This window comes from Canis lupus, chromosome 36, assembly GCF_011100685.1.
Source record: "Canis lupus familiaris isolate Mischka breed German Shepherd chromosome 36, alternate assembly UU_Cfam_GSD_1.0, whole genome shotgun sequence".
In the NCBI taxonomy this organism is placed as follows: domain Eukaryota; kingdom Metazoa; phylum Chordata; class Mammalia; order Carnivora; family Canidae; genus Canis; species Canis lupus.
Window position 1 is genome coordinate 24,534,591 of NC_049257.1, and position 144,179 is coordinate 24,678,769.

The 144,179-nt window shown below is 40.0% G+C and overlaps 1 protein-coding gene and 1 long non-coding RNA gene across 5 annotated transcripts; one reads left to right on the forward strand and one right to left on the reverse strand.

Moving 5' to 3' along the window:
- Window positions 1-9,819: 9,819 nt before the first annotated feature.
- LOC119877902 lies at window positions 9,820-17,769 on the reverse strand. Of its 2 annotated transcripts, XR_005384820.1 has the most exons (3): window positions 17,221-17,769; window positions 15,708-16,005; window positions 9,820-9,925 (listed from the first exon to the last, which is right to left on the reverse strand). It is a non-coding gene; the product is annotated as an uncharacterized LOC119877902 (long non-coding RNA). The 2 variants fall into 2 exon arrangements; XR_005384819.1 differs by lacking the exon at window positions 9,820-9,925 and having other exon boundaries at window positions 15,482-16,005.
- A 461-nt stretch (window positions 17,770-18,230) lies between these two features.
- Window positions 18,231-105,569, forward strand: UBE2E3 (ubiquitin conjugating enzyme E2 E3). 3 transcript variants are annotated; one of them, XM_038585017.1, is made up of 6 exons: window positions 18,231-18,432; window positions 21,008-21,226; window positions 23,120-23,170; window positions 99,838-99,970; window positions 103,575-103,722; window positions 104,930-105,569. In XM_038585017.1, the coding sequence occupies exons 1-6, from the start codon at window positions 18,236-18,238 to the stop codon at window positions 105,025-105,027; spliced, it is 846 nt and encodes a 281-aa protein (XP_038440945.1). In that variant the 5' UTR covers window positions 18,231-18,235; the 3' UTR covers window positions 105,028-105,569. The 3 variants fall into 3 exon arrangements, with proteins under 3 accessions (XP_038440945.1, XP_038440946.1, XP_038440947.1); XM_038585018.1 differs by lacking the exon at window positions 18,231-18,432 and adding an exon at window positions 19,538-19,865; XM_038585019.1 differs by lacking the exon at window positions 18,231-18,432 and adding an exon at window positions 20,477-20,498.
- Window positions 105,570-144,179: the final 38,610 nt, after the last annotated feature.

The following is a 144,179-nucleotide window of genomic DNA, read 5'->3' on the forward strand; positions in this document are numbered from 1 at the left end:
TTGAATAAGGGAGTTGTTGAGATCACCCAGGACACACTTGCTTAAATTGTCTTAGATCATCATGAAAGTGGAAATACAAATGTAAAAATAGTTTTAGTCTTGAAATCCATGACAAAATGGGACCCGGCTTAAGCAAAACTACCAGTGTTATTAAAATCATCAATTTAAAAACCAGTGCTAGATGATGTAGGACCATTAAGGGATTTTAAGTAAGTTTATGCTAATAACAATATTAGTTCTCAAAATGTGAGGGGCTATGGAGAGCCAAGCCTAAATCTTTGGGGATTTGGAAGAGAAATGTGCAAGCATGCACACATGAGTCAGTGGGAGGGGCAGAGGGAGAGAGACAGAATCTTAAGCAGCCTTCATACCCAGGGTGGGCTTGATCTCACGACCCTGTGATCATGACATGAGCCCAAATCAAGAGTCAGTCGCTTAATTGCCTTAACTGAGCCACCTAGATGCCCTGGAGGATTTGCTTTTTTATTTTATTTTATTTTATTTATTTATTTATTTATTTTTAAATTTATGATAGTCACACAGAGAGAGATGAGAGAGAGGCAGAGACACAGGAGGAGGGAGAAGCAGGCTCCATGCACCGGGAGCCTGATGTGGGATTCGATCCTGGGTCTCCAGGATCGCGCCCTGGGCCAAAGGCAGGCACCAAACCGCTGCGCCACCCAGGGATCCCGGATTTGCTTTTTAAAAGCATATGAATATATCTTCTATTTTTGTAATAGGAACAGCAGAAAGTAAAGTTTGATATGATCTCTGTGGAACTGCACAGAAGGTAAAGGGAGAGAACGTTTTAGAAGTCATAGGTTGCAAAAATTGACAAATACTGCTTTGGAAAGACCATTCCGATAGGAGTGTGAAAAATCATTTGAAGATAAAACCAGTAGGAAAGAATCCCATAAAGAGGCTATTACAGTTGTTCAAGGAAAAAAGCAAAGGCCCTGAATTGTCACTGGAGGGGAAATGAAGAAGGACAAGTCTGTGTTGACTTTTTTTGGCTTGGATCATGTGAATGTAGATGGTCTTGATATTTGCCAAGTCCCTGAACACAGGAGAAGACACAGTTATTATTTGCTCTTATACCAAATGATTTTTTGTTTGTTTCAACTGTAAATCACAGGCTGTTCTACATTCTGGGAATATTGTGTGACAAAATGAGCTTGATCCCTGCCCTCTTGGAACTAGCACTCTAGTGATGGAGAAAAATGTATGAGCAAACAAATTATTGAATTACAAATTGTGGTAAAAAAATAAAGGGGAAAACTAGAATGCAAAGAGATGGAATTTACATATAACAGTGTAACAGTGTTATTGTGGAAAATAGTTTTTAGAAATTAATTTTTTAGAAGATTATGAAATATCTTCTTAGAAAAGTCCCAATGCAATGTATACAGAGAATGGGACTAAAAAGAGAAGCTGGCCTTAGGGTTAAAGACTTGGGTTTTATCAGTAGATTGACATTGTTAAAACCATGGATCTCAATTATGACCCAAGAGAAAATGTGTAGGGTTATCAAACTGTCAATTATTTAAGGAGAGTGCTTTTTGAGGTAGATTTTCAAGGTATCTGATTAATTTTAATCTGAGAATGTTACTTTTTTACATTAGTACCAGGTTTAAAAATAATTTCAAAGAATTTTCATTAAATTATAGTATCAGCAACCACAAAAATGGTTACTAATGCAATGTGCTTTCAGAAGTTCCATTTGGTAAGTTCGTAAGACCTGAGAAGCCGTTAAGTTTAATGCTTAAAAAGCACAGAATGTTGTGAGGGCTGCCTGGTTTCAAATGTTGGCTTCAGCACTTACTGTGTGACCACAGTTAGTTGCTTAAAATCTTTCATCTCAGTTTGTCTCTCTGTGAAACAGTGATAAGCCTTGGACATTTATAGGGAGAAGAAAATGAGAAAATGCAGGCCAAGTGTGGAGCACGCTGTACGTGCTCAATTTAAAAATAGTAGCAACAATGGGACACCTGCACCCCAGTGCTCATAGCAGCAGCGTCCACAATAGCCAAACTGTGGAAGGAGCCACGATATCCTTCGACAGGTGAATGGATAAAGAAGATGTGGTCTATGTATACAATGGGATATTCCTCAGCCATCAGAAAGGGTGAATACCCACCATTCATCATAGATGGAACTAGAGAGTGTTATGCTGAGTGATATAAGTCAATCGGAGAAAAACAATTATCAGTTTCACTCATTTATGGAGTACAAGAAATAGAGAAAGAGACCATAAGGGAAATGAGGGAAACTGAGTGGGGAAAAATTAGAGAAGAAGACAAACCATGAGAGACTCCTAACTCTGGGAAACAAACCAAGGGTTGCAGAAGGAGAGGGGGATGGGGGTGCGGTAACTGGGTATCAGGCTCTAAAAGGGCACATGATGAGATGAGCACTGGGTATCATACTATATGTTGGCAAATTGAATTTAAATAAAATATTAAAAAAATATAAAAATGGTAGCAACTCGAAATACTATTATTTTTTAAAGATTTATTTATTTTAGAGAGAGAGAGAGAGCACAAATAGGGGCAGGAAGAGGAGAAATAATCCCAAGCGGACTGTGCACTGAGTGTGGAGATCAATGCGGGACTAGAACTTATGACGCTGAGATCACAACCGAAGCCAAAACCAAGAGCCAGAAACTTAACTGTGCCACCCAGAAGCCCCCAAATATTATTCTTAATGCTGAGCGTTACTACGTGTGGCAGTAGTAGTAAAAATTGTTCTGTGACAGCTTTCTGAAAATCTATGGGATATTTTGGGCTATAGAATTATCAATATTCTGATATTTTCCAGTTATTGTTGTAGATTTCCTATGACCAAAAGGAGACATGTGGTTTTTTGTTTGTTAGTTACTCCATTTGAGATAGGGGTCAGGAAAAAGAAAGGATTGTGAAAACACCAAAAGACAAGGTCAAGCAACCAAACACATGCCTTCTGCCATTGGAACTAAAAATCTTAGGATTTTTCAAGATCCCTATTTGTTCCTGGGACTAGTTGCTTGGTATTGCTGGGAAATTGCATTATTTTAAATATGAAAATGTTGTTAAATTTTCTCAGTTGTTGTGAAAGGTTGTGAGAGAGCTGAAGGTGTGGCAGACAATTTTAATTTATGTTTAACTTTACCATTTTATTCTCTTTGAGACCCAGATTTCATTTCTTTTGGATATATACCCTGAAGTGGGTTTGCTGGACTGTTTGGCACATTGGTTTTAATTTTTTGAGGACCTCCCATATTGTTTTCCATAATGGCTGCACTAACTTACATTCTTACCAACGGGTACAAAGTTTCCCTGGTCTCCACAACTTCGCAACACTTTTGTCCTTTGGTAATAGCCATTCTTTTTTTTTTTTTTTTTTTTAAGATTTTATTTATTTATTTATGAAAGACAGGGAGGCAGAGACACAGGCAGAGGGAGAAGCAGGCTCCCCATTGGGAGCCCCATGCGGGACTCGATCCTGGGACCTCCGGGATCACGGCCTGGGCTGAAGGCAGATGCTCAACTGCTGAGCCACCCAGGCATCCCGGTAATAGCCATTCTAACAGGTATGAGCTGATAGCTCATTGTGGTTTTGATTTGCATTTCCTTGATGACCAGTAATGTTGAGCATCTTTTCATGTACCTGTTGGCCTTTTAAGACATCCTTTCTCCATTTTTTAATTGGGTTATTCTCATGCATATTTTATAAATCATATGTTGAAATCCTGAACCGTAGCGTGATGTTACTAGAAAGTAGGGGGCTTTTAAGAGGCGATTAGGTCATGAGGGTGGAGCTCTCAAGATTAGGATTTTGCTGTTTGTTGTTATTCCAGTCTCCATTTTTTTAGAGGACACGAAAATTCTCACCCAAAATCAAGAAAATGCAGCTAATAAGGAGTTTCCCCAGTGTTTAATCATAGATAGTGCTGATATGGGAATACTTTTATTGGTGCTTGGATGAAGTGAGGAAAATAATGTTTTTCCTAAGTTAAATTTATTTAAATATTTGCTCCTATATGTTTTATCTTATTCCTTTTTAAAGCTACGTTATAATATGCTGATGTTATAATTCTAAGCACTAAGTTTAGAATAAGGCAGCAAAATTAAACACTGGCTATTGGCCCTAACATTTTTGGAACTTGACCTATTAAATTTACAAATCTAGTAACTATTTACCTAATGCAGATAATCAATCATAGAAATTTTTCTACCTTATCAGTGCTATTAGTTACTTATTGCTGATGTAATAAATCGCCACAAACTTAGTGGCTTACAACAAACATTCATGACCTCGCTGTTCTGTAGGTTAGAAGTCTGACCTGGGTCTCACTGGGCGTCAACGTCCTCTAGAGGCTCTAGGGGAGAAAGCATCCCCTCACCTTTACTTTTGCCCCACTTCCTGGGTCTCCGGCATTCCTTGGTTTGTAGCTCTTCATCCTCAAAGTTCCTAAATAGTGGACAGTCTCATAGCACCACATCATGTTACTACAAGCTCTTCTTTCTTGGCATTTCCGTGTCAGACCCTTTTCTGCTGCCTTGCTCTTTCACTTTTAATGATCCCTGTGATTACGTTGGGCCCACCTAGATAATCCAGGATAATCTCCCTACTTTAAGATCCACTGATTAGCTCCCTTAATTCATCTGCAGCCTTAATTTTCCTTTGCCTGCCATGTGACCTTACATATTCATAGTTTCCAAAGATTAGAGTATGAACCGTTTATTTTTTTTTATTTATTTATTTTTTTGCAGGGGTTGGGTGCATTATTTTGTCTACCACATTAACAAACAGCAACTGAGAGAGAAGAATGAATGTGGTTTAATTTTGATTATTTCCTTAGGATGAATTATTATTTTTTTTTGATTATTTCCTTAGGATGAATTATAAGCATTGAAATTGCTAGATATGTACGTGTTGTAAAGGTTTTGGAAGCACATTTGGCAAATTGCTTTGTAAAAACCATTGCAAATTATTACACAAAATATTATACCCAAAGTTTAGATTCTAAGAAGCATTATTTTACGTGCCATTAAGGAAGGAAAAGCACTGCCAGTTAAACTATGACATAATTTTTTAATCACTTAGAATTTTTATTTTTATTTATTTATTTATTTTAAGAATTTTTATTTTATAATTATTTAAGGAATTCTCGGGAATCCCTGGGTGGCTCAGCAGTTTAGCACCTGCCTTTGGCCCAGGGCGCAATCCTGGAGTCCTGGGATCGAGTCCCACGTCGGGCTCCAGGCATGGAGCCTGCTTCTCCCTCCTCCTGTGTCTCTGCCTCTCTTTCTCTCTCTATGTCTATCATAAATAAATAAATAAATCTTAAGAAAAAAAAAAAAGAATTTTCTTAAACTTACTTGGCCTTGGGTATTTATTCTGCATCATTGTCATGATGCACGAAGAGCTACAGCCAAGCTCGCGCAGTCACAGGAAGTGCCAACTATGTCAGAAGTGCTGCCTGACTGGGAAGGATTTAAGACACCATTGACTGAATGGTACATTTTAATTTCAGAGATGTTAAAACATGCACGTTGGAATCAGTGAAATGCAATATAGATCTATAGATAGATATCTATCTATAGATATTTATCTTATAATGTAAGGATTTAACATTCTTGATGCCCACTTTTTAGTAGTAACTGAGATAGCTCATGATGGGAGATGATTGCAGCTTTGCAGAGACGTGTATTGCACGTTTCCTGTTTGGTCACAGACACAGTACTTCAATCTGTGAATGAGTGTGGTGAGTTACGCGCACCCCACGCTCATAGCCGTAACCCATGCAGCAGCTCTCATTCTGCTTGCCGCTCTGCACCTAAATTTAAGAATATGCAAAGATTTCCTGTAACCTTCAGAATGTCAAGTATGTGGTGGGCAGTTAAGAAAAACAGCATTTATTACTCAGGGGGAAAATAGGCCTTCAAAAAAACCTGCTTCAATAATTAAAAAATAACTACTGTTTACTCAAGGCTTATGTTCAAGGTACTGTGCTTAGGGCTCTGTCAATATTTCTCCATTTAATCTCTCGCAACTAACAGCCTTGCACAGAAGATATAAATACGCCCCTTTTATAGCTGAAAAAAGTGAGTCCGGGACTAGGTAAATGGTATGTTCCAGGAAACATGGCCAGGAGGGCAGAGCTGGGTTTTGAAGCCTGGTTTATTTGAATCCAATCACTGTACTACACTGCCTTCGATATTCATTATATTGATTGTTTCTAGGCAAATAAATCACTGCTCCCAACTTACTGAAATTACATTAAAGTTGGGGAGATTTTTCTGTCTCTACTGTGATTCATCATTCTTATAGGATAATGCTTTTAAGATAACACAGGAAAACATAGTTTATGAAAATGAGCAAACTTCAAGGAGTAACATCACAAAATACAGATTTATTGTTTTTTCCCTTCGCTGAACATGGCTAAAATCCACTTCCCAAGGACATCCCTGCTACCTCCAAGTACCATTTGGAAAACATTCCTTCTACATCATGACACAACAGTAGGTATATTGTCAAGTTTTTTAATTGATAGAATATTCTTGCTAAGTATCTTTTCAAAACCACTTCTTTGAAAAAGAACTCCACGAATTAGGAATAATTATTATATATTGAAATGTAGGGGAAACTTATGTCAGTGGTGTATTTCAATCTTAATAAATAGGTGAACACTGCTAAACTCTAGAAATTTACCCTCTCATATAATAAACAGACCTGAAATTATGATTTTGGAAGAAATATGAAAAAAATGCCTAATAGTCTCTTTCTATGTATCATTGGGGTGCAGCAATTTGAACCATCACTGACATTTACTCTCTAATTTAGCAGGTAGGCTTTCTTGTTGTCTCTCCACCTCACCAGTTCTCAGCATCCTTAACACTAAGGAGTTCTCCACCTTGACCGTACATTGAAATCACCTGAGGGAACTTTAAAAAACTGCTAATGTCTGGGTCTCACCCCTGGAGCTTGTGATTTAAGTAATCGGGAGTGTGGCCTGTGCATCAGGATTTTTAACAGCTCCCCAACCATCACAAGATGATTCTAATGTGCAGCCTAAGTTGAGAACCACTAATAAAAGGGTTAGATAATAGAAAACACATCTTTGAGCGTGCGAAAGAAGGCTGATTCTAATGGCTTAATAGTGATACTTCTGAATTGGTTACAGATTTTGACATATATATTACATCTGTTCCCAACACCATAGATAATTGAGATTTAGTTATGTTGCTAAATACTGTAGGCAGGTCATGGACCAAGAAATATAACCAGATCATTATCTCATTGTAACTCTTCTCCTAAAATTATCTTATTCGTTTCTGGAATTCTGTAACAAATCGTGTTTGGATTATAGCCCCAGGAAATTCAATGGTACTACTTGTCTTAGGGGAGGGGAGTGGGAGTGTATAGTAATAAGATTTAAAATTTATAACTTATCATCTTGGGCAGAAATCATGGCCAATTTCCTTAAAAGACAATTTGACACACTAATAAAACTTCTGCCAAAATAATCTTTTGCAGGGCCAAAGTAACTTTAGGTACGATAAACTGGCCCCAATTCCTGAATTTTTGAAACAAACGATTGTAATAAGCTATCTGTCGCTTCTGATATTGTTGTTTTCCCTAAAAACACACATAGGGGAAAGCAAGATTTTGCATAGCAAGCAAGTGGTAGAGATGCGGCTAGGCCCCAAATAATAATAATTTCCATTGATACAGAATTTTATGATTTTTTTTAAAGCTTCTTCACAATGAAGTTCTTTATTTGGTTTCTATGGTGATTTAAAGTCACCTCACTTCATAGCAATGTTCTTTCCTAAATAAATGTTTTTACAACTCAAGCAGTGTACTAATGAGGTAATTTAAAAAAAAATTCATGATTGGTTGATTAGAAGCTATCCTGATGCTGTCGAGAAGGATAAGGTAAGTCCCTATGATGTTTATATCTGGTGTTATCACTGTTTCTAATTAGCATATTTACCTTTGGTTCAGACTCTACATCATTATACATCAATACTCCACTTTACACAGCTCCTTAGTGTTATGTCTTCTAAATAGACAATTGGCAACCGCAATAGCAAACACTCCGTAAGAGGAAAATATGACCTCTTAAGAGGAAAGTGTCATCTACTGGGATTTGATGTCAGCGAATGAATATTCATTCAAATAAACATCTGTTACTTCCACAAGCCACTGCAGTAAATCAGTTTTAAGAAGCTATACAGAGATGAATATCACATCACCTTCCCTCACCCCAAATCAATCTCTTTAAAATGGGATCTCTTTTGTTTGGATTTTACATCACACACACCGCACTAAAACACCGTAGCTACTTAGCTTAGGCATACAGAACCCTTGCCTGTGCTCCTGCCCTTGGTCCCTGACACTGGTTTTTACTTATTCTGTATTTGCAGCACCTAAGTAATGTGGTTTATCGAGTTATGGAGTTGTGAAATTTGCAGTGTTGATCCTTATGTGTAGTCTTTAACAAGCAAGTGCTTGCTCTTGTGGCAAATTGACTGTGTGCACATGCTCTCTCTATATGCATGTATATTTGCACTGTTTTGCCAATTAGACTAAGTACGTTCAGATTAAATCATTAATTTGTACCAGACTAGGCACAAATTGCCTGCTGATAGTGAGAATTTTCTCTAGACAACTCCCGTTAATGACTCACTATTATTTTTATACATGCGTAGAGTTAAATGCACAAATATAATTTATTAATGTTTTAGTGTTTTTTTCAGAAACGGAGAAACTTCAGTGTTCTATAAACAGTCCCTTTGCTGTTAGGCACAAGCGAACGGACACTCTCCTAAAGTGAAGAGTCTAATTAATGTTAAAATGTTCCTACATCTAAATTTGGAAATATATTTTTTTAATTTAATAGAAAATGTTCAATTTCAACATGAAATGCTTTGTATTTAAGATTTGGCAATCCCTTCTAATATTGAATTGATGGAGTGCCAGGATTTATTTTCGCAATCTCTTACTCTTTAAGAATTAGTCCACTTTGGGAGACTTTTCTTCTATTAAGAATCATTGACCTGCATTTACCACACTAATAAGGACCAATTTTGAAATAACCTCAGTTCTTTTCTTTCCATGGAAGTGCAGAGAGGGAGTGGGATGATATATACATTTGATTTAGTAAATACAATAATTTAAAATGTAGGTCAACATTATAGCAGGCTAAAAGGGATAGGAGGGGGAAAGAGGGGGACAAAGGAGGAGAATGACATGAAGGAAGGTGAACTAGGGGAAGACTGGCAGGAGAAAAAAATGCCCGGAAGGACCGCAAATAATTTCTGATTTTTGCAGGAGCTTCGTACATGTCTCTTTCTCATTGGGCAGTCTCTGTCAACCCCACAATGCAAAGACTGTCCAAAAGCCACCCCCACGGGTTGCCTAAAATCATAGCACTTCTCCATCTTTGCTGGCTATCAACATCTCCAGCCTGGCCCAGAGGTGCCAATTCTTACCCTTCTCACTGTGGGGCCAATGATGCTATTGGTTCCTCCTCTCCTCCCTCCCATCTCAGCACTTGGAATGCCACTTGGTTATTTAGAAATAGCATAGCACAGTAGTCAAGAGCATGGGTCTCCTGGCCAGGGTCCATCATTTATAGTCAGATGACCTTGGGCAAGTTACTTTCATCTCCCCATGCCTCAGTTTCCTCACCTGTAACATTAATATATAATCATAATACCTGCCTCGTTGAGGCTATTGAGACTATTAAATGAATCAGTGTATGTAAAATACAGGGTAAAAGACAGTAAATATTACAGAAGTGTTTATTGTTCAGTGAATTTTTATTGAGCTCCCCAAGAGTGCTAGGCACTGTGGATACAGTCGTGATGACAGGGAGTGAAAGAGACTGGTGTCTTAAGTACCTTAGCTGGATGGTTGAACTCTGAACTCTGTTCTCCTAAAAAAATAAATAAGCAAATAAGAATAACTTGCTACAGTGCAAAAAATAATTCAACTGCTGTTTTTTTAGCCGTGTAATTATCCTAAGATAGAACTTATTTTCCATCTACTCAAGCAGTGCCTACTTGTTCAGCAACTGCTTCATGCATGTGTACGTGTGCACGTTGAAGGACATCCTACCCACGTTCAAAAATACAGTTTTCTTATTCATCAAATAGGTACAGAATGTTTGTTGAGTGTGCATATAAATCCCTCTTTTACGTCCTCTGGCTTCTCCTCTAATGTATTTGAAGGCAGTGAAAGCACAATTCTAAGGCATTGTTTATTACCTGAAGAGTAGGTGAATGAACTTCTGCCATTGTTTTTTGGGCAGGAGACTCCTGTTTTTGGACTTTGAAACACACTCCCCCCCTCTCACCCCCCCCACCCCCGCCCCTTAAACCATCCTGCTAGATTATAAACTTTACGGCAGAGACAGTATCATGTCTTGTTTGATACGTATCTTCTAGCATTGTGCTTTGTCCTTCAAAAGGCATTTGTTACATTTGTTAAATGAGTAAATAAAGTTTCAGCTATGCAAATAATTCTACTTCCCAACTTCAATTTTGTGAGGGCTTTTGCGTTGTGTGGCAAAAATGGCCCTAGGTAAGTTATGGACTTTTTTTTTTTTTTTTTTTCTAGGGGCAAGAAAAAAATTAAGTTTAGAATTAATGTGACCAAGAAGTGGCCATCTCACCTGGTATAAACAGCCTTATTAAAAATAACATTGATTATTTTCTTTATAAAACTTCAAACAACTAGAATTTCTGGTATATATTTTCCCCCACTTAAATTAATAGCTGGTTTGGATGCATATACATTCATACAGCCAAAATAACTGGGGGTGTGGTGGGGGTGGACGTGGAGCAGGGTTGCTGGTTACGGTAGCCTTTATTTAAGAAAGACATTCACATTTTTAAAAGCCAAATTGCACTTTAGCAGTTAATCAACTCGTGTGGATACATATGGCTTTAAATCATTGCTGGCGTAAGTCTTGACATGAAGCACTGTTAGTGTTTTTAAAAGCACTACCAGGCATGTTAGTTAATTCAGTTTGTTCAACAGCACTTACTTATACGATAGCATAAATCATACAGATTCCAGAATTGGAAAGAATCTCTGGACTCTCTCGTTTTGCTGATGAGGAAACTGGCATCCAGAAGGGTTGAAGCAATGTAGTCAGAACTAAAACCCCAAGATGCCAGGTTTCTGGATCAATGACCGTGATGTTCTGCTTAAGAGCTAGAGAAAGTTGAACCAAATACTTAACAGTTTTATTTTTCCATCAGTCCTTTTAAATATCTCTGCCAATGGGTCTGAGATTGAGGTCAATTGATTTTAATCTTCGTTGCTAACATTTAGCTTTAGAGAGCACATAACTTGATCTCTTCCATGTAGACCATGTAGACGTTGTATAAACAGGGGAAAAAATTTGCTGCCCTACTGTATTTTCAGAAAGGAATATAAGCCAGTATTCATTCTATGACTAAGGTTCTATTAGAAGTTTGGTGAGAAAAATGTGGTCATTGTTCCCCGACATGTATTTCAGAGATTGGGGTCACGTGCAAAACACCCTTGATTTATCTGCATGTATGATCCTACCGTCCTTTAATTTATCTAAATACTTTTGGACTCCTGTATCGTTGGCCTATACTACTTTTCATAAAAATTAGGTCCATAAGAATACCAGGCAGTGTAAAAAGATTGTTTCTTGTGGTGGTTGTTGTTGTTCTATAACATTTCCTTCAATTGACATTGAGTGTGAAGGGAACTTGGCCATCCATCCATTCGTTCATTCAGGAGTTATTTACTATGTATTATATGCGAGGCTCTGTATTGAACATAAAAATCAGATATGGTTCCTGCCTCACTCTAGTAGGGAGAGAAAAATATTAAAGAAATAATCACACAAGTATTTATTTGGAAACTGCGATTCAGTATTTTACTATAGGGTATTAGGAGTGATTAAAATAGTATTACCAAATTTATATCAGTGTATCAGAGAAGATCATTCTCATGCTCCCAAGGGTGAGAAAAGACTGTTACACTGAAAAGAACTTTCTGATGACATCATTTTGGTATCTCTACAAGAGCTGGTGGTTTGGGGAATGGGACTATATGCCCTGGTGGATATGACGGTATAATAGTAGAACGGGGATAAAATTCTAACGTTCTGTTTCCAATTCTGTCAAGAGCTACCTTTAAGACTTTAGGGAGGGAAGTCATTTAGTGTCTCCGAGTCCACCACACAATGAGTATATATTCTTACTGAAAATTATTTACCACTTTTTTTACCCACTCATCTCACTTTGTGATGTCTATTTTATCTGAGCTATTTTTGGGACATTATACTCCAGAGAGGTTAAACTATGCACTCTAACATTTTACTAGGCTTACCTTCGAGATCTCTTACAAACTATCACAAACTTCCAGAATTCGAACCGGAAAAAAACTGAAGTATAACTCTCAACATAGTTAGCTAATATCCCCATTTGAAATATATTGTTTTATGTCTTTAGTATAAGGACATTCAACTAAAATGTAAACTTGCTCATTCTGTCAAATTAAACCACTTTCTCTGCAGCCCCACATCGAAGCACATCGTTTCTTAATAAATCTCTTCCAAGTTGATAACCACTTCTGTGATATAGAAAAGGCAGCCAGAATCACAAGTAAACAGGCCCTTATCCTAAATGACTGTTTTCCTGTTTCTTCCAAATCTCTTTTATACATTTTCCAATCATATCGTGCATTTTGTTTTCTGAAGCATAAAGCATACACTTAACCTGGTTTTACAGTTGAGGTACTGTAAAGCATATCAGAAAAATTTAAGTGACATAATGTTAAGTAAAAACATCAGTTAAAAAGTTGATGCACGACGTCTTTTGTTAGTCTTATTAACTAAGCAGGACGTGAGCTGATCTCATAGAGAGGGATTACCGTGAGATGGCAATGAAGGCCAAAATGATAGTTATAATACTCGCTATTTTATATTCATGTATATTCCATTGAGTGAATGGACCATAATTTACTAAAGCATAGCCTTATGTTGGACAGTTTGAGTGGTTTCCATTTTTATATAGTATAAATTACACTGGGATAAACATTGTCAGGCATATGGCATTTTTTAATATTTTGGATTATTTCCTTAGGATAGATTCCCAGAAGTAGAATTACTAGGTTAAAGGGTATGAACGTTTTTATGACTCTTGAAATACATTGCCAAATTGCTTTCCAAAAAGAGGTTGTATCAATTTACAATGCCACCAGCAATATAGGAAAGTGCTCTTCTCATAATATTCTCACAGGTATTTGGCATCACAGAATCTCTAGTTTTGCAAATTTTGTGGACAAGAACGTAGTACCTCACTTTCATATACATTACTTAGTGGGTTTTTTGGGTTTGCTTTTGGTTCTCTTAAGGCAACATACCGTTGAATAACTTTGAATTTCTGACATGTTCTTTAACTGTCTATGCTGATTTGGTCATTTTTATAAGCCTGTACAGAATTATATGTGATTACATTAAACCTTCTCCATAGTACAAACTTTTGTCTATTTTGTTGCTACAAATCGCGGCATGTATGTGTATGTACGGCAGGAAGCATATTGAGGATGCAATTTTTGTACCTGCTCAAATTCTTGCTTTCTTCTGTGATTTTCTTTTTGCCTGTTGGTTTACAGCATATCGTAACTCCCCTCTCGCTACGTTAAGTATGTGAGTTATTCTAATTTTTCTAGGGAGTGACTTTTTATTTTTTTTATTCTTTATTTTTATTATTATTATTTTTTTAAATTTATTTATGATAGTCACAGAGAGAGAGAGAGAGAGAGAGGCAGAGACACAGGCAGAGGGAGAAGCAGGCTCCATGCAGGGAGCCCGACGTGGGATTCGATCCCGGGTCTCCAGGATCGCGCCCTGGGCCAAAGGCAGGCGCCAAACCGCTGCGCCACCCAGGGATCCCTAGGGAGTGACTTTTTAAAAACAACTCTTGAATTCATCTGTAATTTATGTTGATGTATGAGACAAGGCATGGATTCCAAGTGATCCTTTTTCCATATGGGTAACTAGTTATCTCAATATCATTAGTTAAATAAGTCTTCATTTTTCTGTGTTTTAGGTGAAGTCTCACTTATTATATATTCATCGAATTCTTATTTCCTTCTTCAGTCTAGTGATCTATCTATCCTTGAGCCAGTGTTTATTTAATGTAGAGTTCCCTCAAATGGCTTTCTAAGGATTTAAAAAAATGGTCTTGCCTTAAAAAAAAAAAAAAAACCTGAAAATTTTGACAAATTCCAACAGTCTGCTTGAATTTTCATTTCTTTGAATTTATAAATAAAAATTTAAACAAAACAGCTTATAAACTTTTTTTTAAATAAAAAAACGGTTCAAACAGAATTTTTTACCAAATGCATGCCTCTGCAATTATTCACATCTTTTTTTTTTATTATTATGAAAGGAGTACCTGCCTATTTAAAAATGCTTAGCAAAATACTGAATATAGATTGAAAAAGGTCATTCATAGTTGCTTTCTTTTATTTTAAAGGTTTTATCTATTTATTTGACAGAGAGAGAAACAGCACGAGCGGGGTGGGTGTGAGGGGCAGAAGGAGAAGGAGAAGGAGAAGGAGAAGCAGGCTCTCCGCGGAGCAAGGAGCCCAAAGCAGGGCTCAATCCCAGGACCCTAGGATCATGACCTGAGCCAAAGGCAGACAAGCAACAGAGCCACCCAGGTGCCCCTCATAGTTGCTTTGAAATATAAGCTTAGGGGATCCCTGGGTGGCTCAGCGGTTTGGTGCCTGCCTTTGTTTGGCCCAGGGCGTGATCCTGGAGCCCCGGGATCGAGTCCTGCGTGGGGCTCCCGGCATAGAGCCTGCTTCTCCCTCCTCCTGTGTCTCTGCCTCTCTCTCTCTATCATAAATAAATAAATAAATCTTAAAAAAAAAAGAAATATAAGCATAGTTAACCTCTAGAGTGTGCTCCTTTCAGATAGTTTTGCTAGTTGTGAGGATGTGGTGCATAGTTCCTTGACAGATATCTATTGAGCACTTACTTTGTCCCAGATCCCTTACTAGGCATCGAGTCAGGTTCCGACTTCACAAAATAGACAACTCCTGCCCTCGTTAGCATTTTATCTTAATCCGTTCTTGTATTTTGCATACTCTTCATAGATTTTAATACCTGCAGATTTCATTGTGTTGTATGAATCCATTTGAGTAATAATTTTCCTAGAATTGGACATTTCTGATTTTTCGATTTTTTTTCCCCCACATTTAGAATGTTTCCTTAAGATGCATTTCTTGAAATGGAGAAAGTTGGTTAAAGGATGTGAACTCATTTAAGGTTCTTGACCCAGACTTCCAAATTGCTTTGTAAAAGTTACTAACTTTGACTGCCACTGGACGTGGACAAAGGGAAACTTTTTTAATCAATTTGCCAGCAATGATTATCATCACTAAACATTGTTTTTGTTGTTGATGAGTTTTAATTTTCCTTTTTTGATAACTAGCAAGGTTTCAGGTTTTTGTTTTTTTTTTTAATACAGTCAAGCAAATGAAGTTCTTTGAAAATTTTTCTGATCATGCGCTTGCTCTATTCAAGATGCTTCCGTTTTATTTTCATGTGTATGAGCTCTTTATAGATAAAGACATGAGCCTTTTTGGCATTTACCCTCCTTCGGAGTTATCACAAAAGAGAAAAGCAGGAAATGATCACTGAGTTTTGGGTCCTGACGTACTTGAAGTCAAACTGAGGCTTAGGCACCTGTCCATTTCCAGGGCCTAACCTAGGGTGGGCACACAGCGGGCTCTCCATCCAGGACGTGGTGGACGAGCACACAGGTGTCAAGCCGTGCATTGGGTTCTGGGGGTCCAGGGACACGGAGACTGACAAGGGCAAAAACGTGGCTTCCTAAATTCAGCCTGGGCCAAGGAATGACTTTCTGGGAAACCCATCCATGTTTATGGGTAGGAAGAAAAAAATATCATAGCCAGAGGGCAAAAGGATACAAGCAACTGGGTAGCATCAGAGAGAACCTGAGAGAAGGAAAGGGGTAAAATGAAAAGCTAGTGAGAGGAGAGAAACCAAAGCATTCAGAGATCAATAAGCAAATTTATTCTGCATCCATCCATCCATCCATCCATAGGACATGCACAGGGTGTCCTATGTTGGGAGGTATGTTGCTATGGTGGGCGATTAGAAACGATCGGCGGCCTCACCAAAGCTTATCTAACTCCTCAATTCAGAAACGTCTTAGGCAACTGAAAAGATCTATTCCTGTAAAATTCTTGGTTATACACGCATATGCTTAAGTACATGTGTAACGCTAAGACTCATTGGAAGGTTCAGGAGAGAGCGTCTCCCCAGCTACAGATTTTGGGGGCCTGCCTTCTCTGCCCTTACAACGATAGGTCCCTCTTGGTCACAAAATCTGGGGGGAAAAAGAGGAGAGAAGGTAATAATTATGGCACCATCTGTTGCCATTGGATAGAGGATCTTCTCACCCCTGCCTCTCTTGGGGTTGTGAGTGAGAAGCTGGCAAGGCCCCAGGCCAACAAGAAAAAAACAGGGGACTGAGAGGGGACAACCTGCCGCGGTAGCCGGTGTCCGCTTTGTGGTACTCTTTTGAGGGTCATCTGGGAAAACTTTTATTATATACTTTATGGAATAATTTGCATTAGGTCAAATTTATATTCCTTCCGGAGAGCCTATGAAACATGATCCCTAATCTCAAGGGTAGACGTGGCAAAAACAAGAAAGAGAGTAATTAGCAAAAAAGGGTGTCCTGTGGGAAAGAACTCTGAGTGAGGAACCGTTCAGAATTTACAAGTTGCCCCTGGTCGAGATGGTGATGTGATCTGACCTTGGAGATCTGTGCGCTGGAAAGGATCACCCGAAGGATACCTTTAGTCAGGTGAATGAAGGCAGCTGAGTACCCAAGATTTTGGGGGCAGGTCACCTCTCTCCCTAACCTTAAGGAGCCGTTCATTCTCTTTATGGTGGCTTTGGTCATCCCCTAAGTACTGGCTATTGAGCAACTATTATGTGCCAGCTACTGTGCCAAGAACATCATCTATATTATCACCTATTCATTCCTCCAGGCCTAGCTCACTGTTCTTTTTAACCCACCCATGACTTATGTCCCCAAGCCGAATTAATAATGCCACTACCGGTGGACTGGTCATTAAAACACTCTACTCATTCTGTTCACTCCTTGAATGCAGCTCTTCTCCCACAGCCCACGCTTCTACCTGTCCCCCTCAGTTCCTCAGTCCTCCTGAGCTGGACAGGACCAGCACCCACGCTTTATTCCAACTTCCCAGCATCTGGTAGTCCCCACGTGCCACATTCCGTTGAGTGGAACCACATGACTTCAAACTCTTGGAAGAATCCCGTAATTGTTGAGCAGGAGGGCGCCTGGAACCTCCGCTGGCTACAAGCTCCTTTCACACAGGAGGAAATTTAGGTTCGCACAAGTAACTTGCCTGAGGTCACGTAAACCTGATAGGACGAAATCAGAATCCAGTTCCCTTGCTTTTCAGCCCAGTGTAGATGCGACCGAGACACAACTAAGTATCTGTATTTCCCAATCTCCTGGCCCCACCCGAATCCTATCAGCAACTGGCCTTTGGACCTTCAGGCTATTTCTGTGATAATCTATTTTCTAAAAGAGCCCACTTCCATACACAGCTTTTCTTTCAAAGCTCCGCATTCCAAACAGGAAAGTCCAAACTCCAAATGGGCTGGCTTGAGCCCTTGAGCCGCAGCATCGGTGTAAAAGTTGGGGGTGGTGGTGGTGGTGGGGTGGGGTGGGGGGGGCCCTTCTGTGTATATTTTTACCAAGTTCTGTCCACATGCAGCCTTTGATCCCCACAAATCAAAACGCTTGTCAACACACAGAGCAGGCTCCCTCTTCCCCATCTCTTGAGACCTGGCGGTTGTGCTGACTCGAGGATCCTTCCTCCTCACCAACCTGGCGAACCCCAAGGATCTGTTCCCCTCCTGGACAGCGAGCTGGCTTGGCCCTCGCACCGTCCCAAAGGTGGACTGTGTGTGCAGCACCGAGCAGCAGGGTGCACCGCGTGCCTCTGCATCTGGAAAATTACAGAAATGTGACTTACTCCTCGCAGCTGTACGCAACCCTTAGCCCAAACTTTCCTACTTGTTGGAGAAAGTAAGTAAAATATGTTGGTGCATTCGGTTCCCCCCCCCCCGCCCCCCCCGCAGATTTCTTCTCTTTCTTGCTTTGAGTCCGGTTGCTCTGTTATGGCTGCTGGTCCCGCCGCCTCCGGGAGCTGCACAGGCTCCAGCACCCCTGGCCCTGGCCCTGCCCCTGGCCCCTGGCGGGACAGGGATCCGCAGCTTCCCGCGGGGCTGCATCCCTGGAGCACGTTCCCAGGAGCTGGAGGACATCTGGGCGGCCCACAGGAAGTTCTGGTACTTCGGACCCCAGAGCAGAGAAGGTGCTGGAAGGGGACAAGACCGGCCCGGAGGACGCCCCTCCGAGGCTGCCCCTGCGCGCACGCTCCGACCCGGCGTGGCCCAGCGCTCCCCGCTCCGCTCCGCTCCAGGACGGTTGCCCGGCGTGCACGTGGGGCCAGGCCGGCGGGGGAGGCGGCCTCGGAGAGCCCCGCGAGCTCAGGCTGGGGCAGGACGTTTAACACCCCCCCTCCCCGCCCCGATTGGGGTTATTTTTTAAGTTGTGAAAGCCTCCGAAGGGCTGGCTGCCCCCTGGGCGCGCGGAGGGCCAGAGCCAGGCAGAGCGCGGGGCCCTGGGCTGCCAACCCTTCCTTCCTCCTCCTTCGATGCCCTCGACCTCGTGTTGGCCTTGGGGCTCCGGGGCGGGCCAGGAGCAGCGCGTCCCCGCCTCCGCCCTCCCGGGCCCGCTCCACGACCCCCGCAGGCTCGCGGCCTCCCAGGGCGGGGGCTCCTCGGGGCGCGCCCTCCCCCCCGGGGCGTGCACGGAGGCGCGGCGGGCGGGGGTGCGGGGTGCGGGGTGCGGGGGTGCGCGGTGCGCGCGGGGGCGGGTGGCCCAATGGGCAGCCTCGCTCGGGAGGCGGGCTCAGGCCGGAAGCCGTCCCCGCGCCCCCGCCCTCCCCGGCCGAGGGCTGCAGGGTCCCCGCCCGCGCTCTTTGTCCGGGGCCCGCGTGCGCCCCCGCATCGCCGCGTCCCCCGCGCGTCCTCCGCGGAGCTCCCGGCCCGGGGGCGCGGGGCGCGGGGCGCGGGGGGCGGGAGGGCGCGCGGGCGGGAGGCGCTCGTGCCCGGCGGCCCCGGGAGCGCGCGCCCCTCCGCCCTCCGCCCTCCGCCCTCCGCCGCCGCCGCCGCCGCCGCCGCGCCCGCCCCTCCCCCTCCCCGCCCCTCCCCTCCCCTCCCCTCCCCCTCCCCGCGGCCGCCGCGGAACTTGCTGACTGCGCGGCCGGGAGGAGCCGAGCCGGGCGGCGGCGGCGGGAGGCCACAGCGCGCGGGGTGCCCGCGTCCCCGGGAGCGCGCCCTCCCCCGCAGCCCGCGCCCGCAGCCCTCGCCCGCACGCTCTATTTATTATTTATTTATTTATTTCTCACTATTTATTATTTATTTCCTATCGCCTCGGCATCCTCGTCCTCCTCCTCCTCCTGCGCCTGTCCGCCTCCGCGGCCCTCCCCGGCCTCCGCGGCCCTCCCCGGCCTTCCCCGCGCGGGCCGGGCGGCGCCACCCTCCGGCCGGAGCGCGGTACTGCACGGCCCCCGCCGACTCTCGATGTTCCACGCTCCCCGGCCGGAGCCTCCGCGGCTTCTTTTTTCCCTCCCCCCCCTCCCGCCCCCCCCGCGGCTGCCTCCATTTCCTCAAGGAAGGGTTTTTTTCGCTCTCCCTCCCCCACAGCGTAGCGGCGCGCGAGCGGGCCGGGCGGGCGGCCGAGGTGAGGCGGCGGGGCCGGGGGCGGCGGGGGGCGCGGGCGGGGGCGGGGCGGGGGCGGCAGCTTTGTTCGCGGGCGGCGGGCGGGGCGCGGGCGGGGGCGCGGGCGGGGGCGCGGGCGGGGCGGGGCGGGGGCGCATCCTCGGCGGCCCCCGGGCGCCCTCCCCACAAAGGCCGCGGGGCTGCGGGGCGGCCGCGGCTCGCCGGCGCGGGGAGGTGCTGCACTTCTTGCGGCTTTTGTTTGTTTGTGTTTGCCTCCTCTTTCCCCCCTTTTTTTTTTTTTTTTTTTTTTTTTTTTTTTGGTTATTTCTGGACAAAATGTCGGTCCGCGATGCGAGCGCGGAGCGGGGGGCCGGGGCGGCGCGGGGAGCTCGGCGGGCGGTGCAGCCGGGCGCCCGCTGCGCCCGCGGGGCCGCTCGGGGGAGCTCGGGGAGCTCGGGGGGAGCCCGCCCGGGGCACCGGCCGCCGCCGCCCCCCCCCCCCCCGCCCCCCGTCCGCGCCGCGAGGGCCGGCGTGCACCGAGCGGGAACCGCCACCCCGAATGCGCGCGGGGGCCATCGGCGGGGTCCGCTCTCCTGCTGCAGCAGGGGGATTGCACGGTCTGCCTGGACCCTTGTCAGCGCCTAAATATTGAGACGTTAGTGACTCCTCTCTCCTCTCTCTCTTTTTTCTTTTTTTTTGCACATTTTTCAGCCCCAGCTCTGTTATGCACAAGGTGTCCTCAATGCTCGTCGCCTAAGTTCCCTGGCAAATCTGTCTCATGCCTTCTGAGAAACTACACAATTGATAGATTGTCCAAGGGATGGTGGGGGGGGGGGGCGGGGGAAGGACAAAAAAAAAAAAAAAAAGAAAAAATGTGAGTGGGGTGTTTTGTTTGTTTGTTTGTTTTTCTTTTTCTTTCTTTTCTTTTTTTTTTTTTTTTTCTCCGAACTTGAGTTCGGCCAAGGCTTGAACGTGGTGAGACACACCACCTCCCCGTGTAACCTTGCTGGGTGATGATGAGATCAGTGTGAGCACTGGCAAGTGTTTCTCATTAAAATGCGAATGTAGGGGAACCTTGGGAGGAGAACGTGCTGTTGTTGGTTGATCCCTCAGGCTTAATATTTCCTTTCTCTCTCTTTTTTTCTCCCCCCCTCTCTTTAAAAGTTTTCTAAGAAATAAGTTCACCAAGATGTCCAGTGATAGGCAAAGGTCCGATGATGAGAGCCCCAGCACCAGCAGTGGGAGTTCAGATGCAGACCAGCGGGACCCCGCCGCCCCAGAGCCCGAAGAGCAAGAGGAAAGAAAACCTTCTGCCACCCAGCAGAAGAAAAACACCAAACTCTCTAGCAAAACCACTGCTAAGTTATCCACTAGTGCTAAAAGGTAACGTGTCAAAAAAGGACGAAAGCACATGATTCCGGTTGTCTTCCAGACAACTCACTGTTGGTATTTTTTTTTTTTACATCACTAGCCAGGGTTCGGAGATATTTACTTGGTGATCACTTCTATTTGCACTTGAATAGCTTGTCATTCTTTAGGTGGGACGTAAGGCACCTCCCTAGAACTGTACTTCTAAGGGAACTTAACTCTGTACTTTGGTTAACTTCAGGGAGAGTGTCCTTGAGTAGAGAGAGCTTGGACTCCCATTCTGACAGATTGTTTGAGGAGCTGGCAAGGGAAATTTGGTGCGCCCAAATTAGCTGGTACATTGAGGATGTTCCTTTTTATGAGTCATACTCTTCTTCTTCTTCTTCTTCATTGAAATTGACACTTCTGGAGGATCAGCAGCGCCTCTCCATGAAGCCTGATGATTAGAAAGGGGAGTGTGTTTGCTAGGAAATTTGTCAGTTCAAGGCCTGGACTATACTGGAGAGCAGATTTAAAATTTGGGCTCCCCGTTTGCTTTCAGTTTTGCAGATAAGGACTTTAAGTCACGCATCCCAGGTAACTGCTCTTCTGTAGTTAACGGTTGGTTATGCCTCTCTCTCTATTCTCGTGAGCGCGCATAAAACTGCAGAGGAGCCATTTACCATTTTGGATGGCACCTGGCTGTCGAAAACTTTCGTTGTGTTTGTGGCCCTTCCCTCTGAAACTTGTGGATCTGCTTGACGTGTTAATACCCCACAGGAGAAGAAACCTGTTTTGTTGGGTATATACGAAAGGCCGTTTGTTTCCTGTTGATTTATATTATCTTTGATGGCAAAAAAGAGAGAGAGAGAGAGAAAAAAAAAAAAAGGATTCTGTCGAGGGGACTCCATTGGTGGCACTAGGGGAATATCCATGAATTCTATTAATTCTACGTCAGATATGTCTATAGCGTTAGCTCATATTGACATTTTGTTGGTTTCTAGTGATCACAACTAAAGGGAGAAGAAAATATAAAAACTGTTCAAATACTGCGTTCTGTAGTGATTTCGAAGTACTCTTATTTTTCTGTGGACTTTCACCTCTATCAGTAATCCCGTATTAATAACTTGAGAATGTTTTATTAAATAACAGCAGTCTCTTAAATAATTTAGAGTCCCCCTCAATTTGCTGTGATCTTGTTGAGGAACGTGTTAAACACATCTTAAGTTTTGAAAGCATTTTAAATTTGAATAAAATCAGAGAACTGCTTCCCCTGCTCTCCCCCCCCCCCCACCCCCCCGCCCCCATCTCAAGGCTATATATCCTGGTATTTCTTTCCTCCCCACTTTACTCAGTCTTAGTCCTGTACTGAAATTAAGGTCAAGGAAAACAGAATTGGTTAAGTAAGAATGTCAGAGTCCTTTAGAAGTTTTTCACTGGTAAAGATGTTTGTGAATTTTAAACTTTTTTTGGCCCCAGATATCGTCAAAACTGTTAACGTACTCGTGTGATAGCTTGCTGACGCTTACCTCTATAAAAGTGACTTGAAGTCATTGTCAAAAATTCTAGTGCTTTCCCTCCTCCCTTCTTGTCTCATTTGCATATAAGCTTGAAAAGAGAATTTCTTTGGTAAAAAGTGTTTTAAAATAGATCTTCTATCCTTTATTGAGTACTAGTGGAGGACTACTTCTCAAATCAGGTGTGCATGTCATACTTATTTACAGTAGCGAGTGAGAAAAAAAGCTGCAAAGTTTCTGTTAAGGGATTTGGGTTATGCCTCTGAGAACAAAGAGGAAGCAGCCATGTTAGCATTACTGAAGGCAAAGCCAGCCTTGCATTTAACTGCATGGTGGTAGAGGGCAGTGTAATTCCCCGGTTATTCTGTAGACTACCTCAAATCCTTTTTGTCTGTTCTCATTTCACTAACAGAATTCAGAAGGAGCTAGCCGAAATAACTCTTGATCCTCCTCCTAACTGCAGGTAAGACACACATTTTGTTGTTCTGATTTTTTTTTTTGAAATGTGGAAAAATATCAGGAGGTTAACGTATCGGCTCTGGGTACGTGTGCTGCAGAAAAGCAGCTACTGTTTGCTTCTCTTCAGTTCTTGCAAGTGGAGCAAATAAAAATTATCCGAGGTGAATTAAACCGGTTTGGGGGGGAAAATACTCTTCAGCGTGTATCGTACCTCTTAGATTTAGGAACAGACCGATTTCTGGGCTTCTTACTGACATGGGTGTGAGTGGTGCTGATTTTTGTTCCGTTGTAACATCTCTGTAGGGTGCTTATTCAGAAGTATATTGCAGAAACTTCTAAAATTTTGCTAAGCTTTAAAGTTACTGCTCGTGTGCAATCTGAACTGACCTTCCAAATTTAGAAATCGCTGAATGTGGTGTTACAGAATGTAAATGCAGTAAACAAGAGTATAGTTTCTGTTTGATTTATTCAGTAATGTGCCTTAAGGACAAATTTTATGTGCTAAGCTAATGCTTTTAGTTGTTTTCTAGAGAATGCATTGGTGGAATTACTTACTTGTTAATCAAATGTCTTAATTACTTGGGAAAATCCTTAGGAGTCTTGGTCCTTATAATATGTGTATGGAAAGCAGTAAATGAATTGGAATTTGTAGGAAGAATTCATTACAGTGACATCCTGTGGGATAATTTAAAACGGTTGGTTGCTATAAGGTGCTTTAAAAGTAAGTGGTTGACAGTTCTGTTTGTGAACTTTTTTTTTTTTTTTTTCAGTTTGTCTTAGTGCTCTGTTTTCAGCTGTGACTATGTGGCTTCCAAAATTCATCAGACTTAGGAAAAAAAAAAGTGTTGTAGAGAATTTGCATACAGATATGTGCTCAAGAGCAAGAGTGGCAGCTAGAAACAAGGCAGGGTTACAGTTGGATAGGAAAATGATTTTCTTGTCCTAACCTGTATTTTTGATGTAAGTTGTGTTCACATGAGATGATCAGACCTAGCCCTGAAGTCTTCTTGAGATGTAATTGGGTGTAACTCCATTGCTTCTTGCTTGTGTGTATTAATCAGATCCTTGGATAAGGTGATCTGATCCTGATTTATTCAGTGAATTAACAGTTTTGCTGATATTCGTAATCAGCTATTTCAGTTCAGAAGGCAAACGTGAATGTAAACTAATTTAAACAGGTAGTGGGTATGTTAGATCTCGAAGTTCTAAGAGCTGTGCTGTCCACTGATGCAGCCACTAGCCACTTGTGGCTCTTGACCACTTCAGTTGTTGTCCAAAATGAGATGTGCTCTAAATGTAAAATACACATCAGATTTTGAAAACTTAGTACGAAGAAAAGAATGTACAGTACCTTAGTGATTTTTAAAACTATCTGTGACGTGTTTAAATGAGAAGTCGGGTATGTTGAGTCACATAGAATGTTTTAAAATTTTACCTTTTTACCATCTTAATGCCGTTATTAGAAAATTTGAAGATACGTTATGTGGCTTGTATTACATTTCTAGTGAGCAGTGCTGCTGCTTTAGAGAATAAATACATCAAAGTATTCCTTCCAGCCTTCTGGATTGGTGCGTCAAATCTGTAGCCATTTAGTGAGGTCAAGTTAGATTTGCTCTTGGAAGAATCACTTAACTTGCAGAGTATATTCTGATATTTCCCTTTGTAAAAGATGTAAAGATCTATCAGTTCAAAACCTAAATTGCACGTGAGGTCAAACATTGGTTTCTGTTGATTTTCTGCAAGTGGCACAAACTAGCGTACGTGCATAAATCTAAAGAGTCTAGTAGGCGAAGTGTTGAATGCCCTTGGAGCAGTAGTGTAGTGTTGCAGTTACTGAAGAAGTGTGCTTTACGTGTTTAGCCCAGGAATGGTTCCCCAAGGTCACTGAGGATTATTTTAGAGGAAGTTGAATGTTTCTGGGAGGCAGAAAGTTTGTTTATTTTTCTGTTTATATGCCATGTTTCATTTTAGTCTGAAATTACGCTTCACATTTAGTGATCATTGAAGTAGCGAACCTGTGGGCTTGGGGACGGTGACATGGACTACATCATCTGTGCTTTCCCTGGTCACAATTTGTGATGATTGTAAACTATTGCAAATTATGTATTTCGGTTCTCTAGTTCTTTTAATATTTCAGGGTGGTGTGTTTTTTTTTTTTTTTTTTTTTTTGTGGCTATGTGACTAAAGGAAAAACAGAAAAAGTGAGTCTTGACAGGGAACTGGGAGAAGTTGTGTCTTACTAGTTTGGGGACAGTCTTCTTTATATGCCTGACGTAAAATAGATACTTCTGTGTCTTTTATTTAAAGCGTCTGGAGATTGTTTTGGGGTGGAAGATGATCTAGTCCTGTCCTCGAGCAGGAATTTGGAATATTGAGTGTTTGGTGGAGACACTTTGGGATTTTGACAGTGAAGTCTGAATTTGTGTTGCATTTTTTTTTACCTGTTGGAAATGTGTGACAGATCATGGTGTTGTTGTAGTTCACAGGTGCATGGGTGAGGATTTTAGCTTTATGGTGATTGTATAGTTTAAGTTTATTGATTTATGTTATACTTTAAAATGGGATTCTATGTTAATCAGTTTTAAAATGTGTGAGTTCATATTGCCTGAAATCTATGAAACCTTATACTCTCTTGACTTTGATGTTTAACTTTCATGTGCAGTTAATTAATCAGAATTCCATTATGGTTTTGAAAATAATTTTTACAAGCTTGTCAAAGTAGGTGACAGATTTAATTCTTCCTCAGGGAAGAAATGTAAAGTATATCTGTGTACATTCAGGAAAAAGTTGGTTGAAATAAAACTCAGCAAAACCAGAATTAGACAAGACTAAGAATTCTCTTAGATCCCATCCTCCCTTCTTGTGCTTTATTAATAAAATATTCTTCTCTTATGTTACATATTCCCTTACTATTATATGTCTAATATGTGTATATCGAGAGTGATCTTAGGGTAGACTTACCTGTTGAAGTAAGTGTGTGGTTTTAAACAGGTTTGAATATATTTTTGATAGTAATGATATTTCTTTTCCTGAGAGTATAAAAGTTGGATAAAGGACTATTTCCAGTGATTTGATGGCATTTTAGTTTTTAGGTAGTGGAGTTCCTTAGACCAGAGCATTCTCAACATAGGGATTTAATATTTAATGTAGTGGCCTTGATTTATATGGTTTACATAGTGTATCCTGCGTTATGGTATAGTTGATTCATCAGTGAGAATGAAGGGAAGTTGTGTTATGGGCATTTCCCTGTTTTTGGAGAAAGTGATTGACTAGAATTGTTGAGTACTGTGCTATTAGGAAATTTATGTTCCCTCTTTCCCAGAGGGTGCCCTTGTCCTTTCACAGTAACCACTTACAGACCTTTAGGAGGTTGCTAGATCTTTAACTCAACCTCTGATTCTTTCCGTATATGATAAAAGCACAAATACGCACTCTTAAAAAGTTCTTTAATATGTTGAGGTTGAATCCGTGTCAAAGTTGGATATTCAGGGACGTTTGTAAATAGTTTTTGGATGTGGGAAAGGCCTTACTGGAGGGGGACGTAATAGTATCAAGTGTGTGCTTGCAGAACTTGAAAAGGTACTTTAATACTTGTAAATCTTGCTAGCAGCATCCTTCTTTTAAAAACAAAATTAATACAAGAGGCAATTAAGTTCTAAACCAGAAGTTGGCAACTCTTGATTTGCTCATAAGCCTCTCATTGTCTAACTGTGGGTGAACCGTACCTCGTGAGGGCTATTGCCGCTTGCCACCATTTTCTAGGATAGACTAGAATTTTGCTCCTCAGAGGGTGATCTTCAGGTCAGCAAGGTCCGCATCGCAGGTAAGATTATTAAAAATGCAGAATCTTGCCTACCCTCGCTGCAGAAGTACTGAATCAGAGACTGAATTTCAGCAAGAATCCCGGTGAATCAAATGTATATTAAGGTTTCAGAAACATTGGTCTGAGTTCAAATCCTTGATCTGCCTCTTATTAGCTGTGTTATTTTAGATCAGTTAGGATATATTTCTGTCTTTCAGTTTTCTTAAATGTAAAATGGAGATTAAAATAATTCCCCTTCTACAGGTTGAGGATTAAATGAGTTGTTATGTTTTAAAGTTTTGTAATGGTGTAAATTGGGTCAGTAAAGTGACCACAGCATAATTAAGGGGAGAGAGGCAGGTTAGACACCTGTCCTCACTCTTGCTGGCATTTTTCCAATGGATCAACATCGTACTCTAGGAGTAATTTTATTTTAATCAATTTAGCATCTATTTATTTGAAAACACATCAAGCAAAAAAATTTTAAATATATATTTATTAGTTAAAGGAGTTCCTTAGAACTTGTGTAAAAAAGAAAATTAACCTAAGGACATTGGGCAAGGATGAAGGACTAGTATATCCCTTTTAAGAGGAATATACATAAAGTTAATGATACTTAATTCAATAGAGAATGATCTCTCTCTGCAGTAAATTACAATGAAAAAATTTTGAAAATAAGGGTGATAGTTACGTTTTCCCTTTTTAAAATATCCTGTTTTAAAAATGTGCAGGTTTATTGAGAATGAGATTATATCAATATTTGTAAAACTTGGATTCTGAATTGATGTAGTTTACCAGTAACCTAAATATAGCAACTTTTTTCCTTGCCTGTGATTTTGGAAGCTTTTTGTAATTGGTATATGAAGGCAGGTAATAATCAAAATAACATGTGATATCTACATTGCTTGGTTGGTTGCTTATACAGCATTTTATTTTATTTCATTTTATTTGGGGGAGGGAGGCAGGGAGGTTAGGCCTGGATCTCACAACCTTGAGATCATTACTTGAGCGAAAATCAAGAATCAGGTTGCTTAATAGATGAGCCACCCAAGTGCCCTTACAGTGCTTGATTTTTAAAGTCCTCCGCATTTATAGATAGATTGCTTTTTTTCTTTTTTACTTATACATGTGTTGTTGTGGTTGATATTAGGCAGCATGTGCTATGTGAAGGAAGATACCCTCTTTTGTGAAAGATCTCTTTCGTCATCTAGTCATTTTCAACTCTTCAAAAAAATTCTGGAACTCTCTCTCTCTTTTTTTTTTTTAATAAAAATGAAATCTTAACTGGAAGCACACTTTCTAAAACAGATAAATAAAGAACTACTCTGGTTGAAGGTATTTTCCCTACCACCCCATTGTGGTCATCTACTGATAGATAGTTCTTAGTGTTTTATTAATTAAATTTTGACTTCTGCACAGATTTTCAAAAATCATGAGGATTTTTTTTGGAAATTTGGGCATTACTGATCCTTTTAAATGATATTTATGTTTCATTAGGCTAGTACTAGCTTCAACACAGATGAAACACATAATACAGTATGTTTATGTTGTATACTCTAATTATTTACTTGTTTCTACCTTCTGCAAGGGTAAGTGTTCCTCTGAAAGGAGGGTGTGGTCTTACACATTTTTGTAACTCTTGCTTTACACAGTATTTTGCATATGAAAATTTGTTAAATTAATAGATAAATCGAAATCTGTCGAATTGACCGGAATAGAAAGTCCAGGCAAAACAGTGACTTTGGGTTGGAGAAAACTCTCTTAAAAATACCATATGTTCTGTACTTTTCTTCATAGTAGTAATTCTTAGTATGATTATTCAAAGGCACTTAGCTACTGTTTTCTATTATAGAAGGAAACTGATAATACTATAGTAAGCCTAATTATTTGTCTCATATGCAAGAGTGCTGCAGGAAGACCCAGTGCTGTTGTGGCTAAAAACTTTTCCCAAAAGAATGACATGATTGAAAACAGTATTTCTTCCCCTAAAAGGTCATGTTTTTATTAGGGACCTATTATGTTCAAAGCAGATAGTGTAGTTAGAAAGTAGGTGAAAACACTGTGTGCCTTTATTCCCAGTTGTTTTGTCACTTTCTATAGTTAACCAATTGGTACCTTATTCCCTCCTTGAAAAGAGTTGCTGTTAACAACAGATGGATATGTTTAGTTACAAGAAAATCAACAAATCCTTCTTGCTTTGAGTGCAAGGGCATTCAGATTGAGAATGGAGAGCTTGATCTGCCATTCTCATCTTCCTCATAAAATTGAGATTAAAAACATACAATAAAACCACTTGTAGACTTAGAGAAATAGAAATGATTTTTTTTTTCTTCCTATGCGGCTTTTGTCAGGGAAGTATATTTGTCATTTTATTAGAATCTAGAAAAGAAACTCTTTAAACTTTTATTCTTTCCTTTGCCTCTATATCAGTGGTTCTTTTGCCTCTAGATCAATCAACTGGTGGTGATTTTTGCCTTCCCTACTTCTCTCTATCAGCTCCTCCCCCCCCCCCCCCCCAAAAAAAAAAAAAAGCCTAAGGAACAGAGGGAACAGTAGACAATGCTTGGAGACTTTTGTGCTTTCTTAACTGGGAGAAGGGGTGGTGGTGGCTGCTGATATTTAGTGAGTAGAGGTCAGGGATGCTGCTAAATGCCCTGCAGTGTGTAGGACAACCCCCTCCAACAAAGATTCATCTGGACTAAAGTGTCAGTAGTGCTCAGGTTGAGAAATCCTGCTGTAGATCCTTAACTCTGATACCTTGCTGCCTGAATTGTTGCATAGTTTTCTTTTTACCACTTTGCTGTCTTATTAGCGATGCCTGCTTAGTATACTCTCCTACACCTTCTTAGAGCTGATGGCTCTACCTCCCACTACTCCTGTGCTATGGTTTATATTTATTGTGTATTTTTTGACATATGAGTGTGTTGTTTTTTATGTGAAACCACAGGAATGGCTACCTTGAATACCTGCTAAATTATGGTCTATTGAGGCCAGAAATGCTTTCGGCAGTATTTTTATTTCTTTTCTGTCTTCCACCAGTTAATTATACCCCTGCATGATCTAGCTTTAGGCTGTTGTATCTGTGTTCTACCAGAAATATTGAAGTACGATGCATCAAGGAGAAATACCATTGGAAATTCATCCAAATTCAGTTTTACATTGAATTACAAACAGGTAAGAAAGCCATGCTCTTGATTTGGTTTTTAGTTTCATCATTAAGACAGTACAGAGATTATTCACTTCTATTATTGTTCTAAGTCCACAGTCTTTTATTTCCAACCCTTGGGGCTAGATGTGTTCAGAGTACAGAAAATTTTTGATTTTAGAAAGGGAATATGATGTGCTTGCTGTATCTTATATAACAACCCCAGTGGGATCTTCAAACACATAATATTTTTACACCAAAAATGTATGAATATTTATACTAAATGGGATAATAAATAGACATTACAAGTAATTTCAGGTTAGTTCATGTTTGGTGTTGGCTGCCAAATTATTTTTCTCCAAACTTACTTTAAAAACCTTTTGATTTTTAGAGCTTTTGGGATTCCAGAATTGTGGATAAGCAATTGTGAGTCCTCTACTCCCTGTGTTAGAATGACAATCGATTACAGCCATTTACAGTGAAAGTGTTTTGAAGTTGGTCGACTTTCCTTTCTTCTACCTGTTTTCTAATAGCAGTTTTCAGTTTCTCACTTTTTATTCTTGGAAAATTGCTTTTGTTGTTGTGGTGGTATGACTTGTATGTTTAATTAGAAAAATAATTTAGCCTCTTGATTTTAGAATTCTTTCTGCTTAAGTTGAAACTATAAGTATCAGTTTCTTTTTAACTCGCGTATGGTGTATTACTTTTCCACTTTGTTTAGTCATTTCATTTTTTTTCTTAATGCACGAAATTACACCAAAACCAGTGCGTCCTTCAATACTTAAACAGAGGACTTGCCATTTTTATGTATGTGTTTTGTCCTGTAGCATTTGAGTACAGTTGAGTACAATTGAGTACATTAAATTTTGCTGTGTTGGAAACATATAAGGGTTTACTCTCTTGCTCATATGAAGTCCACTGTACATGCAGGAGCTCTCCTGGGTAGGTCTTCCATGTATGGACTCCGCTCTCTGCTTCTTGCATCCTGTAGTTGTGCCATTTGAAACCTGTGTCCAAGCAAGAGAGTTAGGGGGTCATGTGCCAGCTTTTAAGTGCTTCGGTCTGGAAGTAAGACATGAATTCATCACATGGCCTCCGCTAACTGCAAGGTGGCTGGAAAGTGTGGGGGAGCATATGGATATTCAGTGAGAAATCAGTTTTTCTGCCACAAAGGATGCATACTTCCATGAATAGATGACTTTCACTCTTACTTCAAAAGAGGAAATAATTGAGCATCCAGCCTGACACTGTACTGGAGTCCATAGTATAATACTTATTAATACTCTAACTTGTTTAATTCCCAAAGGAACCCTCTAAAGAATCATTCTTTTTAAGATCTCAAAACTGAATCTTAAGAGTAGTTGAGAAAATTGCCAAATGTCACATATGTAGCGCATATACATAACAGATGCGGGACAAAAATCTATGTTTACTTTTTGACATAAAAGTAAGCGCTTCTGCTTTTGTACAGTGCTGCTTGAGAGATCTGGTAAAAGCATTCAGAGTTGATTATGGGTCTGTAGGTGCATGCTTAGTTTAAGTATATCTCCCATTTGTTTGTTTATAGTTTTTCGAAGGATCCAAAAATACTGTTCCTTGTAGGGTTTTAGAACCTGGCAAGTAAGGTCCAGATGGTGAGTTGGAGAAAAAAAAGAGTTTCCTTCTTTGGCTTGGGAGTGCAAGGCTTTCTTACCTTTTTTTTTTTTTAATTTATTATCATTTAAGCTTTTTTTTTTTTTTTTTTTTTTGTTTTTTTCAGGGAGCATTTCCCCAGTTGTCAGCTCTCTTGCCTTATTCTCTTCCCCTGTAAGAAAGAAGGTCAGGGACTGAGTATGATCATAACGGAAAAAGCAAATCTTTGTTCTCTGCCTTGTAGTTCTTTGTGTATGGCTTTCCTGTGGGCAAAGGAATATCTTTAAATCTACCTCTGCTTTTTTCTCTGGGGTATTGTGAAGCAGTCCATGTTTATGAATTGCTTTGAGGTTGGAAAAAAATCCATCTGTAGATAAGAATTCCTAGCTTTATGGAGAAAAGTCCCAATCACATAGGATTTTAGGAGAATTTGAATGCTGATTTCTCAGCACCATGTGCACTTACTATTTTTTGATACTGGCACTAGATCTCACGTTTTTAACAAATTTGGCTTCATGTTCAAGTTAAGTCCTCTTAATTTTGTCTTTTTTTTCTTATAGCTTCATAGTTCATTTAATCACTGTTTTCCTAAATTTGTGAATTTATACAGAAATTATTCCCAGATAGTAGTGTGGGGATTTGCTTTTTTTCTTACGAGTGAGTCTCTTTGGAAAAGGAGCTGGTCCACTTAGCAAGACAGACCTACTAACGTTCTCAGGGTGACCTGCTAGGTTTATGTAGTTCATTTTAGATTAATGAGATTAGTTTTATGAATCAATCTGTACCTTGCATTTTGTCTAAAGGCAGTCTTGAATTTTAAACTTGTGGCATTTTCCTCTTTGTTGACATTTCATTGGTTTTATAAGGGTGTGTAGATAAACAGCATAAGCTTATTTTATAGCGCTTGTTTTGTATGTGATGGTCAGTAGGAAGCGATTAACCTCAAAAACAACAGCAATGGGGCCAAGTTTTTAGATCATTACATTTAAAAACATTTCAGTCCTTTCTTGATCCTGAATGTATGATTATTTTAATTTAATGGTTATTTGCAGCGAATAGGAACTGAAAGGAATTGCAGTATTTCCATGTTCATTCATTGTTTGTGGTTTAGTCTGCCTGTTTTGGAGAGATTTGGACCAGTTATCCCCTTCCAAAGTTTCTTTGCTGCTTCACTGTCCCAGAGCAAATACACTTTGTCATTCTGTTTAACTTCTAGCTTGTCTGGGGAAAAATAAAGACATCTCTTGTCTGAAATTGCTTTTGGGAGTATAGCTCCACATGTTTTGGTCGGAATGAAAGGCCTAGGGAAACATGAATTTTGTTACCTTTTTATTTTATTTTCCTTTACTTATAAATCATCATGATGATCCTCCCTTTACATCCTTGCCTCTCACTTTTTATAAACAACATTCATTCCCTTTCTAAGGGTGGTTATTTGTAGTTTGTTTTGCCATTTACAATCTTAGAAGTCCTTTACAAATGGATCATTTTTTCACATTAAATTTTAGTAGGTCAAGAATCCATTTATTCAGGGTCCCCAAGAGAATCGATCTCAGAAGATTGTGGCTACATATTTTTTATGGCTTCCTATTGCTTTCTGTAGTCTTCTCAATTTAAAGAGTAGCAACAACAGAATATAAAGGGCACCATAAGGCCTTGGCTTTATGGTTTTATTTTTGTTTCACACTTGTTTCTAAGAGTATTGGTAATATTTGTTGGATCTGTGAAGTATATATGCTTGTGGTAAATTCACCTGCTATCACAGTGAGGAAAAATCTGGCCTTTGATGGGTTTGAACATGAATTTAGATGCATGTGTTCCATGTGGAATTAAGTGGCAGTTTTTAACTAGTATTCCTTTAGATTTTATTTTATTTAAACGAGTGTCTGTTTAAAATTTTAAAAGACGTTTCTGTTATATCTTCCCAGATGCTTAATATCCCCATATCCATTAGAGGACTATGCCAAGCGTGCATTTTGTTCTTTTTTAAAACCCTAAAATAAACATGTTGCAAATGATTGCTTTCCCCTCCTGCTGAGGTTTCTTAGTTTTTTTAAATTAACTTTTTATTATGGACGATTTGAAACATATATGAAAGTAAACAGACTATTATGATGAATCCCCATGTAGCCTGCACCCAGTTTGAGTAGTTACCAATCCTTGACCAGTCTTGTTCCACCTCTAATCCCATCCATCTCACCCTCCCATATTACATTGAAGCAAATCTCAGACATCATTTCATCTATATTTTTAAAGAACAGATATTGTGCTGTGCATTTTCAAAAAATAGGGACTCCTTTCTAACTTAACTACAATGTCATTAACACACCTACATTTTAAAAAATCTAAATTCCTTAATTGTTCAAGTTTACAGATGTCTCGTGGATGTCCTAGACAACTGCTCCCTCCCAATTCCCACTCCCTAAACTTACCTGAATCAGTGTCCAAATGAAGTAGACGTATTGAGATTGGTTGGTATGTCTTTTATATCTTTTTTAATCTCTAAATTATATTTTTCCCCATTTTTTTGCAGTGTAGTGAAAGAACTGGGTGAAGTTTCTGAGAGTAGACTTTGCTTATTGCATTTGTATAGTATAGTTTAATATCTTTGCTTTCAATATTTCCTTTAAATTTGGGAGTTTTGTCAAGAGGCTTGATCAGAGTCAGGTTTGGCTGGTTTTCTTTCTTTTCCTTTCCGTTTTCCTTTTCCTTTTCCTTTTCCTTTTCCTTTTCCTTTTCCTTTTCCTTTTTCCTTCCCCTTCCCCCTTTCCCCTTCCCCCTTTCCCCTTCCCCTTCTCCTTTCCCTTCTCCTTTCCTTTCCTTTCCTTTCCTTTCCTTTCCTTTCCTTTCCTTTCCTTTCCTTTCCTTTCCTTTCCTTTCTTTTCCTCTTTTTCTTCTTTCTTTCACAACTGCCTTATGGGTAGTATGGTTTCTATCAGGAGACTTGTAAGATCTGATTTTCTTCTTGTGATGTTAGCAACCATTGGAATAGATCTCTAAAGAGAAACTTACTGCATCTTCCATTTGTTTACCCAGTTGGGAAAGTTACTTAGTGAAGGCAGACTGTTTTATTCCTTCTCTTATTTATCAGTTTTATTTTTTAGTGCTTTTTCAAAATAATAGTTGGTTTCCTAGTATCCTTTTCAGAATCATTGTGAACTCATAACTGTTGTGTTTCAGTCCATTGCAGCACTTCTGTATGTTGCCATTATAATCCTATACACCCGCTTAATTTTAAATAAACTTTAGCTTCAGTTGCTTTGCCTTAGGGAACTTTGGATGCATAAAAATTGCATGGACCTATTTTGTGGTAAAAAATAATGCAAATACATACATTCAGCCTAACCATTGCCCTAGATATTTTTCAAAAACTGAATACTTTTTTACGCTATTGTTTTAAACAAGTGATATTCTCCTAGCCACCTCTTCATCATTTGTCAAGGGATAATTATTAAGTCTTAGCATTAGGATGACTGAAATACCTTTATTGGAACTACAGGTCTGTTTTTAATTTCTGAATTAAAATAAATGAAGGTGGAATGCAGAGACCTTTATCAGAATGAAATTAATTTATCACAAGAAATGAATTTAAAAATCAACCCTGTTGTAATCTAATAAGATCTAACAAGATAAGCAACCTTCCTTGTCTGCTTACAGTGTTTCTCATCAGGGTTCCCCCTTGGCATTTGGGGCTGGATTGTGCTTTTCCTTGGAAGACATTGAGCATCCTTGGATTCTGCTGGTCAGGCCTGTCCCAGTATTGCCACCAGAAACCACCTTCTCCCATTTCCAAATGTCTTAAGGAGGGGAAAGGGGTTAATCACTTCACATTACAAATTACTGGTGGAGATTCCACATTGTAATGCTAGCAAATCATAACAGTGTAATTAAAAATTGTATAGTATTGCTTCAAATAATAATGTATAATAATTTTTAGTAGATTTCTAATGTAAAGTCTGTGATGACCCAGTGTGTGTGATTTTACTGCCTATGTAATTATCTTCCGTGCAAAAAATAGATGTTTTCTTCCTCTAGCATTTTACTTTTTACACCTCCCCCAAACTCTGAACTCTCATACTGAATATGAACTTTGTGCATGAGCTCAACATATATATATACACACACACATTTTTGCAAATATGTATGTATATACATATCTTTTGATCTTTTTGTTTAGCGAGTTTTATTTTACTTAGAGGAAAACCTGTGTACCTGAGGGATTTTTCTGCTGGCCCATTGCCTCCATTAACCTTTCCTGTTTTTCAGAAATTATTTAAAAGCCCGTTTAATTCTGTCATCTTTTCTCTCCTTATTATCTCCTCTCTGGCTTCTCATTTATCTTTATTGAGCCATGTATGTAGCTACTTCTCCACATTTGTCTTTTATCTCTTTCATCTTTTTGTAATCTGGCTTTTCGTCTTCTGTTTTATTTCAAAAATGTCATTTGGTAAGCTTGGTTGTCCATGTTTTCTTCATATGACTTATTTGTAATTTCTTTGTTTTAAGTGTTCACCTTGTTATGTCTCTTTACTTTTCAACTTGTATTCTGTTGTTGATGAAATATTTCTTCTTTCTCCTAATTACTCTTCTTTTGTATTTAGTATTTGTTTCTTCTTAAACGTGGTACCTATTCTTTCTTCACATGTGTATCCTTTTTTTTTTTTAAGGTTTATTTATTTATTAGAGAACATGAGCGGAGAGAGGAGGGAGAGGGAGAGGCAGGCTTCTCATTGAGCAGGAACCCAGGATCATAACCTGAGCTGAAGGCAGATGCTTAACCGACTGAGCCCCCCAGGTGCCCCACGTGTGTCTGTTTTATCTTTTATCTTCCCCTGGGCACTCATGCCACATTGTGTCAGAGGGGCCTTTGATTACAGAATTTCCTCAGAAATCTCAGTAATTGTGGGCCACCTGGGTGACTCAGTTGGTTAAGCATTAGACATTTGGTTTCTGCTCAGGTCATGGTCCTCACAGCCCTTCAATTGAGCCCCGCATGGGGCTCCATGCTCCCGGGGGAATCTGCTTCAGATTCTCTCTTCTTCCTCTGCCCTTCTGCACCCTCTGCTTGCATGCATTCATGCTCATTCTCTCTCTCTAAAATAAATAAACAAATCTATATTTTCATCTCTTAGTGTATGTAACGTTCTTGCATTACATTTTAGAATAATTTTAATGAACTTGTTAATTGAAAGCAGCTCTGAAACTAGCCAAACTCTTTTAAGTATGGAGTGCGCTATAGGAACCCTGCATTGACCATACATCCTGGCTTATGATTATTAATAGCATTAATATTAATAGCATTTGTTTTTACTTTCAGAAATTCCCCAGTGTGCTAAATTATAGGGTCATCTTACTCTTGTGCTAATGTGGGCAATGTTCTGGTTTGGCTTGGTGCATTAAGATTCTTGTAATCAATTCTCCAGAGCCGAGATTCTGATTTAGTAGTTCCAAGGGTGGCCTGAGGAGGATGTGCATTTTAAGAAGCATGTCTTAGGATACAGATAGTAGTGGCCCTCTAACCATTTTCTGAGAACTAGCACTCAGACTAAAGATCTTAGTTGGGTTGGGGATAATGGGGAAGCGGCAGAGGAGGTAATAAAATACCACTTATTCTCACTAGAGAAGAACAATTAAGCTCATATTTCTTACTTGATTTTAATGGCTGTTTTCTTAAGAATCACCTATACTTTGAATGCCGGTGTCATAATACAAGAGTATTGGTAAAAGTGTGTGTGGGAGGAGTCTGCTAAACATTAAGGCTCTGCATGTGTGTATGTAACTAGTGACTTAATGAGGACATGAAATTTTAGTGCAAACAGCTGAAAAATACAAGTAAATCAGAACTTAAGCTACAATTTTGGAGTAAGCTGGCTGAGCTAATAACTCCAGAGACAGTTCTGAATCTCACTCATGTGTTTCTATATTTTTTCTTTCATGTGTTTCTATATTTAAAAAAAACGAAGAAAATAAAAACACTTCAACAGCAGTCTCTTCAGGTATTTAACCAGAGGATGATTGATTTGAAAACCTGAAGTAGATTATTTGTAGACTAATTTTAAAAAATTTATCCTATATACTTTTGTTATATAGCTTTCTCTATGGATATGGATATTTCAAACTTCTAGGTGATTTTTTTTTACCTTTTATTCGAGAACATAGGAAAACATGAAAAACTACCTTAAAAACTACCTTAAAAATGTTTTGAAGCAAGAATAGTCTAAATTCCCAAGCATGATCCCACACTGCCAAAATGACAGTTGTATAGTCTCACTGAAGACTAGCAGTATTAAAATTGTAGAAACAAGTAGAATTCATTTATTAGACTGTTACCCCGCACACAAAGGAAGTTTGGTACAAGACTGTGAAGAGTGGCAGTTTCCAGTCCTATGCCTATGCCAATATGCCTATGACATATTACTACCATAGGCTACAGAAGAAAAAATATAGAATATTTTGAGATAAAGAATACAAGATAAAAGCATTTTTTTTTAAAATTTTTATTTATTTATGATAGTCACACAGAGAAAGAGAGAGGCAGAGACACAGGCAGAGGTAGAAGCAGGCTCCATGCACCGGGAGCCCGACGTGGGATTCGATCCTGGGTCTCCAGGATCGCGCCTTGGGCCAAAGGCAGGCGCTAAACTGCTGCGCCACCCAGGGATCCCGATAAAAGCATTTTATATATTTTATCCGTTCATCAATTATGGATATTTAGCTCATTTCCATCATTTGGCTGCTCTGAGTGGTGCTGCTGTGAACACTTGCCTACAAGCATTTGTTTGAATACCTGTTTTCAGTACTTTGGGGTATATTTCTGGGAGTGGAATTGCCATATCATGTGGTAGTTCTGTTTAACTTCTTGAGAAACTGCCAAACTGCTTTGCACAATGCTGTAGCATTTTAGTTTCCCACCAATAATGTGTGAGGGTTCCAGTTTCTTTACATCCTTGTCACACGTATTTTCTGGTTTTTTGACTATAAGCATCTTAGTGGGTGTGAAGCGGCATCTCATTGTGGTTTGGATTTACATTTCCCTAATCACTTGTGATACTGTGCATCATTTGGTGTATTTTAACTGACTCCCAGTTCTAAATATTGAAGTAGAAGAGAATTCTCCCTTAAAGTAATAAAATATGCTCCCCTTTGAAAAAGCCAATATTCTTATTGAAAATACTTGTGAACAGTTCTTTAAATTTTGAAGGGAGAAAAGCCAGGGATGCCCCAATTATAACTAATAACCGTGAGTGACTATAATATAAACGTTGAAGAAGAAAAGATAACAAAGAATATAAATATTAGAAAGGCAGAGACAACCTCCCGACTGCCCCCCAAATGCCCTTTTTAATATATTCAGGAATTCCAACTGACTTAGACAAATACAAGTTCAAGTCCCGACTCCACAAGGTAGCTGTGAGATTTTGAGCAAGTTAATTTAAATTTCTGTCTCATAAATGTGGATGATAATCCTATTTCATCTGTTTTTGGTGTATTAGATACTCCATATCTGGTGTATGTTACATGTAATGGTAAATAGCTGTTTTATGGAAAAATAAACCAGCGTGTTTATGAAATAAGACTGAAAAATGAGGTATTAGGGTCAGTTATATACAAAGATTTAAGAAATATTTCTAGTCCACAAAGAGTAGTGATGAGTGGAATAGCATGGCAAAAAAATCTGAGATACTATGGTCATTGACTTCTATGGTAAGACTAAGAATTTTGTGTTCTACAGCCATCTTTTATATTTTATATTGTCAGCATTTAGCAGTTTCTGGCACATAGAAGATACATTGTATATGTTTTAAAGTTTTGTTGAATACAAACTTCAGGTGGAGACTTATTAGTATATTAGACAAATACCTTTAAAAATACTCAAAGTGACTTACTTAATATGTGAAATTGGAATAAACAAATAGTGCTTTAAAAAGTTGTCACAACTTTTATAATATAACCTCCAGATGGATGAAAATCTTAAGTATATTGTAAATAAAGTCAAACTGTTGGAAAACTTCAGGAAATGGGCCTATGTATTGTTTATTGTTTTAGAACATCCATAGTGTACAACTGCAGGGAGTGTCATTTACACTGTGCTCTGTTCAACACGCCGTAGCACAGACTCTACCGTAAGTGGCACCCTGGGGGTTGTGCAGTATGGTGGCCATGATCAGACCGTTGACGATTAACTTTTAATTCATAAGTGAAATCATAAAGGAGATGGTTGAAATTCTAATATATATGTAAAGTAAGAGTTCTTGTGCTATGAAAGGAACAAAATTTTAAACAAAGAAATATTCACATCTGCATTGCAAAGAATGTATATCATAAGGAGCTCATATCAATAATAAAAATATCGGTTCATAATGATTAGCTGAAGGATATGAATTCACACAGGCTCCTAAAGACGCAAAAACTGGAAACAACACTGGAGGGGTTGCACTCCTTGGACTGCTTCAAAAACCTATCGAAAGCTTATGAACCAACTCTTCAGGAAAATATATGCAGGACATTTCGGGAAGTTTAGGACACCATGAAGGTCTTTCTTTCTAAGCTCTGGAATTTTATAAATGAATTGTTACATTTAATGTCAGTTAGTGCAAAGAAGCAAAATATGCCTGTCACTTTTCAAGAAAGATAGGTGGGAGAGAAATAACTCTGTAGCCTCCAGAAAATTGAGAGCTTGCATGTTGAAAGTAGAATTTAAAGAGTTTCTTAAATAGCTGGGGGAAAGAAAAATAAAATTATGTTTTGCCTTGAGTCCTGGAAGTCCACCTGCCAGCTATGAATGTGTAAGGGGAGAAGTGGAAATAGAGCAAAAGAGATGATTTGGAGAAGGGGTGGTTTGAGACAACATGTCCAGCCCAACGGAAGGATTAGGAAGAAAAGTAGAAAAAAGCAGAGATTAGGCTGGATGTGGTCTGATGAGACCTCTGACACCTGCAGGCAAGCATCCTGATGCAGGACCTGTAAGGGCATTAGGAAGTCTTTGCAGGCTGTTGAAAGGGGAGTTGGGATTTCAGGGTAACAGATTAGCCTGCAGCTTGAGTTGTGGTGGTTAGACAGCCTTGGGTAACTAATTGACAAATGGATGATTCTGGGGGGGAAATGGTCCGGAAGCAGTTCCTCTTGAAATCTGTTAATTACACGGTTTTCAGATAGGGATGAGGAGATTTTCTAATTTTATTGTTTTAACCTTCCAGTAAGACAGTGCTCCCCTCATTATGAAATATGTAGTAGCTAAAGAAAACATACGATGTTTGTCCATGTCTGTTTTTTAATAGTGGGAGTTTACGAGGAAGTTGTGCTTTTCTGGTTGTTGCACGTGGAGATTCAAGGTCAAATATCTCAAGCAAAAGGCAATACAGGGGAAGCCCAGTTGGCACTAGCTGCAAGTATATGTGGCTTCCCACACCTCGCTGGCAGCTGGAAGTCTAGGAATGAGGTTGACTTTATCGTTGGTCTATGAAGTGCCCCTTGGAATGGATTTGTTTTAATGAAAACATCTACCGGTTATTGGCTGTGTGATAAAAACTCTAGTACGTTAGTAACGGCGTAATGTTTTCTGGTCTGTTTTCAACTGTAATATATATCAATATGTTTCTTTCGTATTGCTCACTGCTGTCAGCAAGGCCTGTTAAGAAGTTATATGAAAATGTGTGGAAGGGGGACAGGAAATGTAGATCATGCAAAGTGGCAGATACATGTCTCTTTTGTTGTTAAAAGCAAATTTAGGAAGCATTACAAACAAAGAAAATGTTCTAAATTCTTAAGTTTAGGTGCCAGGATTCAAAATAGTGCTATTTAATAAAAATATAGTGCAAGCCATCTATGTAATTTTTGTTTTCTAGTAGCCACATTAAAATTAAGAAATTTGTGAAAATATATATATATATATTTTTTTAACCCGAACCATCTCTCAATTTATTTAAACCACTTGAAAGAAACCCAGGTGGTATGACAGACTGGGAGTAAACTGTGTGATCTTGGGGGCCTGACTTCACCTTTTTTGAGTCTTTAGCTATTAGAGTGAAAATTAATTATATTTTTATTAAGTCAAATATCCAGAATTATATTTCAACATGTAACCAACATGAAATAACTGATGAGCTATTTTAACTTTTTTTTGTACAATATCTTTGAAATCTGGTATGTATTTTATACTTAAAACATATTTCAGTTCATACTACGTAGTCTGTAAGTGCTTAATAGCCAAAGGTAACTAGTGGCTGCTGTATTGGACAGCATGGATTTAGAGTGTTTGGTCTGTGTCCTTCCACATATTATGGATTAACTTGGTTTTGCCCCCTTATACCTCATTTTTTTTGTGTGCATAGGTATCAAGAACTGGGGCACACCCCTACTTGTAAAAGGAAGATTAATAACCCCTTTGGGCTAGAAGTAATTAGATGTGAAGATCCAACAGTTCAACAGTACAGAAATGGCTGTTTTCCAAAGGAATTTTTTTGAAACACAGATCTCTCTGCCCATGTTTCTTCATTATTGGTATCTTATGGTAGGATATTCATAATTGAGAGGGAGTCTCTCTATTCTTCTTTTATTGTTTCATTGGTTTTAGAAGCTGAAATGCCATTTGTTGGGTTTGATTTTTTTTTTTTATATCAACACCTAAGCAACGTATTTATAAATGTTTTATCTTGTTAGAGATAATCTTACCATCAGCCATACTCCTATTCAGACAGCCTTTAATGAGAAAATTTAGTGTTCTCATTCTGGACATTTAAAGAAATACTTTGTAAATAACTTTAATTCAAATTATTTATGTCTTTCTAAGAACTCCTAGGAAGGATAACATCTCAGGATTTAAAGTTCACTTAATCTAATTATAGTTTGTTGGACTTTATTTGCTATAAACTTTAAATAAGATAGAGTTAGTTCCATTTTTTTTTTTTTTTTGGATCATGATTTTTCACTACTCTAATGCCATAAGGCAATTTGCTGTTTTTGAACACTAAATTTTAATATTAAAAAAACTTCCCAAAACAAAATTTATTTGTACATAGTACATGATAGAACCAGACTATATTTTCCAAGATGTCTAGCGTTGTACATTTTTATTGCCATTTACTCTTTTCGTCTGTGTTGAATTATGACAAGCGTCACTTAATTATGGCAGTACATGTCCATTTGAAACAATAGCTTTTACTTATTGACTATGCTACGTCCTTTGTTATATAATTTACATATATTTTAAAATTCTTCCCTGAATATCTCCCTAAAAGGGAGATACTCTAATCTTTTTAGAAATAAGAATAAATCTTTGAGAGGTTATGTAACTTGTCTAAAGACATACTAATTAATGATGGAAACAAGATTCAAACTTGATCTGATCCCAGAGGTCATGCTGTTCATCACACCACGTTAGATGTTCTCATGGCTGAATCAGGTGTGTGTGGGCAGGGTAGGGGTGAAGAGTAAGGACCATCAGTTTATACAGTACTCTATGACAAGGAATACTTGTCAGTTTATGTTTGTATTGTACACACACGCGTGGGGCTTGTTTCTTTTTAAAGAGGTGAAGGCATAGTCTACTGCGGAAAAAAGTAATACGTGTTATATAGTAAGGAAAACCAAGACCACTGTTGCTTCTTGCCAAATGCAGTTGTGAAGTCTGGCATTTGTATGTTAAATCTTTAGGTAGATTATATCTTACATAGAAAATGTTTTGAAAAAATTTCAAGTAAAACCCAAGGGCTTATATTTGCATATACTTACTTGCATATTGGCAGCCTACAAGCCGAACTCAGCACTGTTTGTGTGTGAGTTATTTTTAAAAATTGACTTTGAATGCCTGTATCAAGACTCATTTTGTTGCAGTAGTAGAAAACTTAGACTGAAGTGGCTTAAGGAAAACATGTTTGTTGGCATAACCGAATAATGGTACAGCGAAAGAAGTTGTTGCACATAACCGAAAAGTTCAGGGTGGAGTTGGCCTTTAGGCACGTCGTCAGCGTCTCACTGACTTGTCCATCTGTTAGCTCTGCTCCCATTTAGTTGACTCCACTACGAGATGGGTTTTCCTGTTGTGGTCACATGATAACTGCTGGTATCACCCAGCTACATCCTTCAGTGTCAGATGCAGTGTGAAATAGTGTGAGAGTTCTGGCTCCAGTATTTTCATCAGAATTCTAATTGCATGTCATTAACACTAATTGGATTCGTCATTGAATCAGACACAATGGGGTGAGTGGAGTGGGGTGAAATGTTCCGTACATATAGTTCATGCCTAGGTGACTGCTCTGTCTTCAGACTGGGTTAGAATTCACTCCACTGGAGGCATATATAGGTGCTGAGAAGGGCTGCAAATGTGAAATGAGTTACCACAAGTCAAGTGCATAGAGCTGAGTAGCAGATGCAGTGTGCATCTCTTTTGGGGGTGGCAGGCATGTTCTGTTTCACCATAGCCCTCACTCTTCCCAGCATGCTGGCTTACTTAACTAATTTGCGTTACTTACTTGGCAACTTTTGAGCATTTGAGTTTGATTCTCCTGGCTTATAGCTTCCTGTTATAAGGACTATTGAAGAACTTATGGTTATATAAATGTATACTTTTCTCAATTTAACAGATTTATTTTTATAGTTTTAATCTCTGGATATCTGTGTCTTAGATGTTCTTATAAGTGTATTTGTTTGAGTTGTTGAGCAGCAAAGATGTTTATAGACATACTTCTGAGATGTGGGGGTTCAGTTCCAGACTATTGCAGTAAAGTGAATATCGCAAAAAAGTGCGTTAAATGAGTTTTTTGGTTTCCCAGTGCATGTAAAAGTTATGTTTGCGCAATGCTGCAGTCTATTAAGTGTGCGATATCATTAAATTAAAAAATGTCATACCTTAATTTAAAAATGCTTTATTGCTTAAAAACCCTAATCATCATTTAATAAGCTTTCTACAAATCCTAATTGTTTTTTTTTTTTTTTTTTTGCTCTGGTGGAGTGTCTTGCCTTGATGTTGATGACTACTGACTGATTAGGGTGGTGGTTGATAACGGTAGGTGTAGCTGTGATTGCTTCTTAAAATAAGACAACAGTGAAGTTTGCCGCATTGATTGACCTTTCTTTTACAAGTGATTTCTGTGCAGCATGTGATGCTGTTTGATAGCATTGTACCGGAAGTAGGACTTCTTTCAAGGTTGGAGTTCGTTTTCTCAAACCTTCCCTCAGCTTTATCAACTAAGTTTATGTAGCACTCTAAACCTCTTGTTTTTTCAACAATCTTCACAGCATCTTCACCAGGAGTAGATTCCATCTCAAGAAACCACTTTCTTTGCTCATCCATAAGAAGCAACTCCTCATCCACTCAAGTTTTATCATGAGATTGCAGCAATTCAGGCCCATCTTCAGGCTCCATTTTCTAATTCTTGTGCTGTTTTTACCACATCTGCAATTACTTCCTCCATTGAAATCTTGAATCCTTCAGAGTCATCAGTGATGATTGGAATCAACATCCAAACTCCTGTTAATGTGGAGATTTTGACCTCTTCCCATGGCATCTAGAATGGTGAATCCTCTATAGGAGGTTTTCAATTTATTTTGCCCAGATTTAACAGAGGAATCATTGTCTATGGCAGCTATAGCCTTATGACATGTATTTCTTAAATAATAAGGCCTGAAAATTGAAATGACTCCTTGATCCATGGGCTGCAGAACAGATGTTGAGTTAGCAGGCATGAAAACAGCATTAATCTCATTGTACATCTCCATCAGAGCTCGTGGGTGACCAGGTGCATTGTCAACGAGCAGTAGTATTTTGAAAGGAATCTTCTTTTCTGAGCAGTAGGTCCCAACAGTGGGCTTAAAATATTTAGTAAACCACGATGTAGATGGATGTGCTGTTATTTGGCTTTGTTATTTCATTTATGGAGTATGGACACAGTATATTTAGCAGAATTCTTTTTTTTTTTTTTTTAAGATTTTATTTATTTATTCATGAGAGGCACAGAGAGAGGCGGAGAAACAGACACAGGGAGAAGCAGGCCTTGCAGGGAGCCTGATGCAGGACTTGATCCTGGGACTGGGATCATGCCCTGAGCCAAAGGCAGATGCTCGACCGCTGAGCCACCCAGGCGTCCCTTTAGCAGAATTCTTAAGAGCTCTAGGATTTTCAGAGTGATAAATGAGCATTAGCTTCAGCTTAAGGTCACCAACTGCATTAGCCCCTACCAGGAGAGTCAGCCTTTGAAGCTTGGAGCCAAGCACTGACTTCTCCTCTCTAGCTATGAAAGTCCTAGAAGGCATCTTCTTCCAATAGAAGCTTGTTTCATCTACATTGAAAATCTGTTCTTCAGCCACTTTCATTAATTATTTTAGCTAGATCTTCTCATTTTCACTAATTATCTTAGCTGCATCTTCTGGATAACAGGCTGCAGGTTCTACATCAGCACTTGGTGACTCACTTCCTACTTTTACATTATGGAGATAGCTTTTTAAACCTCAAGAACCGACCTCTGCCAGCTTCATGCTTTTCTGCAGCCTCCTCACCTCTCTCAGCCTTCATGGAATTGAAGAGGGTCAGGGCCTTGCTCTGGATTAGACTTTGACTTTGTGGCTGGTTTGATCTTCTGTCCAGACCACTCAGACCTTCTCCACATCAGCAATAAGCCTGTTTGACTTTCTTCTCGTTCGTGTATTTACTGGTATAGCGAGAGACCTGCACTCTTCCCTTCACTTGAGCACATAGAGGCCATTGTAGGATTATTAATTGGCCTAATTTCAATACTGTTGTGTCTCAGGGACTAAGGAGGCCCGAGGAGAGGTAGAGACAGGGAATGGCTGGTCAGTAGTGAGAACACACAGCATTTATTAAGTACCTCTTATGGACGTTGTTCATGGTGTCCCCAAACAGTTATAGTAGTAACATTAAAGATCTCTGGTTACAGATCACTGTAATAGAATAGTAATGAAAAAGTTTGAAATACTCTGAGAATTATCAAACTGTAGCACAAAGACACAGAGTAAGCAGATGCTGTTAGAAAAATAGCCCTGATAGACCTCTTGGGGTAGGGTTGCCACAAACCTTCAATTTGTAAAAACACAGCATCTGTGAAGCACAATAAAGCAAATCGCAGTAAAGCGAAGTGCAATAAAATGAGGTATGCTTGTGCAGAGGATTTGAATTAGTTTTTTAGAATTAGTTATTTTTAATTTTTAATTTTTTAAAGATTTTATTTATTTATTCATGAGAGAGACAGAGAGAGAGAGAGGCCAAGACACAGGCAGAGGGAGAAGCAGGCTCCATGGAGGGAGCCTGACGCGGGACTCGATCCCGGGACCCCAGGATCACGCCTGGGCTGAAGGGGGCGGGGCGCTAAACCGCTGAGCCCCCCGGGCTGCCCTAGAATCGGTTGTTTAGAATGACTTTTCCAAAACAAGTTTGTTTACTTGTTGGTTGAACGTCAGTTGGATGTCTTGAACTATTTCACTGCTTCGGGCAGGTTTTAGAAGAGCCTGTAGCTAGATTTTGGCTTGTTTGTATAGTTACAGCTAGACCAAAAGCTACTGATCTAACCCAGTGGACGGGCTGAGCGTCAGGTGGCTGCCATCGCTGGAGTGGAGGGGCTCCAAGCCTAGTTCTTCTGTAGGAACAAAGTGGAGACATTTCCAAAGTCCTTCCGAGTACAGGCCTGAACTCAAGCGCATAGAGAGGCGCAGGTCTGTAGCACTATTTGGGATTTGTGTCAACAAGATGAAGTTAACAGAGTGGGAGCTGGAGTTGAGCACAGCTAACGTAGGAAAAAATTTCCCCAACAGGATTCTCATGAACTGGCATTAGATTCAGCGTCTTAGGGTTTGCTCGGATGCATGTCTTTACCTGTTTTAAAAGCATACCTCTGTGTAATGTCTGTATTTATCCATATCGATTGTGATTTCAGATCTTGTCAACTTCCCCTTTTTGCCTTTCCAGATTCCATGAAGGCTAATACTTTTGGGCCTAGAGAGGCCAGATAAAATATAGGACACCTCATTTAAGCTGAATTTCAAGTAAATAACAAGTAACTTGTTAGTGTAAGTATGTCCCAAATATATACAGGGTATACTTCTACTAAATATTCTTTGTTTATCTTAAATTTGGAATTTATCTGGTTATTCTGTATTTTTCTTCCTTTTTTTTTTTATTTTGAGATAATTGCAGATTTGTGTGCAGTTGCATCAAGTAATTCAGAGAGATCATCTTGTATTTTTGTTTGCTAAATCGAGCAACCTTTTCTGGGTCTTTTTTTTTTATCATAAGGCAACCCAACCTCAAAACAGTTGTGTTTTGCAAAAAAATAAACACTAGATAGAAACCCTTTGGGGGCCCTCTGACACTTCAGCAGAGACCGATACTCGAAAGAATAATCTTTGAGGAAAGATACTACTACTAAAAGTACTTAAACATTTCTAAATTTCAGAATAAAATTACTTTAAAAGCTATACAGGGTTTGGGATATTTTATAATTCCATCTCCTTTCTAGCAAGGTGTAGTGTATTGGAAATATTATGAAACAATGAACTAACTTGGCTTGTGACATCTCTGAGCATTATTTTGAGCCAGATAGTTTCACATCTCTTTCATCTCTCAGTCTTTCAAATTTGTTCCAACTCTCTTGACCCAGATTTGGCAAGAGGGTTATAATCCTGTCTTTTCCTGAAGTTCGTGGTGATTGCAGGCTGGAATCATAATTTGAATAAATCAGAACCTAAATGCCTACCACTCCTTTGAATGAGATCAGAAAAAGAAAAGAAGTGATCCTTCACGTTTTCAAAGTTCTTGAGTCAGGGTTACAGCTTGTTTCCTTTTTCTTTTCCCTCATCTGGATGGTGGGTGGTAGGGCACAGAGAGAAACATGGCCAGCTTGTTTCCCACACAACTACTTAGTTCCAGCTGTTACTCTCCATTGGTAAACAAACTTGATCAGTACTTTTTTTGTTTTATCAAGCAAGTAGATTGAACTGGGGAAAGAAGAGGAAGCGGAACTAAGTAAAACTAAACTAAAATTGATCATCTCTTTTTTTCCTTTATGCTTGGAAATACCTGGGTGAATGGCTATAGAATGTTGTTCTCTAAGGAGGAGATGGAAGTTGGAGCTTCAGTTATTTAGGCTTTTGGACCTTCCATTGGATCAGTTTTGGTCTCCAGCTTTACTTCCTCTGGAGGAGCTTGGAATCAGCAGGATTTTTCTGCCACGGCTCAGTGGGAGGCAAGACAGTGATTGGAGGCCAGTAGATCAGATGGTTAGTGCCACAGGGCTTTGTCTGCACCAGTGTTGTCCAAAAGAACTTTCTTCAGTGGTAGCAAAGTTTCTGTCATATGTGGGAACTGAGCACTTCAAAGGTGGCTAGTACCACTGAATGACTGAATTTGTAATTTAATTTTACTTATTTATACATGCAATCGCTGCATGTGGCAAGGGGCTAGCTACCGTATTAGGGATGGAGTCTTGAACCTTCATCGAAACTTGTACAGGAATGAAGTCATTTTGTCCTTATAATCCAAGCATACACTGAAAATAAAATCATACAAATACAGTATTTTGTATTCTGAATAGTCTGTAGTCTGGCTTTTTAAAGTAGGACTTCACAGGGACGCCTGGGTGGCTCAGCGGTTGAGTACCTGCCCTCGGCCCAGGGCGTGATCCCGGAGTCCAGGGATCAAGTCCCACTTCAGGCTCCCTGCATGGAGCCTGCTTCTCCCTCTGTGTCTCTGTCCCTCATGAATGAATAAATCTTAAAAAAAAAAATAAATAAATAAACACACGACTTTATAAACAAAGTAGGACTTGAGAAATATTAAGATAATGCATTTAAAGCTTTGGCCTTAATGATAAAATTACTAGTTGTGACATCGTGGGGTCTCTGCTATAAACAAATATGATTGCTCTGCCAGTCAGGCATTTATTTTGCGTAAGGGTTTTATTTTCCTACCTGAGGTTTGGCTGGACACTTTGCAAATAATTCTGCTAATGTTTACTGAAAATTACTATATGCCAGGCATTGTTCTGAGTCTGTAGCAGTCTTATGAATGTTATTTTCACATTGAGATGAGAAAACTGAGGGACAGGGAGTTAATTACCTAATATTGTATAGATGGTAAAAGGGGGAACTAGGATTTGAACTCAGGTTCCAGAGTTCATGCTCTTACCTGCTACACTGCTCTGGTCTAGCAAGTTGTTGAAGCAGCCGTGGATATTTTGTTTGTATGCACAGAAGTTGACTCCTGGTGGAAAAGCTTTCTTTGTTCCAGCTGTGGGATCTATATTATAGCCCTGCTTGTGGCAGGAAAGGTTTCCTAGTTTTCAGCTATTGAGGGCAGTTTTACAGGCAGCTCTGGGTTCTAGCAGCGGGAGAGCTGGCTCTGACACTGTGTGTAGTAGTAAAAGGAGGGTAATGGAGAGGGAACGGAATTCCTCCGTGGCTTTGGGCTGGAAAAGGGCAAACTGCAACTGGGTTGGAGAGCACTGGGCATGCTTACCGCAGGTCAGCTTCTAGGAGCAAACATTAAACAGTACTGGGAGGTGAGGGTTTAATTTCTTGAGAGCTAAGTTTGGAATAATAATTTGATAGATTATGACCATGATTGTCCCTGATAGTCTTTAACAGAGTCAGTCATTCTCACATTATTCTTTTTCTCATCACACTAGGCTGTAATTTGTTTTAACAGAATAACATTGGGTCTTGAGGCATTAAATACAATAGGAATGCTAACGATAATTATTCTAAAACAGCGTACTTTATACTATTTGCATAAAATGATAAAAAAGCATAAGATACAGTTATTTTTGTAAGCCAACTGTTTTAGTCACCTGCCTGCGCCTTTTGAAAGAATATCCTATCTAATCCCTGATTTTCTTCAGTAATTGTTAATTTAATACTAGCGTAATGTTTTTCCTGGGCATGTAGTATTTTTGATACTGAAAGATTGGGCACATTACAAAACAAAACTGAAGGGTCTTTTTTCACTATTTATCTATGAAGTTATCTATGAATTATTAAACTGCCACATTGTATTTGTTTGTTGTGGTGTATAGACCTGCTTGGAGTCAATGAACAAATATAATTTTCTTCCTTTCAGTGTTTATTTTCTTCTGAAGGGGTGATTGTGAAAATTTCTTATTTTACTCCTGCACTCTAAAGTACATGCTAATACGAATTCCTCTAAGAAGTGGACAAAGCACTGTTTTAAGAAGTTGTTGATATCTAGAATCCAAGGTGGTATTAAAGCACATTGGTGCTTAGCTACTTTATATTTTTATCCTAAAAGGTACAGTCTATTATTTTTCTTGATAAACTATTCCAGTTTAATGCATTTGTTTACTCTTAATTGTCCTCCGATGTATTTTTATTTTGATATTGTAAATGCTATTACTATTTTCTATTATATTCTGGCCGGATACATGGTTGTAATAAGATTCCAGGCACGTCCTTTTTTTTTTTTTTCCTTAACCCTTTCTGGACCATTGTAATGTTTTTTATAAACTAGAAACAGAGTAAGATGAAAGTCATCTAAAGTATTATTTCTGCTATAGTACTGGTGTAATAATTAGAAGATACATAATTTGTGGTAGGTCGGCTGTATTCTTTTGTATTAACTGTGCTTTACTGTATAGTTCCTGTGTTCATTCAAAAAAGTCATTAAGTAGAAGATGCAATTTCAGGTGTGTTAGAACTGATTGCTGACTTGTTATTGAATCGTTTTCTTGTTTGTTCTATCCTTTATAATGACTGGTTAATTTTTGAAGTGGTCGCTTTTAGCTGATTGCTTTTTAAAGTAAGAGTAGTGGTTGCTTTTCCTAGCTGTAGAAGAAGTCAAAGGGATATTCATATTTCAGTTTTGCCTGTCTGCCTTCATCTTTTTATGTGCTCTTTGGTAATAGGGGGATCTTTAGCAGGTTTTTAATATTTCTATAAGATAGAAAATCTTCCTTGCCATGGTGTAAAAATTCGAGTAGGATTGGCACTATTTTAGTTAGATTTTGGCAATTGTTTTATAGCTGCCAAAAATGGGTTCAGAAGTTACATATGAAGTTGGTTTTACAGTTAGATATAAAAGGAAAACAGTAGCTAGTAGAATTTTTCTCCATATCATATACTTTCCCTTTTTTATGTTTGGATAAACAATGTTTTCTAGTGGGACTTCAGAATAACTAAAACAGCCTTTGATGTTAGGGGAAAAAAATCCTTTTTGATGAAGTATGATGTCTTAAGAGTATTGGAAATATATACTTCCTGCTGGCAGTTTGTGCTACATCCTCTTCTTTTTTTGTGTGTTTTATTCCTACATGGATGTGCTTATTGGCAATATTCAAATATGTCTCAGACTTAATGTTGTGTTTTGAGTACCTCTGCAGAAATGAACCTACTTGTGTCCTTATTAGTGAGTGATGGGAGTTAAAATTTCCTACTGAAGGCTTAGCTTTAGTTGCACATCATATGCCATGCAAGGCCATTGTGGACCTACCTCTCACTTTGTTAGTAAAATCAAGGAGTGACTTAGTGACTTGGCCACAAGATCTTGACTCCTTTTGATCAGAGCCAGAACAAAAATCCAGATCTCTAGGCTCGAGTCCAGTGTTATTTCTAGTGCTCCTCAAATAAAATTTTCTTTTAGAAAGATAACCCAGAGACTGCAAGGAAACCATGCTATAGAAGTGTCATTTCTAACTCTATTAGTTGCCAGGTAATATGCTTCCATTTTTCAACTTTTATCTTAATGTCAGCATTGTGTGAGCTATAACAGTTTAATCACTGAGATCCTCTGGCAAGTAGTGTTAGAAAAATTGGATCATACCATTATTTATTGTTCTTATTTTAGCTTTTCAAATGAACAAACCACATGTCCTCCTTTTAACTGCTTTTAGGAAGAACAAATGATAAAAGATTGATTAACATTTTTTCCCGATTATCTAATTTCAATTTATGGGCAGTACTTTTTTGTTTATTTGCTTTTAAATTCCCTGAGTAAGGTTTGTTAGGCAAAGTGGACTCCATAGAATACATCATGTTTTCATCACTTTAGTGATTTCAGAACTAGACTATCATTTTATGTGCAAGGGCAGTTCTGTTTTGCTTCACTGTAAGGTAGAAGACTCAGTTACTAGGTGGGAGGTGGAAAAATTAATTATTTTCTTTTGAGAGAAAGCCTTGTGATTGGTCACTAGCTATGGATTTGTTTTGCCCCCTGCCAAGTACGTTTTTGAATAGTATGCATACTCCTTTTTTATGCAGCAGTGCTACTAGCAATACCAATTAGATTAGTTTTAACAAATCTATTATATGTAATAGTGTTTGCTGTAAATTTGCAGCATAGCTCAGACACACTTTTTTTTATTCACTTGGTTAAGAGTCAAGATGGTTTGTCAGTTAGAGTTGTCATTTGAAATCAGTATTGTCTTATGATTTACATTATTTCCTAGATAGTTTGCTGTGTATTTTAGGTACCTTGCTATCCCTTAAAAACAAACACGGTCAGGGTGGGTGTGTCTGTTCGCATGTATATGTTGTATACACACATGCATATGTATGTGTATTTTCATAGATTCATGTCTGTGTGTGTAATTTTAAGTTATTTATGCGGCAGCCAAACATTGTCAGATAAGCCCAAGGAGATTTAACACTTATTGCCACGGATGTAATCTCTTTGTTATGCCTGAAGCCAGTTTGGAAGATCTAACTAGTAAAATGAGTGCAGTATACTTTATTTACTAATCCTTTGGTACACACAGAGAAACACACAGTCCTATTTCTGTTTGTCATTTATTTATTTATTTTAAAGATTTTATTTATTTATTCATGAGAGAGAGAGAGAGGCAGAGACACAGGCAGAGGGAGAGGCAGGCTCCATGCAGGGAGATCCCAGGATCACAACCTGGACCTGAGCCAAAGGCAGATGCTCAACCACTGAGCCACCCAGGGGCCCCTTCTTGTCACATATTCATCTATATTTACTTACTTGTAATTTTGTGTTTTAAATTGAGGTATTAAGGCATTTGATGGCATCAACACATTAAAGTTTTATCATTATCTCATAACACATTTATAATTATGAATTTAGAGATATTGGTAAACATTGGCATTTTTCAATGAATATTTCTGGAGGACCTACTATGTATTAGACATTCCTTGGTGTCCAGCATGTAACAGTGAGCAAGGAAGGCTTTGTCTCTGCTTATTCTGGTTTTTTTTTTTTTTTTTTTTTGGAAGCTGCATACATTTTTTCTTTTCTTTTATTGCAAATATGTGGGGCACCTGGGTAACTCAGTAGGTGAAGTGGCTGCCTTGGGCTCAGGTCATGATCCCAGGGTCCTGGAATAGAGTCCCACATTGGGCCCCCAGCTCAGCCAGGAGCCTGCTTCTCCCTGTCCTGCTGCCCCACCCCTTGCTTGTGTGCGTGCTCTCTCTCTCTCACAAAATCTTTAAAAAAAAAAAAATTTTTTTTTTCAAGCATGTTAAATATAACAAAAGTACTAAGTGTTATGATAAGGGTACCAGAGAGGTTGTGTTAGTTATCTATTGCTATTTAATAAATTGCCCCCAACTTAGTAGGCCAAAAGAGGAAACATTATCTTATACTTTCTATGAGTCAGGAATTTGGGAGAGGATTAGCTGAGTGGTTCTGGTTCAGTATCTTCCACCAAGCTGCTGTCATGGTATCAGCAGGCTATAGTTATCTGCAGACTTGATTAGATTAGAGGATCCGTTTTCTCGGTGGCTCACTCACATAGCTATTGGCAGGAGGTCTCAGTTCCTCACTGTCTGTTGGCAGGAAGACTTAGTTTTTTGCCATATAGGCCTCTTCATAGGGTGCTTAAATGTCCTCATAATATAGAACTGACTCTCTCCTGAGTAAGCATTTGGGCAAGCATTATGAGACAAAGACTGAATGAGAGGGAGACAACTACGTGGAAGAAGCCTCCTTGCTTTTTGTGATCTAGCCTGGGAAAGTCATACAGCATCACTTCTGTACTCCGTTCACCAAGTTATTTCCAGAGCCTCAACCAAATTCAAAAGAGGAGAGATAGACCATGCCTCTTAATGGGGAATGGCAAGGTTCCAGAAAAGCACTTGCACCACAAGTATTGATGTCATTTTTAGAAAATATAATCTGTGGAAGGGAGAACGAGAGGAGATCCTAGCAGATCCGTTAACATGCTTCTGGTAGTTCAGGAAAGAGGTGATGGTGGTGGAGATGGAAAGAAATGGATACCTGGAAGAAATATGCCAGAAGATGGAAAGAATCTTGTGATTGGAAAGATGTGGGTGGTGAAGGAGATGGGATATCAGGTATGACTCCCATGTTTCTGACACGAGCAATCAAATGAAGGTGGTGTGATATCTGGGATAGGGAAGTCTGGATAAAGGCCAGAGTGGCTACGGAGGTTTGTTTTGTTTTTTTGTTTTCTCAGTGCTTGTGGTTGTGGTGAGCTTAGCTGGTGGGAAGATGCTAAGTTCATTTCTGAATGAACTGAGTTTGAGTTACATGAGAGACATTCAGTGGAAATGGAATGTTGCTAGTCTACGTAAGAGATGTAGTCTGGGCTGGAAATAAATATTTGAGAATTGTAGGTATATAGGTAGCAATTTAAAGTGTGTAAGTATCAAAGTTCAAACTTGGGTGCATGTAGACTGAGAAGATAAATTTTAAAAAAGAGCTCTGAGGAATAACATCTTCTAATGGTTGATTAGAGAAAAGCTAATCAAGTAAGGCTGAGAAAGAGTGGCCTGAGGGGTAAGAGAAAAACCAGAAGGATAGACGTCAAGAAAACCTAAGGAAGATTGTGTTTCGGGCAAACCAAAGTCAAGTAGGTTGAGGATTGAATAATGTTTACTGGATTTGGCCTCTTAGAGGTGACTTTAGCAAAATTGTTTTTGAAGAATGTTGGTGGTGAAGGCAAATTGGAGTAGTGTGAAAAGTGAGTGGGAAAGGAGGCCATGGAGGTGCCCGGTGAGACCACTCTTAGGTTGAGTCAGTGTGGGGAGAAGAGGGACTGAGGCCACTAGCTGCAGAGGAAGGTGAAGTACAGAGATTTTTTTTTTAATGAAAATTTTTCCCCTTTTAAAATGAAGGGGCTTGATATCTTGAAATGTTTAAGGATCAAGAAAGAGAAAAACGAGGACAGAACTGTAGTTATGCTGTCAACTTAGTTTAAAGGGACATACAAAAGGATACTTAAATATTGAAATAAGGTATTCATGGCCCAATATAGAAAGCCACTCTTAACCTATAGCCACATTTAGCCTTTCCAAAATCAGAGTTTTGGTAAAAACAAGCTAATTGGCTTAGGAAGTCCCCAAGAAATAATAGATATTTAAAAAACAGATGCTACAAATTCCATCAACAGTGAATGGTAACCAAAATTTGGCAAGTACTTAAAAGAATGTAAAGTAGTCTGAAATGTATATATTCACTAAACAATCACTTAGTCCTTGCCCCATGTACTAGAGATATAGGAATTACAGCTAACCGTATTGTAGGAGCCCAAGTAGAAATTGGGTCCTATTCTCACCCTGTTGAGAATGTTGTATAATACCATGGAGCATGTCAGAGCTATGAAAATGGGATTGGAGTAATTGTCAGTGAAGATTAAAATTTGTCCAATTAGCCTAGTTTTATCAAGTTACAGGAATTATTAGGAAGGTAGAAAATATCTGCAGTGCTGCCTCTGGTGTTCGTTCATATGCAGGCTTTGAAATAAATGCTAGTGAATAGTGTAAGGGGTTCAGTGTTAGAAGAACTGAATTTTAATCTAAATTTGCTACCAATTTAGCTGCACAAACCTGGGTAAGAGCTATATAACCTTTTTGTTCCTCAATAAAATGGTGGAGCTGGAGTCAGGCTATGAAAAAACTCAAATTTGTTAAGCAGCAGCTATGTTGACAGGCATAGTGTCATTTTCTTAATACTTTCTCGTTTAATCCTTACAGCCATCCTATGAAGCTGCCCATGTCCATTTCAGAGATGAGGCTAGGTAACTTGGCAGTTGATAAAGGTGGAATACCCACCCAAGTCCATTGACCCCTAAACTGATGCTTTTTACACAGCATCATGTGTCACAGACTTCATTCATTTTTGTACCTTTTTTTTTTTTTGGAGAGGAAGAGAGAGTCTTAAACAGGATCCACACCCAGCGTGGAGCCTGATGGAGGGCTTGATTTCATGATCCTGAGGTCATGACTTAAGCTGAAATGAAGAGTTAGACACTTAACTGAGTGACCCAGGTGCCCCGTTTTCGTACCATTTAAAAAACTGTTGCCCTTTCGGTGTGTTACTACTACTGTTATTTACTTGATATTTTTCTTTAAAGTCTAAACACATATTTTACTCAGATTTATTTCAGAAGGAAACTACTTGGCAAATAAAAACAAAATGAAACAAACTGATGTGGAAGACTGGAAAGACCAGGAGTTCTCCCTCCTTTCCTAGGGGGAGGGAGGGAGGGACGGAGGGAGGGAGGAAGGAAAGGAAGGTAGGTAGGAAAAAAAAAGAAGGTAGGTAGGAAGGTAGGTAGGAAGGTGGTAGGAAGGTAGGTAGGAAGGTAGGTAGGAAGGTAGGTAGGAAGGTAGGAAGGTAGGTTAGAGGCCGGGGCCTGGAAATGCCAGAACATTACTGAGAAGTGGGTTTGGGACTGGCAATTTGAATCCCATTTGAGAACTCTATCACAGACAAGAAGATGGAAATAAGTCAGGAGCACCTGCATTTGATTTAAAAGAGCTGGGGGTTAGGAGAAAGAGTTGGGCCAGGAATGGAACCTGGATTATCAGAGGGTCTGGAACTGAGAGGTTGGAACACTTCCTGGGAGTGTTCCTGGGAGAGGGGAGAGGGTAGAGCCTCAAGAAGTAGCACAAAGATTGGGAATTCTGGATAAAAGAGGACAGGGAGCTCGGATTAAAGCAGGACAGTGGCTGGAGCTCTCCAGAGACTGAAGGAATGCTCAGGTGAAGGCTGAGGCCCTAGCTGGAGGCTCAGAAATGAAAGCTTAAAGGTGGGTACCTCTAAGATTGGGGCCCTAGAGGCCGAGTTGGGAGCACAGGGATGGGGAAGGAACCAAATGTGATTCTCTTCAGTATTAAGCCCATAGTTTTTCTCCTAAGACTAGATCATGAGTGCTACAGTTCTAGGAAATTCTCTCCATGAGACAGTTTATATATGGTCTGAAATAATCTTTTGTACATGCAGTAGTAGTATATACACCGCCCTTTTGGTAAACGTGGTTACTCCTAGATTTAATTCATCTGTCCCTTCTAACCCTGGGTTCTCCCTTGACCTGTTTTGTCAAGTCCTTACTCTCTCGTGTTATAGGTTCATTTAAAACAGGGTTAAATAAGAGGTCTAAACATTTCTTAAATTTAAATAATATTTAGATCTAGAATATTCCTATAGCTTGCTTTGTCTTTCAGCTCCCAACTAAGAAGGGGACTGTCATAAGCAGGGCGTAGGAGGGGAATTAGACTGCCTTTCTAAAGAGAGGGATTGACCAGAGAGGCTGAGCATCCTGCTTCGGGATTTCTAGGTCACGGGAGTCCCACCTTTCCTGTTGTCAGCCATTGTTTTCCAGTTCCCTTTGAGTTTGTTTTACTTTTTTCTCCATTTTTTTTTCAGCAGTATCTTTACTTTCTGCTTTCTCTTTCTGCATATATGTTCACGTTAGTAGATTTTGTTGCTGTTCTTCTAGTTTTTACCTAGTTCTACATAATGACACTACCCTGATGCGTGTGCTTGGGGTTCATTCGTGCCTGTTGGACTTTGATTTTCTTTGCTCTTGGTATTTTGTTGGCTGTCTTTCCTACAATGGGTAGGTAACTCTTGAACAATTAACAAAATATTATAAAAAAGATTAAATTATAAATTAAAATTATAAATTATAAACTAAAAAAAGATATTATAGTAGTACCATATGCCACTAAAATCTAAAAAATACTGTTTCTATTTAAAGATTCTGCCTTAGAGGAATGTATGTTAGTGACGTACATGCATACATAAGTACACACATATAAGCGCCCGTATTTACACACATGGTTAATATTTCATCTACAGACATAGTATTTTTGACCTATAGGAAGACATAGTGTGTCCTATGTATTTATGAGGGCGTTGTGTGTATATATGTAATATATAAGCACATACTTCAGAGGATTCCTTGATTATTAGCTTTTGGGCTAAAGGACGTAGGGGAGTGTAGGTTAGTTAAAACCGTGGGCCTTATTGCTGACACCTCTGCATTTTGTTTCAATTTCTAATGTTTGTTCTTTTACTAGACCTTTTAATAAGCAGGTTCTAAAGAGGTTGAAGAGGGAAGTTAAGTTTAATTGCAGGAGTTAGTTTGGTCTTTCTCATTCTCGTTTTTCATTCCAACAGTAGTCTTCATCTTTGATTTCATACAACAGTAATATCTCAGTAAATGGCCATAGTGTAGTAGTATAATATATATACATTTTTCTTTTTATTAGTATCCGGAGGATCTAGAAAAGCTCATGCCTTTTGAATTAGAGAATTATTATTCCTGATAAACAGTTACCTATGCAAGGAGCAGAAGAGATCCAGGCTCCCTGGTATCAGAGTTTTCATTGTAAAATGAGGAAGTTGGAAACAAATTCTGAAGTTCCCTTGCTGCTCTAAAATTGATGAGAGTATGGGTCTGTGAAATTGATGGTTGACAGACGTTTAATCATGGAACATGTTCAGCCAGTGCTCAAAATTTTCTGCCCATAAATGTCACTCAGAAGCATATTAACTTTGCATTAATCTCTTTCTATCCTACCAGTGTAAACTTTCAAACTTTGAAGATAATGGTGCATAGTGGCATTTCCAACTTATTTTTGCAGGTTGTTACTTTGGAAAACAGCATGGATTTAGTTTTAATTTGCATTTTGAAGGCATAATAGCAACTGTAGGACTCTCATTTGGTGGGAGCTTTGTTTGTACTTAATAGCAACATTTATTTTCATTGCAGGGCATAATATACCAGAATTTTTTTAAGTCTATTTAATATCAGTTGTTTTGTTTTGCTTTGAAGGTTGATGTATTAGTTTTTTGGGGCTCCTGTAACAACATACCCTGAACTGGATGCCTTTATTTATTTATTTTCTAAAGATTTTATTTATTTATTCATGAGAAACAGAGGAAGAGATATAGGCCAAGGGAGAAGCAGGCTCCCTGGGGGAGCCCAAGCGGGACTCAGTCTCAGGACTCCAGGATCACGCTCTGAGCCAAAGGTAGATGCTCAACCACGGAGTCCCACAGGCGTCCGAACTGGATGGCTTTCAACATAAATTTATTGTCTCACAGATCTGGGAGCCAGAAGTTCTCAAAGGCAAGGTATGGGTAGGGTCATGTGCCCTCTGAAACCTTTCCTTGACTCTTCTAACGTCTGGTGTTTGCTGGCATTCCTTGGCATGTGTATATATGTCATTCCATTGTCCTTTGTCACATGGCCATCTTCTTGAGTGTTATAAAGACAAAGGCCATATTGGATTAAGGGCCAACCTTACTTAGGATCTCAACTTACTTGCAGTGATTCTGTTTCTAAATATGGTCACATTTTGAGATACTCTAAGTTAGGAGCAAAACATCTTTGGCAAAAGGGAGGGGGACAGGACACGCTCACCCCAGGACAGCTGTTAAGGTTGTGATTGCAAATAATCATGTACTAAGCCCAGATTATTGTCCTTTTATTCCTCATTTCCTAATTCTTTCAACACTGCCACTACCACCTTTCCATCTGCTGAACAAATGTTCTTGAATTTTTTTTTTTTTTTTCTGGCATCTAACATCAAATAAAAAGCTCTAGTATAGATTTAGAGGAAATGTTCAAACTAGTTTTCATATTAAGCTGAGAGAAAGAAAGTGAACAGTTAAAAGTGAGTTTCACATGACATTAGGTAATCATAGGAACTAGACAATTTTAAATTTACTTTAACATACCCAGGAATTCCTTGATATGAGTGTAAAATCTAATGACATGTTTGTAGCATGCTGCGTAAAGTTTTTATTAAAATTTTAGATTTAGAGAATGATAAAAGGCAAGAAGGGGGGGGGGGATTTTATCCTTCCTGTTTCATAGTATTTTATTTGGAAATGTTCCAGTATTTTAATGCATTTGAAATTAATGAAAGGGTTAGCACATACTTTGTCAACAATTTTATAGAGTATGGTGCATAAAAAAACAGTAATTATGTTGAGAAAGGTGGCTTGGGTATAGAAATATGGAGTAGATAATTGCTACAGCAATATACCACTCTTTGTGGACTTGAATATATAGTAACATAGTTAAAACTAAAAAACATGAGGTTAGTCAGGATTCTGTGCTTTTACTGGCAAATAAGATACTAATCTCAGTAGAGTGTTATGTTTTCTCTTGATATTGTATATTCATTTAAGTTCTGCTCTTCTGTTCTTATCCAAGTTTTCAAAATTATTCAAATGTGAATGCTGCTTAGAGCTTTTCATTTAAATGTGTAATATGTTAATATCTGTGGTCATGGGACCAAGTAAAGTGATTTAGTGGTATTTGAACTGATTTCTTAATATTCTTTTAGATTAATTATTTCTTTAGAGTTCTACTTCTGTCTTTTTCAAGAACCATATGTAGGTTGGAAAATGTTTTTGGATTTTGTTTTCTTAAATGATTTCCAAGTACATCTTCAGATTCAGAGTAATAGTCCTGAGAATCCATGACTTTAGTCTCACCTAGATGTGAAACCACCAGCTTTTCTCTTTTGATCAGTTAAGAGTAAAAGCTACCTTGCCTCACATACAATTTTTATGAAAATAACAATGGGTGCATCATTTTGGAAATTGTAAAATGCAGTACAGATGGAATAACATAGCATTAAAAATAATAGAATCTAAGTGGGAATCTGTATTGTTATCTTCCAGTTAATGTTTGTTACGGTAAATGTAGCTTATAAGTCTAGGAACCATGGACAACTTTTTAAAAACGAATGTTCAATAGTTATCTGATGATTAGGAACTATAACCTTTTTTGGTAAAACTCTTGAAAATAAGATTAGTTTTACTAGCTCCATTCATTTCAGGAAGATTTATGAGATGTTTAGAGAAGGAAATTCATTTGATTTTGATTATTTGCGGTGGTTATGTTGCCACAAACATTGGATTAGTGAACACTGAACTACTGCTCCTAGGAGACGTACCGGGTTAGGTTCCTGTGAGCCTCTGGTTACATTTCATCACAAGTCAGTGCCTGACTTATGTTTCTGTTTAAAGACATTTATTTAATATGTATTGTTAATTTATTAATCCTGGACCCAAGGCCAGTGACACTGTCTAACTCAAGCCTGAGTGAAGCTTATCTGACACATGTGTTTTCTCTAAGGCACACCAGAGCTTTTGTGCACTTTTGGGGACACTACACAGCACTTCAGCACTGAACTTGAGGCCGTTTCAGACAGTGAAAAGCACAAAAATGGAAGAAATGTGGTACTAAATAGACCATGAAAAGAGCACTTGTTTACAGTGTGAGAACTGAAACAAGAAGGCTGAGTATTTCTTTATTTTATTACCTAAGCTGGGACTCATATTTTCTACCACTCTGCATATGCCTCGAATGACTGCAAAAGTACCGCTAATATTCATTCAGGTTATGGAAATACATTTGGTGAGTAGGTGAATTCAGTGTCAAAATCCAGGAATGAATGAGGATGTTGTATATGCAACAGTGAAAGATTGAGTTATTAAGTTGTTATAGTTGGATTCAGATACTTTGTATCTTAATTTCCTAAATTTACATTTAAAGTAAATAGTACATCCTCTGTCTTTGTCTTCTGATTTCTCAATCAGTGTAACTACAAATTGTCCATTATCAATGATACCTGTAACAAATAATTTAATGCCTTGCCCTTTTATTTGATGATAAGAAATTTGTGACTTAAAAGAATCATGCGTTGCTCTATAATATCAGAAGGAAGACAGAGAACTTTGATCACTGTAGTGAGTGTACAACATCCCTTACACTATTTGAGTCAATAATAGCCGTGCTCTTTAAGTAATTCCACTCTCCCAACCTCCAGGTATTTCTGGGCATAAAAATCAGGGACATTCTGGAACATATTAAAAGTGTTAAGAGTGGGGGTCCTATCTTGGTCTCATCACTTACTTGATGTGTGAATTTAGGTCTATTAAGTTCTTTGTGCCACAGGTTCTTTTATACAGTGAGAATAATAATAATAGTATCTACCTCATTATTTTGGTGGGAGAATTCAGTGAACTGCTACACGGAACATACTTAGAATAATGCCCACCACTTAAGTTAGTGCTCAGTAAATGTTAGCTGTCATCATCATTACTATTGTTATTCTCCTAAATTTAAGTAGACCCTTTTTATTCCTTCTACCTCTTACTGTCAGGGGGGTAATAAAACAACTGAAAAACCTTTGTTTTACAGTATTTCTCATTTGCAGCCTCTCCCAGTGCTCATGTTTATCATTGATCTGATGAGTTATGCCCCTCCTCCCTATTTTTACTATCATTGCATGGGGTCATGTAGAAGAGATAAACATGTATGTTCAGTCCTCCATCACGAGCCAGAAGTTGATATGGGGTCTTAAGGTGATGAGTCACCAAAGGAATTTTAAAAATACTTGTTAATTCCTTCTTCTTCTATTTTCTTCAAAGATTTTGACTGACTTGTTCTCAGAAATGGTTGGCAGTGTATATGTAAGATTGATCCTTACAGTGAATTATGGATTATGTTAAGACTTCATTAGGAAAAAGTGAGACTATCCTTCCGTCCTGCCATCCTATCATCCATGTACCTTGTATGAAAAATAATCCAGAAAAGTGTTCAAAAAGGAAGGATGTTTTAATAATGTATTTTGGAAACTGAGTTTCAGTCATCATGAAATAAACAAGCAATAACCAGGTTAGAGTAAAGCTCCAATAAAGTAGAATTATAGAACTATAAATTATACTTTGAAATTTTTTCGATTTATTTTAAACTTTACATTTTATATATAATTTTGTAAAGATAGTAATTTCAGTGTGTTGTTATGTAGGAAGGAGTCAGTGTTATAGTCATCTTTTTTTCTCTCAGGATTTTTATTATGAAAATGTTTAAACATACAGCAAAGCTAAAAATTTTACAGTGATACCTGTATGCCTACCACTTAGATTCTTTCATTGAATAATTCATTTTTATAAAGGCAATTTGATGTAGCAGTATTATAAATGAAAAACCGTGCCCTCTATAAACAAATACGTGAGGGGCACCAAGGTGGTAGTTGGTTGAGGTTCCAGCTCTTAGTTTTGACTCTAGTTGTTATCTCAGGGTCTTAGATCAAGTCCCACATTAGGCTCTAACTCAGCTCAGAGTCTGTTTGGGTTTCTCTCTCCCTTTCCCTCCGCTCCCTCCCCCCGCACTTGCATGCACACTCAGATAATTGAGAAAGAGAAAGAGAGTGGAGGAGAGGACAGAAGGACGGAGAGAACCTGAAGCAGATTCCACACTGAGCGTGTAGCCCAAAGTAGGGCTCAGCTGCATGACCCTGACATCATGACCTGAGCCAAAGTCAGGACTCAGATGCTCAACCAACTGAGCCACCCAGTAAGAAAATCTTAAAAAAAAAAAAAAAAAAAAAAAAAAAGGATCGCCAAAATCTTTAATAGAAATGAAATAAAAGTCATCTGATTTTTTCTTACGTAATTGACTTGAATGATAGTAATTCAAATGTAGTAACTTCAAAAATAGGTTTTTCTGATATATATTATTATATTGTTTCATGTTAGCTCCATTAATAGAAGTCAAATAATAGAATAATTCTCTGTTCCCATTGGCAGGATAGCCAATTAAAAAAACAATTGTTGGGGCACCTGGGTGGCTCAGTTGGTTAAGCCTCTGAGTCTTGATCTCAGGATTGCGTGTTTAAGCCCTATGTTGGGCTCCATGCTGGGCATGAAGCCTACTTTAAAAAAAAATTGTTAATAAAGAGTTTTAGAATCCTGCATAAACATTTCTTATGGCTTTAGTCAGTCACACATGGGTGGGTTCTGGGACCAAAGTTGGAAGTATTCTTGGAGAATTAAAAATAAATAATTTTTAGAGACAACAGTGTTTAGAGGTGCAGTTTTGGATTTAGGATGGGTCTGAGCATTTGTTTAGGAAGCAGACCACTTTGCCCAATGTACTTGAATTCCTAATTGTTTTCGCTAGCCTAGACACTCTCCAAAATAGAGCAGAAATCCTACTCTTAATGACATAAAGACAATGAAATGAGTTTGTTTTCTGAACGTGTTTTCATTTTCATCACCAATATTTTACTTACAAATAAATACCCTTTCACAGTGTCATTTTGTTGATTTTCGCAGTGAAAATGTTATCTATTTTTTTCCACTGATATTTGATGTTAAAATGTGTTCAGCTCGTTAGTTGAGATAACTTAAGTATTTTTCTCCAGTATTGTGAAAACAGGTCTAATTGCTTGGAATATATGCATTTAAAGGTATGCCTTTAGAATAGTTATCTAAGAGATTATTTATTTTTTAAAAGATTCTGTTTACTTATTTGACACAGAGAGAGAATGCACAAGCAGGTGGAACAGCAGGCAGAGGGAGAGGGAGAAGCAGGGTTCCTGCTGAGTGGAGAGCCAGGCATGGGGCTTGAACCCAGGACTCTGGGATCATGACCTGAGCCAAAGACAGCCGCTTAGTGAACTGAGCCACCCAGGAGCCCCTAAGAGATACTTCTAATCGTAGTTGTTAAATACTACATGTCATTTTCTGGATTTAAGCAGCTACCATGCTGTAGTACTGAACTTGTCTCAGAAATGATGGAAATACACTGTCATTAAATTAATTTCTAGATTTGAATCATATTATTGGCTATTAATAATCTTCCAGAATCACATCTACATATTTTAGCAGTAAAGAATCATTTTAGTGACAATCTGTTAGACTTAATAAAAAAGAAAAAAAAACCTGAGTTCACACCTTGTCTTCTGTGAGAGCAAGTCTGATGTCAATGTACAGCCCTTTCTTTTTTGTTTTTAAAACAGTCAAGATAGTTCAGTTTTATATGGAAACATTTTTCAAAAGAGCAGGAAGTGGATTTATGGAAATTTGCACATAAACTTGCACTCACATTTTACCTAACATGTATACAGATTGGGGCACCTGGGTGGCTCAGTTAAGTGTCTGCCTTCGTCTCAGGTCATGATCCCAGGGGCATCATTTCTCCCTCTCCCTCTGCCTACTGCTCCCCCTGCTTGTGTGCATGCGTGCTCTCTCTCTCCGTCTGTCAAATAAATAAGATATTTAAAAAAAATGTGTACAGATTATTTTTAGTGTTCAAAAAATGTTAAAATTGAATAATATCAAAGAATTTTATTTCATTTAGGGGGGCCATAGGATAGTTAATAAAATGGTGATAGAACTGAAGAGACTTTCATCATAGGATCAAGCGTGTTGGGATCATGAATTCTTAAATAGTTCCAATTATGAAACAGCAGGAAAACCTGAAAAAACAAAAAACAAACTCCAACCCATTGATTTAGTAAAAAATTTGGAATATAATAATTTGAGGCTAATATTTTAGACAATCTCATGGAAACAAAAATATGTTTTTGAATATTGCAGAGATAGAGTACATATTCTATAGATTATTCTGGCATTTTCTTGTAATCTGATTTTTTTCTTTTTAAATTTAAGAATACATTGAATAAGCTTTAGGTAACTTCTTCAGTTAAAATTCCTGAAAAGACAACTGTAATCTCTCTTGGAGTATTTGGATTTCTGCTGGTTCCTGTATCTTTTTTGTCTGAAGATAGGGAAGAGGGTGTGTGTGTGTGTGTGTGTGTGTGTGTGTATGTGTGTGTATTTTCTGTCAGTTGGGTTAGTAAATCTTTCAGCCATCTTTTGATAATTGTGGGGAAATGTCCTCTAAAAGTTGAGGATAAAAAGAGGAGGAAAAGCTGCATGTAATGAATATTAGATAGGATAAATAGTGTTCTTCAAGTTGCAGTAATGCCATTCATTTAAATTTTTGGCTCAGGCCTTTTGTTAGATGACATACGTAGATCTCGTACAAGAACTGTGGTTGTGCTTAATTAAACCTTTGGCAATGGCTATACTGGATGTATTGTACATATATTGTCAGTAAGCTTATAATAGTTTGATACTGATTAAAATTCTTGTCTAACTTGAGTCTGTTGACCATATGACATTTTGTGTAATTTCTATGGTTATTATAAAGTTGATAACCAGTTACCCAGGTAATTGATATTTTAAATGTTTTATTTTGAGTTTCACTAATCAAATATCTCTATCCATGAGGCTAGTGAATGATTCGTTAGTAAGATTTGTGAATGAGAATTGTGCAGAACATTCAGACTTCTAATTTTATCTATTCTTCCTAATTTATACTACATTTAGGAATGTTCTTAATACTTTACAGTTTTATTTGGAATTGTTTTGGTCATCAATACTATTTTAAAATGGTATCTGCCACTTTTAAAACAAATGGTTATGCATTCTGTAACGTGAATTTCAAATTTATAACATATATGCATGTGTATATGAATTAAATTTTAGATGGAAAGATGGACTGTAACAACAAGAAGTGTGGGCATAAAGTCACAATATCCTTCTTTTAGCTTTTCTGGGTAAGATGTTAGTAACTATATCATGACCAGCCAGACCTCTTGTTTGAAATCAGAGGCATGGTTAATTTTAAGTAAAGATGCCAAATAAATTTGAAAGAATTGTTTGAGCTACTGAGTGAAAAGATCTCACTAGGAATTCCTAGATTATCAAGTTATTTAATTCTGAGCTCTAACTTAAAAACATAAAAGAATTTGAAAAATAAGAATCCATTTGTGGGTAGACTTTTAAAAAGTTTTGTCACTTGCACATAGCTGAGGCTAGAGACTTTGTTTCTTTTATTTGAAGGTCTAGGGGGCAGAAAAACCTCACATATAATTAGGAGCAGGAGAACTAGAGCATATTGTATCTTTCAGAGGTCTTTTAGACTGACAGAAAAACCCAGCTTCTCTCCTAGTATTGTTTTTAAATACATGTTTGAAGTTGAATATTATTCAGCTGTAAGATATTTTTAATTATTCGTGGTTATCAATGTTAACTATACTTAACTGCAGTGATTGTTTTGCAATATATACATATATTGAATCACTACCTTATAAACTTGAAACATGTTTTCTTGTAACTGTTGGGTATTTGGCTGTCTTTGAGAAACTCTGTTTCAGATCTTTTTATCTATTTATTTTTAAGGATTTATATGCTTATTTTAGAAAGAGAATGCATACATAAGTAGGGGGAAGGAGCAAAGGCAGAGGGAGAGAAGCTGACTCCCTGCTGAGGGCAGAGCCCAATGTGGGGCTAGATCTCAGGACCCTGAAGACAATGACCTGAGCTGAAATCAGGAGTTGGATGCTTAGCTGACTGAATCATCCAGACTCCCCTACCCTTTTTTTTTTTTCCTTAAAGATTTTATTTATTTATTAATGAGAGACACAGAGAGAAAGGCAGAGCATAGGCAGAGGGAGAAGCAGGCTCCCTGCTGAGGGCAGAGCCTGATGTGGGACTTGATCCCAGGACCTTGGGTATCCTGGCCTGAGCCAAAGGCAGACAAATCACTGAGCCACCCAAGTGTCCCTCCCCTGCCCATTTTTAATTAAAACAAACAAATCTTTTTTTTTTTTTTTTGCTTATGAGTTTTTTTTATATATTTTGGATATTAACTCCTTAATTAAATGGATCTGCAAATATTTTCTCCCGTTCAGTAGTTAGGCTTTTTATTTTGCTGATGGTTTCCCTTTGCTGTCTACAAGCTTTTAAATTTGATTTAGCCCTGTTTATTTATTTTTCCTTTTGTTGACTTTGATATTGGTGACTGATGCCAAGCAGCTTGCTGGGTGTGATTTCTTTTAGGAGTTTTATGGTTTCTGGTCTTATATTCAAGTCTTTATTGCATTTTGAGTTGGTTTTTGTGTATACTACCTTCATTGGAAAGGGGAGCACCTGTACACTTTGTTTCTTAATGCTGAATCCAACCGTAAGCCGTCTTGCTGACCTTCAGCATATTACGGTCACTCAACTATTGGAAGATCATTATAAATCATAACCTGTGTCCTGGGAAATGCAGTACAGTGTCACAGAAACGTGGCCTCTATCTAACTTATGATTCTGAATAGATGAAGAGAGACATTTTATAAGAATACACTGCAGTTTTAATACTGTCAACTAATGTGATTAAAGCTAAAGTTTCTCTTTAATGACAAAAAAAGTGTAAATTAATGGTTTCGGTTTTTTTGCGTGTGTTTGTCCAGTTTTCCCAGCACCATTTATTGAAGAGACTGCCCTCTTTCCCCAGTGCATATTCTTGGCTCCTTTGTTGTAAATTAATTGACTAATTGTGTGGGTTTATTTCTGGACTCTTTATATGTTCCAGTCATTTCACGTGTCTGTTTTTATGCCAATACTGTAGTGTTTTGATTACTGTAGCTTTGTAATAAAGTTCAAAATCAGGAAGTGTGATGCTTCCAGATTGCTTCGGCTATTTGGAATCTCTTGTAGTTACTTCATACAGATCAGGATTGTTTGTTCTACTTCTGTGAAGAATGTCATTGGAATTTTGATTGAGATTTCATTGAACTGTAGATTGCTTTGTCAGTATGGACATTTTAACAGTTTTGCATTTCCTAATCCATGAGCATGTGTTATCATTCTATTTATTTGTTCTGTTTCTTCCATCATGTCTTAAAGTTTTTAGTGTACATATCTTTCACCCTCTTGGTTAAAATTTATCCCTAGGTGTTTTATTCTTTTGGATGCAAATGTAAATGGAATTATTTTCTTAATTTCTCTTTCTATTACCTCATTATTAGTGTGTAGAAACTCAACTGATTTTTGTATATTGATTTTGTTTTCTGCAACTGAATTCACTTATTAGTTCAAACAGTTTTTTGGTGTATGTAGTCTTTAGGGTTGTCTGTATATATCATGCCATCTGCACATAGAGACAATTTAACGTCATCCTTTCTGGTTTGGATTCCCTTTATTTCTTTATCTTGTCTAACTGTTCTAGCTAGGATTTTCAACATTGTGTTGAATAAAAGTGGTGAGGGTAGTTATCATTGTCTTGTTTCTGATCATAGAGGAAACGCTTTTAGCTTTTCTTCGAGTATGATATTAGCTGTGGGCTTTTTACTATTGGCTTTCTGTGTCCACCATGTTGAGAGTTTTTATCATAATTGGAGGTTGAATTTTATAAAATTCTTTATCTGTTGAGATCATGATTTTTATCCTTTTGTTAATATAGTATATCACATTGATTGATTTGCACATATTGAGCCATCCTTGCATTCTTTCAATAAATCTAACCTGATCATGTTGTAAGATCCTTTTAATGTTTTGCTGAATTTGGTTTGTTCATATCTTGTTGAAGAATTTTATATCTATGATCATCAGGGTTATTGGCTTATAATTTTCTTGTAATGCCCTTATCTGGTTTTGATATCAGAGTAATGCTGATCTCATAAAATGAGTTTGGAAGTGTTACTTTCTCTTCTGTCTTTTGGAAGAATTTGAGAAGAATTGATATGAATTTTTCTTAAATGTTTGGTACAATTCACCAGTGAAGTCATCTGGTCCCGGACTTGTGTTTGTCGGGAAGTTTTTGATTACTGATTCAATCTCCTTGCTAGTAATTGGTCTGTTCAGGTTTTTTATTTCTTCACGATTAAATCTTTGGTAGGTTGTGTGTTTCTAGGAATTTACCTACTTTTCTTTCTCCAGTGTGTTGGTGCATAATTGTTAACACAGGATCATAAGAGACTACTATCATCAGTTGTTGTATTTACCATTTCACTTCTAATTTTATTTACTTGAGTACTCTCTCTTTTTCTTGATGAGTCTGGCTAGAGGTTTGTCCTTTTTATCTTCTCAAAAAGCCAGCTCTTCTTCATTTCAGTGATCTTTTCTTTGTCTTTTTAGCCTCTATGTCATTTACTTTTGCTTTTTGTTAATTTTTCCTTCAACTTTCAGCTTAGTTTGCTCTGTTTCTAGTTTTTTTGAGGTATAAAGTTAGGTTGTTTAATTGAGCTCTTTCTTGTTTCTTAATGTAGGCATTTATTGCTGTGAACTCTATCTTACTATGGATTTTGCTGCATTATATAAGTTTTGTTATATTTTCATTTGTGTCAAGGTATTTTTAAATTTTTGAAAATTTATTCTTTGACCCATGGGTTGTTCAGTGGCATGTTGTTTAATCTTCACATATTTGTGTATTGTGCCATTTTCTTTTTGTAATTGACTTCTGGTTTTATACTTTTGTAGTTGGGAAAGATTCTTGATATGATTTCAGCCTTCTTAAGCTTATTAAGACTGGTTTTCTGCTCTAACATGACTTATCCTAGAAATGTTTTGTGTATGCTTGATAAGAATGCGTATTTTGTTGCTCTTGGGTGAAATGTTCTGTATATGTCTGTTAAGTCCATCTGGTCTAACTTGTTGTTTAAGACTATTTCCTTACTGATTTTTGGTCTGGATGAACTGTCTTTTAATGAAAGTAAAGTATGAAAGTCCTCTACTGTTATTTTATTTCTGAATATTTTCCCTCTGTGTCTGTTAATATTTGCTTTATATATTTAGATAATCCTATGTTTGGTGTATAAATATTTACAAATGTTGTATTGTCTTATTGGATTTTTCATTTATTATTATCTAATCACCTTCTTTGTCTCTTATTAAATTCTTTGTCTTAAATCTTTATTTTCTTTGTTGCTTTCCATTTGCATGTATTTTTCCATCCTTTTACTTTCAGTGTATGTCTGTCCTTATATCTAAAGTGAATCTCTTATAGTGGATATATAGGTGGCTCTGGGTTTTTTAATGCATTCAGCCAGTCTTTGGTTTTTGGTTGGAGGATTTAGTACATTTACATTTAAGGTAATTATTGATAGGCATGGATTTACTGCCATTTTGTAAATTTTTTTCTGGCTGTTTTGTAATTCCTTTGTTCCTTCTTTCCTTGATCTATTTCTTTGTGATTTATTTCCTGTAGTGATGTGCTTATATTCTTTTTCTCTTTATCTTTTGTGTATATACTGTAAGATTTTGCTTTGTGGTTACCATGAGGTTTATGTTAAAACAGCTTCTAATTAATAGTCCATTTTAAGCTAATAGCAACTTAACTTTGAATGAATATTCTAACTTTCTACATTTTTACTTTACTTCCCCATATTTATGTTTATGTTACCATCACTTACATCTTTTTATTTGGTGTATCCATTAACAAGTATTGTAGTTAGAGTTATTTTTAATGCTTTTTGTGTTTTAACCTTCATATGAGATTCATAAGTGATTAACATACCATCTTTACATTAGAGTGTTCTGAATTTTACTATGTATTTATTTTACCAGAGAGATTTGTACTTTCATATGTGTTTCTGTTACTAATTAGCACTCTTTCATTCCAGTTAAAAAAGTCCCTTTAACATTCTTTGTAAGGCCAGTTTAGTGGTGGTGAACTCCTTTAGCTTTTGCTTGTCTGGAGAAAACTCATTGAATTCTGAACAACTTTGTTGGTCAGGTATTGTCATTTGGCTTTTTTTTTTTTTTTTTTCTTTTATCACTTTATTTGAATATCTCTTTCCTGTCCCTTCTGGCCTGCAATATCTGCTGAAGAATCTGTTTATAGTCTTGGGGGTCTACCTCATATATTACAAGTTGTTTTTCTTATACTGCTTTTAAGATTTTTTTCTTGTCTTTTACTTTTGATAATTTATAATGTGTCTTGATGTGGGTCTCTTTGGAGTCATCTTGTTTAGGTCTCTTTGGGCTTCCTGGGTGTGGATATTTGTTTCCTTCTCCAAATTAGTGAAGTTTTCAGCCATTATTTCTTAAAAAAAGTTTCCTGCTCTTTTATTTCTCTCTCTCTCTTTTTTTTTTTTTTTTCTGGGACTCCTATAATGCAAATGTCAGTCCACTCGATGTTTTGCCAAGAAGTCTCTTAAGCTATCCCCACTTTTTTTTCTTTTAGTCTTTTTTTTAAATGTTTGTGGCTGCTCTGATTGGGTAAGTCCCACTGCCTTGTCTTTAAGGTCACTGATTCTTTCTTTTACTTGATTTAGTCTTATTGAACCTCTCTATTGTATTTTTCAGTTCAGTTTTGTATTCTTCAGCTCTGTGATTTCTCTTTGGCATTTTCTTGTATTTTCTATCTCTGTTCAAAATCTCACTTTATTTTTCTCTTGACTTGAGTATATGACTGCTATTTTGAACTTTTTATCAAGTAAATCACTTCTGTTTCATTAAGTTGTCTTTCTGAGGTTGTATCTTCCTTCATTTGGAATATATTTCTCTTTTATTTTCCTTGACTCTGTGTCTTGGTTTTTATACATTAGATAAAATGCCACCTCTCAGTTTTAAAAGACTGTCCTAGTTTAGATGAACCTCGTTTTAAACCCTGTGCCAGCTCTTAGTTGTCTTTCAAACCTTGTGATTGTCCATTCAGCCCCTTTTGTTCTTTGTTGCTCACAGTAATTCAGGGTGTGTTAACATTTGTCAGTGTTCCAAAGGGGAGGATCTCCATCAGCACATAGATTCTGGCTGTTTAGAAGCTGAATTTTTGAGGTGGTATCTTTTAAAGTATGCAGTTATACTTTCAGAGAACACCTGGGAAATGAATGTTCTCTCCGCTTTCTCTGAACTGAGCCCTGGGGTGTTTTCTGCCATCTGTTGAACCTGTCAACAGAAGCCCTTTGGCCATCAGAGCTGGGCTGTCAAGGGAGTGCCACACGTGTTCATAAGCTCTTTTCTAGGCGATACCAGTGACCTAAAGTGAAGTAAAAGGAGACAGTGATGATGGTGCCCACTGGCCTTTGTGGTTTTTTGGAGAGTATTTTAGTAGGCTCCTAGATATGTTGTTAAATTAGATCCCTGCCCTATAGGTAGAAGCTTTCAAGATAAACACTTAGGCCTCTATAATGGAAAGATTGGGTATTTCAATCAGCTGCTTCCACTCTAGGCCCTGGGTATAGCTTCCATGAATATGTGTGAACCCCTTAAGACCTGGTTCTCTGTTTGTGGTAGCTTTGTGGATATTGTGGTCATATGCACTGTTGCCTTTAAAGCTGATGTTTTGTAGGCCCATCTCTTAGGTACAGGTCTTAAATATTGTGCCAGATGTGGGGCACTTTAGGGAGAAACATCCGTTTGTTTCTCAAGGAGAATCTCAGAATTGTGAGTTTTCTCCTGATGTGGGTCCCCACACCAGTGTGTGGTGAGATCATGTCTCAACCTCTTCTGCCCATTTTATTGTAGAGTTTTTCTTGTTCACACAATGTGTAGGAGTAACTCTACTCCCATTTGTTTTTAGGTTTCTTTCAGAGAGAATTGTTCCATATGTAGCTGTAGATTCAGAGTGTCCAGGGGAGGAAGTGAGTTCAGGATCCTTCTACATTGCCACCTTGAGGCAAAACTCCTTTTTCTCTTACATCTTGTTTCAAGACTTGAGTCACGGCATGTAGCTGTAGTTCACTAAATTTTCTACTGTATACCACTTTCCTATGTGAATATACCTTGATATAGTTTACTGTAGTAGGAAATACTGGGCGTTCTAGGCTTATTTTGTCATGAGCAATTTTAATGTGAAGATCATTTAACATGTATTTTGGTATATGTGAGTAGATTCTTTAGTTATATATCTAGGAATGGAAGAGGTGGGGGGAGGAAGGTCACAGGGTAATGTACATGTTCATCCATGCAAGATAATGCTAAATTGGTGATGCATCATTGTGTAGTCCCACCAGTAGAGTATAATTCCTTTTGCTCTGTATGCTTTTCAACACTTGACAGTTTTCATATCTTTTTTTTTCTAATCCATGTGTGTAAAAGTGGTATCTTACCATGGTTTAATTTTGCATTTTCCTGAATGATAATGAGGTTGAACATCCTTTTATGATTAATTTCCAATCCAACTTTTTTCTGCAGTTAGTTGTATCAGTTTCTTGTATAGTTAGCCCTTTTTTAAAATGTCATGGTTAAGAATTGTTTACTTGTTATAAGGACTTCAAGGTAATATCAATATTTTATTTTATTTTATTTTTAATTTTTATTTATTTGTGATAGTCACACACACAGAGAGAGAGAGAGGCAGAGACATAGGCAGAGGGAGAAGCAGGCTCCATGCACCGGGAGCCCGACGTGGGATTCGATCCTGGGTCTCCAGGATCGCACCCTGGGCCAAAGGCAGGCGCTAAACCTCTGCGCCACCGGGGATCCCAATATTTTATTTTTTAAAAGTTTGCTCTTCATATTTATATTATACCTATCAGGAATTAATTCTTTGGACCGTGTTAGTTAATGATGCTATTGCATGTTCCCCATATGAATGACTGTTCTGGTACCTTTTATTGACTAGTCTTTCCATTGCCTAGAGTGCCACCTCTGTCATTTCATGATTCTGTATTTGTGTGTTTCTATGTTGGGTTCTTCTGTTTTATCAATCAAGTTGGCTGTCGCTGCACAAATATTAAATTATACTGTTTTAATTACCATAATTCTAATGAGTCTTGATGCGTGTGTGGTAGGGCAAGAATCCACATTTCCATCAGGAGCTGCTTGCCTCAGTCATTTACATTGGGAATCAGCTTCTCAAATTCTTGAAAATTCTTTTTTGTTTTGATTGAAATTTTGTTAAATTTATTTATCAAATTGGAGAAAAGTAAAATTGTTAAAAATGTTGAGTGATTGTACATGAACATAGTGCATCACTCTACTAATTTTGGATTTCTTTGATTACAATTATAATTTGTCTATATAAGTATCACCTGTGTTTTGTTAGATTTATTTCTAGGTGTTTAATATTTTTGTTGGTATTATAAATTACATCATCCGAAAATTTCAGTTACCATTCTGCTATGTAGAAATTGAGTTGATTTTTTTTTGTTGTCTTTGAAATAAACTCTTACCAGACCTAATAATTTGCTTATATATTTTTTGAACTTTCTATATAGACAATTCTGTTATCTGTGAATGACGGTTTTCTTAATTTTTTTTTGAAGTCCTTTTCTTTCTGTTTTTTTTCTTACTGTAATGTTCAGATCTACAAGGTCATAAGTGTGCTTCCTGTCTTGTTCCAGGTCTTAAAGAAAAATGATACAGATTTTCATCTTTGAATATGATGTTCCTTGTGGGTCTTTATCGGTTAATAAAAGTCCCCCGCTCTTTTATTTTCTAATTTTCTTTTTTTTAATAATAAATTTATTTTTTATTGGTGTTCAATTCACCAACATACAGAATAACACCCAGTGCTCATCCTGTCAAGTTTTTTTTTTTTATTTTCTAATTTTCTAATTTTTTAGATTTCTTTTTCTAATTTTTCTAATTTTCTAATTTTCTAAGGAAGTATTTTGGCTGTTTTTGTTAGTGGTGTTCTTATGTAAAATATTTATTGGTTATTTAATTTTATCAAATATTTATCTGCTATCAAGAAATAATCATGGTTTTCCTTTAATCTGGAATTGTGTTTGTATATTTTTCTGTCTAACTTGCATCACAGTTTGGTTATGGTATACTATCTTTTTTAATAAGGACACTCTTGGGTATGGTTTATTACTAAGAGTTTGCATCTGTGTTCCTTAATGAGATTAGTTTTTAAGTTTTTTTGAATTGTACTTTTAAAGTCTTTTTTAAATATCAGTTATATTGGCCTCAGAAGAAAGAATGATGTATTGCTTAAAATTTGTTAGGGCTTCTCTGTAAAATAATATTTGGAAGTTTTACATTTGAGGTGGTGTGGGATAGGGAAAACATAAAGAATAACTACCAATCCATTACTTTTTTATTATAACAGTATTCTCATAGTCTTTTCCTTTTGATAACTTGCGTTTTTCTAAGTGTAGGATCATTTGTCTAAGATTTATTTATGGTGGTGTTTGTGCCTTCTCTCATTCAGTCTTTTTGGAGGTTTATATATTTTACAAAAAAAAAGAGAAAAAAGTCTTTCTTGATTCTGTATTTTGTGTTTGTGTTCTGTTTCACTGATTTTTATACTCTTACCTCTGTAACTTCTGTATTTATTGTAACTTCATACTTTTGTTCTTTTTGTAGTTTTTTAGGTTGGGGATTTAGCTTGGTGATCTTAAGCTTTTTTACATTAATGTAAGCCTCCAAACTGTAACTTTACCTCTAATTACTGCTTTGGTGGTGATTTTAAATATTTGATGAAATTTGCTTTTTGGCTTAATATACAGTTGAATTTTGTAAGTATTTTCAGTATGTTGAAGAAAAATGTCTTTTCAGGGTGTGCCTAAGTGGCTCAGTGGTTAAGCGTCTACCATTGGCTCTGGTCGTGATTCTGGGGTCCTGGGATCAAGCCCCACATCAAGCTCACCATAGGGAGCCTGCTTCTCCCTCTGCCTGTGTCTCTGTCTCAAATAAATAAATAAATAAATAAATAAATAAATAAATAAATAAATAAATAAAAAAGAAAAATATGTCTTTTCTAATTGTTAGGTATCAGGTTCTGTATGCCTCCACTGTATAAAATCTATATGTCTCCAATATGTTAGCTGTGTGATTCAAATATTTTATATTTTCATTTTTTCCCCTGCTTGACTTATCAAAAACAAAATAGAAATGTGGTAATATATGGATTTGTCTAATTGTTTCCTGTATCTTGAGGATATTTTTTTAGGTGAAGTAAGTTAAAAATGATATGCCTCAGTAAATGAAACATTTATCTTCATTGCTTTTGCTTTTTTGTCTGTTAAAAGTACCATATTACTGTGTGTATATATGTGTGTGTGTGTGTGTGTGTGTGTGTGAGTGAGTGAATTCAGTTTGGCAGTCTCTGAAAAGTGATCTATTTATATGGTGGTTGGGCTTGTTTCTGCCATGTACTTAGTACTTTATCTTTTCTGTCTCTGTCCTCCTACCTCCTCCCCCTTTTCTTGTAGTTTCTCTTTCTCCCTTTGTAAATTTGTTGAAGACTTTCTACTTGTTAGTTGCTTTTTTTTTTAATTTCCTATTTATTTTATATCCATTTTGGAAGATAAACACTATTTCAATTTTCTTATAGTTCTTTTGAAATTTTACCATGCCCACTTAAATCCTAAGTTAGTGTCTTAATGCCTTCTCATACAACACAGGGCCTGTGGAACAGTTTAACTCTGGTCAGCTTCTTCCATGATTTAAATGGTTCCAGACTAATGATTTTTTAAATGCTGTTGTTTGAGTCTAACTCAAAGTTAGCCAGGCCCACAAATGCCAATTTGGAAGTGCCATGTACCTATTCTAACCATCCATTGCTACTTTGAGCAGATTCTATGTCCACCTTTTGTTGGGAGACATCTCTGACAAAAATGAAGCTTTATGTTGAAGTAATACGTTGTGAAAGCTAAAGTGAACATCATTATTTCAAAGGAAAAATAGAACTTGGCCTTACTTATTCATCCGGTAGCAATTGTATGAAATAATGCATACTCAATATTAATATTAAGTGATGATATTTATTTTTCTGAAGAGTCAGGTTCTGCTGATGAAAATGTGTATTATTCTTGCATATATAGAGACTACAGAAAAGCCATTTGGCTAATTTATTCTTATGGAGCCTATCAAAGGGAATCTCTGTGTTACAGATAATGTGGGTAAAATAATGAAATTTCAAAAAAATATTAGAGCAAATCATTCTGTGTTCTTGAATATGTTCTTTGTATCTTAACATTTTCTCATTTGTACACTTTGTTAACTCAAACTTTTAAGTTGGTATTTTTCTAAATATGAAAAATTTCTAAATAAAAATTCAGTCTGAAAAATAAAAGAAACTTTTGAGTATATCATAATTTGGACATACAAAGAAAATGAGATTGGAAAAATATATTTTTTAAATCTGCTTCCTATTCCCAACTATGTTTAAGAACCACTGAAATTGGGCAGCCCCGGTGGCTCAGCAGTCTAGTGCTGCCTTCAGCCTGGTGTGTGATCCTGGAGACCCGGGATCGAGTCCCACATCGGGCTCCCTGCATGGAACCTGCTTCTCCTTCTGCCTGTGTCTCTGCCTCTCTCTCTCTCTCTCTCTCTCTCTCTCTCTCTCTCTCTCTCTGTCTCTCATGAATAAATAGATAAATAAAATCTTAAAAAAAAAATACACTGAAATTTATGAGTAAACATTTGAAGTAATTTTAGGTTTATCAAACACTATCTAAAATTTGCTAGAACTAGCATGTCACAATATTATTTTATGCCTCACTCAACTTATAGTGTGTATACTCAGTTGTACTTCATTTCTATTCATATTCATATTGATATTTGAGAAGTGGTATTGAACTGAAATGTGGTTTTCAACAGGTGAAATGGTTTGAATATTAGAAAAAGAACTAAAAAAAAAAAAAAAAAAAAAGAAAGGTAAAGCTCTAGTATTTAGATTATAGGTAGATGAATTCTACTTAGCTAAAGGTGAAAACTCATTTGGAAAAGCTACATAATATCTATTATATAAAAATCACTCATAAACTAAGTTATTTAAATGAGAATTTGCTCTTAAACACAACTTTATCATTGTTAGGGAGTTTTTTTTTGTGAAGTTAACATTTTTAAAGGATACATGATGACATATTCAAGGAAGAAATTTTGACGTTTGTAATTTATGAAAGGTAGAGAAAAAAAGGACTTACTGAATTTTTAAAATGTTTTTTAAAGAATATGAATTAGTTTTTAAATAATAATTATTGCTAATACAAATCTTGCTCTGTAAGTTCCTAGGGTTCTTGCACTTGGGCAGGAGGGCAGGAGGAGGGTTATATAATAAGACAGGGTAAGCTTGTAATACATTCTTTTGCTCTCTTCAGCTGTCTTAGGGTTCAAGATTGATTTTATGTGAAATTGAACTCTTGGTGTATGCTAAAGTAAGCCTCTGGTGTGGTAGGTGATATAAATTCAGTACATTCTTTAAGCAACAGAGATACAATTCTCATTTTCTTCAGTGGCATTTTTGAAATACCAGTTTTTTTTTTTTCAGATTTATTTATTTATTTTAGAAAGAGAGAGTGCAAGCAGCTGGAGAGGCAGAAGGAAAGGGAGAGAAACCCCCATACAGACTCCCCACCAAGCCTGGAGCCTGACATAAGGTTCAATCCCAGGACCCTGAAATAATGACCTGAGATGAAATGAAGAGTCAGATGGTAAACAGACTAAGCCACCCAGGCAGGCGTCCCTGAAATATCCATTTTTTAACAGAAATGGACAGGATGGAGGGATTAGATCATGTCTGGCACCATTTCGGACATTCTCATTTTTGAAAATGAAAAAATAGAGGACTCACGTTACCTGCCATAACATATAAAGCTACAGATAGTGTGGTATTGGCAGGAGGATAGACCTATAGATCAGTGGAACAGAATAGAGAGCCCCAAAATAGATCTACACATTAATGATCAGTTTACTTTTGACAAAAGTGTGAAAGTTCAGTAGGGAAAGGATTTCAACAGATGGTACTAGAATAACTGAATATCTATTTGTAGAATAATGAACTTTGACCGTTGTCTCTCATCATACATAAAAATTAACTAAAATTGGGTCATAGAGCTACATGTTTAGAAGCTAATGTGATAAAACCTCAAGAATAAACTATAAGAGACCTTGGATTAAGAAAGATTTCTTAGGATACAAAATCATGAAATAAAAGAAAAAAATGGGTACATTGATTTCATCAAAATAGAAGACTCTGTTGAGAAAACGAAAAGTCCACTTATAGACAGGGAGAAAATATTTGCAAAACCTATGTCTGATAAAAGATTTGTATCCAGAATGTTCAGAGAATTCCTACATCTTAATTCTGAGAAAAATCCAAAATGGGCAAAAGATTGAATAGACATGTCACTTACAAAGCTTTATAAATTCTAATGATGCTTAACATCATTAGTCATGAAGGAAGTGCAAATCAAAACCACAGTGAGATAAAGTCCATACACATGGGCTTTAAAATTAAAAAAAAAAAAAAAAGAAAACAAAAACAGATCATACCAAGTGTTGGGGTGGATGTGGAGTTGTCACCACACATTACTGTAAACAAAGGCAAAATGGTATAGTCACTTTAAGTGATAGATTGGCATTTTATTGTTACGAACATACACTTACCTTATGACCCTGTGCAGTGGGTTGAGTTACATCCCCCCCAAAAGGTTATATTTAAGGCCTCCCTATCACTACTTCAGGATGTGACTTATGTGGAAATGGGGCCATTGCAGTTTAAGATAAGGTCATTTGGACTAGGGAATTCTTAAGGCAGCATGACCTGTGTTCTTAAAAAGAGAGAGAGCCACAGAAGACCTAGAAGGGAGAGAAAGCCACGTAAAGACAGAGACATAAAAGGAGTAAAAGAATATATCAATCGTATTTAACTGGGTATAAGACGAAGCTCTATGCATGTCTGAATATATGGCAATTTTCCATTTTCCCAGTAAAAACAAGAAAAAGAATATTCCATCCTTATAAAGATGGAAGCAGAGGTTGAAGTTAACCAGTTTTAAACCAACGGCTGCCAGTACCAGTACTCTACCAGTTGCTAAGAAAAAAGACATAGGACAGATCTGTTCCTAAAGGCTTCAGGAGAGCATGGCTCTACCCACACCTTGATCTCATGCTTCTAGCCTACACACTTGTAAGGGAATATATTTCTGTTGTTGTAAGCCACCTATGTTGTGATACTTTGTTACAGTAGCATTAGGAAGCTAATACACCCAGTAATATCACTTATAGGCATTTACTTAAGAAAAATGAAAGCATATTTTCAGAGATATACTTGAATATTCGTAGCAGTTGTATAGTTTTAATAGCCAGAAGCTGACAATAATATTGTCTACTAATTGGGTGAGTGGATAAACAGATGGTAATATATCTGTGTGATTGAATGAACTGATACACACCCACAACATGAATGAGTCTTAAGGGGGTTACGCTAACTGAATGAACTCAGCTACAAAATTCTACATAGTGTGTGCTGCTAGTGATAAGACATCCTAGAAAAGCCAAAACCATAGTGGCAGAAGTAGATCAGTAGTTAACCAGGAGCCAAGAGGTGGAGAGAGGGGATTAACTGCCAAGGGAACGCCAGGGAACTCTTCTGGGATAGTAGAAATGTTCTAGATCATGATTGTGGAGATGCTATAGGGTTGTGTACGTTTGTCAAAACTCATCAAAATGTTTGCTTCAGAATGGTGAATTTTATTATAAATAAATTATACCTCAACAAAGCTGATTAAAACAGTTAAAAGAGTAGAATAAATGGTTATATTGAGAATATAATGAATATACTTTTAGGTTGAGTGAAAAGAACATTGATCTTAACATTGTACAAATGATATTTCTGGCTGATAAAAATTTTTGATAACGGCATCAACTGCACAGGCAAAAAGGGCTGCATCTCAATAATTTAGAATTAAAGATAATGTACTCTGGAAAAGGATTCTAGTGATGGTAATGACACTAATGTCCAGGAATTTTAATGAAACAGTAGAGGAAAGCATTATTTGTAAGTTAATTTAGTATTATATTGGGTGATTTTAAATATCTGTAGATGAACTAGATATTTCAAGTGTTTCCTTGGCATTCCCAAAATCATACACTTAAATTGGGAGGGGAAAATTATTTTTTTCTTTGTTTTCCTGGGAAAATGGAGAATTGCCATATATTCAGGCATGCATAGAGCTTCGTCTTATACCCAGTTAAATAGAATTGATATATTCTTTTTCATCCTTCCATGGGTCATTGAACTATCTCTAGTTCTGCACCTCTTAAACTGTATTGCATTTAACCATTTTCGTATCTGTAAATTCAGTAGGTGGCATCTTATTTGTCCCTACCACAGTCTACGCTACCTGATTTCTGGTGTACATAAAGTAAAAGATTGGTGGATGGGACAAAACAGTTTTTATAAACAATCAGTTGTGTGCCATCGTGCCTTTTATGATGTTTGACATTTATTCAGCAAGCACTTATTGGTTTTTTGTTTTGTTTTTTTTTTAAGATTTATTTATTTATTCATGATAGACATAGAGAGAGAGAAAGAGAGAAAGACACGGGAGGAGGGAGAAGCAGGCTCCATGCACCGGGAGCCTGACGTGGGATTCGATCCCGGGTCTCCAGGATCGCGCCCTGGGCCAAAGGCAGGCACCAAACCGCTGCGCCACCCAGGGATCCCAACAAGCACTTATTGTTATGTGGAAAGCATTATACTAGCTGCTTTGGGACATACAAAAATGCTGTAACATCTAAACTTTTAGGATTAAAATAAAATGTAATCTATTTAGTGAAAGGTGTGACAAAAAGGATGAGGGTAGGTAATCACTAGAGCTTTCAGGTAGATCATAGGTTAAAAATACTGGAGAAACTATTTAGTCTGATGACAGAGGGAAATCACTTCAGCCGCCACAATATGCAAAATAATCATAGTTTAGATGTCATTTAACAGCATTTCCTGGGATTTTTATAAAACCATTCTCCTTACTGTCATATTGTTAAGTTGATCAAAAGAGTTGGACTGTGCAGTAAATGAAATGCTCTTCACCTTATAAGAACAGAAGACTTGAATTTTCCTAAGTAGGCTCCTAGCGATTCCTTCTGATGCTTCAGCATATTTTTCTTTTCTCTAAAGAAGTAGAAGAAAGAATAATGCCTCAAAGATTGACCATTGTTTGTTTGTTTTTTTACCCTTTTAAGTAGATTTTGGTCCTCACATGGGGTTAAATAGCTGTGAGACAACACCTTTACCTCTCGAGGGGCATTGAACAGGACATAGAAGCTTAGTATGAGCTATTTTTTTAATCAGTATAGCTTCATACTAATTGTTAAAATGGATGTCAGAGTTTTCCGTGAATAGTGTGGAACATAAGGATTCTTAATATACTGCAAATTGTGATAAGGTTTTGTCAAATAGAATTATTCATGGCTGATGCTTTCACTCGGTGAATTGAGTGAAAACCAAGCCTTGGACATGAGCTGTGCATGTGGTCCAGAAGAGCACTGGAGCAGGAGGCAGACGACCCCCCCCCCCCCCTACCATCAGAGTGGAGATGGTCTCCGTATTCCTTAGAACGCCTGGTTCAGTGCTGTAGTGATGCCTGTCCTCCAGGCACCGGCAAGCAATCATACATGAGAAGGCCTTTTTTGAAGCCTCTGCTACATTTATCAAAACTAATTAATATTAGATAATTAGAAATTAATATTGGTAGGTTACAATTAATTCCAGGCTTTATTCATATTTAACATTTTTTCATTAATGCTCTCTTTTGATTCCAGGGTCTTTTCAGGGATACCACACTGAATGCAGTTGTCCTGTTTCTTTGGCCCTAACACATTAATTTTCAAGCACTTTCTAAAATACCTTTTACAGATGTTGGAAAATTAATGTTTTCCCATCTTAGGAAACAGAGTATGTGCTGAACCTCACTCAGTCTTTTCTTTTAACTCAGGGCTGTTATTTTGAAACATGTTACTATTCTGTGCCTTTCAGGGGTTGTTTACATGTTTCATGTTTTTTTTGCCCTGACCTCAAGCCACCGCGCTCTTCTTCTAGCTGGCCTTCCGACAGTGTGCCCTAACCGAAAGCCAAGCAGCATAGTGTGCTCAGTGAGTTCAAAAAGAGGGAGGAGTCTTGTAGAGTCATGGAAGGCCTTCTGTTTATCAATGAATTCAGATAAAGAGTATTGAGAGAAGCAGGAGTGTTCAGGGAGGTAGAAGAAATGGCATAAACAAAAAGACTTAAAACAAACAAACAAAAAAGGACTTGAATTTTTCAAGGATTCTAAAGGACTTTTTGCTATTTCCATTCTTGCGATAGAAGAAAGATCGCATGAAAGGAATTCCTGAAACATTGGTCCTGGTGAGGAAGGAGGCTTAAAATTAAAGTTTCATGTCTGTACAACTGGAATGCTAAATGAAAGTGCCATTTAAAAACCCCTTTTTTTTCTGATTATAAAAGTATAATTATCATAAACATCTGGTTAAGACACAAAGGCAGAAAAATACATAATAAAATTGAGTAGCTCACTGTAGATACAACCACTGTTTATGTTTTTATCCATATACATATTTTACACAGATTACTACTGGTATACAGTGTTGTGACTTTTCTTGCTTTAATCCATCATCTTTTTCCACACCATTAAATAGCCTCCAAAACTTGATATTTAGTGGCTACATCGTAGTTCACTGAAAACCAGACATGATTTAACTATTACTTTTTTGTTGGACAATGAAATTATTTTGAGTCTCATTACTGGTGTATTTCTTTTAGCTTCCTTACAGAAAAATCTGTAATCACATTTGTATTTATTCTCTTAGGACATTTTCTTAGGGATGGGATTACTTATCAAATGGGTTTTGACACATGTGGCTAAGGAACCTTTAAAAAGTTGTATTTCTTCTGTCCCCAGCAGTGTATAAGCATGACTGTCCCACCCTTTTGCCATCAGATACTACAATTTGTGGACTTTAGAAGAGCCAGAAGGGCCATGTTTGCATTGAAGATTATTTTGACTTCGTGGAGTTTCAAGTGACAATTAGACAAGTAAAGTAGTACTAGAAGAAGCAGAGTGATAAATGTGTATATAATGGTACAACTGAAGATTTGGAAACTTGTTTATATGAAATAGGATATTTCTAAGCTATAAGTACATATAGTATGGGTAATGATATCTGTGGCATTGACAGAGCAAAAAAGTGGGGAGCTCAGGACTTAACTTCAGGGAAAGCCCAGGTAATATGAGACAGAAGTGGAGAAAAGGATCTTTCAAGGTGGTAGAGAAGGCTGGAGATGATATACAGTGTGGGTTTATATTAGGCCTTACAGAAATTGTGACCTTCTATTTTCTGTAAGGCTGTAAGGCCTATCCTAAGGAATATTTGGTTTTAGCTTATTACTATATAGCGATTCCTTTTGTAATTTCAAATTTCTGACCCAATCTCAATATTCCACTGTTATACCAATAAAACTGTTTTATGTCATGTAGATTAATACGTTGTTGATCTTCTTCGTGAATCTTGGCTTTTTAAATAATATTCCTTTAAATAGTAAGGTATTACTAAAGTCCTTGAATGGCTGTTAGAGGCCTCAGACAGTTTAGTTCTGTTTAAAAGTATTTTATAGGGGATCCCTGGGTGGCTCAGCAGTTTGGCGCCTGCCTTTGACCCCGGGTGTGATCCTGGAGTCCTGGGATCGAGTCCCACGTCGGGCTCCCGGCATGGAGCCTGCTTCTCCCTCTGCCTGTGTCTCTGCCTCTCTCTCTCTTTCTCTCTCTGTGTCTATCATAAATCAATCAATCAATCTTTAAAAAAATAAAACAAGTATTTTATAGCACAATGGTCATATAGTACTAGTAATGTTAAGTGGTGAGTGTTCTAGACTTAATAATTATATATTACATATAATTAATATTATTTTCCCATTATGTAGAATTTTCTAAATGTTGAACATAAAGTGATAGAATTTAATAAATGTTTAAGTAAAATTTTAAAATAAGATTTTACCTCTTTCTGAAAGCTCTATTTGTGTTTATGCTTTTAAGTCTGTTTCTGCTTTATAAGCAGAAAGGAAGGGAATTGACAAACTTAGAGTAGAAAGAGCAAGGATTGTAAACTGTGATAACAGCATTTTACTTTTTAATGACAACATTATGGGCAAAAGTAATTGTGCATTATGTGAGTAGAATATTTTTGAGACCTTTCCTCATTTGACCAATGTTTTGAAAAGTTGTTGTATTCTGAGGGTTATCGTTGCAACTCTTTTGAGATGGTGATACGGAGGTTGTCCAGGGAGGCTGGCATGAACAAGGCTGAGCCTAACAGAGCAGCAGTACCTTAGTAAATTCAGTGTACTCCGAAGATGATGATGAGTTTTGGCAAAAAAGTTATTATAGTCTCTTACATCTGTCTACCCAGTAGGAGTAACATTTACGGAGCCCAGGTAGTTATGTCATATATGAGAATTGGAATATTTTCTCATGTTTCCATTCTGTCATTTCCCAGTCTTCCTGTATGTGAGATCTCTTTTTTTTTCCCCCAGTTGCTTTGAATCTTGACTGCACCTGAGAGTTTTTAAGCCTCTGCAATCTTGGATCACACTTGTGCTGATTAAACGAGTCTCTTAGTTAGGGCCTAGAAATCAGTAATTTTTAAAGTAATTTTTAAATCAGTAATTTTTAAATTTTTAAACCCTGGGCAGCCAGGGTTATGATCTCTGGTTTTAGATGTAGTAATACCACCAGTGAACTTAATAGTTCTTAAGGGGGTTGCTTATTAAAATCACCTGGAAGATTTCTCCACATTATTCCTTCCCCTCCCTTTCCCCTTATTACTTGAGTGATCCAGTGCTCCCTGCTGGGAGTATAGCCCAAGCCTTCGATGTGTCAGGACAAAAACAAAACAAAACAAAACAAAACAAAAAAAAAAAACAAAGGATCAGGATGTTAAATACTGTTTTCCTGGTAGATACTCTGTTTAAGTGACTTTGCATATATCCAGTGTTATTCCATATTAATAATTTTGTGTTGTTTGTTCACTTATTTGCATATTCTCTTTGAAGGCAGACATCCTATCTGTTCTGTTCATCACTGTTTTCAGTACCTCACAGTGCCCAGCGCATAGTGGGTACTCAGGAAATGTTACAAGAATGAATCATTGACTCTGAGTTTTGGGAGTTACCTCACTGTTGTACGTCTATATGCACTACCTATATTATTAACCTTTATAATTACATTATCCACCGAGGAGAAAGAACTTCTGTAAAGCAAAACATAAGTAGGAAATAGATTTATTGAATTTTGAAAGTCTTTTTTCAGGTCAGGGATTCCGTGTGGACATTATTAAGGTTTGAACAAAAATTGCAGCTCATAAGACAAACATTTCCTGGTAGAAGTGTTTGCATACTTAGCCCTCATATCAAGTGTCAGACCAAAACGCATAGAAAAACTAGTGAACAAACAGGTACTTTTAAGAGTCTGTGCTTAATTCAAACTTTATGATAAACTAGACTAGAGCTTGGCATATATATCAGCTTGTTAGTTGTATTTTACTCAAAGTCTGTCTTAAAGTATAAGGTGGAAACTAAAAAGGAGATGATCCTGTAAAATGTGGTTGATTTGTAATACAGATTTACAGTATATTGACAGAATGGCTTAAATTTTAATGAGCCTTTAGTTTTACAGTTTGTAAAGAATGGGGAAAGGGAAGGACCTGAGAAAGTCTGAGTAGTTCTAGCTAACATATCTCAAAGCTCTTATTAAATCTCTCTTATTTCAGAGTTAGGGAATCTCTGACACCAGAATTCTCCAGTTTTAGGATTGAAGATAACAAAATATATCATATAAACTCTGCATAATTAAAATCCTCTATGGTTTAGATTTTCTTCGGTAATCATAGTGTTTCAGTGATAGAAAACTCACTGGGATTTTCCCCCTTATTTTTTTAAATTAAAAAAAGTTAGAAAAAAACATTTTTGGACAAGTAATTAATTCAAAATAGAAAAGAATAAACAGGGAGAATTAGGTTCCTTTCTATCCCAAAGCATCAGATCCTTCTTGGAGCGAACCACTATTAGCATTTTCTTGTGTATCTTCCCGGAAAGCGTTGGTTCCTTTTGCCAGTTTACACATGCACATAGCTTTTGTAGTTTACACTGCAATAGAATCATTGACATCCACTGCTCTGTGCCGCCTTCTTCTTCTTCTTCTTCTTTTTTTTTTTTTTCAAACATATATCTTGGAGATCTTTGTAGATTACATTTTTTATTTTCCTCGTTGTGAGTTGTTTATGATTCCCATCTCTTTACCAGGTGAACTCTTCCTCAATTTTTCTAACGTCCTTTTCAAACCCAGCTTCTCCTTATATCTCTTCACGTACTTCATTTCTCCTCTGCTTTGCTTCCATTTACTTTCTCGGTCCTTCTCTTGTACGCTGCTGCAGGTCCGCCTTTTCATGACTTCTGTATGATTCTCTCATCCCAGGTGTCACTTATCCCAGTTTGGCCCATCCCACCTGCAGGACCGTAATTACCACCTAAATACTAAGGTTTCACAAATACACACACACACACACACACACACACACACACACACACAGAGCCCAGGCCCAAATTTGAGGTGTCCATATATATCTCCTTGACATATCAGTTCTTGTCTATCTCTAAGACATCTTAATCCTACTACATCCAAAATCAGCTCCTTTTTCAGTGTCCCTATCTTAAGTAAAATGGCATCTATATCCATTTCAGTTGTATACTCCAGAAAACTATGAGCTATTCTTGATAGCCCTTCTCATGGTGCTAAAAACATAACTTTGGTTGAGTTTTATTTCCTAAGTCCCTCTCAAATCTATCCTGTTCTCTTTCTCTCTAATATTGCTTGAGTCCAGCCTACCGTTTTCACCTGGATTACCACAATAGTCCACTCACAGCCCCCTCTGGTAGTCTTCCAGACCATTCTCCACACATCAATCTGGGGAAGCTTTCCAAAATATAAATGTTAGTATGACACCCTCGCCTCCCACTTAATTATTTATTGACTTTCTGTTGCTTTTAGGATGAAGCCAAATATCTTTAATAGCCCCACAAGATCCTACAAGGGCATTCATTACTATTTCCCTCTTTAGTTATCTCTCACTCCACTCTCCCTTGTTCTTTTTGTTCCTGCCACATTGACCTTATTTCCAGTTCCTGCTACTCAGCTTTGCTCCTTACTGCCTCGGGGTATTTGCATATGCTATTCAGTCTTCCAGGGCTTGGCCCTTCCCTTTTACCTTTTCCTAGTTAACTCCCATTGGGTGTTTCAAATATCATCTCAAGCATTGCTTCCTTTGGGAAACTTCCCTGGTCTTCATAACTAGGTCACATTCCCCTAGAACTGAGCATGGTATAACTCTCCTATGTAGCAAATTTTCTATTTTACTTTTATTGTGTGTGCATTTATTTAATATTTATATCCTCCCCCCGGCGCCCCCCCCCACTAGATGGTGATCTGTCTGAAGGCAATGTCCATTATATCTTCAGTTTGCAGCATAGATGCCCAGCTCAAAATAGTAGACACTTAAGTCTTTAGTGAATGATTGAATTTATTTCTATTTTCTCCATTGAATCTACTATGGAAAGTATGCAAAGTACTATACCTTGCGTATTATAAAAGCTCAAATACATTTTTCAGATACAGAGTGAAATCATATGCTCAACACAGTGTAGGGTATGGATTAATAAGCAATAAATGCCATCATTTTCCAGAAGACTTAGAAAGAGGTCATTCTGGGAGAGGGGAATAGGAAGATAATTTTGTGATCTGCTAGGAGATAGCTAGGTCTGTCTTTTTAGTTAGTAGGATTATTTCCTTATATTGTTTCTTAAGCTATCTCCCCTCTCCCATTGTCTTATATCTCTCTCTAGTAAGTCGTGAACTTCTAATTATATTTAAACTAGAGAAATATAACTATTTCCAAAACACTCAGGAGTAGCACCTGTTTACTTAAAACAAATTGCCTAGGACACTTGGGTGGCTCAGTCAGTTAAGCATCTGGCTCTTCAGCTCAGGTCATGACCCAGGGTCCTAGAATCGAATCCTGCATCTGGCTCCTTGCTCAAGCGGGGAGTTTGCTGCTTCCTCTGTCCCTCCCCACTTCTCGTGATCTCTCTGTCATGGTTCCTCTCTCTCGCTAATAAGTAAATAAAATTTTTAAAAAATTGCCTAAATTTTGGAAAGAAATCTAGAGATGTGGTTAAGCTTATATATAACTCTCTTTAGATAGACTCCTTGTGTCTGCCTTCCTACTGCTATGCTAGCCAGAAGATTTTAGGGGAAGCAGCTGAGCTGCTGTGAAGCTGGGGTAGTTAAAGTATCTATCCCATAGTATCACTGTGAGGATTAAATGAGATAGATAACATTTAACATCTTGACTCTTGGCAACATACAAGTACTCAGTCAATGCTAAATATTTTATTTTGTTGCTGCAGCTGCTTTTACAAGTTAGGACACATTTTCCCAACACAAGGTTGCTTAGGTTTCCAGTTGGTTCATACATAACCATTTAGCACTTGAGGTACTTAGTATAGTTTTTTTTCTACATGCTGAGGATGTTCTAAAGCCCTCAATACCACTGATGACCCTGTTTATATGAACAACTCATTGATAACTACTATTACCTTTATCCCTCTTCCCGTGTTCCATGGAAGAAGATAGAACATGGGAGAGAAAGCAGTTTGTAGTTGAGGATGGGTATTCGTGATGCCTCCATTAGTAAGAGAAAAATCAGGAATCTGCAGATACATAGCACTTCATTTATTTATTTACTTTTAAAGATTTTATTTATTTATTCATGAGAGAGAGAAAAAGAGAGAGAAAGAGGCAGAGACAGAAGCAGGCTCCGTGCAGGGAGCCTGACGTGGGACTCGATCCAGGGTCTCCAGGATCAGGCCCTGGACTGAAAGCGACGCTTAAGTCACTGAGCCACCCAGGCTGCCCATAGCACTTCATTTAAAGCTAGGGAGGAAAGGGTTTAAATAGACTTTGTGAGCCAGCATTGAAATCACCATTTATCTTACTGTAGTTCAAATGTGTTTCAAGTCCCTAAGGACCTGATTTTAAGACAAATTTTTGGAAAGCATCCCTTTGTAAACTTTATTTGTATGTTCTAAATTAATAAACGTTAATAGCAGTTTTAGTTTCACAGCAAAATTGACCAGAAAGTACAGAGTTCGCATATACCTGCTGTCTCCACACTGCACAGCCTACGCACTGCAAACATCCTGTGCCACAGTGGCACATTAGTTACAGTTGATGAACCTACATTTGGTACATTATTGATCAAAGTTCATAGTTTACCTTAGGGTTCACTCCTAGTGTTCTGCAGTCTGGGTTTTGACAACGTATAATGACGCGTCAGCATTGTAGTCTCCTTACAGAATAGTTAATACTGTCCTGAAGGTGCTCTGTACTTTGTTCATCTTCTCTTCCCACTAAACCCTGGCAACCACGGATCTTTTTACTATCTTCATGGCTTTGCCTCTTCCAGAGGGTCATATGGTTGGAATCCTACAATATGTAGCCTTTTCACATTGGCTGCTTCCATTTAGTAATACGTATTTACATTTTTTCCGTGTTTTTTCATGGCTCGATAGCTCATTTCTTTTGAGCATCAAATAATGTTCCATCCATTGTCGGATGTACCACAGTTTACCCTTTCACCCACTGAAGGACATTTTGGTTACTTCAGGTTTGGATCGTTACGAATAAAGCTACGATAAACATCTGTGTGCAGGTTTTGTGTGGACATAAGCTTTCAGTTCATTAAATACCAAGGAACACAATTGCTGGATTGTATGTTAAGAGTATGTTTAGTTAAGATGCTGTCAAACTGTCTGCCAAAGTGGCTGCACCATCTTGCATTCCTCCCAGCAAATGAATGGAGGTTCCCGCACATCCTTGCCAGAATTTATTGTGGTCAGAGTTTTAGATGTTGGCCATTCTAATAGGTATGTAGCGGTATCTCGTTGTTGGTTTAATTTGCAGTTCTCTAATAACATGTCCCTAATACCGTAGACTTGGTGGCTTACAAGCAACAGAAATTTATTTCTCACCGTTGTGAAGGCTTGGAAGTCTAAGATTTGGCGTCTGGTCTTCTTGCTGTGTCCTTCCATAGCAGAAGGGACAGAGAGTTCCGGGGCTCTTTTTCACAAGGGCACTAATTCCATTCAAGAAGCCCACACGCTCCTAACCTCAATAGCTTCCCTCCTAATACTGGGGGTTAGGGTTTCAACATGCATTTGAGGGGGACACAAGCATTCAGTCCATAACACCATATGATGTTGAACCTCTTTTCATATATTTATTTGCCATGTATATATATATACTTTGGTGAGGTTTCTGTAGAGATCTTTTGCCTATTTTTTAATTGGGTTCATATTTTTTTATTGTTGCATTTTAAGAGTTCTTTGTATATCTGGGATAACAGTCTTTTATCAGATAGGTCTTTAGCATATATTTCTCTCCCAGGTTTGACTTCTCCTTCATTCTCTTGACATTGTCTTTTGCAGAGAAGAGTTTAATTTTAATAAGTCCAGCTTACCATTTTTTTCCCCCATGGACTGTGCCTTTGCTGTTTTATCTAAAAAGTTACTGCCATACCCAAGGTCACCTAGGTTTTTCCCTATGTTCTCTTCTAGGAGTTTTATAGTTTCACGTTTTATAGTAGTTCTGTGGTCTATTTTGAGTTAATGTTTGTGAAAGGTAAAAGGTCTTTGTCTAAATTTTATTTTATTTTTTTTTACATGTGGATGTCCAGGTGTTCTCCAGTGCCATTTCTTGAGAAGACTGTCTTTATCTTTGCTCTATTCTATTTTGTTTGCTCCTTTGTCAAAGGTCACTTGACTTTATTTATGTGGGTCTATTTCTGGGCTCTCTATTCTCTTCCATTGATCTGTTTTTCACTTCTTTTGTCCATGCCACACTAACTTGATTACTGCTGCTTTTATACTAAGCCTTGAAGTTGGGTAGTGTCTGACTTGGTTCTCCTTCAGTATTGTGTCAGCTATTCTTTTGCCTCTCCGTATAAACTGTATCATCAGTTTGTTGATACCCACAAAACAACCTGGTGGGATTTTGATTAGGATTGTATTGAACCTATAGATGAAGTTGTGAAGAACTGACATCTTGACACTTGAGTCATCTTACCCATGAACATAGAGTATCTCTCCCTGTATTTAGTTCTATTTTGATTTTATTTGTATTTTTAATAGATTTCATATTACTATATAGTGCTTTGAAATTCAGTGAGGGGTGGAGAAGTCCTATTGAAGTTAAACCAATATGGCATCTTAATTCAAGCTCTTCCATTATGTAACCCATGCTTCAATAGGAACTTTGTGTTAGTAAAGGTTTTTTTTTTCCATTTCAAAAGCATCCTACACTATGTGTACGCAGTATACATAGGAATAGTTATTTTAATATTTTAATCATTTAAAATGGGACACTTGCTTGTATACCAGTTTTCAGTTATGTTTTGTGTTAAGTCATTGTTATATCATTTTCTCTTTGAACTTAGTTCATCTCATTTTTAAGATAAGACTTTTTGCCATAGGGATAAAAAGCACATAGAATTTTAGTATAAATATTTGCATTTAGTTTGGTACAGGATTAAAAAGTTGTGTGCCTAAAATCATTGTGTAAAAATAATGCTTATTTGTAAAATGAGTCACTATTAAATTGAGCATTTGAAATTTTGTGCAAGGAATCTTTCCAGTGCTGGGAAAGTATAGTGTTTATGACCCTTGCAGTAATAGTACTTGTTGAATTAATATTCAAGCAATGAGAAAATGGGTTTTGCTAATATATCAATCCTCATGTTGCAGTGTTTAAAGTTATGTCACTTGGGGACGCCTGGGCGGCTCAGTAGTTAAGCGTCTGCCTTCTGGCTCAGGGCCTGATCCTGGAGTCCTGGGATCGAGTTCTGTATCGGGCTCCCTGCATGGGGCCTGCTTCTCTCTCTGCCTCTCTGCTTCTCTTTCTCTCTCTCTCTCTCTCTCTGAGTCTCTCATGAATAAAAAAAAAAAAAAATTTTTTTAAAAAGAAAATAAAGTTCTGTCACTTGTTAATAAGAGCAGCTAGTAACAAAATTTTTAGGGTAAGTTTGTCACTACCTAAACTTTCTACCTGCTTTTTACTTCTGTTGTTTTGTAGAACATATAGCTTATGGGAAACATGGTATTAGAAGGAGGGATGAATGTTTGTAGGGTGAAAAACAATAGAATAGAGGTACTTCTCATTCTCTTAGTAACCTTTAAGCCACAAATTGCGTACTCCATTATGGAATGTAATAATTGATTTTTTTTTTTTTTGGTATTTGTGCATATTGAGGATTCATTCAGTAACAAAGGTCCTGTTAATTTTGTCTCTGCTTTCTCATAATTTGACTCAGAACTAGAATAAATTTTACTTTTGCTGTATCGGTGAAGTAAATTAAGTAAATGAACCTTTTATGAAGGTAATACAAGATGTTTTCTTTCCCTCCCATCCCCTCCCCTCCCCTCCCTTTCCCCTGCTGTTACACTTGCTCTGTGAGATCTCCCTTTCCTCTCACCTTGGGCAGGTGCCACAGCTCCTTAGCCATTTTGAGTTACTAAAATATTTCTAATTTTCAGGGCATAAGAAGCACAATCCCCACTGTAAGTTATAGAGCCCAGTCTATATTTTATAGCCTTGTGGAGCCTACATTCTAGTGAGGCAGACAAACGGTAATATAAATAGGTAAACTATATAATATGTTAGAGAGTTTTAAATGCTATGGAGAAAAAAATAGAAAGGAATACATAAATTGTGTGGAGATGATGATGTGTGACATTTTTTGATAGAGTGGCCAGGAAAGGCCTCAGTGAAAAGGTGACTTTTCAGTCAAGACCTATAGAAGGTGATGAACCTGAACCATGTTGCCATTGTGAAGAGCAACATTCCAGGCAGAGCTCCATCTGTGCAGAAGCCCTGAGGTGGAAGTGTACATTGTGTGTTGGAGAAACCGGTTGCTACAGCCAGTTGAACAAGGAAGACAGGAACAGATAAGAAGGATGAAGGTAGTGGTGGCGGCAGTAAATTATACAGTGCCTTGTAGGTCATAAGACTTTAACACAGAATAGGAGGGTATGCCTTTGGAAAGTTTTGGCCAGACTTCGTTGATCTGATTTACTTTCTATCTTTGCCTAATTGTCACTTGCAAATAGACTCTCATGGTAGGAGTAGGCTCAAAGGTGGAAGGAGAGAGGCTGTTGTAACTAACCAGGAGAGAATTCTAGTGTTTTGAATCAAAGTCAAGATGGTAGGAGTTGGGAGAAATAATAGAATTTTCAGTTTGTTTCGAAGATAAAATCAACAGAATTTGTCAGCATACCTGGATGTGCGGTAGTGTTGTCAAAGATGAGGTCTCTGCTTTTGCAAGAATGAAGAATGGCATTAACTGAAATAGGGAAGATTGTAGGAGGAGTTCAGGAACTTAGGTTGGGACTTGTTAAAATATGAGGCACTTTTCAAAATTATTAGATTTAAGACATTAGATTTCAAAACAAAGACTGTTCAGTAAGCATTTAGTTGTATGCCTCTGAAATTCAGGATAAAAAATCTAGGCTGGAGATAGAGATTTCAGAATTAAGAGCCTACTGGTGCTGTCGGAAGCCCTAAAAATGCATGAGATCAGCAAATGAGTGGATGTGAGTAGAAAAGAGAAGAGGTCCGAGGTCTGAGTTCTGGAGGACTGGCTATATTGATAGGTTAGGGAGATAAGGAGCAGCACTAGTGGTTGAGAAGGCAGGACCAGAAAAGTTAGGAAGAAAACCAGGAAGTTTGTTACTCTGGCAACAAAACAGTGTTCTATCAAGGAGGAAGAAGTGATTCTGTGTCCAGTGTCTCTGGGTCAGTCACATAAGACGAAGATTGAGAAATAAGCTTTGGGTCTAGTGATGAGGTCACTGGTGACCTTTGATGAATGCTGTTTCAGAGTAGTGATGAGGAGTAAAAAGCCTGTTAAGAAATCATTGACATGGGGCCTGGAAGGGGTAGAGTAATAGAGACCTGTCTTTTAATAAAGATTGGGGAAATGGTATTTGTGATACTCTTATGAATATGATTCAACAGAGAGGGGAAAAACAAATGATCTAGGATGGCATGTGCAACTGCTTGTGTCAGAGAGAGAGAGAATGCAAACTAGTGAAAAGCTATGAATAGCACCTGTCTGGAGATTGTTAGCATTTATCACTCATTTTCTACTCAGCTGTGAAGCCTCAGTGGCAGGTCAGATGCTAGCCTGTAAAATGCTTTGCTTGAATTTGGGTGGAGTCAGCTCTTGCATCCAACATCTCATCCCCCACACCCGCCACCAAGAATGTCTTGATGTGCAGTTGACACCTTTGTGAGAAGGAAAGGGGCTCCTTATTCCAAACGAGGCCGCCAACACAAGGGCTGGATTGTAGCCCTCACCCGCCTTAGGCTCAGTATTCTTGGAACAGTAAAGGAATCCTACTACCATAAGCTGGGGCCTTCTTCTTCAGTGTTCCCTGAGACAACAAGGAAAGTCACATTTATTATTCTGCTGTAATAAACATATCATTTGTCCTGTAGCAAAACAGCATAAATGAGAAGAAAGCAAACTTAAGAACCAGTACAAATTTCGTGTAGGAATGAATCCCAGTCCTTCTGCCAACTGGCAAAGGGGATTTAAGACGCATCATATACTTTCTGTGCCTTGTTTTTTTCAACTGTAAAGGGTGGGGGTGGGGGGGTCGGCTTCAACCAGTTTCTTTTCAGTCTGAAATAATGCGACTCATTAGAATATAGTAATCCCCAACTTTTGTGTATCCCTTGAAGCATAGCATATTCCTGTAAGAACTGAGAAATAGCACTGAGGAAGTTTGGTTTTGGGTTTTTGTTTCTGTTGTTTTGTTTGAGTAACAGCACCCCTTGAATTTTTACACAAACAAACATTAGCAAAATTTGAAGATTAAATTAGATGTAGCAGCACTGAAATTAGTAAGAGGAAATATATAGCAAACCATTGAGGACAGTACAGACTAGTTCACAGACTGTCCAAGTTCTGTCTGAGTCATTTTTGGCTATGGGACATATGGAAAGTTATTTAACTCTCTGAACCTTTGTTTCCTCATCTAAAAATAGGAATGTACTAATAGTACCTACTTCATGGATTTGTAGAGAGGATTAAATGAGTTATGCACTATGCTTTGAACAATGCCTGGCTTGTGGTAAAGATGGAATAATCCTTAAGTAATATTGTTTTTAGTATTTTTTATTACTATTACCACTACCACAGTGTGACATGTATAGTTTAGCAACATTTTAGTGAAGTGGCCATATCATAAAAGTCTTTGACACTATAATTTAATTGTATAATGATTATCTTAAGTCACCAAGGGAAAAATTTGCTTGGAAAAAGAAATGCTCTTGAAACTGGTTAAAACCCTTTTTCGTTTGTTTACAAAATTAGGACTCAATTTTATGTTTTTAGTTACAATAAAAATTCACTTAGGGAATATAGCTGATTCTCAAGTGATGACAGAACAGTGAGCCATTATTGTGATTAGTTTCAATGCTGTGTATACTTGAATCATATAAAACAGTATTTATTTAAAAAATATTTTTCCCTACATAGGCCAAAATAGTAAGATTTTATTGTTGATGTACCTACCTTAAAGATAGGTATTTAAAGCATGCTGCCAACATTTTGATTATACCATCAAGTTTTCTACACCCTTTCTGTATGAACTATTTTTCAGAGCATACATTTGATTATTGATAACATCATTTACCTGACTTTACAATTCAGTTTGTTTTACAGAATTAATAAGATACAGTTAAATTATTTTAACTATACTTAAGTCCTATTGTGATTAATGTGGACTATTTATCAATGCAGGTTTATCCTTATTTCAAATCAAACACGCAGATCATTTCTAGACTCTAGTGGTCCCTTTAAAAGAAGAAATGCTGTATATGCATTATATATATATATATATATATATATAGTTCAGAAAGTCAAGATAATTTATGATGTTAAAGGTCAGGGGAAAATGGAAGTCTGTAGGTAAATTGGAAGAGAATTTAAGGATTGTTCAATGTTCCTTACCAGCCAATAATTGTGAGGCTAAATTTTATTTGAATTATCTCTCTTTTTCAAATTTTATAAATGAAATGATAATATTGTTGAGCACAATGCAGTGTACCTGGAACTCTAGCACCTAGCATTGACCATTCCCTAAATGTGAGACTAAAAGGAACCAGACAGAGCTCCTTAAGGAAACGACTGATTCCAAAGCTGGAATCCTGAACATCTAGTTATGCCAGAAAATCAAAGAAGTACTTATAAATTACAGCAGCCTGTCACAAGACTACAGGGGCCATTTTGAAGGATCTCCCACTGGCCAAATTTAGGATAATTTGAGCATCAAAACAATTAAAGGTGGTGATGAATTCTATATAAATCATTAGAAAAAGTAAGAATCCAGGAAACCACACCAATAATACACAGATTCATACCATTGGAACAAGAGAGGGATCAAGGGCTAGCTGGTAAATGTGGAGGAAATGCTGAATTTGGAAAATCATGATTTTATCACCATCACAGTGCAGTTTAGTTCAGCCAAGAATCACCGTTGGGTGTTGAATCTAGGGAAGAAATTTTGATGAAGAGCAGAATATTGGTATGGTCGAAAAGTATCTGTCCAAAGGTTATTTATTGATTGCAGGGGAAAGATAATAAGCAGTAGGAAAATCGGACAGCACTTGATCTAGATGATGAAAATTAACATCACCAATTAGAGATAAGTGAATGAATACCTTGGTACCGTGAGAACACATCACTTACGTACTGCCGTGGCTGGGAATGCACTGTCTGCATCTAATTATGAGGAAACATCAGATAACTCCAAAAAAGATGAGGATTCTATTAAAAGAAGGAGGTGATAGGGAGGGAGATGAATGTATTCTTAAAAAATGTTAATGTATAAAAAGTCCAAGGTAGAAAGATTCCATGTTAAAGGAAACTAAAGACATGGAACGTAGATGATCACAAGACTGGATTCTGTATCTGGATGGAAATTAAATTTTTTAAAAGGCGTTATTGAGTGTGGACATTATTTTGCAGATTATAGGTTAAAGTGTGTTTTACTGATATATTTACTAAAATTGTAGCTGCATTGTGATTATATTGGAAGTTAATTTAGGAAATGTGCACACTAAAGTATTTATGGGGAAAGGCTTACTCTCAAATGGCTTAAAAAAAGCACTGGGTGTCGGTGTGTGCGTGTATACACAGACACAGACATAGAAAGCATGGGAGGGAGGGAAAGATGAAACAGCTAATGGGGCAAAATGCTAACAAGGAGATTCTGGGTAAGGTTATACTGGTATTCTTTGTTCTTGAAGTTTTTCTGTAAATTTGAAATATTTGCACATAAGTTTATACATTTGTATGTACACATTGGGGCTTATTTCTTTTATATTTATCTCATTGCTCTAGGTTGCTAATTTACCTTTAATACCTAATTGGTTTAAGATGTTAACATCCATTGCTTACAGATACACACATTGATCTTTAATTTCTTTTAAATAGTGCTGGGCCTAAAGGAGATAACATTTATGAATGGAGATCGACTATACTTGGTCCACCAGGTTCTGTATATGAAGGTGGTGTGTTTTTTCTGGATATCACTTTTTCATCTGATTATCCATTTAAGCCACCAAAGGTAAGAACCTAGATGTCCATTCTTTAATATTTATCCTTCTCTGAAATGCTAGAGATTAAATGTGTATTTATGTAGTCATTTTCATTTCATTGCTTTTCATGAAGTGATACGGAAACTCTCATGTAACCCAAGTATTTTAAAACTGAAAGAAATTGATTTCTGCCTTATACAAATAGCTTTATAATCAGCGGAAAGAGGGTTTGTTAATTGCAAATAAAAATATGCTACTTTGCATACCAATAAAGCAGATGCATTTTAGATTTATGTTTTAAGGGAAAATATCCTATGAACCTTCTTTGAGAAACATATGCGGGTAAAAAGTAAACAGAATTAAATAAGAATTAAATAGCTTGAGTTTTGTGCTCAATACCTTACCCTTACAGATCAGCAAAAACTAACAAACCATAGCAAAGAAGAGGGAAACTACTATTATTTAATCAGCTTACTTTGTGCCCTCTGTAGATACAATGTAGAAATGAGAATGAGGGTAGTTGGGTAGCTTAGGCCTCAGTTGGCTCTCAGTATGAACTGGATGGATAACAGAAGGGTTGAGTTGTGCCTTGTGAGGATTGGCAATTATTTTTCACGTCTTAAACATGACAATTACCTGAGTAGTTTCCTCCTCTCACTTCTCATTATAAAGTGGTCAAGCAAACAGGTAAAAACCGCCAGTATTAAGCCTGAACATAATTATGGTTTAGTTACAGGGACTTCTGACCTGTCAGGGGAAAAGTATGTTGTTATCAAGCCTCTAACTAGGATGAAATGTCTTTCCTTTCAACATAGTTCCTTATGTTCCCTACGCTATTTAAAATACATGTAGAGTTTAATGCCTGCACTCACCTGGATGCATAGGTGGGGTTGGGGTTGGGGGTGGGGTTGAGATTGAGAGAGAGTAAAAATTGAAGGTATTTTTTTTGAAACCCAAGATTATTTCTCCATTATCTAATAAGGTAACAACAGTTCCACCTAGTGGTATCTACCTCAAAATACAGACCCAGAGCTCCCTATCACCTAGAGGTATTTACTGTCAACTGGAGTTATCAGTGATCCCATCAGAATTTAAGATCTTTAAACGACTGTCTTATTGAATGTTTTCAAGTATGTAGAGTGTATCTTGCTAGATCAAATAAAGGAACAAAAAGCCCTTTGTTATTGATACTACAAATTGTATTCACATTCAAAATGACACGTTAAGTGCTGATACATCCGTAACTGCTCAATTTTGCATTCTTTGGTTAAGTTTCCCATATTACAGAAAACAAAACCACAGCAAAATAGCCATGGCTGTATTTGCAAATAGTGATACTTCTTTCCAGATGCCTCATTTTTCTTGAAATTGGTTTTAATGTGGCAGCAAAATTAGATAAAGTTTGCAAGATGTATTTTTTACAAAATTATTTTTGTGAGGGAAGATCTGTTAAAGAAAGACTCCTATTTTTCTTAGCATCTTTTAATGTAAAATAGAAATTGACTAACAAGAGTTTCAAACTATAGTTCTGTGTATGATTTATCAGTTGTTTTGGTTACTATAGTGGTTATGTTTTAACTTAGCATTAATTTTTTTTTCTGAAGTCTTAGTATTTTAATTTTCTAACCCTTGCATGTTGAATCATTCCTTTTGCCCAAGATCTCTCACACAGTGTTATGAACCACTATCCAGATCTGTGGTTGGACACGTGAAAAAGAAAGAATACTTCTGCTCTTATCTTGGTGTTAGGTATAATTATTTCTATACAGTTCTGCTTATTTTTGAGGTTCAGATAAGGTGTTGAACTTCTTGAGGGATAATACAAATTTAATTCTCTTCCATTCACCAATTATTAGTAGCTGAAAGGATTCAAAGTATTTTTAAAAATATTTTTTGAAAATATATTTATTTGAGAGAGAGAGCATGTGCACGAAAGAGCAAGCAGAGGGAGAGAGAGAAGCAGACTCCCTGCTGAACAGGGAGCTAGATGTGGAGCTCGATCCCAGGACTCTGGGATCATGACCTGAGCTGAAGGCGGGGCTTAATGGACTGAGCCACCTAAGCGTCCCCAAAGGATTCAAAGTATTAATTGCATTGTGTTTATAAACCACAGTCTGTTTAGTAGTCAGCTGTCGGTGATCTAAACATATATTATTCCCATATTCTAGAGCAGAAGTGTCTGACAAAAATAAGGCAAGCTACACATGTTATTTTAAATTTTCTATGAGCTACATTAAAAAGGGTAGAAAAAGTGAAATTAATTTTAATAACATCTAGTACATCCAAATTCTCATCATTTGAATATGAAACCAGTGTAAGTATTATTAATGTGATATTTTACACTCTCTTTCTGATACTGTGTCTTTGAAATCTGGTATATATTGTACATTTTTAGCCCATCTCACTTCAACTAGCCACATCTTAAGAGCTATAAAGCTAGTATGTGTACCCTATTACACAGAGGTTTTGGAGCTACAGTCTCTTCCTTTTTCTTATTGAATGTTTTCAGTTGAATGCTAGACCACTGGTTTCTTTTTGTTTTTTTTTTCTTTTTTTGAAATTTTCTTATTTTTAATTATGCATCCTTATCAGAAATATACTTTTGAGAACTTTTAATATTTTCTTTCTAGACTCCATCTGGGAGATCATGTAGTATCCTGCTAGTTCTAAAACATCAGGAACTTTTTCTTTTTTTCTCTGCTACTCCATATTAAGAATCAGGAACTTTTTCTTTTTTTCTCTGCTACTCCATATTAAGAATTAGCCACCCCATTAGTGTTGGTGACTGTTTAAAACTTGCCGGTACTTGTTCCTATGATTTATTCTTTTTTTTCCACATATCTCAGATGTATTAGTTTCCTTTATTCATTACCTCAGGACCTTGTTTCGTTTTACTGTCTTAGTCTAACAAGACGCTGAACCAACAGCAGAAATGAAAGGCTGAAAAATAGACAAGTGATTTCATCAACCTTCCTCTAAGTCCTTGGCCAATATTTTCTGATACATGACAGGACATTAACTGAGTTGATACTGATCTTTTCTACTAAGAAACTAATGTGACTTTTGTTTTATGGTAAAAAAAAAAAAAAAAAACTTCACAAGTTCCTTCTTACCTCTGGCACTAAAGCATTTCTGTTTTCTCTCACTTGCTTTACACAGAGAGCTGTATGTGCACACGTGTGCACGGTATATATGGTCATACATACATAGAATTATTGTATCATTCATTTAGCATAAACCAAGCAACCAAATCAGCTACTCACTTTGGTGTAAATTGATGAAGTTCCTTATCTGCTGGGTAAAAAAGGTTTAGTTAAATAAAACCGTTTACTTTTTTTTTTCTTTAATTAGGCTCCATGCCCATCGTGGAGCCCGGTGTGGGGCTTGACCACACTATCCTGAGATCAAGACCTGAGCTGAGACCAAGAAAGATGGTTAATCAACTGAGCCACCCAGGCGCCCCAAATAAAATCATTTACTTTGATGTTATTTAAACGTAGTATTTAATTAACTCTTCAGTTAAATTATTTTCTATTTAGTATCTATGATGTGTTACTCGTCACTTTTGCTGGTGAGAGTTTTAGTTGGTAATAGAGCATTCATTTTCTTTGTTTTTAATGGAACTGCCTTTAGGTTACTTTCCGCACCAGAATCTATCATTGCAACATCAACAGTCAGGGAGTCATCTGTCTGGACATCCTTAAAGACAACTGGAGTCCTGCTTTGACTATTTCAAAGGTTTTGCTGTCGATTTGTTCTCTTTTGACAGATTGCAACCCTGGTAAGCAAATCTTTATTAACACATACCGTGGGGCTACAGAAACCAGTGTGTTTTTGTGGTTGCTAAACTGTGGATTTGAGAAAGTAAATGCTATTAGTGGAAAGATCAGCATAAATCATTTTGCAAGGAAATTATCAATGCCATTTCATTTAGAATAGACCAGAAGTTTCACAATAACTTTTAGTTTATTAATGGCATGCTACCTATAATTATTTTCTTTCTGTCACTGATGGTTTTTTTTTTTCTTAATAATGTAGCTGTACAAAGCATGTTTGACAAGAATAAAGCAATGACTGGCACCAGTGTTTCCTTTTCTTGCACCTTCCATGCTACCATGTGCTTTAAAGCAGCCACTTACTAATGAAGGGCTTCTTAGTCTCCCTTCTCTCTTGGATTACAGTTAGTTGTCTTAGAGATAGTAATAACAGATATTAAAATGATAGCTGATGAGTTGGACCAGATTATGACATATAACCTCAGAGATAAACTCATTAATACATAATTCCTAACATTTTCAAGAGGTGCATACTTGCCACATAGTAACCTGTATAGTTGACTTGAAAAGTGATGTTTAGGTCTGAGATTTTGCATATGTTACCTTACTAAGTGGTCATTTTTTAAAGAAGCTGAATTACTTTTTCTATATATTGGACTAATCACCAAAGGCTTTTTCTAATATCTTAAGCCCAAGAGAGAAAACAGAATTATAAGGAGACCACTCTAAATGGACTTATAGGGAAAGTTCTTCAAGATATATTAAGTGAGAGAGCAAGGCACTGGAAAAATGTACATATGCATAACAATATTTTAAATGCTTGTGAATGTGCATAATATCTAGATAGAAATGCTGTAAACTCTATTGCAAGATTTGGGTTTTTATTTAAAAATTACATTTTTAAACATCCATAAGCAGGGAGACCTATAATCACCATACATGCTTTCATAGCTGAATAAAATGCCAAGAATATTAGTATTAAAGGCACACATTTTTTTAAAAAACTCAAATTTATTAAGTCAACATGCATTTTTTAGTTAAAAGGGCTTTTCTAATTTGAATATTAGAATATTTATGTTGAGCATTTTAATCTTGAAAATTCAGCCATTACATATCAAGGTGCTCCTAAAAAATTAGTGTTTCAATTTAATAGACTAGTTAAGCTGTAACTTGAAGACACCATCTAATCTCTTACTGTTTCTGCTTTTCCAGCGGATCCTCTGGTTGGAAGCATAGCCACTCAGTATTTGACCAACAGAGCAGAACATGACAGGATAGCCAGACAGTGGACCAAGAGATACGCCACATAATTCACAGAATTTGTATGCGGTGTGAAGGAGCAGAAGGCCCCTTCCCACTGTGCTGCAAATCTTTATAGCCTTTACAATACGGACTTCTGTGTATATGTTATACTGATTCTACTCTCTGCTTTTATCCTTTGGAGACTGGGAGACTCCCCAAAAAAGGTAAATGCTATCAAGAGTAGAACTTTGTAGCTGTAGATTAGTTATGTTTAAAACGCCTACTTGCAAGTCTTGCTTCTTTGGGATATCAAAATGTATTTTGTGATGTACTAAGGATACTGGTCCTGAAGTCTACCAAATATTATAGTGCATTTTAGCCTAATTCATTATCTGTATGAAGTTATAAAAGTAGCTGTAGATGACTAGGAATTATGTCATTTGTATTAAACCCAGATCTATTTCTGAGTATGTGGTTCATGCTGTTGTGAAAAATGTTTTACCTTTTACCTTTGTCAGTTTGTAATGAGAGGATTTCCTTTTACCCTTTGTAGCTCAGAGAGCACCTGATGTATCATCTCAAACACAATAAACATGCTCCTGAAGGCATAGTTTCCTGTCGTAATATTTTAAGTCAACCTTGTTAGAGGGTGTGTCTGAGATGATTGTTGATGAAATAAAAATGCGGATATGAAGATTGACTATTAAGGACCAGTACAAATAAATGAATTGTTAAATTGAAAACATTTGAATTCGTGTTAAATGTGTAGAGTTTTCTTTTCCTTAAAGTACTAATGAGAGAATATAATGAGCTTAAGTATGTAAAACTGGATGTTAAGTCATTGATCTCAAAACACATAATGCTTTACGTCGATAAGATGGTATTTGAGCAAAAGATAATATGAAATTGTGACTCATTTGGGCATCTGGTAATAACTTAGGGAACATTTTGCTTCCTAATTGGTGATGTCCATCCACCATTGGACCGTGTTGTCAAATAACTTTAATCTGATAGTGCTTCTGGTGTCGTTGGTATATTTTTTACTTCTAATCGTGGTCTTGAATTTTCGTGGTGTGTGGTGTGCATTACCATTCTTATTATGGCACTGGGCCAGCAGATACCTAGAGGCAGAGTTGAACACAAAAACCCATTGTCTGCCCTGAAGGTAGAATAGAATTCTGGATTATTGTGCAGATGCAACATTTATTTCTCATTTGAAAAAATAATGGAATTTTAAGGGTCTTACAGCTTCTTTTGGTGTTAAGGGTTTTACAGCTTCTTTTTTGGTTACAATGATCAAATATGAGACTAGGAGTTAAAATTACTTTGCTGTATTCAGGTTTGGCAAACAGTATAAATGTGCTTAATTTTTTTCCATGACTACGATAATTATTGAGGTAATTCTCTGGTCAAGCAGCCAAGATTGTGGAATGCGGTGCAGATGTCTTCAGTAGTCCTAAACATGGAACCTAGAGTACCATCTTAAAACTGGAGTTACTAGTATAAAAATACATTGCTTCAAGCTAAAGTAAAACATTTATAGTTGCATCTACTCTCACTGAGAATAGTGGGCCTCCTACTTGAGTACTTGTCAACAGAAGTCTTAAATCAGGGTAAAAATAAAGTTATATTTATGTGTATTTTTCACTCTCTCCTTCCTCCCACTCCAACCCCCAATCTCCATATTACAAAAGGAGCAACACTAAACAAATGGGTAGTATTTTGAAGACTTGAGGCTTAGGTCTATGAAAACCTCCGAGCCTTGACTATTTTAGGTGGTAATCATCTATACTGGAGTTCAAGTCAGTGTGATGACAGTAGGGACCTTTTATGTAATCTGTGTGCATTTCTGTGCAGGTGAGCTGCAGACTTGTTTTTTTCCCCACTTCCAATATGTAGGTTCTGCATCCTAGAGTAATGAGCATCTCTCTTGATGCTAGAAAAGCTTTCATCATAACGAATATTAGGGTGTTGGAGATGCTATCGTTAGACTTCCTCTATCTCCCTAATTAGTACCACCATCCTTTTTTGCTACATGTAGGCTATACCCCAAACTCACTTGGGACAGAGAAGAGGGAACTGGTTACTTAAAAGTGTTTGTGGCTCTTTCACAAACTACCTTTGTAGTAGCCTTGAATAAGACACTGTAACTTCTTTCAATTTTAGTTTACTCATATATGAAACAAAAATTGAATTTGATTATTTCCTTATTCTCTATACTGAGCCCTCAGACTCAGTAGTTCTAATCCTATTACATGTGTTACCCCTTTTTCTCTTCTCTTTTAGGACCTGGCACAATTTCAAATAGACTGAAAACTAAAAGTTGTCATTTGGTTTCTTACCGTTAGGTTCCCTTAAAATCCTGAAATTCTTTTTACCTTGTTTCCTATTTCTGAAAAAACATAGATCCACTTTTCAGTTACATAGGTATTCATCTATGAATACTACAAATAGGGTGTGTTTTTCCCCCCATGAAACTTTGCCCTGGATGTAATTTGTGATATTTCAGAACCTCAATTTTTTTCTTCCCCATTCAGAACAAATTTTGCAAGTGAAAGTCCGAATGTAACTTTATAAGTATTCAAGAGTCATCATGGCACTGTGCATCGCATTGAGCCTGCAGTGTTCTAATTATGGTCATGTGGCCTCAGGAGCCATATAGTGCGCCACTACATGCCAGGCCCTGCTGAGTTACTGATGCGCCGTGTCTCTTACTGACTATCCCCTGCAGAGCTTTAGGAGAGGAGACCCTGACGATCTTTGGTTGACAGAGTGAAACTGATGCATAGACAGGTTAAATAACTTGCCCAGGTAGGTTACACAAGCCAGTATGATGGGGACGGTATAGTCTCCAATCTTCACCAAGTTGGGGTTTGTAACATCACAGTTAGTACTGATTATATATGTGTGTATATGTGACAGCAGACCTAGGTAGATTGATAACTCCTGAAAATGACTCTATCGGATAAAGTGCAGTTCGCATTTTAGTAGCATTTTAAATTCTGTTTTAAAGTCTCAAATGTAACTTACAAAATAAGGCTTTATTAATCCCAGTGAATATGAGATACATTTTCTGCCTTAGATATTTGTCATGGGAATACTTTAAACATCCCTAATTTCCCTTTGTTCATTGGAAAAAATGAGTTTAAATGATGTTATCTTAAATTTTTTTAACTATACGTACATAACCACAACAGGAAATTTATATTGATAAATATGTGTCAAGCATTTAATGACTATCTTTTTCAAGCTAACGAGATGTATTACTTATCTAGACATTGCTTTTTTTCTTTCTTTAAAGCAAGAAATCTTAAGGAATCACAGGGATAAAAAAATCATGTAGGCATTTGTGGTTTAGATTGACCCTGAAAGTTCCTGTAAGAACTTTGCAGTGTCGGACGTCAGCCCACTGATTTGTTCGGGTGTATTGTGACAATACAAGAATGAATTGTAAAATTTAAAAGTCCGTTTCAGTCCTATGACTTCATGTATTAACATGTGTTATAGTTATGTTAATGCAGTGCATTAACACGTTTTCAGTTGAATTTATATGGCGGTCTTTGGACAGAATTATGGCATGATGTGAAAACATTATTTTTATAAAACCACTGCAGATTGTTTTAAGAGGCTGAGATAATGGGTCTACAGTAATCACATTACAGTTAGTGTTCTTTATTTTAGATGAGTAGAATATATAAATAGATTTGTTGCACGTCTAAATAAATTACTAAGTTTTTTCAGGTAATTCCCAAATAAAAAATAATTCATAATTGCATTTTGATAGATAGGCATTATTTGCAACATCAATTTCATGTAAGTAATTTCTCAACTTTTTTTTTTTGGATAAAGTTCTTCAGTGATATTTACATAGGCCTTTCAAAATGGTTATAAAATAATTTCTTAAGAAAAAGAATTTATGAGACTGGTCTGTAAACCAGATTGCCAGCAGCGATGGGTAGTGTTAAAGCCTCCTCAGACAGAGCCAACCTTGTTAACTAGAAATGAAGAGTGATCCTCTAAGGTGGAGGCGTATTACCACACCTATCCTCACTTTTCTCTTTTTCTCCGTGATGCACTCCATAAACTCATAAGCACTTCTCTGAGGGGAATATCCTGGATTTTGAGTGGTGTCTCTTGTTTAGTTTGCCATCTGCTGTGCTCTCAGCCTCTTGTGGTTCCAGTAGTTCATATGACTGGAAGCCCTCGGTGATTTTTAAGTGATAAGTATCCTGTGAGTAAGACCAAACCTTCAGAAGCTAAATTTGAAAATTACAAAAAAAAAAAAAAAAAAAAAGGCAAGAGATGACCCAGATTCAGGCACATGGACAGTGTAGACAACCTGTGACGGTATTTATTGTTAATTAGTTGTCTGTGAGAAGGGAGTGAGTTGACCCTGATGAGGAGCAGAGCTCTGGGTCCTAGACCTGGGTATATTCAGAAATAAACAGAACTATGGCGTAGCGAAGGGAATTGGTCAACAAGCCTAGACATTACCAGTGAGTGTATCTGGAGGTACTTAAATTCATGTTAAATCTCCATAGCCAGGTTGCCTTGTTGAAATCCATCCAGTAAGGCTAAAGCCGATTATGCCAGTCTACCCAACACAAAGCATTAAAAGCAGTTTTTTCCCCTAAATCCTCCAATCTCTAAAGTTTATCTCAAGTCCGGATCTTTCCATGAAACCTTTCTATTTCACTGTCGTGTACTTTTTAGTCTGTTTCTCTTGAGACACCATGTGCACAAACATCAGATATAATAAAAAGGATTCAAGCCTGTGGTATATTTCCAAGCTGCCAGCAGCAAGCCAGGTGCCTTCCTCGGCAAGGATCCTTTTCTCCTTTTCTTTTTTTTCTACGGGAGTGGGCAGGTAGTGGTTGGTTATGCCGTAGAACCCCTTAGCTGACCTCCAGGTCATTCATTCTACGCGTTTTAAGCGCTTGCTAATGGAAGATCCTTTCAAACACCGTGATGCGTAGAGATGAGGACATTGTCACATCCTTAAATAGTTTATCATTTTCTTGTCTGGATAAGATTTTCCCCGCCTCTTAGCAGAGGAGAAAACATCTTTGCTAATGTGTATCCATTTTCTGTTGAATGAGAAATTGAACAGATGTCCCTGCTGATTTAGTTATGAAAATATTAGTATAATAATTTGGTAAGTTTTACTCAACCTATAGGATATTAAACATCCTTCATACTATTTGATGCTTTTAAAATAATTACCGTCTTTCAAACTACTCTTAGTACCCAGCGTCTGTGGTATGCATTTTGGCATCTTACTACATTCAGCTTTATACTTACACATATTTCTGGAGGATAATGTCTGTGCTCCTTGTCTCTGTATCTCAGCCTAATACCTAACATGAAATATGTTTGCTGAATGAATTAATATTATAGGTATAAGTCTTTTCCAGAAGGTTATCCAGAGACCATATGAAGCAAATCATTCATGTCGTCTTTAATTCCCTATCGTCCTATTCAGTGCTTAATATCTAGTAGGTGTTGGATTAGGTCGTGTTCACTTGAAATAATCTGAAGTAGCAATGGGTTTTTCCCATAACCTACTTGATGTCTAGTTGTTTGAAATGGAGAATGAAATTAATCTGGTAATTTTCAAAGTCCTTAAAGATCCCCAAATGCATTTCGTCTTACAGAGTTCTACATAATTTTCCATTGTCATTACTTTCTTCTTGAATGGATGTATTTCTCCTATCCCATTTAATTGGCAAAAAGAAAAAAAAAAACCCACAAAGGAATACGTGCATTTGCTTACAGTATTCTTCTAGAAAAATCTAAGAGGAAAATGAAAAGGTACAGACTTTGAAAAAATCTATGTTAACAGAACTATTTCAGGGAAAAGGAACTAGTGTGCTCTCGAGTAGTATGGGGGGCGGGAGGCGGTCCTTGAGGACTGTTGAAGTTGGCTACTTGAAATACTGTCTCTGCCTCATTTACTTTTCTTCCCCACTTGTAGCTTCTGTGAGAAAGGGGATAGGATAAAGAATCCGAGAAGCTGGTTTGTGTTTTTCTGTGTTGCTCCCTATTAGTCCTGCATCAAGAGATAGAATTGAAAGGTGAGTGAGAGGAAGCTCCCTAATTCCAGAAACGTCATTCCAGCAACTTCTCATTCATTGTAACATGAATAGTTCATAGATGAGCTGAGTAGGCTCGGGTAGGCTGGCTGCTTGTCACTCCAGGCCCACCTCAGACCGAGAGGGGAGAAAGGCAAACCTGTGGAGAAGTGGGTTCCTGAGACGTATTGGCACCGTGAGAAATGCCGACAATTGTGGGGCCGAGGGCTTGAGGAAAATTAGATTCCCCAGTAGCTGAAATTGTTTTGACAGGTCTTTATATAAACATTTCACATTTTCATCTACAGCGTGATGGAGAAAAGTAATTAGGAACACGAGGCAGGGAGGGAATAAAGCTGTATGTCGAGGTGTCCCTGGCACCCCTTCCCTGATTCCCTCATCATGTTTCCAGAGCACTTTCCCCCTCTGCTGAACTCGGACCACTCCGCTCCCAATGGGAAAAGTCATTTTAAATATACATGTGAGATGTTTTTCTCTTTTTCTTTTCCTTTTCCTTTTCCTTTTCCTTTTCCTTTTTTTTTCTTTTTCTTCTTTTTTTTCCTTCTTTTTCCTTTTCTTTTTTTTCTTTCCTCTCTTTCTTTCTCTTTTTCTCTTTTCTTTCCTTTTTTCTTTTCCTTCCTTTTTTTTTTTTTTTTAAGGATTTTATTTGCTGCGGAGAGAGGGGGGAGAGAAAGTGGGAGGTGGAGCACAAGGGAAGAGAGACCCGGGGTCTTCAGCAGACTTCGCACTGAGCATGGAGCCTGACGTGGGGCTCGATTCCAGGACCCTGAGGTCACGACCTGAGCCCAGACCAAGAGTCAGATGCTCGACCGACCGACTGAGCCACCCAGATGCCCTAAGATGATGTTCTTTTTAATGACACACTTTATTCGTGTTTGTGTGTCATCCTTCTTGATCCTGAGCCCCTAGAAATCAAGGATCCAGTTCACTTAGTAGGTTACTAGTTATGTACTCTCCTCAATGTTTTTGAGGGTGTTTAGGGTTAGCAGCGAACAAAGCGTGTGAAAGCCCCTGTCCTTATGGTGTTACTTGCCAGTGTCGACCCTGCCGTGAGAGCCTGGCCACGACACGCAAAATGCCAGCGAGGGCCAGGGGAGGTGGAGAAGGGTGGGCGACTAGGAAGGGGGCGGCAGATGAGGTCAGGACTGTGACAGCGGGCCCGACCACATAGGGTCCTGCAGACCCCTGAAGGGGAGGAGTAGGACTACTGTGAGGAGTAGTCTAGGACACGAAGCCTTTGGAAGGTGTTCTGTTGGGATCCCTGAGTACTGGGACGGTGGAGAATTGGTGGTGAGGCGGGGGTCAGGGTAAAGGACAGCGATGGCTTCTCGCTGGGTGGCGTCGGGGCGCCAGTGATAGCAGGTGGTGACGTGATCCGAGGCTGGCTGACGGCAGGGCTAACGAGACTGATGATGCCTTTAACCCCATGGTGTGCAAAAGGAATCTGCGTTGGCACCGATGCAGATTGGGAGGCTGGAGTCGCTGGAGTCGCCTAGGATGAGGGACCCGAGGTGGAGCAGCCTGGGGAGAGTCGTGAGCTCAGTTTTGACCGGTGACGTTTGCAGTGCCTGTGCAGTGGGCCAATGGGGGTGTCAGCATTCAGGACTGGTCATGGGCCTGACGTGGGCCTTGGGGCGCTGTGAGGCCCCAGGGGACCCTCCAGGACACATGCTAGAGGAGGAGGGGCCTGGGGCGCAGCGACGCCCCGGAGCCGAGGTGGTGAGGCATCAGCGGGGCGCCCAGGAAGGAGCCATCCGGGAAAGGAAAACCCCCCAGCGCGTGGATGTCTGGAAAGGAAGTGAGTCCCTCGGAGGGGCGGGGGTGACCGGGGTCCGCCACGGTCGGGAGGTCGGATGAGCACCGAAGGGTCCACCTCCCTCAGTGGCTGCTGCGGCGCTGGAGTGGGGAGGACAGAAGCTGGACAGGGGAGCGGGGCCTCTGGGGACACCCGACGGTTCTGCAGCCCCGGGTAGGGCCACACCCGCAGGTGGCACGGTTGTCCTTTGCGGGGGACTCCGGCGTCGCCAGCCTCGGTCCCAGGAGGGCGCAGGAGAGGCGGCCGAGCCGGAGGGTGGCACGGCCGGAGCCTCCCTTGCTTTTAGCCTCGTGAACCAGGGGGGTTAGCGCCTGAGGCCCGGGCCCGGCCCCCGGGGCGTGTGTTTGCGGGACGCCTCGTGCCCTGCACGATCGTGCGCGACCAAGTGGTCACTATTGTCTGGACGGGCCTCTAGCTTCATGGCTGCGTGTTGGGGACGATGCAGTGAAGATCCCAGCGGCGCTCGGAAAGGCTCGTCCCTCGGTCAAGCGGGGCCAGCAGCCGTCGGCCGGTGTCCGCCTCGAGCACCTTCTCTCTTCCCTCCGAGCGGCCCTCCTCGTGTCACTGGAGCATCGGCCGCGGCGCCGGGTGCAACCCCACGAAGTTCGGGCCTTCCTGAGAGCGAGCAGGTCTGTAAGTGCAGGAAGCCGACCTGGGTGTCGGGAGAGCTCCCCACGGTCCGTGGGGACGGGGCCGTCCTGGCGAGCACCGCGCGTGGACGCCCCGGCGACGCGCACACGGGACCAGCGAAATGGTTCGTCGGGGTCCTTGCCCGCCCCTCGCGGATTCTGGGACCCCGGGCGGCTTTGTGGATGTGAAGCGCAGAGAAGGACTAGTGGCGCCCGCTCCGGTGAGCCGGACTCCCACCCCGGGCCCGTGGGAAGGCGCCCCCAGTTCAGCCTTCGGGCCCACCTCGCCCGGGGAGTCGGGAGGACCCTCGAGGCGCAGGCCTCACTTCGGGAGCCGCGGGCTGGTGACCTTGGGACCAGGCCCCCCCGTCTACTGCGCTTTGCCCTCCCTGCTACGGTCCTGACCTCCAGCTCCCCGAGGCTCCCAGGTAGGAAGGGGGGCCTGGCTGGCTTACTTGCCCCGGAAACCCAGTCTCAGGCGTGCAGGCACGCCTCCTCTCTGGTTCAACCACTTACCTGTACTTGCTCAAGAGTTAACAGATGCAAGTGAACCCCCCCCCATTGAGTCGTGCGGGGGTGGGGGGGGCCCTACCCAGAGGCACCGTGACCGTCGCATGGTTAAACCCAGCCGCGCTTAGGATCTGACGCTAGATGGGACGTGGCTCTTCTTTCCCAAGTGAATAGTGTCCTTGAGGATATTTCGCATCTACCCGCGGGCTACTAGTTGCTGTTTCCCCTTGTTTCTGAAGGCGTCTTCGTGTTCTGTCCTTCCCAGTTCTGCTCACTCTTCATGTGCGTCATTAACTGATTTCTTTCAAGGAGGCTCCGCACCCCCTGCCTAGTCCCTTGTGGGGCTTGAACTCACAACCCTGAGAGCCAAGACCTGAGCTGAGATCAGGAGTCGGATGCTTACCCTGACTGCGCCCCCCACCCAGGCGCCCCCCCCCCCCCGTTCTCTTAATCTATCCGTGTTTAACAACTGAGCTGGCCGCACGCCCCGGTCCTTGTCCTGCTCTCGGCCCCGCGGTTATCAGGGTCTCGAGGAGCCTTCTGAGGTGTCGGGCAAGGGGCCCCGGTGTGTCCCTCAGCCCCACCCCGGGTCCTCCCCGAGGATGCCCCTTACGGGGACACCCCCGGGCCCCTGGACTGGTGAGAGTGGTCGCCCGGAGCGCACGGGGGTGGTGCTGAGTCCCTTGCAGGCCCCCCACCTTCAGGGCAGCAGCGTGCTCCGGCTCAGCACCACTGTGGGTGCACCTGCTGGGCCCCCGGAGCCCTGCGGCCCCCCTCCGCCCCCCCGTCAGGGCAGCAGCGTGCTCCGGCTCAGCACCACCGTGGGTGCACCTGCTGGGCCCCTGGAGCCCTGCGGCGCCCCCCCCCCACCCCCCCATCAGGGCAGCAGCGTGCTCCGGCTCAGCACCACCGTGCATGCACCTGCCGGGCCCCCAGAGCCCTGCTGCCCCCCCGCCCCCCGCCCGGCAGCGGGTCGAGCATCCCTCACACGGTCGCCCGGAGGAACAGCCATCCCGGCCCCCTGACAGCCCTTCCTGAGTCCTCTTGCTCCTCAAGGCTCTGCTCGCAGGACCACAACTCTGATGCTCTGACATTTTTATAATTTCTTTTACAACTAGCGGCTCGGAGTGTTGCTGCACGTAACCTTGTCGCAGGCCGCGTTACGTTTCGAGCTTCAGAAAATGGATTGCTTAGGATACATGGCTGGGCACCCCGGGATTTTAGATCCGAACTGATATCCTTGGCGCTTCAAGACAGATGGTGCACTGCTTCTGTGCCTAAGAGCATTTGGCAGTACTGAGCCTGCGCCTTCTGTTCAGTCCAGAATAATTCAGCGATGAGTGGGCAACTTTGGACTTTTTTTTTTAAGAATTTTTTTATTTTTTATTTTTTTTAATTTTTTTTTTTTTTTTGCCAAATTTGAATATTTGGAAGTGTTTCAGCTCACAGATTAAGCAGGAGCGCCTTCCCAAGATGACATTGCAGGTGTAGGGAGGTACAGGACCGGGGTAGGCGCTGCGTATGGGTTTGGCATATGGCACCCCTTGTTTTTATTTTCATTACCGTGATATGTTTCCAGGAAGATTAACGAGTATTTGGCCACAATTAAACACGGGCGTCTCAAACTTTTGCAGATTCAGGTAACTGCTAGCTGGACTGATGTTGGTCAAGATCAGAAGGGGAGCTTCCCAAATGGGAAGGAGGTTTAAAGGAGCAGAGGTGCCCACGTCCGGTGTTGGCCGCTGTCCCCGGATGCGCTGTATCGCCTGGTTACCACCTCTTCGGGCACCTGCGAAGACGGCAAGGTTTCCTCCTTGAAGGCCTGGCTGGGGGACCCAGGGAGAAGCACCCCTGACGCCCTGTATTTTAATACTTGGAATTAGAAATTGTGTATTCCTCTTGGTGCGCAGCTTGTGAGAGAGCCTTCTCGGTGATTAGCTAGGGAGGTACTTTTTCTCTTCGTGTGTTTTCAAAGTAGCATTTATGTGACCATGTGGTTATCCTCTGGGGACCCTGGGCGTTAACTCTAGGAGGCCCGAAGCCCACAGGTGACACTCCGGAGGGGATCCCTGAAGAAGAGTAGCGAAGGCGCCCCTATCCTGCGCTTGGCTGTGGCTCCTGGGTTGATGCAGAACCACGTGGTTGGCCTAGGAGAGGGGACTGCACTGTGCAGAAGACGTCCAGGACCCTTTGAGCCTTGGGAACTTGGGTCGAAAAGACTGGATCGCCTGCGCTCACAACACTGGCGAGGACGAAGACATCGATAGGAAGTCTAGATTCTGTGAATCAGACTGGCCTCTGTTCTGTCTACGTTTCATGGGAAGCCAGGCCCACGAAGGCTGGTGGAACCTTGGGGGTGGGTATTAGGGATATATTGGCCACTCCTCTAGGTTCCTGGCATGTTCCACGGCTGTGCACTGACCTCCTCGGGGGCCACCTCGCCTTCAGCAGCTGCAGCTTGGTGCGCGACCGGACGACCCGGCCTCTGTTATGGAGTGGCATATGCATGCTTGGGAGCGTGGAACTAGAAGATTGATTTAGGGGGTCCCCACCCCTGCTGACACACACACACACATGACTGATGATCTCTCTGAAAATCACTGGACTCTGCGTATTCAACACTAGAGTTAGTAACCTCAGCTCCTGGGGTCCTGCCCAGGAATCTTTAAAATCATTTCCACAATACAGCTGTATCATCAAATGAAATCTATATTTTATATATATACACACACACATAGACATATATATAACATATATAGTTAGATAGTTATATGAATTAATATAGAGAGAATATATATATATATTAGTTATATTAGTTCTCATATATATGAGAACTAATTACCAAGGGTTGCAGCCTGATGTATTTTGACACTTTCTCTAGAAAGAAATGAATCCTGGAGATCGTAGCCTTTACATCTTAGAGAAATTCCAAGTCAATTGATGTATCACAATAGTTTGCTCGGGAGTAAAAAACTCAGTAATCATTATTTCAGTTCGGACTTGTGGGTCTTTAGGATACCGAACTCTAGAGCCGTAAGTTTAATTAATCTAACCTGTAGTAGAGTGAGTAAGCTTTCAAATTTCTTTTTTCTTTTTTCTTTTTTTTTTTAGCTTTCAAATTTCTTACTACTGTCTTGTTCTCTAAGGAGGATTTTTTTTTTTTTTAAAAACTTCTCTGGGCCTGAATTTTCTCAATTCTGTAATTGAACAAAAACTGAGGAACAACATTGCAGAAATATTGTAGTGATGGGGGGAAAAAAAACCTGGTAAGACCCTGGGCGTTTTAAAGAACGTGGAAAGACTTTTTAAAGCAGTAAACCAAGACAATTGCAAACTGTATAGATAATTACATGTTTAGTGCAGCGTGAAGCTTCACTATTAGAACTCCTTTTCTGCTTGTGCTAATAGGTGGCGCCGCATCTTTTTTTGTTGTTTTTTTGTTTGTTTTTGTCTCTGGGCTCTGAAGATTGAAGTGGACTATTAATTGCCAAGAAGGACATAAGTGAGTATATTTCTGCTTTTAAATTTAACTACACCAATAACAGACGCGTACTTACTTAGTAGAGGGTGTTTGGTTATAATTGAGCACATGTAGCTGCCGTAAGCTTCTTCTAGGGTTTTACATTTGGGAGCTGGTCTAGTCAATCATTTTTAGATGATTCTCCCGATTGCCAGGCACAAATGAAAGAGCGAAGGAGTTAAACAATTGAGCATTCTGGGTGGGCTGGGAACAAATTCATGCACATTCTTCTCAAGAGAAAAGTCACACATTTCCTAATCCTTGAGGTTTCTTTGACTCCCATGCTATTTCCTCTAGTCCAAAAGTAAGATGTTTTCATTTTTTCCCCATTCTTTTCTTTCTCCCCCCTCTCCACTCCCCCCCAACCCCATAAGAGGTGTGGTGGGTCTGCTAGGACCAGAGGCTAAGCACACAGCAGTTTAAAACCATGAAACAAGCAAAAATCTTTATTTCAGCTTCCAGAATCCTTCTCCAACCTTTCTGTTAATGGAATAAGGAAGCCATTAAAAGAGTGATGTAAGGAAGTCCCATCGAGTTGTTTCCATGGGAAATGAGGAAGCAGAAGCAGGCAGGTGTAGAGCGAGCGCTCAGCCCTTCCCACGCTCACCAAAGTGGGGGAGTCTCTCCCAAGGCCACTCAACATTGATTCCCCGGAGCCTTTGGAAAGGACAGAGACGAAACACAGCCACACTTCACGGACAGTGCTAGGCATTTGTGAAAACTCAGGGCAAATAGCAACATTTTATTTTTATTTTTATTTTTAAAATTTTTATTTATTTATGATAGTCACAGAGAGAGAGAGAGAGAGAGAGAGAGGCAGAGACACAGGCAGAGGGAGAAGCAGGCTCCATGCACCGGGAGCCCGACGTGGGATTCGATCCCGGGTCTCCAGGATCGCGCCCTGGGCCAAAGGCAGGTGCCAAACCGTTGCGCCACCCAGGGATCCCAAATAGCAACATTTTAGTTGATGTTTTTGTTGCAAAGGAAATGCAGTCTATTTGGATGAGCCTGGTTAAATGCGGAGCGATCTGCCCAAAAGCTCACACACATGTATTTGCTTAAAGGAACTTTACTGCTGGATGTAATAGGATTCACCCCACAGGGAGGGACAGATGAACTCAAGGGATGTAGTGGAAAACCTGGAAGACTTACCTCCCCTATGTTTCCCTTCCCTGGCTGCCTTCACCGTAGGAAGAAAAAAGCAGGTGAACACACACACGTACTCGCTCCTTTGAACAGAGTCGCAGGGTTTTGGGGATACCTGTCTCACAACTGCAAAGCTAACCAGCTCTTTGCCACCCCCTCGTATCATCATCCCGCGTCATTTCAGTATCTTGCGACTTTGGCCAGTGTTTTCAGGTGGGTAACAAGCAAAAATCCAAACATACGAGAAGTGGACTTTTCTTTTAAAGTCCATTTGTATCTATTCTTGCTGCTGTGGATAAAGACCAACAAGGAGCCTCTGCTCCCCTCGGGCGGCCGAACTCTGCAGCTGTTCTGGGGTGTGCAGTCCCACAGCGCGCCATAAATCTCCACTAGATGTCAGTGTGTCACTAAGTGAAACGGGTTCCGCATGCTTTCCCGATGGGTTCTTGGAGCATTACTGGAAGGGTGAACCCATTTATAACTGTTCATCGGAACGAGACAGAGACCTTTTAGTGTGCAGGTTAGTAATGAGTTGTGTGCCCTAATCACTGTGAGTTGATTAAGGCGAGTTCTCTTATTTAAGAAATCTAGTACCTGGTTTTTACCTGAGGATTTTCTTCCGTTGTATTTTGGTTTTGCCATCATATCCTCAAAGAGACAGAAGGCAAATATCCATTTCACGTTTTCCAGTGGTGTTAACCGGCAGAGGGCAAAAGGGTTGGCCCAGCATCACACGCTGGTCATCTCATGGGCCCAGGCTGGTTTTCTGCGATCGCAGAACCTACCCACCTAAACCGTGCTGCGGAGGGGTGAAGTGTACGTAGCTGCAGATTCCCCTTGCCTGCTGCTTGTATGAGCTACCTTGCCTCTCAGACAAGTTCAAGGAGAGTGCAATGATAAAGAGCCACTGTGGCTGCTGCTTAGGTTAGTATGGGGCTGTCAGACGTGTGATTTGAAGGTTTTAGCGAGACCGTACACAGACGACGCGCCAAACAGCCAAGGCCCCCGCAGCCTAGATGCCTCGCATCCCCGTTTTAGAGCAGATGAACCCAGGCTAAGGTGAGCCTCATCTTTAGTTCATGTACTCAGGTGGAGAAGGCAAGAGAGGCAGTTGCGGTTTCGTCATCAAGTTCTAAGCTCTTGGGTATTTGGGGATTGCGAGGCATAGTGTAGGTGTTACACTGGGTGATTTCCTAAAAGAGGAGTCTGCCTATAGTCCTGGACATGAGTATTTAAATAGTGGTTTTCCCCCAAATTGTGTAAATACGCCAGTTATAACCACGTAAAAGTTATATTTGTGGATAAAGATCTGAAGCATCCGCAGAGAAGATGGGAGGGTGGCGGATTTGTGGGTCAATTTAACCTTTTCCCTTCGTGCAGTAATATTGTTTTTATGATAAATAAAAATAGAGAAAAAATGAAATCGAGAAAATAGAGAAAAATGATAGAGAAAATAGAGAAAAATAGAGAAAAATGATCCATCTTGTAAAGATGTCCATCTTGTAAAGACTTACTACAATCTCAGGCTTATTTCGTATCCAGGAGGTACATTGTAAACAATGAAAATTCCAGTTTTGCTTTGGTTTCCTTCAAATGTGCCACTTATGTCAGAAATCATGCTTAAATTGGTGGAAGTACAGGATCATATTTTCAAACTTTACTGTGAATTTTAATTGAAAATAAATGATTGTCCAAATCCCAGCAGGCTACTTGCTGTAATATTTAGCGCATTGTAAATGTTAACTAAATATTGATGAAAAAGTGTTTAATAAATGGAGCTCTCCTCAGTCTGTGGTTTCATTTTAAAGGATGCAAGATTAAAAGAGTTTTACCGTAAAGTCAGAAAAATGTTCAAGATTAAAAATCATTAAAGCTGTTGATTTTGCATGTCTGGACCTATGTTTTGATTCAGAATGTGTGTATCACATCACGCATGGATTTCAGATCGAGATATGAAATGACTTGACATACGTGAAAGAAAACTTGTACTTTTGGGATAAGTCTCATTGCAAGTAATGACGGTAGCCATCCTGGAATTATGTATAAATACTTCATGGACAATAATAAAACTCACACAGCCGATCAGTGATTATCCGTTGGAGGAGTTGAGCATGTGTATCAGAATCACCTAGAAAACTTTTAAAACCCTACAAACTTCCCTGCCACCAGCCCCCTCCTGTACCCGTGATATTTGTGAAACCTGGATTTCCGGACTTGGCCATGGGATGGGTGGAAGGAGCAAGCAAGAACGTGCAATTCCAGGACTTCTCAGAGGGCTGCAAAGTACTGGTGCATTTCCAGGTGCAAAATCACACCCCACCCCACCCCCACCACCACCCCAGGTGTACGCTCAGGTTAAGTGAATTCTTGGACCCCGGGAGCCACTTCCTAAAACACAGTGAATCCTGGGCTCACGGTGGTCTGGAGTTAGGAGAAGTTGAAATAAATCGAGGTGACAGGTTAGTAGAGGTTATTGGATTCCCACTTAGGAGGGAATTCTCTGTTTAACCTAAAGGAAAGGAATCCAAGGAAGAGTAAGACCAGCTCGGCTCGCCCCCAGTCCCGTCTGTGGCACCTCAAGACGACAACTTCCACAAAACCTTTACTGTCTCTCCCAGTCTCAGTCTCTCTGTGCCTAGAATCCACCATTAGAGATTCATTCTTTGGCTTAAACCATGACCCTCTCCAGCAATCTCTTCCTTTCAGTGCTGATATTACAGGCAATCGGTAGCACATGGAGTGTATCAGTGACGCTGCGTAAGCGCATCAGCCCCAGGAGCCACTTGCCCTCCCGTCCACACCGGCCGAGCAAAGTTGTGGGGCAAGTGGGGGGCTTGACGGAGGAGGGGACGCGGCAAGGCTCGGGCGCTGCAGCTGCTGCCCGGGGGCCACCGGCTCACCGAGACCTCCAGGCTCCCAGGTGCCCAGGAGGCACCCAAGCTCCTTGCTCTGCGGGTGTCCCGAGCAGGTGCTAGAGCCCAGCCCGCGGCCGGGCCCTCCCCCGAGACTGCGATCGTGAGGACCTGAGCTGGCCCCTGGCCTCCGGCGCCCCGAGGGTCTACTGCAAGGTGCGCGCTGCAAGGTGAGCTCCGCTGCTTACTGTGCCCCAGACTAGCGGCCGGGGTGCCCCCATGCGAGCCGAGCCAGGCTCGGGGAGTTCAAGGGTTGGTACGATGCCGTGCACCCCAAGTTACAGGAGGGTACAGAAGGGGAGTGTGCAGGGGGGGGGCCTCAGGATCCCCTGTGTCCCCGTTTCCCGGCCCCGGTGGGTCGACTGGCTCAAAATCCGCAACCCGGGGAAGGACATTCAGCGGGAGTTAGGGACGATGCCGTTTTTAAACATTTCGGGCTTTTCTTGGCAAATTCTGTTCACAGCCTCCCCGGAGATATTTTGAAGGACTTGGGGCTTCTTGAGTTTGGAGAAAATTTTGTTTTCACATTTAAGAATTCAACATTTTGAAAGTATTGAGAAAAACGTCCGTAGGCAATTGGGAGAAACTTCTGAAAGTGTGTATCTCCCTAGAACAATGCTGCTCCTATTTTTTTTAAGTTAAAGGGTAAAGATGGGGCGTTTTAAATATCAAAGTTTTATAGCTCAAAACAAGTTGCCTTGAAAGGAATTGCAGTCTTAATCATTATCGCAACAACTTAAAATGCAAGACGGTTACTCAAATCCTTCTTTTCCACCAAGCAGTTCCCTTTCCACTTTAATCAGCTCTCTTTTCCTTGGTATCTTTGAATGGGGGGGGGGGGTCCCCATCATCATGAGACACGTGGCTACAGGGCCTTAAACCTTTCGTAGCAGTGTTTGATAATCATTGCTTCACTTTAAGGGTCCTCAAAATTTAATCTTCAAAGATTAAATATGGTAAATGTAACGTTCAAAAACACATTGTAAAACACGTTAAGGGAAATTTACTCCTTGCGTTAATACATAGCCATTCTGTTTGAGCTACAGTGTGCGGCGATTTGTGAAATTTCTCTCAGTGGGCATGAATTTAAGATCATTAGCTTTCCTCATTGGGAATTTGTGAGACGACTGATAAATAATAGAGTATACCGTGCCCCAGCTGGGTATGTCAATTGGAAATAGCTAGGAAACCCTGGTTTCCTAACAACTGTAGGAAACGACGATAATAAGATTCATCGAATATGGCTTGTTACAGGCTGGTCTACTTAGTGCCGATTGGCGCCAATCCAAATCATATTTCCCTCCCTCCCTCCCTCCCTCCTTCCTCCCTCCCACCTTCCCTCCATCCTTTCCTCCCTCCCTCCATCCTTTCCTCCCTCCCTCCATCCTTTCCTCCATTCCTTCCTTCCTCCCTCCCTTCCTCCCTTCCTTCCTTCCACCTATAGGTCATCTACTGAAGCAGGTGAATTTCTTAAATAACTTCCAGTGTTAAGAGTGCAGTCACCTTACGGGCTGGTCTGTTCCTATAAGAGGTTTCACGTGGGAAACCTCCTCCACCACACGAGCCCGCTCAGGCCAATGCCCTTTGTGCTGTTCTCTCCTACAACCAGGCTCTTTCCTTAGTGGGAATCGCTTCAGTCTATAATTAGGGTATTTTCTCACTCGTGGATCTAGTTGGCTGCATGTGTTCCCCACCTGAGCATCCGGAGACCCTGAGCACGAGGACCGTGCCTCCGCGCCCTTCACGACGCCCGGGGCCCAGCAGGTGGTAGCAGCTCAAGGAAGAAGGCTCACTGCCAGCTATTTGCTATTCATGATGCCTCTGTACTCGGGCCTCTGGGGGGCTGGGTGCTTGAGCCTCTGCCTTGGGCTCCGGACGTGGCCCCGGGGTCCCGGGATCGAGTCCCCATCGGGCTCCCTGCGTGGAGCCTGCTTCTCCCCCTGCCTGTGTCTCTGCCTCTCTCTCTCCCTGGGTCTCCCATGCATAAATAAATAATTTTTTTTAAAAAAAAGATGCCTCTATACTCCTATGTGACAGATATTAATTCCCTGGGTCATCGGCATCGAGGGCCAATCAAGATGTGTGTTAACAGCTATTGTGTTCTTTGGCCCCTCAATTTCTCTGGCGTCGGTAACTGCCCCGCACCTGCCACCCTGTGCCCAGGGTGGGAGGACCCCCCCACGGCTGCGTCCCCCGGGAGCTGGGGGCCCCCTCGCAGAGCCGGGCTTCTCCCCAGGGCCCGGAGCCCCACTCCTCCGATTCCCTTCCCGGGCACCCCCGACCCCCGAGGCTGGGGACTGGTGAGCCCCTCGCTCGTCTCCTGCTGGCCTGGGGCTGGCCCGTGGGCCGCGGCGCCGTCCCCTTGGGTCTGCAGCGTCGGGGATGAGGTCGCGCTGTGTGCCGTCGGGGGGCTCCCGCGGGCGAGGCCTGGCTGCTGCCCAGCTGGGAACCGGGGCGCCGCCTCTGTCCCTCTCCCGGGAGCTGAACCCTGTGCGGGGGCCGCCGGGGGAGGCCCGCTCTTCCCGAGGCTTCGCCAGCTCTTCTGCGGAGCTGCTACCGTCCCGGCTGCGGCAGGTGCGCCTCCCAGGGTGCTGCCCGGGCCCCGGCCCCCCACATCCTCCAGCGTGGCCCTCGGGACCTGCAGAGGCGAACGTTTGGCATCAGACTTACTCCACGCTGAGCACCTGCTATTCGGGAAGGGCCTGTAGCTATAGAATGTTCTGGGAGTCCCAGGGTTTGCACCGGGGTGCTAACCAGGCCTTCCACTCCTACGGGCCGGGCCCACTCGCCCCGGTTGCATCTCTTCTCGTTCCTAATGGGACAACTTGGTTCTAGACCCTGGGGTCGTGGCTGGCTCTTCGCACCCTCATTTGCCTCAAGGCAGCACCTTCCCTTCCCGTTCCTCGGGCAGCTTTCCCACGCCAGGACCCACTTACCTGGACTAATTCACGTCTTTAGTGTTATGCTCAGTAGAGAGAGAGAGAGAGGATGAGGTGATAGTTACCGCGGGGCTTTTAGCAAGATTCCTGTCCCGTTTTCCCACTTTAGGAGACGTAGACAAAATGGGACCAGTTTAAAATGACTTTCGGGATCACACAGGGAAAGAGCACGGGCTCCCTACGTCACGCTCCCCGCGTAACCTTCAGTGACTTGCTTAGCCTCTCTGTGGTTTAAATCCTTCATGTGTAGCGTGTCCGTGACCGTCGGACCGATCTCCCGGGGTGCTGGAAGCATCGGCTGGGGGGGGGGGGGGCACTGTGAGGAGCGTGACCCAGCCCCACGCGCGCCCGGCGCATCTGGGCGCTGCAGCAGGGTCCGCTCTGGTCCTTACACGTGCACAACATCGAATGGGGCTCCCCAAGGTCTTTATTTCCAGAAAAGGAGCCCTATTTCCCTGCATCTGACTAGCCTTGCTCTTTCTCTAGCTCTCATCTCATGATTAACTGTGCCTGCTTCACCCTGCTACAGGGGCTCACTTTCCTTCGTGGGCATAAGCATTTCCAACCATAACTGAACTTAAAAAAAAAATTGTTACCGGAGAATAATAGAGCCGTAGGTAGCTTGTGTGTCCTAGAAAAGCCTCCTTATGGTGATACTGCGGAAGCCTCCGTGCTTCCACCCAAGTCCCAGAACATATTGTAGTCACCTTTTCCTTGGCAAATGTTTCAGTAAACCTCTTAATCATTATTAAGTCCTAAACGTGTTGAACCCGGGTGAGAACAGCTCCTCTGGACCCCACATGCTCAGTGGGTCACTGGGGCTCACACATGTTGCTCTTCTTTTCCTGCCAGTTGTTCAGGTGGCCACTGCTGGGCTCGTGACCGTGCTCCCGATCGTGGACACGCAGGCCTTCAAATCCCGCTTCCCGGAACAGGCCGCAGCAACACCAAGGCAGCAAAATTCCTCCTGTTTGTGAGCTTGGGTTTTTTTTTTTTTTTTTTCTTTTCGATCATCGCTTCATATTTTGTGTAACTGTACTCTTTAATACCTGGATCTATCCTCTCTCTATATCCTGATTTCTGACCATCCCTTACTTAACGCGTGTTTATTGATTTACTGGTGTCCTGACATTAGTTCTTGGCATTTAGCTTTCAGAAAGTATTTGGAGGAACCAAGGTAGGGCGGTACAGTAGCTGTGCTTCACGATTAATCATTTGAAATGTTTTTTGTCCTTGAATATGTAATTCAGTTTTTCCTTCTTGGGAAGAAATCCCTTTTCTCGGAACTGTCTCTTGATTCCTTGTTGTCTAGGCCTCTCCATTTCTAATTAGCAGAGATGATCTTTGTATCTTAACTCCTTTTGTTAGCACACACGCAAGGGAAACTCCCTTTGCTCAGATTGAAACAGTGGCATCATTTTATCTAAGAGATCTGGGCCGGGGGTGGGGGGGGATTGGGGTGTCTGTCCCAGGAGGTAAGCCTGGGGTAAGCTGGCTGTAGGTGTCGTTTTGCACACGCAGCCCTAGGAGCCTCAAGAGGGCAGAGGCAGGTACAGTGGCCGACATTAAGGATGACTCCACCAGAGCTTGTGTTGAAAGGTTACTCTTGAACCCCTACAGAAGCGGTCCAGGTGCAGAAGGAGCTCCCGGGAGGGAGTAACCCACGTGTGGGGCCTCACAGCTTGGACCGAAGCGCTGGCTGCTGCTCAGCACCCTTGTTACCCTCAGGACGCCCGGGCAGCACTGAATGATCACAGGCTTTGTGCCATTCTGAGAGCCCAAAATGCCCTCTCCTACAGAGGAATAGAAGCGTTCTAGATAAAGGAGGCATCAGGCATAAAGGCCTAATAGAGCATGTGACCGTCGGCGAGGTTTGCAGGAGCAGAGCCCAGAGACTTGGTGGATTAATTGGATGAGGCGCATGAGGGTGGATTTTTACAAACAGCCCTGAACCTTCTGCTTTGGAAGACTTCCTGACAGTCCAGAAAGGAAATGCTGCTAAGAAAGGGAGTGAGAGAAGGTGAAAACTCACTACTTCTGTGCCTTGTCATCCCCATGTGAGGTTTCCCTGATTCCCTAAAAAAAAAAAAGAAAAAGAAAAAAGAAAGAAAAAAAAAAGAAACAACACACAGTGCAAGAGATTCTATTGAGATGGATTTGCTCAGGGTGGCAAAGCTAACGTGAAAGAATCAGGATTCGAACTCAGGCCACTATACCTGCTGAGCAAGTGCCCTTTCGTTGCACCACGACGAAGAGGAACACAGGCTGCCCTCTCCTAGGATGGACGCTGCTTATGCAGCTAGCCCCGTGCCCCGATTCTAAAAATGATCCTATGTCCGGAAAGGCAAGGGAATCCATCGTCCTTTCTCTTTTTTTTTTTTTTATTTTATTTTATTATTATCCATTGTCCTTTCTCAAGTTGCATCAGGGGCCAACGATTTAATTGAAGAGAAACTTCAACCCAATCGAATCACTGAAACAGCAGCACTGAAGTCCTGCGTTGCTCAGGGCCCATTTGGGCGCGATGAGCTGCCTCCGAGCAGAGCCCAGGAAAATCCTGGGTGGAGTGTACACCCAGCAGCGTTCCCCTCATTTCTGGTCACAGAGAGGACAGGACCTCTGTCGCCCAAGAGCCTAAGCAGCGCTTCTAAAGTATGGTCCCGCCGCTCATGTGGCCTGGGAGTTCATCTAGGGGTGCTGGGCCCCACCCCAGGCCTACTCTAACAGAAATTATTGCCAAGTGTTCTGAGAATCTGCATTTTAATAATGTCTAATATGATTTCCCTGTACACTAATGTTTAAAAAAACGGGTCAAGAAGTTTGTAGATTGGCCTTGTTGGAATACAGCGTAAAAGGCAAGAACACACGCTTAGAAATGTTTTTCTACAACCATCTCTTGTTCATTTTCTTTTTAAAAAAAAAAAATATTTATGTGAGAGAGCGTGAGGGTGGGGAAGAGGGAGAGGGAGAAGCAAACTCCCAGAGGGGCTCGATCCCAGGACTCCTCATTCATTTTCTTATAGACATTCTGAGATAGTTAAGAACACAAAAAGCTCTCTCTCTCTCTCTCTCTCTCTTTTTTTAAGATTTTATTTATTCATGAGTGAGACAGAGGCTCAGAGACACAGGCTGAAGGGAGAAGTAGGCTCCATGCAGGGAGTCCAATGCAGGACTCGACCCCAGGACCCCAAGGTCACGCCCTGAGCAGAATGGTAGATGCTCAACTGATGAGCCGCCCAAGCGTTCCCTCATTTTTATTTTTGTTTTTTAAGATTTTATTTATTTGAGAGAGCGAGCGAGCCCGAGCTGGGGGAGAGGCAGAAGCAGGCTCCCCGCTGAACAGAGAGCCTGACATGGGGCTCAATCCCAGGACCCTGAGATCATGACCCAAGCGGGAAGCAGATGCTCAACCAACAGAAGCCACCCAGGCTCCCCCAAAAGTCCTCATTTTTATTTGTGTTTGATTATTGCTGCAGTCAGGATACCTATCATATAGCAGTAGTTTCTAGAACGATGTTGCAAGGTGCCTGGGTTAAGTGCCTTCAGATCCCAGGGTCCCTGGGATCGAGCCCCAAGTTGGGCTCCCTGCTCACCGGGGAAGCCTGCTTCTCTCTCTCTCTCCCCCCTGTACCTTGACCCCACTTGTGCTCTCTCCCCCTCTCTGTCAAATAAATAAAATCCTAAAAAAAAAAAAAAAAGTAATAAAAAGATGTCTCTTGCCAGTTAAAAGGTTACGTAGTGCAGTGGAGGGGCCTGTCCTATTGTGTGGAGTCTTCACTACTCTTTAGTTTCCGTAGTTGTAACCTGCAGTGGTTTTTGTTGGGGGGCCCGAGAATGTTTCCCCCCCAGTTAAGGCACCATCACAGCGCAGTGCTCGCCACTACGATGCTCCGTCAATGACACTGGAAGCAAACATAGGTCTCCGGGGAGCACAGCACGCCCCCCCCCCCCCCCCCCCCCCGCCTCGCTCTGACTTCTTGAACAGAAGTATCATGTGGCCCCAAGAGGGACCAGGAAAAAGCAAAGCAAAGTGTTTCTGTGAACAGCTCTGTAGACCCAAAATTCCATTATTTCCGTATTGATAGAGTGATCGAGAAAACAATCTGATGCCCCTCCCCGTGCTCCCGAAGGCGTGAGATGTTGATTGAAGACCCTCAGCCAACAAGCTGCTGTGCCCCCAAAACCATACTCAGTAGCCGCAGGGGCTCCTCTTCGAGACCCTCGTCCCTGAGCATCTGCTCAGTACGCAGTAGACCTGCTCGGGGAGCCGGGCCCACCTTCCCCAGGTAGCACCTTCTGTCCTTGAGACCGAGGTGGGCAGCTTGGGAGCATCAGCCAAAGCATTGGGACATGGAATTGGTATAAGATCCCAAAGAAATGAGAACCAGCCTGATTTCATGTTTTTACGAATGATTTCTGCTCCAAACACGTGGCTGAAAATTGGAAAAACCTGGACAAGTTGGCGCTTGTCTCTACAATATTAAACGGTTATTGGCTGCTGCGTTACAGGTTATTTTCTGCTGAAGTTACTGCACCACCTCTGAGGTGGCCTCGAGACCAAGGTACACGCATGTGAAAAGATAAGGATTAATCATCAAATCTATGTCTTGAAACCAGTCCTGAAAACTAGTAGGTTCCCTGAGACTTAGGGGGCGCGTCCAACACCTTCTACCCCAGGGTCTTCAAGACACGTGCTCGGAGGGTGCAAGTGCCCGGTAGGGATGACCGCCCCTGTGAACACGCACCCACCGGCGAGGTTGAGTGGGGACACAGGGACTCGCCTCACCGTGTCTCCTGCGCTGGGAGGGCGCCCACGGCGGTGGTGTCCCTTCACTGTGTCCACTTTGTTTGGTCACCAAGCAAAGGTTAACACAATGGTAAAGCAGGTTCAGGATCCCAAACCTAAGGACCTTTCCCCTCCCTCCCTGCATCCTGTCCATCCCATCCCATCCCTCCCTCCCATCCCTCCCATCCTTACCATCCTTCCCATCCATCCATCCATCCCTCCCTCCCTCCGTCCCATCATCCCATCCATCTATCCATCCATCCATCCCTCCCATCCATTCATCCCATCCCCTTCCTCCCATCTGTCCCATCCCTATCATCCATCATCCCATCCATCTATCCATCCATCCCTCCCTCCCATCCATCCATTCATCCCATCCCCTCCCTCCCATCCGTCCCATCCCTATCATCCATCATCCCTCCCATCCAGCGAGCTCGCTCTATACCCAACGTGGAGTCAACCCTGATACCAAGGGTCCTGCGCTCTTCCCACTGAGCCCACCAGGCGCCCCCCCCCCCATACATTTGAATCGCCCCCCATCAATGCAACGTCGCCCACACAACGGACCGGACGGGGCGAGGCCGAGGGAGCCCCAGCCTGAGGGGCCACGAGGGCGCGGGGGCGGAGGCCCGGCCTCAGTGGGTCCCCCGGGCTCATCCCGCCCCTTCCAGCCCAGGAGGGTCGCGCGGCGGGATCCCTGCAGCGGCCGGGGGCAGGGGTGTCCCCGCGGAGGGGAGGGGGCGGGGCGGGGCGGGGGCGGAGGGGCCTCTGCGGGGCACAGCCTGGCCAGGGAGGCCCCGACGCCGCCTCTGGGGTTGCGCCCGCCCCGGGGTCTCTCCGCCGTCCCGAGACCCCGACCCCGACGGTGTCTGTGGCCCCTGCTCCGCGCCAGGTGCGCCCCGAGCCGCCCGCCCCAGGAGCCGCCCCAGGAGCCGCCCCAGGAGCCGCCGGGCGCCCTCCCGCCTCGGGCAGCCGCGACTCGGGACTCCCCTCGCTCCCGCCCACCTGCTGCGCCTCCCTCCGGGTCTGCGCCCCCACCCACCTGCGCGCTCCTCCTGCGTCTCTTTCCAGAAGGAAGCCCCATTACTTTGGGTGATCAGGGTCCTCCCTGTCCACCTCTGTGCCCCTCCTCCTTCCTCCTCCCCTCCTCCCACCTCCTCTTCCCCTCCTCCCCCTCTCTCCTCCCCCCTCCTCCTCCCCCCTCCTCCTCCCCTCCTCCTCCCCTCCTCCTCCTTCCTCCTCCCCTCCTTCCCTCCTTCCTCCTCCCCACCACCTCCCTCTTTCTTCCTCCAACCCCCTACTCCCTCCCTCTCCTCCCCCCTTCCTCCATCCCCTCCTCCTCCCCTCCTTCCCCCTCCCCTCTTCTTCCTCCCTCCTCCTCCCCTCCTCCTTCCCCCCCCCTCTCCCCCCTCCTCCATTCCCCCCCCTCTCCCCCTTCCTCCTCCCTCTCGTCCTCCCCTCCCTCCCCCTCCCCTCCCCTCCTCCTCCCTCCTCCTTCCTCCCCTCTTCTTCCTCCTCCCTCCTCTCCTCCCTCCCTCTCCTCCCTCCTCTTCCCCCTTCCCCCTTCCTCCATCCCCTCCTCCTCCCCTCCTTCCCCCTCCCCTCTTCTTTCTCCCTCCTCCTCCCCTCCTCCTTCCTCCTCCCCCCTACTCCCTCCATCTCCCCCCCCCCCCCCCCTCTCTCCCCCTTCCTCGTCCTCCCCTCCTTCCTCCTCCCCTCCTTCCTCCCCTCTTCCTCCTTCCTCCCCTTCTCCCTCCTCCTCCCCTTCTCCGTCCTCCTCTTTCCTCCTCCCCCCTCCCCGCTCCCCCCTGGCCCTGGGAAGAGGCCTAGGAGGCTGCGGCTGCCAGGAGGGCCCCGCGGCCCGGCCTCCTCTGGCGGCTCCTGGCCCAGCACTGGCTGGGCTTCCCGTCCACGCTTCCCCTCCTAATCGCCCCTGTAATCACGCGGGGGTGCAATGAGCCCCACTTGTATGTGTGTGGAACGCAAGATGGGACGCAAACGGAGGAGCTGTCCTAGGACCCTACAGCAAATCAAGACAAAATAAGGATTTGAAACCCGCTCGGCCTCCAGGGCCTCAGAGGAGGCCCTCTGCATTCCCAGCTCCTTTCCACCATCTCCGCCTCTTCCAGTTCTTTCCCTCGGCCTTTGGCTCCAGTGAAAGAAGAACTGCCCCGGGTTCGTGTGAGCCTAACCACCAGCTCCCCGTCTCTGAAATTACTATTAAAATCTAAAGCCTTGAACCAACATGCCTCACATTACCGGTCCTCTGCGTGCATTCCTCTGTCCCGAAATCGCCCAGAACTAACCAGGCTGCCTCTGCTTTTCGGTTTCCCATAAGGCTTTCTTAGGAGCAGATCTTCTATTCCTCATCCCAGAGTCCTTCTCGGCTTTCACGTCCATTCTCAATAGGTCCTTAAGGTGCTAGAGGACCCGCCAGGTCCCCCAGAGAAGCAGACCCAACAGGATGCAGGGAACTACCCAGATGGAAAGGGAGAGAGCTTTGCTTAAGGAACCGGCTCACATGGCTTGATGGAGGCTGGCAGGCTGGAGACCCAGGGAGGAATTGCCTTTTTGGGGGATTCCAGTCTGTTTTCTCTTAAGATCTTCAACTGATTGAATGAGGCCAACCCACATTATGGAGGGTTATTTGTTTCACTCAAAGTCTACTGATTTAAATATCAGGCCCATCCAACAAATTCCTTCAGAGAAGCATCTAGAATAGCGTTTAACAAAATATCTGGGTTCTGTAACCTAATCAAGTTGACGCATAAGATTAACCACAACAACCACTTAGCCCCGGGTAGCTTCTTTTACAAGGTGTACATTTGTGTGTGCAGGAAAAAACATCCTAACGTCCACACGCCAGATTCTTTGCAGCTGGAGAGGATTTGTTACTCTGGGCCGTGGGGAAGGAGGAGAAACTTTCTTTTTTGGTTGTCCTATTCTGTATTGCTCAATTTTTTTTTTCCCAGAATGTATTGTGATTACTGTTACTTGTATTTTCAAAGCTTTTAGTCAAAATAAGGCACACATATCCTTAAAGTAATATAATACTACAGAGCTAATTGGGAATTGCACAGGCTTCTGTTCCAACACTCCGTGCCCCCTGACTCCCAGTTCCCACATTCACTTTTAACTTTTTCATTCTGGATTTGTTTGTTTGTTTACTTATTGTAAGATTTTATTTATTTATTCATGATAGACACAGAGACACAGGCAGAGGGAGAAGCAGGATCCCTGCAGGGAGCCCGATGCTGGACTCGATCCTGGGACCCTGGGATTATGCCCTGAGCCAAAGGCAGATGCTCAACTGCTGAGCCACCCAGGTGTCCCTCGTTCTGGTTTTAAACTGTTTCCATAGCGCATGTGTACTGCTCTCTCTTGGCTTCCTACTTTGAGGCATTATCTACTGATAGGATGTTCTATCATGGAACATGGAGCTTAACGCCCTGTCCCAGGTCCTCTCCCCATTTCCCTCGTTCCACTTCCCCCAGACCATGTCACATTTGGCTTAAGTATCTATTCAGTGTTATATTAGTATGACTGACCGCATAAAAGACATACTGTTCTTGCTTATTTGCTTTGGTTTCCTTCACATCAGAAGATTCCCTTAAATGCCAGGTGATTCTTCACCGTTCATATTGAGGAGCCAGCCACTAAAAAGCTGATTGGAAGTTTTATGTGCGTGGCTGTGCTTCTTGACTATATGGGTTTCACCAGAGGATGATAAGGATTTTCAATGATAAGAACTGGCTAACGGACCAATATATGTAGGGTTTTTCTTTTGGGTTTAGTTTACTAACCAAAGGAATTTCCCAGTTATCAGTGTAGGAGTGTGGTGATGTTGCAGGTGGGGGTGAGGAATGGACTATCCCTGCTGTTGTTATACAGACGCTTTAATATTTCTATTTTCTATAGATGTCTCACCCTTTCTTTAGCTGTTTGTTGTCTTGGGAGCACTTGTAGTATAAGAATAGTGAGAAGTTGTACAGGGCGGTGGTGAGAGTCTCGATGTCCGATTGTCAATTGGACAAATTTATCTTTCAATGCTCCATGCCCATGATCCCGCCTTGGATGGTTCCAGTTCTGAGGCCTTTCCAAAGGGGGCAAAAATAGGTAAATAGAATTTACTTTTCCTCTTAAGTTTTTCTAATTTATGTTTGATGGTTATTGCAGAAATTATAACACCATTTGGCGTAGTTTTAAATGTACGCAGAGAAAATAGTTAAGGCAATTATAAACAGAGAAAAAGAAAGTGAGGTTATAGAGAGGTAAGTTTTCCATTCTTCACTTGAATTGGTAAAAGATCGACGCTGGTAAATTGTGATGTTATGGAAAGGTAATATGTACCTAAAACAATCACTGAAATGATATACGAGATATTTCCAAAACCACAATAGATGAATCAAAATGAAATTCTAAAAAAAATGTTCTAGTAACTCATAAGAAGGCAAGAAGGGAAAAACTAAAATTAAAAACAGAACAAACAATAAAATGACAGACTTATGCCTTATCATGTCAATAAATACACTAAATAAAAGCTCTAAACCAATTGAAAGACAGTGGATTTAAAAACATGACCCAAGGGGTGCCCAAGTGGCTCAGTTGGTTAAGCAACCGACTCTTGATTTCGGCTCAGGTCATGATCTCAGAGTGGTAAGTCAAACCCAATGTTGGGCTCCAGGCTTAAGATTCTCTTTCTCCCTCTCTCCTTCTTCCTCTCCCCATTCACTCACATGCTCACTCGCTTGCTATTTCTCAAAACAAACCCTACAAAAAAACACATGGCCCAACTATTTTGCTTAAAAAAAGACTTATTTAAAATGTAATCATATAGGCAGGTTGAAAGTGAAAGGATGGAAAAATATACATTGTGCTAACTTTAATCAAAGGAAAGTAGGAGTGGCTGTATTAACATGGATAGACTTCAGAGCAAAGAACATTACAAGATATAGAGAGGGACATTCTATAATGGTCTGAGTGTCAGACTACCCAGAAGACCTAGTAATCCTAAATATGCATGCCCTAAACAATGGAGATGCAAAATATGTGGAGCAAAAGCTGATAGAATTGAAAGGAAAAAATAGAAGAATCCACAATGATAGTTGGAGACTTCAATCCCTCTTTATTACCGATTGTTAGAGCTAGAAAGATCAGCAAGGGTATGAGAAAAACTCAACAACACTGTCAACCAATAATGTCTAATGACACTTATAGAACACTCTATTTAACAGTAACAATACATATTTTTTAGGTACCCATAGAGCACACACCAAGATGAACCAAATCCGGAGCCGTAAAACAAAATCAACTTTTAAAGAATTGAATTCATAGAGCATGTGTTCTCTGACCACAATAGTATCAAAATAGAAGTGAACAAAAGAGAGGTAGAAACATTTCCAAATACTCAGAAACTAAACACTACACCTCTAAATAATCCATGCATCAAAGAGGAAGTCTTAGGCGAAATTTAAAAATATACATTAAACTGAGTGAAAATAAGCCTGTCCTATATCAGAACTTCTGGGATACAGCTGAAGCAATGTGAAAGGAAAGTTGATAGCACTAAATATTTATATTAGAAAAGAGGAAAAGTATTAAATTAGTGATATAAGCACCCACCTCAAGAAACAAAAGCAAAATAAACCCAAAGAAGAAAGGAAATAATAAAGAATAGAAATCAATAGTATTGAAAAGAGAAAATCAATGCAAATAAAAAGGCGATTCCTAGAACGTTCAGTAACATTTACAAACCTCTAGCAAGACTGACTAAAAAAAAAAAAAAAAAAATGGAGAAAAGACATAAATGATCAATATTGGGTGGAATGGAATGAGAGATATCACTACACATCCTACAGATCTCAGAAATATAAAAGGAGAACACTATCAATAACACTACAGATGTAAATTTGCCAAGTCAGATGCAGTGAACAAATTAAAAAAAAACAAAAACTCCTACAACTCACCCAGTGAGAAATAGATAACTTGAATAGCCCTATGACTATTAAGAAAATTTAATTCATAATTAAAATACTCCCAAAAAAGAAATCTCCAGGCCAGATACCTTCACAAGAAAATTCTACCAAATGTTTAATAAAAGAATTCATGCCAATTCTACACAATGTCTCCCAATAAAGAGGAGATGAGGGAATAATTCCAATTTATTTATATAAAGCTAGTAAAAACCTGATGCTAAAAGCAGTGATAGAACAATGCAAAGTACAAATGACTATCCCTCACGAATATAGACACATAAATGCTTAACAGTAAATAGTAAATGAAATTGAGCGATATCTAGAAAGGATTCCCAGTTTTCATCCCAGGTATGCAAGCCGGCTTCAATATATGAAAATCAATCAATGTAGTCTACTTATATTGATAAAAAAAATCATCAGTTGATGCAGAAAAAGCACTGGACAAAGTGTAACAATGATTCATGATTAAAAATATAAAAAAATAGAAATAGAGGAGAACTTATTAGCTTGACAAAGATATTCTATAGAATACGTACACTTGGGACACCTGGATGGCTCGGCGGTTGTGTGTCTGCCTTTGGCTCAGGGCGTGATCCCGGGTCCTGGGGTCGAGTCCCATGTCGGGCTCCCTGTGAGGAGCCTGCTTCTCTTTCTGCCTCTCTCTCTCTGTATTTCTCATGAATAAAAAAATTTAATAAATATACTAAACATCAGTCTTAATGGTGAAAGACTGAGTGCTTTCCCTCTCAGAGCAACGCATGGATGTCCACACTCATCATCCTCCTTCAACATGACACTGGAACTTCCAGCCTACGCATTAAGGCAAGAAAAGGAAATTGAAAAAGGAAAACAAATTGGAAAGGAATAAAGCTGTCCATATTTGCAGATGGCATGGTGGTTCGTGTAGAAAATCCCAAGGGAACTATAGAAGACTTCTAGAACTAATAATAAGTGAGTTCAGTATGGTTATAAGACATAAGACAAACATACAAAAGTAAATAGGATTTCTAGGTGCTAACAAATGAGACCATGGATTTTGAAATGAAAGAAACAGCGTTATTTAAAATCACAAGAGGAGAGAAACCACTTAAATCTAACAAACATGTAGAATGCTGTATGAATGACAACCACACAGCACTGACACAAGAGATCAAAGATATATATAAAGGCAGAGGCACACCATAGTAATGGGTTGGTCGACTTAACAAGCCAAGGCCCATTTTCCCCAAGTTAATATATGTGTTTTAATTCAATTATCAAAATCCCAGCAAAGTTATTTGTAGATAAAGGAAAGGTTATTTTAGAATATGTATGGAGAGGCAAAGGAGCTAAAATAGCTAAAACTGTTTTGAAAAAAGAAGAATAAAGTGAGAGGAATTTGTGTACCTTATTTAAAGACCTTGTATCGCTATAGTAATCAAGACTGTGTGGTAGTGGCAGAGGAAGAACCTAAAACTAGATTCACATAAATATGCCCAACTAATTTTGTACAAATGTGCAAAAGTTGTTTAAAGGAGGAAAGACAATATTGTTTTTTTTAATTTTTTTTGAAAGACAATATTGTTAAAAAAAACAAATGGTGCTGGAACAACAGAACATCTGTAGGCCAAAAATTGAAATTTAACTAAGTATTTATATAAAACATTTTATAAACTTTATACAAAAATTAAATGGAGCATGTACTTAAATCATCAATCTCGAAAACTTTTAGATTAAAAAAAAAAACAATACAAGCAAATCTTTGGGATCTAGAGGTAGGCAAAATGTTCTTAAACTCTACAGCAAAATCCCAATCCCTAAAAAGCATTAGATTTGATCAACCTTCAAAACTAAAACTTTCAATCTAGGAAAGACCGTGGGAAGAAGATAAAAAGAAAAGTACAGACTGGGAGAAAGTATGTACAAACGTATCTGACAAACAACTAATATGTAGAACATATAAAGAACCCTGAAAAGTCAACCTTTAAAAAAAATCCAATAAAAAAAACAGAAGATGTGAGGAAGCATGTCACTGGTGGCAAATAAGCCCAGGGATAGATGATCAACTCTCTAGTTATTTGAGGTGCAAATTAAGACCATCATGAGATTACATGAGATTATTCACCTCACAGCCCAGCTAAAATAAACAATGACCATATCACATGATGGCAAGGAATCAGGGAAACTGAACCAGTCATACAATTGCTGGGGGGAATGTAAGATGGTGTAGCCACTCCGGAAAGCAGGTTGCATTTTGTTACACACACACACAGAAACTAAACATGCAACCACGATATGACCGAGTGATTGAACTCCTGGATATTTATTCCAGAAAATGGAAGGAATTATATTTGTGCAAGAAACCTGTGCACAAATAATTATAGCAACTTTACTGGTAATGGCTCCAAACTAGAGGCAACCTAGATGTCCTGCAGCGAGTGTTTAAACAAGTGATGGCATTTCCGCATGATGGGATCTTACTTAGCAGTTACAAGGAACGAACTATTAGTATAGACGACACCTTGGATGAATCTCCAGAGAATTGTGCCAAGTAAAAAGCACCAGTCCCCCAAAGTTACATAGCGCGTGATACCACTGATATAACATTCTTGAAATGATAAAATGATAGAAATGGAGAACACGTTGGTGGTGGCCAGGGGTTAAGAAGGCAGTGGGGGTTAGAGAGTCCTGGGCATGGCTATGAAAGGATAGCGCGAGTGATGCTTTTGGCGACAAAAATGTTTTTTTTAATTTTTTAAAATTTTTTTAGATTTATTTTTTATTTTTTATTTTTTTACGAAAATGTTTTATATCTTGACTGTATGTCAGTGTCTTGGTTGTGATTTTGCAAGATGATGCTATTGGGGGAGACTGGGTAAATAGTCACAGAATCTCCTATATTAGTTCTTACAACTGTGCTTTAACCTACAGTAATCTCAAAATAGAAACATGATTTTAAAAAATTAAACCTGTTGAAAATAGTATGCAAATTCAATGTAGAAGTATATTGGTTATGCTGTTTTTAAGGGTCAGTGCCCGTAGTCGTGAGTGATGATGCCTTTATTTTCATTATTATTATTTTTTAATTTTTATTTATTTGTGATAGTCACAGAGAGAGAGAGAGAGAGAGAGGCAGAGACACAGGCAGAGGGAGAAGCAGGCTCCATGCACCGGGAGCCCGACGTGGGATTCGATCCCGGGTCTCCAGGATCGCGCCCTGGGCCAAAGGCAGGCTCCAAACCGCTGCGCCACCCAGGGATCCCTCATTATTTTTTTAATGCATTTCTGTCCAAAAGCTATGAGGCTGGACTGGACTCATGAGAACATCTCACTTTGGTGTCTTGCTTCTTGGACAAGTCTACTTTCTCATCCTTTGCCCAAACAGGACCTGTCGCTTCTGACCATTGAATATCCTAAAATATTCGATAATATTTTTCAATATCTCAAATGTTAGATTTATAGCATGCATTAATTCAAGATGCCTTTTACCCTCAACAGGGTATAGTACCAATCTCATGCCAAGTCCCAGAAACTATCTATTTGTTGTCGAAAGACTAAGCATTCTATATTTACTTACGAACTTTTAATAGAATTTAACACCTGGAAAAGTAGCTGTAGAAGAGTTCTCCAGAGAAAGAGAAATAGGACAGTGTGTGTGTGTGTGTGTGTGTGTGCATGTTTGTAGGTAGGTGTGCAGGTGTTTATTATAAGGAATTAATTCACTTGATTATGGAAGCCGAGAAGCCCAGAGCCCGGGGCAGTTCCCGGCTGACTCTGCGGGTCTGGGAACCAGGAGAGCCGGTGGCAAAACTGTAACTGAAGCCAGACTCGCTGTGCTCACCGACAGGCCACCGAGCCGAGAGGCAAGAACCAAACAACGGTATCCAGGGAGCGGATGGCTGGCTCTTGTCCCAAAGAGCCACCTGCCCTCCGCAGGAAATCCCAGCTGCTTTCATGTCGGCAAAAGGGGACACAGGGAGGGGGTTGGAATCCAAAGGTGGCTGACGTCTGTAGACCTCCGAGGAAGGTCGCACAACTGTCCTTGGTGGGTTGACCTTTGGATACGGCCATCTGGTCACGTCGGTCCTGTAGAAGCAATGTGGAGTCAGATGCGCTAAGTTTCTCCAGTACCTTCCAGTCTGAATTTGGGTCTCAAGACAGAAGGCTGGTGTCCCAGCTCAAAGACGGGCAGAGGAAATAACTTCTTTCTTAAAGTAAGCCTTGCATTCCATCAGGCCTTCAAGGGATTGGGTTAGGGGACCACTCGCACTCGGGAGCGTAGTTTGCTTTACTCATTGGACCGAATCAGATGTTAATCTCACCTACAAACCCCCTCACACACCTATCTAGAATAACACTGAACCAAATATCCGGGTACCCTATGGCCCAGTCCAGTGACACCTAAAATTAAGCTTTGAAATCTAGCGAATAACATGAGTATCAACAGGAGAGGCCTCTGAGCAGCAGAGAGGTCAGGCGCTCCTCCCGGGCGCTTCTCTTTCATGAGGGCAGCAGGGCCTCCTGGCCCGCGTTCTCCTACTCCCCTCTCCAGGCCCACGACCTCAGTTTCTCTCCGTCTCATCCAAAACCTGTGATTGTTTTTTTTTTCCCCCTTTTCAACCTGCCAGCAGAGTCCCCAGGATCTTCTCCAGGACTCCTTAGAGGTGGTTCATTTTGTGAGGCTCCCAGAATGGCAACAACTGAAGGACTGCTAGGTGTGGAGAACAGAGATGCTAGGACACGTCACTGTGCACGTTGAACAGCTGAACCTGGTAACGCGACAGCTCACAGTGGACCTCGTCCCCTGCCAGGTTTAGCTGGCTCCCCCCAGGGCCCCCTGGGGACCATAATGGCTGACCTCAAAGAGCACAGTTCTTGGTGAAGGCTGGGCTGAGTCCCAAAGGGCAGGTCTCCTTTCTCCTCTCTTAAAGGAGGTCATACACCTTCCCTCCTCCTTGTCACTTCCTAATCCTTCTCAACCCTTCTACCTTGAGCAACCAGGGCTCCTCCCGTGTGCTCTCCTAACCACCCATGCGGCTCAGCCCAGGGGACGGAGGGCCCCAAGCATCCTGCCGCCTCGGGCAGGCAAGCACCTGCCTCCACTCAGGTTTGTGGAGCTTGTCAAACCCCGAGTGAAATGGTTTTAGCATCTCACGACTTTAATTTGATGCCTTTTGCAAACAATTTCTCCCCTCTGACCTGTAATCACATTTTCCTTTTATAGAGGAAAACAGCAACCAGTTTTTGTCACAGGTACGTTAAATTTTGATTCACATTCAGTGTGATAAATATTTCTCCAAATGCAAAGTTTTCACAGGTGGTTTTATTGATTTTTTTTTTTTTTTTTTTTTTTTTTTTTTTTTTTTTTTAGAAAACCACCTGTAATAGTCTATTTGAATCACGTTACTATTTTTTAGGTTTAAAAATTTATTTAGCTTTGAATGGGGATGTGTCCACATGGTGTGAACTACAAAACGTCTCCTTCCCACCTTGGCTTCCAATTGGTCCAGTTTCCCCTCTGTGGATGTAATTTTTCTGGCTTCTTACCTGTTCTTCCGGAGGCACTGTATACACCTAAAAGGGGACCTATATTTTTATCCAAGCAGTAGTATTTGAAACACATTGTTCTACATCTTGCTTTTCCCCCCACTTACCCAGTTTCTTAAGAGACTGTCCCATGACAAGATAGAGATCTATCTTACGCTTTGTGTGTGTGCCATAATTTACGTAAGCAACTCTACTGATCAACGGTAAAGCTACCACAGATAATTCTATAATCTTTGGCACGTATATCTGTAGGTTCTAGAGTGTGGGATAATTCTCTAGAAATTCACCCACTTTTTTTTTTTTTTAATGGGCAGCGGTTAAATCAGAATTTTCAGGTACTTGATAAATGCAGAAAGCAAACATGACTTTAAGTAATGTTTTAATTTTAATTGATAACATCCTGTGAATTTTATGAGGAACTAGATCATAAGACCTGGGAATTTTATGTGTACTTGTTTTTGTCTTATTTTTACTTCTTTTTTTTTCTTTCCTTTTTTTTAATATTCTCATTTTTCTTTTTCTCCTTCCTTCCTTCTTTGCTCCTTCCTTCCCTTCTTTCTTTATTTCTCATTTTGCTTTTAAAATACCACAACAGCTACTATTTGGTTTTTATTAATGGGCGGATTGAGAGCTATGTAACCACTAGGTGGTGGTACAAGAACATAGGGAGAAGTATTTTCGTAAACAGACGTGGAATTAGTTTTGATTTCCTGCTCAGTTTTTAAATTGCTATACACTTGGGCCCTTAAATGCCTCCTAAGGGATGTCATTGTGATTGCTGTTTAGCAGTTGAGCTGACATAAAATTGATGTTGAGCTTTACAACAGCTGTTCTGGACCACTTTATGTTGATGTTGAGACTTTTTAAAAATGCTCGGTGCTGGAAAATGTTAACTCTTCAGTAGGAACCTAAAGTTTTTTGAGTGATTTGAAGGGCTTGCTTATATTTCTGACTGATTTACACATCTTATAATGTTACAGTTGAGACTACTTAGAATTTATAATCCCGCTTTATTTAGCTGACTGAATTTTCAGTAAAGAAATGACAGGTTCCTAGCTACTTCCTATGGAAACGACAAAAGGCATCTGCTTACCATGGTTTTACCCTATCGACTGCAATCTGGTGTTTTATACAACCTCGCAACATTGATCTCCATCTAAATGTGTAAAACGTGTACTTGAAGTGATTTTGGAATCTGATGCAAGAGGATTTTCTGTGTGGGGGTTAGCTTCATTAATTTTTAGACGCCTAATATTTGTCCTTTTTAATATTCTGAGTCCGTGCGTAGAAATTTTGGGTTGGCTAATTCTCCTTAAATCACATACACAAAAGGGAATCCAGCATAAATATTGAAGGATCTCTGCGTATGTTGGAATCGCCTGATCATTTGCATTTACCTTCTGCTGAGATTCTGTTTGACTTATTCAGCACAGGAGTGTGGTTACCCGGGAATGGGGGCCCCCAGTTACCTGGGAACATCCTGCTGGACACCAGCCCATGCACGCTCTCCTCCTCTCTGGGCCCCTGGTGGCTTCATAGAAGTGGACAGACAATGGCTCTCCTGCTTTGTCACCGCATGTCACGTCAAGTGGCAGGTCCACCTCTTCCTGAGAAGGAACCTTCTAACAAAGTTCCTGCTGACTTGCTTCGGTGGGTTGGTTATTTTGGACGAGTGTCAGAGTCTATCACCTCGTTTCCATAGCTGTTGATAGTTCTACATGTCATTTTTACTAGTGCTTGCTGGGTTAGAAAATAGAAAATGAAGAACCAACATTTTAGCTAACTTGTCTCCCAGGTTTTGAGGATAATAGCACCATCTTACCATTTAACACGCCGTCTTCCTAATGAAGTTCCATCAGGCGGTGTCCAATAGTGTTTGTCAGAAGAGCACACCTGAAGCCTTCGTGCAGGGCTTTAGGTGTTTAACTAAAAGGAAAAGTGGCTTCTTGGAACCTGTTAACACATTAGGGAAAAAATAATCGCTGGGTTCGGGTCCACGGAAGAGCACTAATTTGAAAGAAGCCTCCCTTAGATGATGAAACCATTACAACATTGTTCTAGGAAATAAAATCAACCACCGCCGATTCCTTGGTTTTATTAGGAAAGATAGCCCATTTTGTGATCCGTAATGTTTAAATCAATTGAACGATACTGAAATCTCTCCCCTGAAATGGCTATTACACAGCTTGCAACCTTTTGTTCAAGAGATTAAGTTTGCATCTCCTCACATTATCTCCTTGTAATTGGAAAACTTTCATTTTGACAGAGAAAATGTGCCAGTATCCCTGTGAGCTTTGCCACAAGCCAATGCAGAATGCCATCTGGAGGATGCGTGCCCAAGCCCTGCAACAGCCTCCTGTCGGGTTGTATCTGGAACTTTGCAACCGAACAACTAATAGCATCTTAAGCTCCATTTGTCTAGCTCGCTAGTGCTCTTGGCAGAGGTCATAACCAGCAGTGGTTTTGTTGATTTGCTGCATCAAATGTAATTAGGTTAAAGCACTCACTGACAGAGGCTCCGATAATGGCATAAAAGCCCGAGGCTTAAATTTACCCATTGTGTCAAATTTAAGTTTCGATCAACAAAGACATACTAATTTCATCACTGGAACAATAGAACTTAATAAATTTTAAAGATGCTTCTTTGAGACAATGAGATTTTTTTTTTTTTTCTTGTGGACTTTGTAATTTCTTTTTCTTTTTGTTTTTAGCCATTGGCTTCCAGTGAAGTCGTTTATCTTTCTTGCGAGGAAAGACCATGCCCTGTGTACACAAGCCATACGTCCCTTCCGAACCCAACCTTTGAGTACCTTATGGAAAATGATAAGAACGTTTTTCATGTTTTAGCAAGCGACTGTGAACTCGATGAAACACAACAGTTTCATACTCTTAAGGTAGAAGTAACATTATTACTGGGCCTTTACCTCTTGCTTACTGGAAAACTCTAATAGCGCCAAGAGCCTCTTTATAAATGAGTCAGTTGCAGGCTCTGAGTAAGAAAGAGAAACCATTACTTGGGGTTAAATTTAGGGCAAGGCTGGGCCCAGAGCATGAGACAGGTTTTGGCTGTTACTGAGAGCCAGCCATAAGGAAACTACAAAAAATTTCTGCTTACTGCAGAGAAGGAAAAATTCAGCTGAAGCAAGCAAGGTTGACCAGTTTTGTGCATAATGTTGTCAAACAAGTCAGCAGGGGTCTATGTTAGAGAGGGAGAGGGTGGGCCTCGGCTCAGCATGGCGGTAGCGCTTCCCTGGATCTGGATGAGGCCCCTCGAAGGACTAGCCGAGGACTTAAGCATGATGTCATATACAAATTAATGATGATACGTGACATGCCTTTTTTTTTTTTTTTATTGACTTCTCCATTTCC

Bases quoted from the DNA above. Each gene is read 5' to 3' on its own strand.
- UBE2E3 (XM_038585017.1), top strand. From the start codon at position 18,236: ATGGCTGCTGGTCCCGCCGCCTCCGGGAGCTGCACAGGCTCCAGCACC. The intron at 23,171-99,837 runs GTAAGACACACA...TCTTTTAAATAG, and splicing joins GATCCTCCTCCTAACTGCAG to TGCTGGGCCTAAAGGAGATA. The intron at 99,971-103,574 runs GTAAGAACCTAG...AACTGCCTTTAG, and splicing joins ATCCATTTAAGCCACCAAAG to GTTACTTTCCGCACCAGAAT.